The following is a 144,179-nucleotide window of genomic DNA, read 5'->3' as shown; positions in this document are numbered from 1 at the left end:
TGAAATCATGAATGACTAGAGAAATTGAGGTTTTGGTCAAGGAAAAGGAGGAAGCATACGTAAGGTACAGACAGGAGCGATCGAGTGAATCCTTACAAGAGTATAATGGCAATAGGAGTATACTTAAGAGGGAAATACTTAAGGGGGGCAAAAAGGGGACATGAGATATCTTTGGAAAATAGGGTTAAGGAGAATTCAAAGAGATTCTACAAATATATTAAGAACAAAAGGGTAAGACAACAGGACCTCTTAAAGATCAGCAAGGCAGCCTATGTGTTGAACCGCAGGAGATGGGGACTACTAAATGTGTATTTTGCATCGGTATTTACTGTGGAGAAGTACATGGAAGATAAAGAGCATGGGGAATAAATATTGACATCTTGAAAAATGTCCACATGACAGAGGAGGAGGTGCTGGATATCTTAAAAATGCATGAAGTCGGATAAATCCCCAGGTCCTGATCAGGAGTAACCTAGACCTCTGTGGGAAGCTAGGGAAGTGATTGCTGGGCCCCTGCTGAGATAGTTGTATCATCAATAGTCACAGGTGAAGTGCCAGAAGACTGTGGGATCCCTTACATGGTGCCACTATTTAAGAAACGTGGCAAGGACAAGCCAAGGGACTATCAACCAGTGAGCCTGACATTGGTGATGAGCAAGTTGTTGGAGGAAATCCTGAGGAAGAAGATTTACATATATTTGGAAAGGCATTATAAATTGGGCAGTGATAGATATAGGACAAATGTCAGTGGTAGTTTCTTTACTCAGAGTGTAGTAGGAGTGTGGAATGCACTGCCTGCAACTGAAGTAGATTTGCCAACTTTAAGGGCATTTAAATAGTCATTGGATAAAAAGTGGATGAAAATGGAATAGTGTAGGATAGCTAGCCTTCAGATTGGTTCCACGGGTCAGAGCAACATCAAGAGCCAAAGGGCCTGTACTGCACTGTAACGTTCTATGTTCTATATGCCAGGACTGATCAGGAATAGTCAACATGACTTTGTCTCAATTCCTTGACTGAATTTTTTTTGAAGAAGTAACAGAGAGGATTGATAAGGTCAGAGCGGTGAACATGATCTATGTGGACTTCAGTAAGGTGTTTGACAAATTCCCTCATGGTAGATGGTTAGCAAGGTTTGATCACATGGAATACAGGGACTACTAGCCATTTGGATACAGAACTGGCTTGAAGGAAGAAGACAGAGGGTAGTGGTGGAGGTTGTTTTTCAGACTGGAAGTCTGTGACTAGTGGAGTGCCACAAGGATGGGTGCTGGGTCCACTACATTTTGTCATTTATATAAATGATTTGGATGTGAACACAGGAGGTACAGTTAGTAAGTTTGCGAATGACACCAAATTGGAGGTTCAAGTCATAGAGTCATAGAGATGTACAGCATGGAAACAGACCCTTCGGTCCAACCTGTCCATGCCGACCAGATATCCCAACCCAATCTAGTCCCACTTGCCAGCACCCAGCCCATATTCCACCAAGCCCTTCCTATTCATATACCCATCCAAATGCCTCTTAAATGTTGCAATTGTACCAACCTCCACCACATCCTCTGGCAGTTCATTCCATACATGTACCACCCTCTGCGTGAAAAAGTTGCCCCTTAGGTCTCTTTTATATCTTTCCCCTCTCACCCTAAATCTATGCCCTCTAGTTCTGGACTCCCCGACCCCAGGGAAAAAACTTTGTCTATTTATCCTATTCATGCCCCTCATAATTTTGTAAACCTCTATAAGGTTACCTCCGATGCTCCAGGGAAAACAGCCCCAGCCTGTTCAGCCTCTCCCTACAGCTCAAATCCTCCAACCCTGGCAACATCCTTGTAAATCTTTTCTGAACCCTTTCAAGTTTCACAACATTTTCCCGATATGAAGGAGATCAGAATTGCACACAATATTCCAACAGTGGCCTACCCAATGTTTTGTACAGCCGCAATATGACCTCCCACCTCCTGTACTCAATACTCTGACCAATAAAGGAAAGCATACCAAACGCCTTCTTCACTATCCTACCTACCTGCGACTCCACTTTCAAGGAGCTATGAATCTGCACTCCAAGGTCTCTTTGTTCAGCAACACTCCCTAGGACCTTACCATTAAGTCTATAAGTCCTGCTAAGATTTGCTTTCCCAAAATGCAGCACCTCGCATTTATCTGAATTAAACTCCATCTGCCACTTCTCAGCCCATTGGCCCATCTGGTCCAGATCCTATTGTAATCTGAGGTAACCCTCTTCGCTGTCACTACACCTCCAATTTTGGTGTCACCTGTCAACTTACTAACTGTACCTCTTATGCTCGCATCCAAATCATTTATGTAAATGACAAAACATGGAGGGCCCAGCACCGATCCTTGTGGCACTCCACTGGTCACAGGCCTCCAGTCTGAAAAACAACCCTCCACCACCACCCTCTGCCTTCTACCTTTGAGCCAATTGTGTATCCAAATGGCTAGTTCTCCCTGTATTCCATGAGATCTAACCTTGCTAATCAGTCTCCCATGGGGAACCTTGTCAAACGCCTTACTGAAGTCCATATAGATCACATCTACTGCTCTGCCTTCATCAATCTTCTTTGTTACTTCTTCAAACAACTCAATCAAGTTTGTAAGACATGATTTCCCACGCACAAAGCCATGTTGACTATCCCGAATCAGTCCTTGCCTTTCCAAATACATATACATTCTGTCCCTCAGGATTCCCTCCAACAACTTGCCCACCACTGAGGTCAGGCTCACCGGTCTATAGTTCCCTGGCTTGTCTTTACCGCCCTTCTTAAATAATGGCACCACGTTAGCCAACCTCCAGTCTTCCAGCACCTCACCAGTGACTATCGATGATACAAATGTCTCAGCAAGAGGCCCAGCAATCACTTCTCTAGCTTCCCACAGAGTTCTTGGGTACACCTGATCAAGTCCTGATGATTTATCCATGTTTAAGCATTTCAAGACATCCAGCACTTCCTCCTCTTTAATCTGGACATTTTGCAAGATGTCACCATCTATTTCCCTACAGTCTATATCTTCCATATCCTTTTCCACAGTAAATACTGATGCAAAATATTTATTTAGTACCTCATCCATTTTCTGTGGCTCCACATAAAGGCCGCCTTACTGATCTTTGAGGGGCCCTATTCTCACCCTCGTTACCCTTTTGTCCTTAATATATTTGTAAAAACCCTTTGGATACTCCTTAATTCTATTTGCCAATGCTATCTCTTGAGCTCTTTTTGCCCTCCTGATTTCTCTCTTAAGTATACTCCTACTTCCTTTATACTCTTCGAAGGATTCACTCGATCTATTCTGTCTATACCTGATATATACTTCCTTCTTTTTCTGAACCAAACCCTCAATATCTTTAGTCATCCAACATTCCCTATACCTTCCAGCCTTCCCTTTCACCCTGATAGGAATATACTTTCTCTGGATTCTTGTTATCTCATTTCTCAAGGCTTCCCATTTTCCAGCCGTCCCTTTACCTGCGAACATCTGCCCCCAATCAGCTTTTGAAAGTTCTTGCCTAATACCGTCAAAATTGGCCTTTCTCCAATTTAGAACTTTAACTTTTAGATCTGGTCTATCCTTTTCCATCACTGTTTTAAAATGAATAGAATTATGGTTGCTGGCTCCAAAGTGTTCCCCCATTGACATTTCAGTCACCTGCCTGCCTTATTTCCCAAGAGTAGGTCATGTTTTGCACCTTCTCCCATAGGTACATCCACATAGTGAATCAGAAAATTGTCTTGTACGCATTGAGTTTAGAAGACTGAGAGGGGATCTGATTGAGACATATAAGATTATTAAAGGATTGGACACTCTGGAGGCAGGAAACATGTTTCAGCTGATGAGTGAGTGCCGAACCAAAGGACACAGCTTAAAAATACGGGGTAGACCATTTAGGACAGAGATGAGGAGAAACCTCTTCACCCAGAGAGTGGAGGCTGTGTGGAATGTTCTGCCCCAGAGGGCAGTGGAGGCCCAGTCTCTGCATTCATTTAAGAAAGAGTTGGATAGAGCTCTCAAGGATAGTGGAATCAAGGGTTATGGAGATAAGGCAGGAACAGGATACTGATTAAGGATGATCAGCCATGATCATATTGAATGGTGGTGCAGGCTCGAAGGGCAGAATGGCCTATTCCTGCACCTATTGTCTATTGTCTTAATAAATTCCTCTCCATCTAAACCTTTAACATTATGGCAATCCCAGTCGATGTTTGGAAAGTTAAAATCCCCTACCATAACTATTATTCTTACAGATAGCTGAGATCTCCTTACAAGTTTGATTCTCAATTTCCCTCTGATTATTGGGGATCTATAATACAATCCCAATAAGGTGATCATCCCTTTCTTATTTCTCAGTTCCACCCAAATAACTTCCCTGGATGTATTTCTGGGAATATCCTCCCTCAGAACAGCTGTAATGCTATCACTTATCAAAAATGCCACTCCCCCTCCTCTCTTGCCTGCCTTTCTATCCTTCCTGTAGCATTTGTATCCTGGAACATTAAGCTGCCAGTGGACAGTGAAGTTATGGAATTCAATCCAGGCAAATGTGAGGTGATGCATTTTGGGAAGTCTAATTCTAGAGCCTTGGGATAAGTTGATGGGCAGAGAGATCTGTGTGTTCACGTCCAGTATACCCTGAAGGTTGCTGCACAGGTGGATAGAGTGGTCAAGAAGGCGTATGGGATGCTTGCCTTCATCAGATGGTGTATTCAGTATAAGAGGTGGCAGGTCATGTTAAAATTGGATATTGGTTTGACCGCATTTAGTGTTTACGGTTCTGGTCACCACATTACCAAAAGGATGTGGACACTTGGGAGAGGGTGCAGAGAGGGTTTACGAGGATGTTGCCTGATATGGAAGGTGCTAGCTATGAAGAGAGATTGAGTACATTAGGATTGCTTTCATTAGAAAAAAGAAGATTGGGGGGTACCTGATTTTTAAACATGACAGCTTACTCATGTATCTCACATTATCTCTCAACAGTTAGACAGTGGATTAAAAAACACAGTGCCGGTTATTACTTGCTCACTCACTTTTGTGTTCAGCTTGTAGTCGTCTTAGATGGTGGTACTCCTGTAAAGGTGAAGTGAAAATCTTGTAAAACCAAGGAATCTCAGCAAATGGAGGTTTGTTCAAATTTCAGGAGGGTGGTCCTCACTAAACTCAATGGTGGCTAAGGTTAAGACAATCATTTCTTGCATTTACTGTGGCTTCGTTTCATGATGTAGCTGTTTATTACTTTGGATTCTTGGATCCTTGACTGGTTTATTGGCTTTTGATAGAATTCTCCATCTGCAAGTAGCACCTTGGCATTTTTACGAAGTCAACAACTAAATAGTTTCCTTGTCAAGTGACATTCAAAACTTCAAATGCCTTTTCCAACCAGAGGGGTGCTGTGTTTAACATTGGTGTTTGAGTCAGCCAGTGTAGTTTCACTAAAAGGGTTACCATGATACAGTGTGAGTTTATAGTATCCATTTGCCTGACAGGCATCTTACATTTGAAGATTTTCCCTTATCCATGGTGAGAGAGAGAGAGGCTTACTAGGATGTTGTTGTTACTTTGTTATTCGCTAATTAGTTCCAGGGAATTCATCCTGTTTTACACGAATGTTCACATTTACTTTGCTGCTTATTTGGAACTGAGAATTAACCGGAGTTCAGAATGATTAGGAACATACAACTTCAGCAGCCATTTTTTAAAAATTTGTTTCTGCTCAAATTTTCCAGGTATTAACTAACAGTCCATGACTTACAAAGGAATGAATATGCAACTGACAGATTTGCTGATGAGACAAAGAAGGGTTAAAAAATTAACCTAAGAGGACATTGGGATGCTATAGAGAAATATAGGTTAAGTGAGTAGTCAAAGACCTGACAAATAGAGTTTTACGTGAATAAATGTGAAGTTGTCCATTTGACAGGAAGAAAAGCAAAGTTTTTTTTAATGGGGGAGATTTCATTTTAAAAAATCTCCCACTGTAATGCCGTGAGATCCGTGTAACAGCACATGAATCACAAGGTGCTAGTATATAGGTACAGTAAGTAATTAGTAAAGCGAATAAATGTTTTATCATGGGGAATTTAAACACAAAAGTGGAGAGCACTAGTGAGCCTATATCTTGAATGCTCTAATTCCTATTGGTCCCTGTTTAAGGAAGGAAGTAAATACGTTGGAGGCAGTTCGGAAAAATGTTGACCAGAATGATACTGACTGAACGACTTGTCGCCCAAAGGAAATTTGGATAGGCTCGGCTTGGGTCAGTTTGTGTTTAGGGGAGGAAGAGGAACTTGATTGTTTCCTCTGACAGAAGAGACGAGAATGAAGGGTTACTGTCTAAACGTCAGTGGTTGTCCTTTTAAAACAGATGAGGTGATTTTTTGTTCTCTCAAAATGTGGAATATCTGAAAAGTCATTAAAGCAGAGCTATGGGATATTTTAAAGGCAAAGATAAATAGATTCTTGTTGAGATAGGGGTGGTGGAAGGTTTTCAGGGGAGGCAGGAATGTGGATTTAAAGTTACAATTCGATGAGACATACTCGTGTTGAATATCTAAATCATCCCGGTTTGTATGGGATGTGGTAGGTTGATTAAAATGCCACCCTGGAGTTTCAAGATGAAGTTTCAACAAACGTTTCTAATGCTGAAATCCTCAATCTTCAGGGATTTTTCCAGTGGTTGAATTTTTCAAGTGTTTGTTTAAAATCAATGAATTTGCGCTGTGACACCAATTGCAGATATGAAAACTGTGACATTTCCACGGCAGAAGAGATTCCAGTAATGAATGAGGTGATCACAAGTTTTAGTCCAATGTGTGACTTAATTAAGCTTCATCCAGAACACAGCAATGTGAAAGAAAATTCGTGCCACTCCCTGGAAGTTCTCTGGTGGGGCTTCTGTATGAGGACATGCCAGAGCAATGCAACAAACACCAGCCCACAGCAGTCACATTAACAAAGTTGCTTTAATATGTCTATAATGTTTGCATTTTTCTGAGAGATTAGAGATTTTGTTTGCTTAAAAAAATAACTGCATCAATTCAAAACATTCAAAAGTGGTCAGTGGAAAATTGCTTGTCCATTCAATGTTCAGATCTCAATTTGTAGTTGAACATTTAGATTGCTGAACGCTGAAACAAGGACAAATATATTGAACAATTAGGGTTCCAATCTCCTCCGCTCCCTTCATTGTGCCTGTGGCGTCTTTCAAATCCCCTTTGAAAGTTTTAAAGAGAACCCTATTGTTTTCCATTGTCCCGCTACGTCTGGAAGTTGATCTATTTCACTAAAAGCGTTGATCAAAGAATGTGGTACTGAATCCCTGAGAATCCAGCAATTTCATACCAGCCGTCAGCCAATTGTGGACACAAGACCTAGTGTTTTTTCATGACTAATTTCAGCTGTGGACACTGTGAAGAACCTGGAAACCTAATGTCTCCAGGGACAGTTGCAGTGATCACAAAGTAAGTTTGCTCCAATTTGTGTACAAATGATCCTTGAATCAGAATTCAAAGACGTGAAAGGGTATTGCTGGAGAGCTGCTGTTTAGATTGTTCAGGGGCTTCCCCTTGAAAGCATGTGACAGCAGTGCAACAAACACCTTTACAGACCAGACCACAGCAATCTCTTATGCTTGCTTTGTTCCTATTGAAGCTCTTATTTAACGAGAACAACAGAAAGAATCCGAATAAAACCCAAAAGAACTGCAAATGCTGAAAATCAGAAAGAAAAACAGAGTTGCTGGGAAAGCCGTTGCTGGAAAGCATCCAAATCTCTTCAGTGAAATATTTCCCCTTCCCCAGCCCGGCCCTGAACGGTTTACCTCCCATTGTCCTCTCTGGTCTATACTGCAAGGAAAAATCCCTTCTCCCAGAAATTCTCTGCCCCGCCCCCTACCTGTACTCTGCTTTCTTGCAAACCAGTTATGTAAGTTTGACACAAAAAAATCACCAACTCATGCAGTCATCCTTCTGCAGTGTGAGCAGTTTAACAAAAGCAGCTGAAACAGAGCTGCAATATTGAATCCAGATCCTTCAGCCATTCCAACAGCTGGTACATAATTATAGATGGAGGCAAATGCTGATTTCAGTGACTAAACCTGTCTGTTTAATTGCAGGCCTGGTAAACTTTACAGCCTAAACTGCGGTGGAGATGGCAAACCGTGCCATCCAAATCTAAGGCGGTCACAAAAAAGGATGTTTAATACAATATGTGACCATGATGTTGCTTCATTCCGAGTACAAGAAAGTGAAAGTAAATTGCTGGTGGGCTAGCAGTTATGGTAAGATAACGTAGGGACTCCTCATGAAAACATCACACAGCAATGCAGAGAATACCATTCCCGACATAGCATGCCTCTCTATTATCTACATTATTCTTCGGGTCAGAGAATTTTTTTCAAAACAGACAGTTTTAGAAGAGAACATCAAAAAAGCCTGCATTCAAAATTGCTTGCCTTTAAGAATTCAAATTTGGGTTACTTGTCCCTGCTCATTTTAGTCGCTTAAAATGAATATATTCAAGAAATGTGCACCCCATCACTCTCTCACCCTTATCACCAGCTATTGTGTCCATCAAACCTACGAACGGGGTTGAAGAACAAAATCAGTACTGATTGCAGTACCCATCTGGATTGTGAGAAGTTTAACAAAAGCAGATGAGCTCAAGCTGAACTCAATACTGAATCCAGAGTCTTCAGCCATTCAAGCAGCTGGCACTCAGTAGTATCTGGAGGCAAATGCTAACTTAAGGACTTAATTTATCTTGTCTAACCAGTTGCAGACATGGTAAGGTTAACAATCCAAACTGCAAGGGATATGGAAAATATTTCTCCATGATTGTTTGCAATAACTAGAAAATATGTTTGATCTTTTGTATAATTCGTATTTCATTTGATAATACATTCTCAAAGGCAGTTACTGGAGAACACAGAGTTCCTGTGAAGTTATGTGGATATTTCCTTCTGCATCAGGAACCATGTAGCAAACCTCATTCCAGGCACTAGTTACCCCAGTAAGGTTAACCCATAAAATATGTATTACATCCAGAAGTTGGAAGGTGGTGTTCTTTCTCACACAGCGACATTTGCAGTCATAATTTTATGAATTCTCGTGAAGCCCTGCTGCTTGAACTGAGAGTTGGAGTCAAACGTGACGATTGGCAGCACCAAAGGTGGCATGCTACTGACAGTAGCTAATACAGAAGTTGCTGCGTGGTCACAAACCATTATTGAAATGGCATGATCCCAGGAGCTAACAGAAACAGTCTAGATTAGAGTGGTGCTGGAAAAGCACAGCAGGTCAGGCAGCATCTAAGGAGCAGGAAAATCGACGTTTCGGGCAAAAGCCCTTCATCAGGAATCAACAGAGTGAAGGCAGAGCAGCGACCTTTTCTTTGCTGCCATTAGTGGTGGGTATTGCTGAGCCTGTCCTAAAGAGATTTGCCGGCCAAAACCCACTGTGGGAGTTGAGGAGTTCTATTATTCACAACTCAGACTGACATGAGTGGCTCTCAGTTGGTGACTTCATTTACCTCCCACTGATAAGATAATATAATGGTGCAGAGGAGAGTTGGGCTTTCCTCCTGAACTCCCCTCCACTTGGCCTGACTCATGGCAATCTTGGCAAATGCCTGTTGACTTGGAAAATTCAACCCTGTATGTACAGACAGTGCCAAAGGTCTTCATTGGAGACATTGGAAAATTGGTTGCCTGCTCTCTATTTGGGCCTAGAGATCTTTAGTTGAGATATTTCAAGACGTTGCAACAAGTATAAAGCATTGAAGAAATGAATTTGTTGCATCGTATCTCCCTTTCTTTGCTACCACACTCCAGCCTCACTATCTTGTCTTGCAAACAGCCAATGAAGCTTTTGGGGAAATAAATCACCATCTACTGTAATTGTGTCTTGAAGTGGTTTCACAAAACCAGCTGTCAACGGCTTGAAATACTTAGTCAATTTTTCATATTTATAATGATTTTATTGTGCATGTGGATGTTTGCTTAAAATGACGGAATAGCACTTTTCTGACCATTTGCAGATCACCTGACAGTCCAAAGTACAAAGTCGATGGAAAACTCTACACTCTAAAATCTATCATGAAAAAGTAAGTTTGAAAACAATGTGTGATTAATGTTTTGCTTCCTTCAGAGTACAAAAAATAGAAAGGGAGTTACTGGTGAGCTGGCAGTTACTGTAAGATATTGTCAGGACTTTTCAGGAAACATCACCCAGCAGGCAGGGAACATCACTCCAGGCAAGTGTTTGTATCACTGTCTCTCTGTTATCTGTATCATTATGAGGGCTTCAGAATTATTTTTCAAAAATATTGTATGAGGAGAGAACATCAAAGACACTTCATTGGAAGTTTGCTTGCATTTTTTTGTTGAAGTTTCTAAACTCTGAATATGACTATATCCAAGAACTTGAGATCCCATTTCTGTCTCTAATTGTTATCACCAGCAACAGTGCTCTTCAAATCCGTGAAATGTTTTGAAGAACACATTCACCATCTATTGGAGTCCCCCATCTGGAGTGTGGCCAGTTTCACACAAATGGCTGAATGCAGGCTGCAGTCCGGAATCCAGAATCTTCAGTCTTTCAAACAGCTGGCACACAATTGTGGGATGGAGGCAAATATTCATTTAAATAACTACATTTATCTATTATGACCAATTGCAGGCATTTTAAGTGTGAAAATCCAAACTGCGATGGAAATAAAACTGATAGTTTGTCAGGAACAACTGAAGAAATTAAAGTGTCAGTTTGATCCAAAGTACAATTTAATGACTGATTAATATTGTATTTGGAATAAAGGTTATTGCTGGAGAATCAGCAATTCCTGTGAAGTTATGTAGGCATTTCCTTCTGCATACATGCAGGAATAATGTCAAATACGCTATTCCAGGCCATAGTTAGCAGATTACAGAATCTGCTGGGCTCTGCTTCCCAAATGTGTGTTTTTCCTAGAAGTTGGATTGTGGTGTTTTTTTTTAAACAAGACTTTTGCAGTAATACTGTTGTGAATTGTGGCAGAGCCCTGCTGTTTGGACTGAGAGCTGGAGCCGTGCTGCTGTGAATGATGGCACCACTAATGTTGGCATGCTGCTGATGTGGCCTGATCAAGAAGCTGTTGCTGGGTCACTATTCCAAGAAAGAAATGGCCCAATCTAAAGAGCTAATGGTGTAATCAGAACAATAGCAGAGTGGCAAACCTTTCTGTGCCACCATTAGTGTTTGCAATTGCTGAGCCAATATCCATTGATGAGGAAAGTTCAATCCTGTGTGTAGATCCAATATCCAAAGCTCTTCACTGGAGAAATTGGACTGTTAGTTGCCATTCTATAATTGCCCTAAGCTCTTTATCTGAGACTTTTATAGACTACGCAACACGTGTAAAGTATTGAAGAAATGGGTTTGTCACATCCTTCATTTCCATGTTCCAGCCTGACTGTCAGTGGCTTGAAATCCTGACACTCCTATTCAAGTTTACAAAAATGTTTTTATTCTGAACGTTAATGTTTGCTTAAATTGACTTAATAGCACTTGATGACCATTTGCATCTCTTAAAACATAAACTGCTGAAAGTACAAGGGAGCTGGCGATTCTGCTTCTCCAGAAACTGAGGAGATCAATGAAAAGTAAGCTGAACACAATGTGTGACTGTCTGCTAAAAGCTAACAGGTCTGGCTGCATCTGTGGAGAGAAAGCAGAGTTAATATTTTTAGTTGAATGACTCATGTTCAGAACTTCAGATCTCTCTGCAGAAGGGTCACGACTCAACGTGAACTCTGCTTTCTCTCCGTAGATACTGCAAAATATGTTGAGTTTCTCCAGCAACCTCTGCATTTCTTTCAGATTGTCAACTTCCACAGTTTGTTCTTTTACATTAAATAAATTATTGACTGGCATATAATCTATGCTCTATCGTTAGTGTTGTAAAATGACATTTTAGGTGGAAGCTTGCAGTTAATGCGGCAGACTTGATGCTGTGACTGAAACCTGGAGGCTTTGGCCTATGCCAAGGATGGTATGTTGCCAGCAGTGACCAATGAAGAGATTCTTGCCAGGGTTATTCATCAGTTGATGGTACGGCTTAGTCTCAAGATCTGCTAGTCCAGTAAGTGGGAGGACAGATCAGCATATTAGTGAGCCCTATTAATCATACTGACCATCGCTGAGACTGCAAAGGTGGGCGCAATCAGGGAAATGAGGGAGGCAGGCCTGAGAGCTCATGGAGAGTCAAGATGTCAAAGAGAACTGGTCTATGTCAGCATGGCTTAGCAATGGGAAGGTGCCAGACTCCCTCCCTGTCATTTTACCAATTCTCCCACCTCCCAGTTATTTGCCAGTGAATAATTGACCATGCATTAACACACAGTCTTTAATTCAATATTTCTTGCCCATCAATGTTCAGGTCTTCAGTTGTTCATTTCTAAACAATGAGAGTAGACATATTGAAGACATTGACTACTTAACTCTTTGTTTGCCAATGCTATTTCATGGCCCACCTCCCCTCACCCTATTCCTCAAAAAAAGAACAGACCATGGTGTCCTGCAAACCTGTGTGAAAGTTGAAAAATATCAGCATATACTGCAGTTATATCATTAGAAAATGACTTTTTTAACAAAAAGTAATGTTAAAGGAATTTCGGGAGAGCAAGCAGTTTCTTGTAAGATTTTTGTAGGAACTTCCTCTTGAAAACATCTCCCAGTGCTATAACAAACACCACCATTCCAGATCACAGCGTCTCCCAAACACCACCATTCCAGATTACAGTGTCTCCCAAACACCACCATTCCAGATCACAGCGTCTCCCAAACACCACCATTCCAGATCACAGTGTCTCCCAAACACCACCATTCCAGATCACAGTGTCTCCCAAACACCACCATTCCAGATCACAGCGTCTCCCAAACACGACCATTCCAGATCACAGCGTCTCCCAAACACCACCATTCCAGATCACAGCGTCTCCCAAACACGACCATTCCAGATCACAGCGTCTCCCAAACACCACCATTCCAGATCACAGTGTCTCCCAAACACCACCATTCCAGATCACAGCGTCTCCCAAACACGACCATTCCAGATCACAGCGTCTCCCAAACACCACCATTCCAGATCACAGCGTCTCCCAAACACCACCATTCCAGATCACAGTGTCTCCGAAACACCACCATTCCAGATCACAGCGTCTCCCAAACACCACCATTCCAGATCACAGCGTCTCCCAAACACCACCATTCCAGATCAGTGTCTCCCAAACACCACCATTCCAGATTACAGTGTCTCCCAAACACCACCATTCCAGATCACAGCGTCTCCCAAACACCAACATTCCAGATCACAGTGTCTCCCAAACACCACCATTCCAGATCACAGCGTCTCCCAAACACCACCATTCCAGATCAGTGTCTCCCAAACACCACCATTCCAGATTACAGTGTCTCCCAAACACCACCATTCCAGACAACAGCGTCTACCAAACACCAACATTCCAGATCACAGCGTCTCCCAAACACCACCATTCCAGATCACAGCGACTCCCAAACACCACCATTCCAGATTACAGTGTCTCCCAAACACCACCATTCCAGATCACAGCTTCTCCCAAACACCACCATTCCAGATCACAGTGTCTCCCAAACACCACCATTCCAGATCACAGCGTCTCCCAAACACCACCATTCCAGATCACAGCGTCTCCCAAACACCACCATTCCAGATCACAGTGTCTCCCAAACACCACCATTCCAGATCACAGCGTCTCCCAAACACCACCATTCCAGATCACAGCGCCTCCCAAACACCACCATTCCAGATCACAGCGTCTCCCAAACACCACCATTCCAGATCACAGCGTCTCCCAAACACCACCATTCCAGATCACAGCGTCTCCCAAACACCACCATTCCAGATCACGGCGTCTCCCAAGCACCACCATTCCAGATCACGGTGTCTCCCAAACACCACCATTCCAGATCACAGTGTCTCCCAAACACCTCCATTCCAGATCACAGCGTCTCCCAAACACCACCATTCCAGATCACAGTGTCTCCCAAACACCGCCATTCCAGATCACAGTGTCTCCCAAACACCACCATTCCAGATCACAGCTTCTCCCAAACACCACCATTCCAGATCACAGCGTCTCCCAAACACCACCATTCCAGATCACAGCTTCTCCCAAACACCACCATTCCAGATCACAGCGTCTCCCAAACAACACCATTCCAGATCACAGCGTCTCCCAAACACCACCATTCCAGATCACAGCGTCTCCCAAACACCACCATTCCAGATCACAGCGTCTCCCAAACACCACCATTCCAGATCACAGCTTCTCCCAAACACCACCATTCCAGATCACAGCTTCTCCCAAACACCACCATTCCAGATCACAGCGTCTCCCAAACACCACCATTCCAGATCACAGCTTCTCCCAAACACCACCATTCCAGATCACAGCGTCTCCCAAACACCACCATTCCAGATCACAACGTCTCCCAAACAACACCATTCCAGATCACAGTGTCTCCCAAACACCACCATTCCAGATCACAGCGGCTCCCAAACACCACCATTCCAGATCACAGCGTCTCCCAAACACCACCATTCCAGATCACAGCGTCTCCCAAACACCACCATTCCAGATCAGTGTCTCCCAAACACCACCATTCCAGATCACAGCGACTCCCAAACACCACCATTCCAGATCACAGCGCCTCCCAAACACCACCATTCCAGATCACAGCTTCTCCCAAACACCACCATTCCAGATCACAGCGTCTCCCAAACACCACCATTCCAGATCACAGCTTCTCCCAAACACCACCATTCCAGATCACAGCGTCTCCCAAACACCACCATTCCAGATCACAGCGTCTCCCAAACAACACCATTCCAGATCACAGTGTCTCCCAAACACCACCATTCCAGATCACAGCGTCTCCCAAACACCACCAGTCCAGATCACAGCGACTCCCAAACACCACCATTCCAGATCACAGCTTCTCCCAAACACCACCATTCCAGATCACAGTGTCTCCCAGACACCACCATTCCAGATCACAGCTTCTCCCAAACACCACCATTCCAGATCACAGCGTCTCCCAAACACCACCATTCCAGATCACAGCGCCTCCCAAACACCACCATTCCAGATCACAGCGTCTCCCAAACACCACCATTCCAGATCACAGCGTCTCCCAAACACCACCATTCCAGATCACAGCGTCTCCCAAACACCACCATTCCAGATCACAGCTTCTCCCAAACACCACCATTCCAGATCACAGCGTCTCCCAAACACCACCATTCCAGATCACAGCGTCTCCCAAACACCACCATTCCAGATCACAGTGTCTCACAAACACCACCATTCCAGATCACAGCGTCTCCCAAACACCACCATTCCAGATCAGTGTCTCCCAAACACCACCATTCCAGATCACAGTGTCTCCCAGACACCACCATTCCAGATCACAGTGTCTCCCAGACACCACCATTCCAGATCACAGCTTCTCCCAAACACCACCATTCCAGATCACAGCATCTCCCAATATTTGCATTATTCCTAGTGATTTCGAGTGATTTTTTAAAAATGCTGTATCAACTCAATAGAGCCTTTTGATCTTTATATTTTCATAAGATGCAAGTCATTTATTGGTGTAAGTCGTTTGTTTAATTTGTGCTCCATGAGGACTTGTGGCTGGGGACATTTTAATTGTCAGGAGGATGGGAATCAAAGTTTGCCAGACCTGAGTCCAACCATGAGGAAGCAAGTTTGATTTGATCGGATTTTGATGTGGTTTAATTATGCTTCATTTGCAATACAGCTGTGTGAAAAGGGAATGTTGGAGAACCATTGATTCCTTCAAAATGTTCTGTGCAATACAATGAACGCCAGTCCAGACAACAGCAGCCACATTAAGGAGGCTGCTGGACTGCCTCCCGAAGAGTTTAATATTAGAGACAGAGTTGTCTTAAACAATAGTACCAACATTGAAGCATCCAAAACGCTGAGATGGGAAATTACTTGCTGATCAATATTGAGGTTCTATTTCTGGACAATGCTGCCAAAGTGAAAAAACTGAAGAAATGGCTCCTCTCCTTCACCCCACCTCATCGCTACTCTTTGTTTCTCTTTCCTCTTGTCCTCACCACCTCCCCCACCCCAAACTTCCTCCAAATTCATTGCCGTGGTCTCCAGAGTTTGGTGAAATTTGAAAAAGTATGGCTACAATTAAGGGTGTGACCTACGGATCGAAGATGGCGGCGATCTGAGAAGATCACACTGCAGAGCTTCACATCGCAGCAGGAGCAGGACGGTCCTATAACCCACCCAACCCAGGTCATCAGGATTTCTTGGGGTGTTGGAAAGATTGTGAAGCCGCAAGAAACATTTAAAAATTGACTTACCTGTATTTTCAGCTGTCCAGAAATGCCTAAAAAGGGAGGAGGAGCATCTGAGGCCGGGCCTGCAGCTCAGCCTGCAGCAGCCTCGGAGCCGATTACTCTCCAGGACCTGGTGAACCAGCTCTCGAAATCTCGTGAGATGTTGGGGAAACAGATTGAAGAGAAGCTGGCTCCAGTCTCTCTCATGCTACAGAAGCATGAGCAGCAGCTGGGAGACCTGGAGAAGAGGACGGATGAGGTGGAGCACAGGGTCACAGTGGTGGAAGCTGATGCCAGTTCATTCAAGGAAGAGATCCAAGCCTTGAAGACGCAGGTTCGTAATTTGCGTGACCAAGTGGATGATCATGAAAACAGGGGCAGGAGAAAAAACATTCGGATCATCGGTCTGCCTGAGGGTAAGGAAGGTGAGCGGCCTGCGGAATTTGTTGAAGATTGGCTTCTGAAATTCCTTGACTTGGAGACTGGCATGAGAGGATTGAAGATAGAGAGGGCTCACCGGGTCACAGCATGGAGGTCGAGTCTGGGTCAACGCCCTCGTCCTTTCCTGGTGCAGTTCCATCATTACTGGGATAAGGAGAGAGTCATGGAGGCTTCCAGACTCCAGGGGAATGATCCAAAGGCCCTAATTTACGAGGGCCCTAAGATCATGTTTTTTCAGGGCTTTTCAGTGGCGGTGATCCAGAAACGAAAATCGTACGATGGTGTCAAGAGAAGATTGAAGGAGCTTGGTAGTCAGTACTCCCTGAGATATCCAGCAGTGCTTCGGATCACCTTAGATGGATCCATGCATCTCTTTGACACATCGGAGAAGGCAAGAGACTTTGTGTAATTTAAACAATTGTAGTATGTATAAATATTGTTACTTGGGTATGCGTTTATCATTCTGTAAAAGAAATGGAGGAAATCCAGTTGGAGCTTTGTTTTTCCCCTTTTTTTGCCTCTATTGATAATAATTTGGTTCAAACTATGTCTGGCAGTGGTCAAGATGAACATTTTAAATTTCTAAGTTAGGACGTACCAAAGGATGGGTTGGGTATTTATTCCCCCTTTTTGTTTATGAAAGAATGTTTTTTTATTCATATTGATATTCTATGGGGTGTTTATTCTTTTTAGCTTGTGCTTGCAATGTGGCTCTAGCTGGGAGAAGTGAAGGTAGTTGAGATGGTTAAATGCCTATTTATGTGCAGTTTGGGAGGGGTAGTTGCCCCCTCCGGGCAGGGGGTAAGTTCCCCTACTCAGCACTATTGGCGCTTTGTATGTTGGTTTGTCTTCCAGTTTTTGTTGTTTTTTATTTTTAATAATTTTGTATGTTTGTTAAATGTAGCGGTTTTAGTTTATGTAGTTTTTATATTTTGTGGACCATGCGACACTAAGGCTCAGCAATTTGTGGTTCGGGTTCCTCCTCTCTGGAATTTAAATGTAATTGCAGGAAATTATGGCTAATGATTTGATGAAATGGTGTACCTGGAATATCAAGGGAAGTCACTCACCAATTAAGAGGAAGAAGGTACTCTTGAGTCTTAGAAAGGAGAAGGTGGATATTGCTTTGTTACAGGAGACACATTTGGATGACAAGGAGCATCTGAAATTACAGCAGAATGGCTTTGACCAAGTTTATTTTTCATCATTTAATACCAGAAGTAGGGGAGTGGCTATATTGGTAAGGAAAAATCTCTCATTTAAATTGTTGGAATGTGTTAAAGACACATACGGGAGGTTTGTAATTCTTAAAGCCTTGATAAATGGGGAAGAATATGGCATTTTAAATGTTTATTGTCCCCTAGCTCATCCTCTTAAATTCTTGTTAGATGCTTTTTTTAAACTGATAAGTCTCAAGCCTTGGCACATAGGGGGAGATTTTAACTGCCTCATGGACCCCACAGTAGACAGGTTGCCTAAAGGTCCCTCAATACCCTCTGCACCAACTAAACAGTTATTGGGTCTGTGTGGGGAATTAGGGTTGGTGGATGTCTGGAGGTGTCTCCACCCTACAGATTAGATTAGATTAGATTACATTACAGTGTAGAAACAGGCCCTTCGGCCCAACAAGTCCACACTGACCCGCCGAAGTGCACCCCACCCATACCCCTACATTTACCCCTTACCTAACACTACGGGCAATTTAGCATGGCCAATTCACCTAACCTGCACATCTTTGGACTGTGGGTGGAAACCAGAGCACCCGGAGGAAACCCACGCAGACATGGGGAGAACGTGCAAACTCCACACAGTCAGTCGCCTGAGGCGGGAATTGAACCCGGGTCTCTGGCGCTGTGAGGCAGCAGTGCTAACCACTGTGCCACCATACTGCCCAGGTAGGGATTTCACATTTTTCTCCAATCCACATAGATGTCACAAGAGGATTGATTTTTTTTCTGCCCCCTGCGGTAACCTTGGATCTGGTGGCATCCTGTACGATTGGTAATATTGCCATCTCTGATCATGCTCCAGAGTACCTCATGGTAAAAATTAAGGATGTTACATTGGATTCAAGGTACTGGTGAATGGACCCCTTTATTCTCATGGACAGCAAGTTTGTGGAGTATTTCTCGAGGGAATTTCGGGCATTCCTAGACATTAACATAGGCTCAGTTGATAGCTCACCTGTTCTCTAGGAAACTGCCAAAGCTTCTGCCAGAGGGTTAGTTATTTCATATTCCACCAGTTGGAAGCGGCAGAAGGGTGAGCAGCAACGTCTCCTTGAAGCCCGGTTGAAGGCAGCCGAGAAGGCCTATTTAGACAGATCCTCGTTGGTCAAACTACAGAGGATTACAGCGCTGCGGTCTACGCTAAATTCCGTGCTCACGCAGACGGCAAAGAAGGAGCTGGCTTTTGCAAAGCAAAGGTTATACGAGCATGGTGACAAGCCAGGAAAATACTTAGCATACCTTGCCAGAAAGAGAAGTGCCCCACAAACCATTACAGCAATTAGGGAAGGGTCTGGGAACCTAACATGTGATTCTAAAAAGATTAATGTGGCGTTCCAGAGATTCTACTCTAAGTTATATCAGTCTGAGAAGTGTGAGGAGGGGCAGGCCAAAATGGAATCCTTTTTTACGATCAAGCAATTTTAATATTTCTAGGGGCAGTGGGCAGGGCTGTCCCCTTTCACCATTACTTTTTACGTTGGTGATTGAACCGATGGCAGAGGCCGTTCGTGGGGATCTCAATATATCAGCTCCAGAAGTGGGGTCAAAATTACATAAGATCTCGCTGTATGTAGATGATGTTCTAACTTTCTTGACAGATCCAGCAGTCTCAGTGCCTTGCCTGATACAATGCATTCACACGTTTGGCACTTTTTCAGGGTATAAGATTAATTTTGCTAAATCAGAGGCTATGCCTATGGAAGGTCTTACGAAAGAGTTGGCTCTTGAGAGTGACTATAGATTCTCATTCAGGTGGTCACAGAGAGGGTTTGTGTATTTGGGCATATTCATTACTCCAGTTCTGGATTGGCTGTTCAAAGCCAATTTTACTCAATTATTTGCAAAAATTAAACAAGATCTCCAAAGATGGGAGGCACTTCCAGTCTCATGGTTGGGTCGGATAGCACTTATTAAGATGAATATTCTCCCTCGTTTGCGATACTCTATACGGATGCTCCCCCTGATTTTCAATAAACAAACACTCAGGAGACTGAACAGTTGGTTCAGCTCCTTTATCTGGCACTGTAAACGGCCCCTCATTAAATTAGCCAAACTGCAGTTGCCTCACAGATAGGGGGGGAGTAGACCTTCCAGACATTAAAAATTACCAATTAAGCTCGCATTTGACCTACGTAAGTGATTGGGTTTGTGGGGACCCTCTTTCAATATGGCTAGATATCGAAGTCTCCCAGGCAAGGTGCCCCCTTACCAGTTTGCTGTTTTTGGACAAAGTGAGGACATTTAGGGAATATTGCCATAACCCAATAGTCATCAATACTGTTAAAGCATGGAGGGCAATTCGGCAGAGGGAAGGTAATATTGGCAAAACATCTTTGTTTACACCTTTAGTGGGTATGCTGAGTTTTCAACCGGGTATGATAGATTCAGGATTTAAACGTTGGGCAGCTAGGGGTATATCTTGCATGGGTGATTTACTTGAGGGAGATGTAATGATGTCCTTCGATCAGTTAGTACGGAAATACGAGTTACCTAATAGAGACCTCTTTCGTTTTTTTCAAGTTAGGGATTTTATTCAAAAAAAGACCACACTTTTGACTGATCCCTACAAATCTGACATAGAAAGAGGGGTACTAAGGGCTAAGAGTACACTCTCTGTCAGTACTCTATATCACCAGTTGGGGGTGCCACCTCAGATGAGTCTGATCGACTCTGCAAGATGTGGGAAAGAGAGCTGGGTGTTCAAGTTTCTTCAGAGGCATGGGAGGATATTTGGGAGAATGCAAGGAAGATATCAATTTGCAATAGCACCCATGCTTTACAGTTGAAAATTCTCCACAGGGTCCACTTAGCCCCAGACCATTTATCAAAATTTAAACCAGGGGTATCTTCAGCATGTCCCAAGTGCAAGGTCTGGACGGGTACTCTTACCCATTGTCTTTGGCCTTGTGACAGGCTTCAAACATATTGGAGCGCTGTGGTGGGTGCAATGGAGAGGATTTTAGGTGTAGGGGTGGAGAAGGACCCTATTTCGCTCCTTTTGGGCCTACCCATTGCATTTTCTGCAAACTCGCATAAGGAAAAACTTTTCAATATTCTTACATTCTGTGCAAGGAAGAATATCTTGCTAGGTTGGATATCAGAAAATCCCCCAGGCCTGTCGGGTTGGCGGAAGATTGTTATGGAGCATATTCCCCTGGATTTTCTCACAAATATGGTACACCACAAAACTGAGAATTTTTACAAGACATGGCAACCCCTTTTGAAATACCTGGACACAGATTTTTCTGCCACACTAACAAGGGCTTTTATATAGCCATAACGTTTGTGTTTCAAGAGTCCAATATCCAGGGAGGAGGAACTGTGAATGTATGAGTGTTTTGTTTGGCTGGGCTGAGTTATTACTATTTATTTGTTTGTTCTTAGGTATTTAAAAAAAAATCTAAACTAGCTATTTAACTAACTAAATAAAATAAATTTTATACTTCTCTATATATGTTTATACATTCATATAGGAGGGTGGGTTGGGAAATTTCTTTTTTATTATTTGGGTTTAGTTTTGTATTTTTTTTTACTGTTTTGAATTGCATTGTTTTGTAGTTGTTACAATATTTAAAAATCTATTTTTTCTTAATAAAAATATGTGATATAAAACAAAACGAGTGTGACCTGCTCCTGGTCTCCTAGCTTTGGAATATCTCCATTGAATACTTTGTATTTTTTATAATCTGTGCTGGCCAGCTCTCATGTGTATCCATGGAGTCAGGCATTTTCCCAGTTAATGGCTATTTGTTTGAATCAAGCTTATGAAGTGCTTTCATGGTGAATTTAATAGAGGGAACATCACATTCACACCATTTCACTGATGTCATCATTTAATAGAAGCCTAAATACTGAGGTCATTACACTGCTCTGGGTCAGAGACCTGTAATTACTCCTGGGTTTATTATGGCCAGATCTTTCACTAAACATAGAATTATTAAAGCGGCAGAAAAGTAAAAGGAATAAAATTCTCTTTTCAGCAGAACAGCCAATACTGACTAATATGACATGCCCCATCAGTGAATTTGAGCAATGAGAAATTACTATATTACATTCTGAATCAAACATTGAGTTACAAGTTCAGGGTTAAATTAGCAATAGTTTATAAAGAACTTGAGTTTCTTTTTCCAAGATACGGAAGTGAAACTTAAATCCTTGCATTTGGGATATTTCCCCTCCGTCTCAGTACAGAAGTTCTTCGTTTGACCTCTTTACTCCCCAGCCACCAGCTCCTGCCCTCATCCAAAAATCTGGATGTTGATAAGAAGTACCGAATATTAACTTTGTGATCATGCACATATTTAAAATGTTGTAACTGGTACTTTATGACCAGTTGCAGCTGTGAAAATGTCGATAGCTCACCCTGTGAAGTAGGTGGAAACCTAGGTTTGTCAGAAACTAAAGGAAACTAAGTGGCAAGTAAGTTTGGTCTGATATCAGATTAAACTTGCTGTGTATTTGGGATCCAATAATATGAAAAGGAACTGCTGGCAGTTCTTGTAAGATTATGCCAGGATTGCCTCAGGGAGGCATCAACACAGGCTACAGCAATTTCAGAAAACAACTACTTGACTGGTTCTGAAATGTTTGGCTTATTTTGAGAGAGTAGACAATGTTCAATCAGCATAAAACATCCAAAGTTTTTCAATGGTCAGTTGAATGTTGCTTGTCTTTCAGTGTGAAGGTCTTGCATAGCCCACAAACAGCTATAAACAAGGGTGACATACTGAAGAAATGGTTTTCTCTTCTTTTTATTCTGTACTGTCTATTCCATGCCCCAACCCCAGGCATTGCCTCATCGTGATATCCTGTAGACATCCTGTGGAAGTCAAAGGAACCCTATACCAACATGACCATCTTACACAGTCATTCCTGATGAAGAGCTCTTGCCTGAAACATCGATTTTCCTGCTCTTCGGATGCTGCCTGACTTGCTGTGCTTTTTTCAGCACTACTCTAATCTTTACATAGTCATTGACTAACTTAAGAAAACTAGTTGACCAGATTTGAAATACTGAATCTCAAGTCTGTGATTTTTTTTTTGTTAAATTGCTTTGGACTTAATTCTGGATAAGTTTCCTAATGTTAAATGACTTAATTTGTGCTCTTTGATCAATTGCTTTTCTGGAAACATTGTCAGTGCAAACGGGGAGGAAAATGGGAATGCAGGTTCTCCAGGATCAAGTGAAGTGTTTGCAAAGTAACTTTAGTTCCATGCATGACTAAGTTCGTCATATTTCAGAATATGGCAAACCTTTAGGAAATAGCTGGAGAGCTGGCAGTTTGTACAATGTTATATAACTATCAGTGGTAACAGCTCGGAGGCAATGGTTTGATTGTGTTTGTACCAGCTCTCAAATAGGAACTTGCCTCCATTCACTCCCAAGTCTCTCTACTAAGTACTACTGCAAAACGTCTCCTTCAGAACATTGTAGCTCCCTTTTGAAGACCTCAGTTGAAGCTGTCTCCACCACTACTCTATTAAGCAGAGCATTCCAGTTCGGAACTATGTTATTTTAAACAAAAACCAACCAAACTGTTGTTTTTCTTTAGCTGATCATCTTAAATCAGTGTCCTTTTCTTTTCAAGGCTTTTTTAAAATAGAAGCCTGAGGGTGTAGAAACTGGCCATTTGGCTCAACAAGTCCACATTAACCCTCCAAGAGTAACCCATCCAGATGCATTCCCCTACATTTACCCCTGACTAATGCCCTAACCTACACATCCATGAACTGTGGGCAAGTTAGCATGGCCTGCACAGCTGGAGGAAAGCCATGCAGACGCGGGGAGAATGTGCAAACTCCACACAGACGGCCACCTGAGACTGGTATCAATCCCAGGGCCCAGGCACTGTGAGGCAGTCGTGCTAACCACTGAGCCACCGATTGTTTGTTTGTTCTTACCTGCTCTATCCAACTCCCTCATGATTTTGAACACACGTAAAATGTCTTCTTTGTCTTCCCTTCTCCATAAAGAGCAGCCCTTGCTTCTTCAAACTTTCCACACGTTTGTCCAGTTGCTCATCTCAAGAATCTTTTCTGCATCCCCTCAAATCCCTTCCTGAAGCATGCTGCATAAATAGTGGATATGAGGGAAAAGCGGGACATTTTATAACCATTTATCATAACTTCCATATTTTGCATGTGAAGGTCCAATATATAAAGTTCAGAATCCTATAATTTCGTCAACTTGAACTCCCACCTTCATAATTTGCATGCACAAGCAATATGTGTAAAATATGTTTGTTGGTGGCACTGTGGCCCAGTGGTTAGCACTGCTGCCTCACAGCGCCAGAGACCCGGGTTCAATTCCCGCCTCAGGCGACTGACTGTGTGGAGTTTGCACGTTCTCCCCATGTCTGCGTGGGTTTCCTCCGGGTGCTCCGGTTTCCTCCCACAGTCCAAAGATGTGCAGGTTAGGTGAATTGGCCATGCTAAATTGCCCGTAGTGTTAGGTAAAGGGTAAATGTAGGGGTATGGGTGGGTTGCGCTTCGGCGGGTCGGTGTTGACTTGTTGGGCCGAAGGGCCTGTTTCCACACTGTAATGTAATCTAATCTAAATATCTGATTGGGATCATTTGGGAAGCATTGATCATTGTATCATAAGATTTTAGCTTGGGTATAAAATGCTCAAGGAACAATCCAGAATTCTGAATTGGAGGAGGGCCGATTTCAATGCGGCAAGAGGACATTTGCAGCAAGTACATTTGAGCATAAGTTTGGACAAAACTGCAATGAAATAATAGTCTGTCCTCCAAGTGGAGATTGTTCAGCTACAGTCTTAGTGTTTCCACAAGCAGGAAATGGTGGCAAAAATAACACCCTAATTCCCTGCACGATGTAACAAAGGATGAGGATTATTGATAACGTCAGTGGGAACCGAACTAAATATAGGCAGTTCAGAGGGGAAATGAAGAAGTAAATGAAACTGGCAACTAACATTAAACGGGAATCCAAAAGTCATCATTAGTCTTGAACAATGAAAAGGTAGCTAAAGAATGAATGGAAATGTTTTCTCTGTACCTTCTCTTATCAAAACATTTCATAATTTTAGAACCGTCAGCCTTCTTTTCAAGAGAGGACTGAACAGCATGACATTTCTTCCTGGACAGACACAGCCAGAAACTTGTGTATCATTCTTAGAAACCTTCTCTTCACTCTCTCTCGTGCTACCGTATCCATTCTATAGCATGCCAACTGGAACTGCAGGCAATATTCTTAATTATTGTTGACCACATTTTTATAGGGACCCTACTTTCAAATGTATCCTTTTAGAGATAAAGCTTTGAGCTTTGTTTGCATTTTTATGGCCTGCAGAACTTGTGGTGAAATTGTTAGTGACTGATGTAATTACCTTTTTACCACAAAGACAATCCCTTAATTCGTCTCCCCCACTTAGATGTGCATCTTCGAATAAGTGGCCTACCAAGATGTAACACCTTATATTTATCTGTGTGGAACTTCATTTGCTAATTATTCGACCATCCTGTAAATTGATTAATGACCTCTTGAAACTTCTTGCAGTCCTCAAAGTTGACTATCTTATCACATTTCTCTTCCAATTTGATGTCATTGAATTGCTTTTTTTGTAATAATGAGAGACAATATTTAATTTGCATTTTTACTTTATTTTGAATTTTTAGTTAAGTACTTAGGGAGGTGCAGTAATCCTCATGGTAACGATGACAATTAAATGTAGAATGATGGATAGATGAAAATTATTACAAACACAGGAATAATTAATAGGCTCAATTAGCTGCAAGGTCAAAGCAGGAATTTATTTTTACATGAATCATATGGTGAGGTTATCCATAGTGCAATTACTTTTTGACCATTTCCTTTCTTGTTGTAGTTTATTTCCCCATGTCTTTCTGTGCTTCTGGTATCAAATTAAAAAGGCACCCATCCACGATTTTAAACCAACTGCTACGAAAAAAACCCAGCATTTGTATAAAATGCAGCACGATCTGTGAAGCCATCCCTCTTGGCTGTTACATATTCACAGCCACGTACAGTAATATGGGAAGAGGCTGAATAGTCTGGGGCTGATTTCCCTGGAGGCTGAGGGGTGACTTTATAAAGGTTTATAAAATCATGAGGAGCATAGATATGGTAAACAGACAAGATCGTTTCCCTGGGGTGGGCGAGTCCAGAACTATGGGGAGAAGGGAAAAAGTTGAATGGACCTAAGGGGCAACTTTTCATGGAGAGGGTGGTGTGTATGGAATGAACTGCCAGAGGAAGTGGCAGAGACTGGTGCAATTACAATATTTAGAAGACATCTGGATGGGTATATGAATAGGAAGGATTTAGAGGGATATGGGCCAAGTCCTGGCAATGGGACGAGATTAGTTTAGGATATCTGGTCAGCATGGACGAGTGAGACCAAAGGGTCTGTTTCCGTATTGTACATCTCTATGACTCTATTCCTTTGCTCTTTGGATTGTTCTCTACATTGTCTACCAAGGCTATCCAATACTCCTCTTCTTCCCTCCTCATTTCCCTCTTTAGAATGTCCCTACACCTCTTGTACTCTTCAAGAGATTCACTTGATCTCAGTTATCTATGTCTTACATATGACTGCTTCTTATTCTTAATCAGAGCCTCAATATCTTTATTCCTCCAGTGTTCCCACCTCTTTCAAGCCTTACCTTCACTTTAACGGGAACATAATGCCTCTGAACTCTCGTTATCTTATTTCTGAAAGCTTCCCACTTGCTGGCCAACACTTTAGCTGCAAACAGTCTACTTCAAGCAACCCTTGAAAGTTTGTGTATCATACTATCAACATTTGCCTGAGTCCAATTAAGAACTTTATCTTGTAAACAATGCCAATCCTTTCCATAGATACTTTACAACTAATCAAATTATTATCCCTGGCACCAAACTGTTCCGCTACTGACACTTGAGTCATTTGCCCTGCCATATGTCACAAGAGTAGGTCAGGTTTTGCTCCTTCTGTGGTAGTTACATCGACATATTAATGAGGAAACCTTTCTTGAACACTTAACAAATTCGTCAGCATCCAAGCTATTAAGACCATGGCTGTTTTATACTTGTCAACCATCTGTTCATGGGTGTTAGCCGTTTCAGAATGTAGGTTGTTTTATTGTGTATGTTCTCGGAGTACAGTGTTTGGAGTTCTTATTGTTTCAACCTGTGCTTTGGTCTATAAGGCAAAATTACGGAAAAATATTAACAATTTAAAGTAAAATATTAGGATATTGGAAGAACAGCTAAGAGCTTCAAAGTCTTACCGAGGGTTTGTGGGAAAGGACATGGAAAGCAGCAAAGTTTCCAGTACTTCGGATCACTGCCTTCCCTGATTGAAATCGACCTGTGATTTATAATGTTTGAGGGTTGTTATTCATTAATATTGGTGTGTCAGATAGATCTCAGTCTCAGGGAGGGGTGACGTGCTTCTTTGTTTTGTGATGAGCTCAGGGGACCATCGAATAGTAAGGGTGTAAACCCAAAGGGGTGCAGGAGCAGAGGATCCTCCATGTATATGTGCACTAATCAGGGAGTGTGGACAGAAGAGCAAATCAACCCGACTTCATCAATAACGCTGTAGAGAACAAACACAAAGCAATTATGTTAAACTGAAATAAAACAGTCACTTGTCTCACCTGGAATACTGCATCCAGTTTCAGGTATCTCAGTTTTGAAAAAATGTAAATCTATGAGACAGGCTGCGCAACCGCTTCACAACACTGTTCCCGGGATGGTGGACCTCACTGACTTTGAGAAATGGACTTTTCTCCTCTGCTGATAGTTTCCAGACTCTGTGAGCAGTTGCTACGATTGGTTCTCAATTCCGTCTTGCATCATATAGAATCCAATGGTTGAATATTTCCAGTACTTCTGAGCTCTGCCTTGCCTGATCGACATCGACCTCTGATTTATTCTTTTTGAGGGTTGCTGTTCAGTAATATCCCTGTATCAGATATAACTCAGCCTCATTTCCTGGGACTTGACAGGTGTGCTGTATCAAATAGGTCCCAGGATTTGTGCTCCATGAGATTTATGTATGAGGAAAAACTCCAGTTCTAAGAATCCACCCTGGGATTGTGCACGTGTTGTGCCTGAATACCTGACTGAAGGTTGTCGTTTTGCTGATGAATGTTTCGTTGGGTGCTTTAGGTGGCAATTTCTGCATTACTAACCCAGGCTGTCCCCACATTGGGAGGACTTTTCGTTTCGACAGAGCAGAGTAAACTTTCAAACTCCGTTGCCTGCCTTTTATAGGCTTCTGGTGGAGCAAAGCTCCTCATTTGTACCATTACGTGACCCAAGGCCAGTCAGTACCTTTGGTGCATAAGATGAAATGCTAACTGATCATTCTGCCTCTGGAGTGTGTCAGAAGGTGTACCGTGTGGAAGATACATTGATATTAGTGAGCCGCATGGTGACGCAGTATTAGCTTAAATGACTGGATGAAACACAACCAAACAGAACAAGTGAAAGTACTTGGCTGGGAAAGGAGTGGGACGTGGGAAAATGTATTATTACTGACTGGCCTTGAAGAAAGAATTAGGCAAACTCAAGGTTAGTGCACATTCATTCAAGATTTATTAACCATTTCAGAGAGCATTTTTAACCAACAATTTATGTTAAAGTTAACAGAAGTGAATACAAAGACTGGATGCCCCATTGAGACGAGATCGTGTGTGCTGTGAGCTGTGAATTTTCTCTACATCTGTAACAGTCAACAGAAAGGGAATACAAAGGCTCATCATAAAGGGTAGGCAACCATTCTGGATAAGGAACAAATAAAAACAAAATAAATAGGTTTCAAACAACTGGAAAGCTACAAATTCTTCCAACCACAACCATCTCAACGATATCAAAGTAAAAAGGACAATCCATCAATAATTGTCTCAGTTACACACTGTTAAACTGAAGTGATCTCACTGTTAGAGTTAGCAACAGGACAGATTGGAGATTGGGAATTCAGAGACCTTGATAAGCAGATCAGGAAAACCGACTGGGTCCACAACTCATTCACTTAACCTGGAAAAGAGAGAGAAAGCAATGGCGTAGATGTTTATGGTCAGGGGCATTCCAGTTTTAATTTTTATTCATACTTAGAGTTTTCACAAAACATATTGGGCTGCTTGGTGTGTGAAAGATGTGATTATTCTCACCTTCACCAGGGTGACGGCAGTGCTGTAGAAAACACTCAGGAAGACCAGGGTGATGAATGTGGAAGCAGTTGCCATTATCATCCTCATAATCTTCAATCCAGGTGCGATCTATTGAATCTACAAATATAAAGCCGAGAGGACGCACTTAAATTGTTTATTGATCCAGTCCAATCTATCTGCATCCACGTCATGTAATTAGAGACCATTACATCTTCATAACGCAGTCAGATGTTTCTCAAATGTGACTATCTGTATCTATTAGTGCAGTATCGACTCTCAGCAAGAACTTGCAAATACTAACTGCACATTTTATTTCTTCATTGTGCGTGTCAGAACATTTTAAATTATTTTTTTCTTTTAATCTATTATTGAAGGATATTATTATTTGAGGAATGCCTATTAGGAATGATTATTTTAATTATATCATTATATTTTAAATATAGGCTGTGACAGCAAATTAGTTGAAAATTGTGGCCATCATTGGATAAAAATTCAAATGTGATTTTCATCTTTAGTTATTGGTGGCTAATTGCTTGGCAGATCATGAATATAGCTGAAAATGTGTTGCTGGAAAAGCACAGCAGGTCAGGCAGCATCCAAGGAGCAGGAGAATCGACGTTTCAGGCATGAGCCCTTCTTCAGGATGCTTTGGATGCTGCCTGACATGCTGCGCTTTTCCAGCAACACATTTTCAGCTCTGATCTCCAGCACCTGCAGTCCTCACTTTCTCCGAGAAGATCATGAATATAAGTTACACCCACAGTAAGGACATTGCTTCATATATCTGTTTGTCGGGTCTCTACATTTAGGAATACGTTTTTGTTCATGTGTACCTTAATGTATTTGATCTATGCTTGATGTGTATGGTTTTCCTTTAATGTTTGTGTATGTGGTTATGAGGTACTCTGACTTCACTCTTGCCCATGTTGGAGTCTGTGCATGAATAAACATATTCATGCTCCTTTACTGCTGGTGTGCTCACATGTTTGTGCACGTGCATTTTGTTCAGTTCACAATTATAAGCATCATCATGCTAATATGCCACTTTGTTGATGCCTATGTTTATCTGGTAATGTCTTTGTGACTGTTCACTTTTCGTTAGTGCTATCTAAAATGTGTGTTTATGTGTCTATTTCAGATCCTACCTACACTAGGTTATTTTCATGTTTGTGCTTAATACACGTTAGCGTGCAGCGTCATGTTTTGATGGATGTTTATATTTATGTGATGATGTCTGCCTGTGTGGCAATCTATCCTAAACCATATCCTGATAAGCTTGGTTGTGGTATTGTGTGTGGGTGGTTGCTGATGCTTGTGCCATTATCCTTGTTTAATAAATGCCCCACTTTTTGTTGATCTGCGCACTTGCGTGTCTGAATTTGTGTGTATGTGTGACCGCGTATACGTGCTGATCAAAGTGGTTTAAAAATGCATAATTGAGGTGCCTCTGTCATCATATGTTTGTGATTATGAAAATGTGAGAATAATGATATTAATGTTTATCTCTGTGCATTTATGTGCCTGTGGGAGTCGACATGCAGGAGGGCATGTTGTATCCGTGTTCATGCATCTATGTCTGTATGCATTGTGCTCTATGAATGCATATGTATTTGTGTCCATTTGTGTGTTACCGTGTGTCTATGTTTTTCATGGTTATGTGTGAGTACCCAGTTCATCTGTGTATGAGCTTTTCTTTCGGTGCATGTCAGTTTTTGTAAGAGCTTAGCTGAATGTTCAAGTATCATTTGCATGTGTGGCTCTGTGCGTGTATGCGTATGTGGCGTCTTATTGAATGCACATCTGTGTGTGTGTGTACATAAATGTGTCTTTAGGTGAGAGCCTGCATATGTGTCTTTACGTGTGTCATTTGTGAGCATCTCTCTGTATCTGTGCGTGTTTCTGCTCTTATACCAGACTGCAATTTTTATTATTCTAATTTTATTGTTATAATTTTAATGGATTGGCCACAATTTGATCTGACCTTGGTGTTGTAGAAAACATTTCCCATCATCCTGAAGACATAAGCGTTTTATGAGCAACTCTTCTGTTGCAGTGAGAGAATTTCTGTCTCCGAGACAAAAGTTCTGAGTTCAAATCCCCACTGCCCCAGAGATAACATTTCTGAATATGTTTATTAGAAAATAGTGACTCGTGTTCTGTATTTGAAACAATGCAACATCAGGTGTTCGAATACTACAATTGATCCCATGTGCTCCAGAAAACGGAGGCAAGACTATGGAATACAAAACTGGGATGATACAAACACAGTTTCGGATTGTGGGAGTCACTGTTAATCATTTGTTAACAGGGCCAAGCATGTCCAACATGCTCCAAGGGTATTATTTTGCTTGGAAATTTTACATCTTCAAATAGTAAGCAAGAAGCTGAATGTTCCTGTTAGGAACTGGGTTACATTACAGAGGACCTCTACTGTGAAAACTCTGCACTGGGAGTAAGAGTACAGACCATTCATCGTTCCACTCTCCTCTTCCCTGTGCTCCACAACAACTTATCTTTTGGTTCTCTTTGGTGTGAAAGTGAAGATACATTCTGTCAACTCATGCGCTGGGGCAAGATCCTGGCAGTTTCCCAGAAACAAAGGTTACATTCAAATTGCTATGCACTCTTTACAATTGGTATCTCTTCAAGAGATTAAAAGTCTCTTAAATTTACATTTCCAATTGGTGCAATGTGGCAGTTTAAAACTGACGTGAATTTTGTAAGAATGGGTAAAAACAAGGACTGCAGATGCTGGAAACCAGATTCTAGATTAGAGTGGTACTGGAAAAGCCCAGCAGTTCAGGCAGCATCCGAGGAGCAGGAAAATCGATGTTTCATCAAGGGCTTTTGCCCGAAACGTCGATTTTCCTACTCCTCGGATGCTGCCTGAACTGCTATGCTTTTCCAGCAACACTCTAGCCTAAATTTTGTAAGAATGGCCAATCGGGGAATCAGGAACACGAAGTTCAAAACTCATGGTCTACCCTTAACGTAGAATGGACATTGTCCGATTTCAGAGGTAAAAACAATGACTGCAGATGCTGGAAACCAGATTCCGGATTAGTGGTGCTGGAAGAGCACAACAGTTCAGACAGCATCCAAGGAGCTTCGAAATCGATGTTTCGGGCAAAAGCCCTTCATCAGGAATAAAGACAGTGAGCCTGAAGCGTGGAGAGATAAGCTAGAGGAGGGTGGGGGTGGGGAGAAAGTAGCATAGAGTATAATGGGTGAGTGGGGGAGGGGATGAAGGTGATAGGTCAGGGAGGAGAGGGTGGAGTGGATAGATGGTAAAGGAGATAGGCAGGTAGGACAAGTCCGGACAAGTCATGGGGACAGTGCTGAGCTGGAAGTTTGGAAGTAGGATGAGGTGGGGGAAGGGGAAATGAAGAAATTGTTGAAGTCCACATTGATGCCCTGGGGTTGAAGTGTTCCGAGGCGGAAGATGAGGCGTTCTTCCTCCAGGCATCTGGTGGTGAGGGAGCGGCGGTGAAGGAGGCCCAGGACCTCCATATCCTCGGCAGAGTGGGAGGGGGAGTTGAAATGTTGGGCCACGGGGCGGTGTGGTTGATTGGTGCGGATGTTCCGGAGATGTACCCTCAAGCGCTCTGCTAGGAGGCGCCCAGTCTCCCCAATGTAGAGGAGACTGCATCGGGAGCAACAGATACAATAAATGATATTAGTGGATGTGCAGGTAAAACTTTGATGGATGTGGAAGGCTCCTTTAGGGCCTTGGATAGAGGTGAGGGGGGAGGCGTGGGCGCAGGTTTTACAGTTCCTGCGGTGGCAGGGGAAAGTGCCAGGATGGGACGATGGGTTGTAGGGGGGCGTGGACCTGACCAGGTAGTCACGGAGGGAACGGTCTTTGCAGAAGGCGGAGAGGGGTGGGGAGGGAAATATATCCCTGGTGGTGGGGTCTGTTTGGAGGTGGCAGAAATGTCGGCAGATGATTTGGTTTATGCGAAGGTTGGTAGGGTGGAAGGTGAGCACCAGGGGCGTTCTGTCCTTGTTGCGGTTGGAGGGGTTGGGTCTGAGGGCAGAGGTGCGGGATGTGGACGAGATGGGTTGGAGGGCATCTTTAACCACGTGGGAAGGGAAATTGCGGTCTCTAAAGAAGGAGGCCATCTGGTGTGTTCTGTGGTGGAACTGGTCCTCCTGGGAGCAGATACGGCGGAGGCGGAGAAATTGGGAATACAGGATAGCATTTTTGCAAGAGGTAGGGTGGGAAGAGATGTAATCCAGGTAGCTGTGGGAGTCGGTGTTTTTGTAAAAAACGTCAGTGTCAAGTCAGTCGTCATTAATTGAGATGGAGAGGTCCAGGAAGGGGAGGGAGGTGTCAGAGATGGTCCAGGTAAATTTAAGGTGAGGGTGGAATGTGTTGGTGAAGTTGATGAATTACTCAACCTCCTCGCGGGAGCACGAGGTGGCAGGTTGGATAAGGTACTTGGTGAAATCCTGCAATGAGTGAGCTTTACTCTGTTTCTCACCCAGGGTGTATCTGAGCAGCAACATTAACTGCACAAGACATACTTCCCAGACCTGTTATTAATCCAATTTAACTGTTGCACATTCTCCCCGTGTCTGTGTGGGTTTCCTCCGGGTGCTCCAATTTCCTCCCACAGTCCAAAGATGTGCAGGTTAGGTGAATTGGCCAAGCTAAATTGCCCATAGTGTTAGGTGCATTAGTCAGGGGTAAATGTAGGGGAATGGGTCTGGGTGGGTTGCTCTTCGGAGGCAGGTGTGGACTTGTTGGGCCGAAGGGCCTGTTTCCACACTGTAGGGAATCTAATCTAATCTCAACTGCACAGATGGAATAGAAGAGTAGGAAACAATTAATTCAGCGGTTGTGTATTTAACTCAAAACTGGAGGAAAAAAAACTTTATTACTTTTGTTGAATTATTAAATTAAACTTTGAGATTTTTATTGACATGAATTAACAGTGTCCATCAGTGCAAGCGAAATGTTTACAAAACTCGGTTTACCGCTGGATTTATTGACTGTTCTGTTGATGATCTTCAACGGAATCACTTCATGTCCCAGCACACAGGAGTAAGAAGCACTGCTGGCCCAGTCTTCCGCTGTAATGGATAACAGGCTGGACATGGAGAAGGAGGTGATGTCGCTCTCCGCTATTACCTCGGTGTTCTTGTAGTTACTGGGATTTACAGGCTCGCCATTGTTTGTCCACTTGATGAAGATCTCTCGGGGGGAGAAACCTCTCACTAAACAGGTGAGGGAGAGAACCCTTTCAGCGGAGATTTCTTCTGTTGGTGGCAGGAGCACAGACACTGATGGCTCCCGTGGATTAATCACTGCAAAATATTTGAGACAAATATAAATCAACTATAAAAATTCAGAATCAATATCGTGATTTCACTAAATATTAAAATATGCCATTTTTAATTTGGGATTTATTCACTTTCATGATCTAAAAGGAGCAGAATGGTATCCATGATGTTCAGTAAAAGATGTAAAAAGTTTAATTTGAAAGTCACCTCCATGTTTCCAGCCCACAGCGAGGACATTCTGGCCATTTGTCATTGCTGATGGTGACTTCACAACCCAGGCTTCTACCCACCTTGTCTGACTTAACCAGAATAGAATATCCTTTGGTCTGTCTCTTTCTTAATCAGCTACTTAGCTATCCTGCCATCAGAAGCATCATTAATGCTCCCAATGGTGTTTACTCATTACCAATCAAAGCCTGCCATTGATGTAACTGGATCTGGATCATACATGGGATCCTTTGTGTTTTAATCTCACCGCTCACCTTTCTCCTTGTGGATGGAGTCTCTCAGCGGAGTCGGTAGATTCTGTGGTACACATTCAAAAGTAACGCCACTCAGCCAGGCTTCAGTAGAAACATCTAATTTGCTGAACACGCTGTCGGGATTCTGTCCAGGCTGGTCAGCAATTTCTAATTTCAGAGGCTTCTTTTCTTGTATCCAGGTGACGCTGACTCCAGAAGGAAGATTGGACACAATGCAGGTTAACGTCACCGTCGCCTCCACTAAGACCTGTTCTCCTGGCGGCGGGAGGATTTTAACTGTGTAATCATGGCACACAGTATCTCCTATGAAACAGAAATCAAAATCAATGGAAAATGCCTCTTTAGGATGAAAACACCCACTCTTCAGGTTATTTCCTCACAAGGTGAAGTAACCACCTTTGAAATGGCAACTTCCAACTATTGCTGAAATGATGCTTACTATTGTTTATGTATTTTGATCTGTGAAAGCATTCGTGATTACCTATAACATAACCTGTGTAATTATTCCTAAAGAACACTGGCTTTGTAACAAGTGAAACCTGTGAAAAAAGTAAAATCATTGAAGATACCACAATGTAATCCATGAAGTTACCTTTCTTTCAGAGTTGGTCTCTCACTTAAGACCATCTATTGATATTTGGGACAAGAGTAATCTGTATATAATGAGTTCATTTCTATGTCCATGAACGTTACATGCAATACTGCTGGTCACGCTGAGTGCCAAATCAGATCCCGAATTTCGGACAAATTGTAATTAATTCTAATTATTGTCTTTGTCTTCCTGCATTTGCAGAGGTTCTAAAGTGTTACAGGAGCAGTGAATGGCCATGGAAATTCTGTTCATTATATTTAATGTGATCAAAAATACTTGGCATTATTGGTGTGAGATCATTCTCTAATTTATGAGGTTATTCCTCGTGGGCTGAATTTGGAGGAGATCTGAAAACAAGACACTGAGTGCAGCACTGGACATCATGAAGGACACCCATCCCCTCAAGTCTTTCCCTCCATTCAATGAGGTCATGACTGGTCTGTACATTCACTTTCTTTACCAAGCTGCATTTTTTACTTTCTTCATTGAACAAAAAAAACAAGCAGAAGCATCTTAAATTAATCTACAAACTCAATGGAAATGTGCACAGGTTTTATTCAGATGTCTAATACTCACTGTGTAAACATCTCCATCCCAAATTAGGCTGAATCAGCATGTCTCGAATTCCTAGTTCATTTATCCCAAGTGTAGCATTCCCACCAGAATTTATTCTCCTGGCTCACTCACTAATTACAGAGAGCGTCTTAAAGTAGCTCAGTGAGAGCACGTTTATCCCAGTTAATCAAATGTGAAACCCACTTGGTCTGTGGTCTGATCCCATAAATGAAGTTAAAGAGCTCAGTACCAGATATTAAAAAACCATCTGTGTCATACAATGCCCAAGGCTAACAAGTCATTCCTGAGCAGGAAATGAAGTATTGAACAAATTTTGATTTATTTTCAAGTAAAGGTCACTGCATATTTTTACCATGTCATTTTGAGACCACAAGATCATAAGAAAGAGGATCAGAATGAGGCATCTCTGGCACTGTGAGGCAGCAGTGCTAACCACCGTGACCAAAGGGCCTTTTCCTGTGCTCTATAAGGTGATTCTGTGAAAATTGTTATAAATAATGCCTTATTCATGTTAATCACAGATGTTCTGTTTATCTCAGTTCCCACAACACTTACCTGGACATGACATTTCTTTGCTCTTGTGTGACCCGCTGTGTTGAACCTCACAGTAGATTTTGCTGGGGCAATGTACCGCTGACCCGGGCAGGGTTAACTAGCTGCTCTGGGTGTAGGTTCCCTTCTTGTTTCTCACTGATGGGTAAGTCTTCAATCCAGTCGTGATTAGCTCCCCACCTTTCTTCCAGGTTACCTTGGTTACGGCAGGGGAATAGTCCATCGCCAAACAACCAAAGATCACAGAACCGGTGCTGTGGTCCTGACAGGAGGAGACCAGGCCATAAAGCGTGGGGGGAGATGATGTCTCTAGGATAGAATGACCAATTGAGCACATTAGTTCCTGTTAATTTGACCTTATCAGTTACTCAAATGTATCCTCAGCTGTAAACGTTTGGCAGTATGCTCCTGCTGAAGTCTACAGTATAACTGGTGGTTATTTTTGTTTCTTACCAGGTGCTGATCATGATCTATTGGTTCCCTCTTCAGAAACATTCCCTCTACCTTGGCCATTACCATATAATTTGGGAAGAAGAACATCTGAATCCACCACCAGTAATTGTTTGAAAATCGCACCAACTGACACTTCCACTGGATTGCAAGTGAAGAGCAGAGAGGTTTCACAAAATACAAACCAAAGAAATGCGGATTCATCGAAATTCTACAGTGTGTGCAAACAGGCCATTTGGCCCAACAAATCCACACCCACCCTCTGAAAAGTAACCCATCCAGACCCATTCCCCTACCCTATTACTCTACATTTAACCCTGACTAATGGACCTAACCTCCCAATCCCTGAACATGGCCAATTCACCCAGATTGCATATCTTTGGACTTTGGGAGGAAACCCACACAGACATGGGGAGAATGTGCAAACTCGATACAGATAGTCACCCGAGGCTGGAATCGAACCAGAGTCCCTAGCGCTGTGAGGCAGCAATGCTAACCATGGAACCAGCGTGCCGCCCCACTAGGCACCATGCTGCTGGAAATCAGAAACAAAAACAGAAATTGCTAGAAAACCCCAACAGCTGGCAGTATCTCTGGACAGAAATCAGAGTGAACAGTTCAGATCCAGTGAGCCTTCCTCATGTATCAATACAAGGCAGAATGTTCTCTCTGGGAGGAAGGTCACTGCAGCAGCAGCAGCAGCAGCACAGGCAGGAGCTGGGCACTGGGACTGGGAGGATGGCTCTCACAACTGACCTCATGCCAATTGGCTGGAAGTTGAAACTTCTAATTTATAATTATCTTAATTCTGGAGGCCTCTGAAAAATGGAGGACCATTAAGGTCAGAGACTTTGAAGCATTACAGCTCACTGAGCTGACTATTTACGTCAATATGATTTGAGAAATTAACAGGTACTCTTTAACTTTAATAACTATCAAACTGACATACAGTTCACCACCAAAACTCTCATCTCTCAGACTAACCACTCCCTGTTTGTCTTGACCTAAATTCCCACCCACATTGACAAACCTTACTCTGTTACTCACCCATTCATGCCCTGAATACACCACCCCTATCACAAGAAACACATCCAAGGCAATCCATATTGGTAGTGTAGATGAGCAGAGAGATCCTGGTGTCTGTGTACATCGATCCCGAAAAGTTGCCAGTCAGGTTGATAGGGTTGTTAAGAAGGCATACTTTGAGTTGGCTTTCATTGGTAGAAGAACTGAGTTTCAAAACCATGAGGTCATGCTGCAGCTGTACAAAACTCTGGTGTGGCCGCAGTTGGAGTCTTGAGCACACTTCTGGTCACCACATTATAGGAAGAATGTGGAAGCTTTGGAAAGAGTTCAGAGGAGGTTTACCAGGATGTTGTCTGATATGGCGGGAAGGTCTTATGAGGAAAGGATGAGCGACTTGAGGCTGTTTTTGTTTGAGAGAAGGTTGAGAGGTGACTTAATTGAGACATATAAGATAATCAGAGGGTTAGATGGGGTGGACAGTGAGGCTCTTTTTCCTTGGATGGTGATGGCTATCAGGAGAGGACATAACTTTAAATTGAGGGCAGGTAGATAAATGTCAGAGGTTGTTTCTTTACTCAGAGTAGTAGGGACGTGGAATGCACTGCCTGCAACAATAGTATCCTCGCAACTTTAAGGGCATTTAAAATGTCATTGGATAAACATATGGATGAAAATGGAATAGTGCAGGATCGATAGGCTTCAGATTGGTTCCACAGGTCGGCACAACATCGAGGGCCGAAGGGCCTATACTGCACTGGAACATTCTACTTTCTATAATCCAGGTGGACATATAAACTCAATTCCTTTCACGCAATTCCACTCCTGCCACCCTGCACCTGGTCCATGTTGAATCTGGCCCTTACTGGACCTGGCACCATTATTTTCACAACTTCTGACAGAACCCCACTCCCCCAGACATGACCTCAGCCCTTGGTCACTGACATCTCAACTTACCCAAGTCAACCTGAGCACTTTGCTTCCTAGCTCCTTTCACATCTGTCCTTTACCACCTGCCATTTTGCCAGACTCTGAGCTTTGTATTTTGAAATCACATCCACCTACTACTTCATTACAGTGACCTTCTACCCACTGAAACAGCCTGGCACCCTGCCCATCTCTCCACTAACCAGCCTGGCACCCTGCCAATCCCTCCACTAACCAGCCTGGCACCCTGCCAATCTCACCACTAACCAGCCTGGCACCCTGCCAATCTCACCACTAACAAGCTTTGCAAAGACAGACCTCCGACATTTCAGCTCAAATATCCCTCACCTACCAAACACAATGTGACCAAATTATCCTTGTGACCATTACCATTTGCCTTGATGCCACCCTGCCAGACAGGGTGCATGCAAGCTTACCCAGCAGCCACCCAACACCTCACAACCTACCAGCCCAAACCCTCCCACATTCCCAATCTATCCCCTCACTAGCTCACCAGCTTCCAACTTTGAGCCTACTTTGGGTCCAGCCCATTCATGCTGACCAGAGTTCCCAAATTAAACTCATTCCATTTGTCTCCCTTTGGCACATATCCATCCAAACCTATCCAGCTCCTGCACCTGTCCAAATGTCTTCTACATGTTGTACCTATCTCTGCATTTACCACTTCTTCTGGCAGTTCATTCCAATGTCTGGTACAGTTACAACATGAAACCCTAACCGCTTCACTCAATGCTCTGACCAATGAAGGCACATGTGCCAAACACCTTCAATATGCTAGCTACTTGAGACAATGCTTTCATGAATCTATGAGTCTGATCCCCCACTTCCCTCGGTTCAACATCACTACCCAGTGCCCTACCATTAACTCTGTAAGAATCGTGTATCTGAACCCCCAGGTCTCTGTTCGACAAAACTACCTAGTGCCCTACCATTAATTCTGTAAGTTGTGACCTGATTTATCTTCTCAAAAAGCAACACGTCGTATTCATTTAAATTAAACTCCATCTGCCACTCCTCAACCCACTGGCCCAGCAGATCAAGATCTCGTTGTACTTTTAGATAACTTTCACTGCCAATTGTACCACCAATTTTGGTGTCATGTGCAAACTTACAAATCATGCCCCATTCAATGTTTTCAAGACTTTTAACCAATATTGTACCCTGCTTGCCTTTTTCCCCACATACCTGTAACATTTTTTTAAGGATTGAAGGAACCTATCTCCTTCTTGAAATCATTTAATGTTTTGACCTCAATCAATTTCTGTGGCGGAGAACTCCAAAGGTTCACCATTCTTTCGTTGAACAATCGTATTCAATTTTATCAGGTGTTGGAAAGACTGGTGAGCAGCAAGATTTAGGATGGTCCCATGAATGGAATAGCATTCTGGAGGGACTGAGGTGCCTTCTTCAGCTTCTAATTTGTATGCTGACATGTCCCTTCGGCAGCATGTTCCAAAACTCTGATCTTTGAGGATGCGGACGTGCATGCATGTAAATGAGAGCTTTCCTCCAAATTAGACTCCATCTTGACTTGCAACTATTTCCCTTCCCCTTTGCTCTTCCTTGCTCACAGCCATGGGACTCACTTTCTAACAGTGCTGTGAATGTCCTTATACCACACAAACTTCAGCAATTCAAGTTGGCTGATGACGACTGGTTTCTCAAGGAGATATAAAAAGTCTGGCACTTCCACACCTGTCTAGAGATGCAGATAATCACTGGAAGAATTGAAAATTATTTGAGGGACTTGTGAATGGTTTCCTTCTGTGTGGTTTGATTGTGTTTTCACTGAACAAACAGTGCTACTTGATAAGACTACTTACAGTGTGGAAACAGGCCCTTCGGCCCAACAAGTCCACACCGACCCGCCAAAGCGCAACCCACCCAGACCCATTCCCTATATTCACCCCTTCACCTAACACTACGGGCAATTTAGCATGGCCAATTCACCCACATTTTTGGACTGTGGGAGGAAACCAGAGCACCCAGAGGAAACCCACGCAGACACGGGGAGAATGTGCAAACTCCACACAGAGACTCGTCTGAGGTGGGAATTCTTAATCACATAATGGGAATGAACCTTCCCTAATTTTTAGCACGGCAACCACAAATTATATTTCTTTATTCCAGGCAGGTATAATGTTAAATTATTGGAATATGATGACTGGGATGTTTAAATGGGAAATTATCTGAAATTTGAAGCTTATTTTCATGACCAATTAATTTCAGCCTCATTGTGTCACTTTAGCTTCTCACCAAAATGTCTTTCAAAAACGGTGTCTCCCTTTGTTATGGGCAGTTGAATCATTAAATCTGGGATAGTTTTTGCTTGTTAATCAAAGGTGGTAAAGAGTTTTAGCCAAAGGGAGGCCTGTGGAGTTAGCGCGCAGATGCACCATGATCTCAGTAAGTGGTGGAACAGCTCAAGGGATTGAGTGCCCTTCTCCTGCCCCTTCCTATCATTGTGTCATTTGTTAGGCTAGCACTGGCAGTGAACACTTTTTATTAAAATATTTTAGCAAATTAATTGTTTCACACATTCTTTAATAAACTTCTGTTGATTACAGGTATTTGGAATGGGAGTATTGACATTCTCTACTTGAGTGATCATAATAACTCCCACCCAATTACAGCAGCCACTGCTCTCTGGGGTGTGTTGTTACTTCATGCTCGTTTCTTGTAAAACTACAGCTTGAGATCTGTGCGCTCACATTCAACGATTCTCTGATATTAAATATCTCTGAACATTCTCAATTTGTTCAAATGCATTTTCTCTCTGAACAACTTGTTTCATTGAACAGAACATTTTTTAAAAATGAAACAACAAACTTTGAATGCTAGAAAACTGAAAATAAAGACAGAAATTTCTGAAGAAACTCAGCATGTCTAGCGGCTCCTGTGGAGAGAAAGCAAGGTTAACGTTTCACACCTAGAAACCCCCTCTTCAGCAAATTGTTTTCATGTTTTTGGCACAAGAACTCACACCTGTTGAGTTAGACAGCGATTGCGTTTGCTTGACTCCTGTTGGAAAAGGATTCTTAGCAGAGGTACTAGATGATCTGAGACAGCGATTGAAGACCATTTGAAAAGCTATCACCATCTGCTGCAAGTGTTGGATTCAGCGGAAACCCCACCGTACTGAACAATCACATTCAGCCACAGCACTGGTTTAATATAATGCAACACAGCCTAAGACTAATCTAATCAAATATGCTTCGAAAACAATTCATTGCGGATTAGTTATAAATTATATTGTTTGAACAGCAAGTCAAAAAGCTGGGATTTTTTTGAGGACTTACTCCATTAACCCCAGCTAGCGATGCCCAAAAGCTTGTGAACAAATATTGATTTGGAAAAAGCTGCTGAACGCCAAAATTCTGTTTAATATCTAAGAGACACAAGTCAGAACAGTGATTGATTAGATTTCACCACCTTCTGTGAGTGGAATTCTAACAACACCCAACATAACTCAATATTCTTTTTTTCACGAATTAACCTGATAAGAGACGGTATTACATATCTCTCTAACAGGTTGTAAATGAATACAGGCCACCTGGCTCAGAGTGAGGGACATTACTATAACATCACAACAGATCTGAACACAATGAGCTCCACACTATCTTGGAGAACACAGCCTACCTGTTTGACAGTGCATAAACCATGTTAATCATTAACACCTTCCAACAACCGAGATTGTTCCAGAATGATTACATAATCAAAGTAGCACTGCAACAATTATCCAAGAATACTTTGGCAGCATCTCTGAATTGTTCAAAGTCTCTGGGAACTACGGAGGAATAAAACTAGGAATTGTGTTACCATAAATTCACTGTCACTGGATTTCAACCTAGAACTCCCTTTCTCTTACCCCTGTGAATGTTGCTGCACCAGATGGTCTACTAAGTTTAAAAATAGATTAAAATGTTTTGAAGTGTGTCATGACCGTTGCCAGTGACATTAAAAGCTCATGGTAGGTTTTCAAATAATAAGATCCAAAATAATTTCTGATTCTACACTGTGCCACTAAACACATCCCAGCCACAAAGAAAATAAGCAACATATTTCCCTTTGCCTCGCTCAATCACATATCTCTTGTTGCCAGCAAGCAATTTCAAAACTCTTGCAATCTGCCTTTTGTTACTGAAGTGTTCATTCTGATTGGAACAACTTAGTCAGGGCTCTCAATGCTGGGGCACCTAATCAAATATTGCATTTCTGGCAGATATAAGTGGTTTTGAAGCATGAGATGAAATTGAACTGCCTGAGATTCAGGTATCTGAACCGGACAATGTGAAAATTGTCAGGACCGGTTGACAAGTTAGTCGGAGATAGCACTGAAACAAACTGGACAACAGTCTTGATCCTAGCAGATACATCTGCTCAATTCCTCACGTCAAATATATTCACTGTAATTTAACATTCATCATAGGAACTAACCAGAGGATAGCCATTAATGTGAACGAGAATGTATTCACAATGAACATAGATAACCACCGACTTAATAAACTTAGTAAGTCACTGTAATCAACAAAATTATTGAGGTGGGACATATTGCCAATTTAAGCAAAACTCTGGAGGAAATGGATTATTCTCTAAATTATCTTTGCATATTCTTAAAACATGTCTTGAACTTTGGAGATTTTGCATGCACAGCATAAAGCCAATACTGCATTCCAGTGTGGAAATGCATTTCTGTTGAAGAAATTAGGGCAAGTATTTCCTGTCAGGTTTGCTTTACAATGGCAAGTTCATTTTCTTGTTCGCTGCTTTGTAATGAACGAAAATGTTAGTAAAGGTATGAATTGAAAACATGTTTCTGTCCAGAGGTGCCCGCTTTAACTGATGTCTAAATAAATGTGGGTGGCACGGGGTAGCTCAGTGGTTCGTACTGCTGCCTCACAGCACCATGGACCCAGGTTTGATTCCAGTACGTAACCCACCCAGAGCCATTCCCCCTACCCTATACTTACCCCTGACTAATGCACCCTAACCTACCCATCCCTGAACAGTGTTCACTTTAGCACAGCCAATTCACCTAACCCGCACAGTGGGAGGAAACTGGAGCACCCAGAGGAAACCCACACAGACACAGGGAGAATGTGCAAACTCCACACAGACTGTCACCCGAGGGTGAAATCAAACAGAGGCCCCTGGCGCTGTGAGGCAGCAATGCTAACCACTGAGCCACCGCGCTGCCCTGTGAGTTAATGAGTGGATTATTGTATTTAATTCGGAATTTGGCCTTGGTCACATAATTCACGATAGCAATTGTTTCTGAAAGAATGATTCTTCAGTTGATATTTTGTTGTAAAATGTAACTTTTTATTTAAAACGCACAGATTGGGAACACCTAAAGCACTGTGCAGATTAAATTATTCAGTTAACCTTTATTCTTTTTCCCTGCAAATCCAGCTTAATCAGGGATATAACAATTTATTATCTCAAATTAATTGTGAAACTGATCAAAGCAGTGCAACTGATCTGTTCTTCATCGAAATATTTTGAGCAGAATTTCCAAATGGTCTTTGCCAATGATCTTTTCCAGCCAAAAAGCTTGGGTGTAGTGTACCGTGGAATTGAAATATGTTTCTTGGTTAATTATAACATAGGCATAGAGCAAGAACTATTAGAACATTATACTTTTGAAATTCTATTTATTTTTTCTTTATGACTTGTAAACTATTTGAAGACAGACCTTGTGATTGAGCTAGACAGTTAGATTAGATCCCCGACAGTGTGGAAACAGACCCTTCAGCCCAACAAGTCCACACCGACCCTCTGAAGAGTAACCCACCTTGACCCATTTCCCTACGTTTACCCCTGAGTAATGCACCTAACATAATGGGCAATTTAGCATGGCCAATTCACCTAACCTGCACATCTTATTGATTGTGGGAGGAAACCGGAGCACGCAGAGGAAACCCACACAGACACAGGGAGAATGTGCAAACTCCACACAGACAGTCACCCGAGGGTGAAATCAAACAGAGGCCCCTGGTGCTGTGAGGCAGCAATGCTAACCACTGAGCCACTGTGCCGCCCTGATTTGAGCTCTGAATTTGGAATGGAAAGAGTGGATTAGATTAATCCTTAATTATTGATTCTAAGTGAAAATCACACCCTAAGGTATCTGTTTTCCCTCCATTTCCAAAACCTTTGCGATCTGCTTTTAACTTAACATTAAGCTTTATGAAATTTCAACTCACATGCTGATTGCATTGAATAAGGAAACTGGAGCGGTTGACTTGTTACCAACCATATAAACAGTGTGATAACAATGTAGAAACCAGAAACAGTTTCCCAAATATAACAAATTTAATGTTACCCAAGCACATTTCCTCCTCAACAGAACAAAGATCACCAAACCACAACACTGAGGAACACCGATGTGTTTGCAGCAGAACTGGCTCTGCAAACATTTTCAACAGAACCAAGAACATGATGTCACCTCACAAAAAAATCTCACATTGAACTCTAACAAAACCGCTCAGTATCACGCAAACTAATGATTAAATTGAATAGAAATAAGAAATCATAACAGCAGTCTTGCTTGTGAGGGAACTTACTTAACAACATGTAAAACTTTAATGTTTCCAGCAACAGTTCAATTTAGTTCCATACTGTACACCTTTTCTGAGCATGACAATCTTGTGCAGTGCACAGTAGAGCAGTTGAAGGCATATATTGATTAATCACTTTAAGGTCAAAACAAAATTAGTTCAATGGACAAACATGACCACATTATAATTGTGTGTTATAGTAAGTTTAGTTTCAATTATGTAATCTGTTCAATTCTGCAGTTTCAGATCTGAGTCCCAAATTTTATTTTGAATGAAGCAACTCAAAACAAATTTTTACTTAGTTTACAATCAGAACTGAGATTTTAAAAAAACGTCAATGCACTAAAATGTTATTTTCATTTCTCACATTTCCGTGTTTCTGCCTTAAGTTGGTTTTCAAACAGATGGTTTTCAATCAAGCAGAGAAAAAAATTTCCATACGAGTTTAACAAATGCAGAAACGATTCAGGAAAAACAAATAACTTCACAAATATTGGTATTTAAAAGTAATCCAGAAAGACCACCTCCTCACCAGAAAGAAAACACCAATTTCTGAAAGCATGAAAACTCAGATCAATTCCACAAACTGAATAAGAATCCAATCAACTCAATGCAACAGAATCAAGGAAAATAAAATCAGAATGGAATCAACTCAGAGCAACAGATTTAAATGAATGATAATCAGAATCCAACCAATTCGATTCAACAGAATCAAATAAAACAAATTCAAAAGCCAATCAGTGCAATTCAACAAAATCAAGTAAAAACAAAGTCAGAATCCAATCAATTCAGGTCAACCAAATCAAATAAAACACACTCAGAATTTAATCATCAGAATTAAATATAGCACCGCAAGAAAATTTTATGACAGTTTCGAACCTGCTTGTCATCAAAAAAATTAACCAAATAAACAACAAAATACAATCATGGTAAGAACATTATGTATACGGGGAATATATTCAAGAAATTAATAATGATGGTATTGGACCTCAAGAAATAGACTTTGTGGAGTGCCTCAGAGATGGATTCTTAGAGCAGCTGGTGCTGGAGCCGACCAGGGAGAAGGCAATTCTGAATCTGGTATTGTGTAATGAACCAGAATTGGTCAGAGACCTCGAAGTGAAGGAACCATTGGGAAGTAGTGATCATAATACAATAAGCTTCAGTCTGCAATTTGAGAGGGGGAGGGTACAATCGGAAGTGACAGTACTTCTGTTGAATAAAGGGAACTATGGAGCTATGAGGGAGGAGCTGGCCAAAGTTCAATGGTGCAATACCTAAGCAGGGATGACAGTGGAGGAACAATGGCGGATATTTCTGTGTATAATGCAGAAGTTGCATGATCAGTTCATTCCAAAAAGGAAGAAAGATCCTAGGAGGAGGCATGGGTGGCCGTGGCTGACGAGGGGAGTTAAGAAACATAGAAAGTTAAAAGAGAAAAAGTATAACATAGCAAAGATAAGTGGGAAAACTGAGGACTGGGAAGCTTTTAAAGAGCAACAGAGGTTTACTAAGAAGGAAATACGCAGAGGAAAAATGAGGTACGAAGGTAAACTGGCCAAGAATATTAAGGAGGATAGTAAAAGCTTTTTTAGGGATGTGCAAGGCAAAAAAAATGGTTAGGACAAAAATTGGGCCCTTGAAGACAGAAACAGGGGAATATATTACTAGGAACAAAGAAATGGCAGAGGAATTAAATGGGTACTTCAGATCCGTGTTCACTGGGGAAGACACAAGCAATCTCCCTGAGGTAACAGTGGCTGAAGGACCTGAACTTAAGGGAATTTATATTTGCCAGGATTTGGTGTTAGAGAGACTGTTAGGTCTGAAGTTTGATAAGTCTCCGGGGCCTGATGGTCTGCATCCCAGGGTACTGAAGGAGGTGGCTCGGGAAATCGTGGATGCGTTGGTGATTATTTTCCAGAGTTCAATAGATTCGGGGTCGGTTCCTGAGGATTGGAGGGTGGCTAATGTTATACCACTTTTTAAGAAAGGTGGGAGAGAGAAAGCAGGAAATTATAGACCAGTTAGTCTGACCTCAGTGGTGGGAAAGATGCTGGAGTCTATTATAAAGGATGAAATTACGGCACATCTGGATAGTAATAACAGGATAGGACAGAGTCAGCATGGATTTATGAAGGGGAAATAATGCTTGACTAATCTTCTTGAATTTTTTGAGGATGTAACTATGAAGTTGGACGAGGGAAATCCAGTAGATGTAGTGTACCTGGACTTTCAGAAAGCTTTTGATAAAGTCCCACATAGGAAGTTAGTGAGTAAAATTAGGGCGCATGGTATTGGGGGCAAAGTACTAGATTGGATTGAAAATTGGTTGGCTAATAGGAAACAAAGGGTCGTGATAAACGGCTCCATTTCAGAATGGCAGGCAGTGACCAGTGGGGTACCGCAGGGATCCGTGCTGGGACCACAGCTTTTTTCAATATATGTTAATGATATAGAAGATGGTATCAGCAATAACATGAGCAAATTTGCTGATGATACAAAGCTGGGTGGCAGGGTGAAATGTGATGAGGATGTTAGAAGAATACAGGGTGACCTGGACAAGTTAGGTGAGTGGGCAGATGCATGGCAGGTGCAGTTTAATGTGGATAACTGTATGGTTATCCACTTTGGTAGCAAGAACAGGAAGGCAGACTACTACCTAAATGGAATCAATTTATGTAAAGGGGCAGTACAGAGAGATCTGGGTGTTCTTGTACACCAGTCAATGAAGGCAAGCATGCAGGTACAGCAGGTAGTGAAGAAGGCTAATAGCATGCTGGCCTTCAGAATAAGAGGAATTGAGTATAGAAGCAAAGAGGTGCTTCCGCAGCTGTACAGGGCCCTGGTGAGACCACACCTGGAGTACTGTGTGCAGTTCTGGTCTCCAAATTTGAGAAAAGACATTCTGGCTATTGAGGGAGTGCAGCGTAGGTTCACGAGGTCAATTCCTGGAATGGCAGGATTACCTTACACTGAAAGATTGAAGCGACTGGGCTTGTATACCCTTGAGTTTCGAAGATTGAGAGGGGATCTGATCGAGACGTATAAGATTATGAAAGGATTGGACACTCTGGCAGTAGGAAACATATTTCCACTGATGGGTGAGTGCCGAACCAGAGGACACAGCTTAAAAATACGGGGTAGACCATTTAGGACAGAGCTCAGGAGAAACTTCTTTACCCAGAGAGTGGTGGCTGTGTAGAATGCTCTGCCCCAGAGGGCAGTGGAGGCCCACTCTCTGGATTCATTTAAGAAAGAGTTGGATAGAGCTCTCAAAGATAGTGGAATCAAGGGTTATGGAGATAAGGCAGGAACAGGATACTGATTAGGAATGATCAGCCATGATTATATTGAATGGCGGTGCAGGCTCGAAGGGCTGAATGGCCTACTCCTGCACCTATTGTCTATTGTCTATTTATATGACCATCGGGAGGAGCAGGTTTACACCTTTCGCCTGTTGGTGTCCTGCTGGAGGCTGAGACCGGATCCTGGTATCAGCTTGCACAGCCCAAACACATGGCCTTATGAGGTTATGCTTAAACACAAGCATATACACATCTTGGGATATTTGTTTTGCTGAATTGCTTCTTTGGAAGTTTTTTTTTAATAGTGGAAATAAAATTGAGTAGCTTCAGGTCTGTTTCAGGTGACAGTTGCAAGTACTTTGTTTAAAAAAAACAAAACAAATTCAATGGGAAGTGTAAGGTATAGGGTTAAATTGTGCAGAATAAGGAACAGGTGTTGTTTCTGCAAAAGTTTACATTATACAATTAGGCTGCGCATGCAATTACTAAACAGTGAGAAGCGAAAACAGGTAGAATTATCTGTGACTAATGGGGCAGAGCGACCGTGTAGCAGGATGTTCCAGGCATAGGAAAAAAGAAGAAGCGAAAACAGGTAGAATTATCTATGACTAATAGGGCAGAGCGACCGTGTAGCAGGATGTACCAGTAACAGGAGAATAGTGTGCCAGTCTCAGGAGGGATGTGGACAACGGATAGAATTTAGTTTGGCAGGATGATCGCACGAAGACAGCAAACTATGCCAGGATAGTCACATATAAGGAATGAGATAACTTAGAGTAAGGGGCTACAGGCTTAGAGTAATGGGAGAAGTTAGACAAAGGTGGAGTGAAGCTAGAAATTGTGATAGGCTACACACTACAGTAAAAGTAACCAATGGAGTGAAAGGGGAGACCGAGAGACGCAGCTGAACAGCATAAATCAGAATGTAACCCTCAGATCAGGGTGCTTACTTGTTAGGTACCCGTTCTTGCAAGTGCGTATCACTAAAATTCGCTGCTTCAGAATTTGACTTGGACTGAAATTTATAAATATATGAGTTTTGTTTCTTACAATTTGGGGGCTCGTCTGGGATGTCCATCATCACCAGTGGGGTAGGCAACATCGATGGTTGGGAAGATGCATCCCATTCCTTTTGGAACGGTCCTGAGTTCCTCGGCGGTGGGTTTCCCCTTCTGGTTGACTGATTGAGATCTGATGACAGTCTATCTGAGATGGAAATGTGTTGCTGGAAAAGCGCAGCAGGTCAGGCAGCATCCAGGGAACAGGAGAATCGACGTTTTGGGCATTAGCCCTTCTTCAGGAATGAGGGAATTTGGTCCAGCAGGCTAAGATAAAAGATAGGGAGGAGGGACTTGGGGGAGGGGCGTCGGACATGTGATAGGTGGAAAGAGGTCAAGGTGAGGGTGATAGGTCAGACTGGGGTGGGGGCGGAGAGGTCGGGAAGAAGATTGCAGGTTAGGAAGGCGGTGCTGAATTTGATGGATTTGACTGAGACAGGCTGGGGGGAGGGGAAATGAGGAAACTGGTGAAATCCGAGTTCATCCCTTGTGGTTGGAGGGTTCCTAGCCGGAAGATGAGGCGTTCTTCCTCCAACCGTCGTTTCGCTGTGGTCTGACGATGGAGGAGTCCAAAGACCTGCATATCCTTGGTGGAGTGGGAGGGGGAATTGAAATGTTGAGCTACAGGGTGGTTGGGTTGGTTGGTCCGGGTGTCCCAGAGGTGTTCCCTGAAACGCTCCGCAAGTAGGCGGCCCGTCTCCCCAATATAGAGGAGGCCACATCGGGTGCAAAGGATGCAATAGATGATATGTGTGGAGGTACAGGTAAATCTGTGGCCGATATGGAAGTTTCCTTTGGGGCCTTGGAGGGAGGTGAGGGGGGAGGTGTGGGCGCAAGTCTTGCACCTCCTGCGGTTGCAGGGGAAGGTACCGGGAGTGGATGTTGGGTTGGTGGGGGGTGTGGATCTGACGAGGGAGTCACGGAGGGAGTGGTCTTTACGGAATGCTGATAGGGGAGGGGAGGGAAATATATCCTTGGTGGTGTGGTCCGTTTGGAGGTGGCGGAAATGGCGGCGGATGATGCGCTGTACATGGAGGTTAGTGGGGTGATAGGTGAGGACCAGTGGGGTTCTGTCCTGGTGGCGGTTGGAGGGGCGGGGTTTAAGGGCGGAGGAACGGGAAGTGGAAGAGATGCGGTGGAGGGCATCGTCGACCACGTCGGGGGGGAAATTGCGGTCCTTGAAGAAGGAGGCCATCTGGGATGTGCGTTTTTGGAACTGGTCCTCCTGGGAGCAGATGCGGCGGAGTCGAAGGAATTGGGAGAATGGGATGGCATTTTTACAGGGGGCAGGATGGGAGGAGGTGTAGTCCAGGTAGCTGTGGGAGTCGGTTGGTTTGTAGTAGATGTCCGTGTTGATTTGGTCGCCTGAGATAGAAATAGAAAGGTCGAGGAAGGGGAGGGAGGAATCTGAGACTGTCCAGGTGATTTTGAGGTCAGGGTGGAAGGTGTTGGTGAAGTGGATGAACTGTTCAACCTCCTCGTGGGAGCACGAGGCGGCGCCGATACAGTCATCGATGTAGCGGAGGAAAAGGTGGGGGGTGGGGCCAGTGTAGTTGCGGAAGATGGATTGTTCCACATATCCTACGAAGAGGCAGGCATAGCTGGGGTCCATGCGGGTGCCCATGACTACTCCTTTCGTCTGGAGGAAGTGGGAGGATTGGAAAGAGAAGTTGTTCAGGGTGAGGACCAGTTCAGTCAGTCGAAGGAGGGTGACCAGTTCAGTCAGTCGAAGGAGGGTGACCAGTTCAGTCAGTCGAAGGAGGACCAGTTCCAAAAACGCACATCCCAGATGGCCTCCTTCTTCAAGGACCGCAATTTCCCCCCCGACGTGGTCGACGATGCCCTCCACCCCATCTCTTCCACTTCCCGATCCTCCGCCCTTAAACCCCGCCCCTCCAACCGCCACCAGGACAGAACCCCACTGGTCCTCACCTACCACCCCACTAACCTCCATGTACAGCGCATCATCCGCCGCCATTTCCGCCACCTTCAAACGGACCCCACCACCAAGGATATATTTCCCTCCCCTCCCCTATCAGCATTCCGTAAAGACCACTCCCTCCGTGACTCCCTCGTCAGATCCACACCCCCCACCAACCCAACCTCCACTCCCGGCACCTTCCCCTGCAACCGCAGGAGGTGCAAGACTTGCGCCCACACCTCCCCCCTCACCTCCCTCCAAGGCTCCAAAGGAAACTTCCATATCCGCCACAGATTCACCTGTACCTCCACACATATCATCTATTGCATCCTTTGCACCCGATGTGGCCTCCTCTATATTGGGGAGACGGGCCGCCTACTTGCGCAGCGTTTCAGAGAACACCTCTGGGACACCCGGACCAACCAACCCAACCACCCTGTAGCTCAACATTTCAATTCCCCCTCCCACTCCACCAAGGATATGCAGGTCTTTGGACTCCTCCATCGTCAGACCACAGCGAAACGACGGTTGGAGGAAGAACGCCTCATCTTCCGGCTAGGAACCCTCCAACCACAAGGGATGAACTCCGATTTCACCAGTTTCCTCATTTCCCCTCCCCCCAGCCTGTCTCAGTCAAATCCATCAAATTCAGCACCGCCTTCCTAACCTGCAATCTTCTTCCCGACCTCTCCGCCCCCACCCCAGTCTGACCTATCACCCTCACCTTGACCTCTTTCCACCTATCACATTTCCGACGCCCCTCCCCCAAGTCCCTCCTCCCTATCTTTTATCTTAGCCTGCTGGACCAACTTCCCTCATTCCTGAAGAAGGGCTAATGCCCGAAACGTCGATTCTCCTGTTCCCTAGATGCTGCCTGACCTGCTGCGCTTTTCCAGCAACACATTTCCATCTCTGATCTCCAGCATCTGCAGACCTCACTTTCTCCTCAAAGACAGTCTATCTGAACCAGGCGAAAGGTTGTAAGTAGGCACAGGGAGCCAGGCAACTCCAAGCATGGACCAAAGAAGGAAAAGAGATTTTTAAATGCTGCCTTGGTGGCTGGGATTGAGTTCTAGTAGTTAATAAGTGTCTAATGAAGGACCTCAATATGGGCTGTGCCGGGGGTAAAGTAAAAGCCTCTGGGGGATAAAAAAGGAAATGGAGGCGGGGTCCCTGACAACATACCTCCAGAAAGTTTGTTGGGCAAGATGTTGTGAAATTGGAAAAATTATACTTGCACAAGGGAAAACGATAGGAAAAAGATGATTAAATATTGTTGCTTTGTATGGACTAAGGAATCCATTCTTCGTCCCGCCGTCTTCTGGCCCAAGTATGGGTCAGATGAAGACTATGTTTGTAAATATTAGAATTTTTATGTCAACAGAAAACAGCCTTTCAGTCAGGAGGGATCATATTAAGCTTTGTGTTGGAAGGGCTAGTAGCTGAAGGGCTACTGAGGATACACTTCGTAACTAAATCATGGCCAGATATCCAGAAAATTCAGAAAATAGATGGGTGGAGTGAGAAATCACTTGATGAATTATTAAGAGAGGCACAGAGAGTGTTTGTAAAGAGAGAGGAAGAGAAACCTCTAGAGTTGTTGTTGCGGGAAGCTCAAAAAGTGTCTGTGAGATACGGTGTGTTTGTGTGTGTGTGTGTGTGTGTGTGTGTGAGAGAGAGAGAGAGAAAAGAGCTGTACAGCTAATTGAAAGTTTAACCCTTTGTGATTCGGTTTGAATGCACATTTGTTTGTTGGTGATTGAATGTTTGTACTTGGTTCCCTGGAGCTTGAGATTCGGGACTGTTTTGAATCTGATTTCTATTATGGGAATTTAACATGATTTATTTTAAGGTTAAGGATTTTACAGTGATTATTAAATAAAATGTTAACTCCTTTTCAGTTTCATTTCAACATTAGATTGTAATAAATCAATCCTATGGTTAATATCTGTGACATTGGATTCGGCCATTATTCTAGTTATTTCACGACCTATAGCATTGTAATTGAGCAATGACTGGTCAGGGCTACTTAAGAAAACTAATTTTGGATTTAAATTAAGGGACTAAAACCGGGTAATAATAATGGATTTCAAAGTTAGGAACTGTATGCATTTTACATTTTAAATATTAAATACTGAATTAATGAATTTATAATATATAAATATATATTAAAAGTAGGATTCTAAAATGTATAGTTAGAAACAGGCTTTAAAGACAGACAAGCATAAATTGATAAATTGGTATTTGAAGCTATTGCAATATTTCTTTAAAAAAAAATCAAGGTCTAAACAAAACATTGGGTGATGAAGAATGGTCATCACGTGGCCCTAAAGCTGTTCAATGGTTAAATCGGCTCAGCAATGTAACCTGGGAGCGGGAACGAAAGAGTTAATTGGACTATGGCAACAGTTTTGTGATGAGAAGCACGAAGAATCAGTTTTGCGCTCATGACAAGATACTGCCACCAAATTGGGGATTGAATTAACTGCAAATGGTGCTATGGAATCTGTTGAGGGTCTTAAAAATGAACGTGCTTGAGCAAAACAATTACAGAAACAGAATGAGAAGTCACAAGTGACCGGTAAACAAACAGAACTGCGCAATTACAGCTTTTAAAATGTTTTAGTCACTTGTTGCGTTTCCATCCTCAATTACAGATAATGATTATTTTATTTATATAATATATAATTAAGAATTAATATTTATAATAAATAAATTGTATTAGCCTGACTCAATATTAATCGGCAGGATTCCTTCACACATTCTCAGTGACCTGTCATATTGATTTAAAACATGACAGCATTAATTCATTGTTAATTAAAGAATAGAAAGCTACATTCCTGGCCAGAGTGTGTACAGGCAGTGGCAGCAACAGCCTTATTGGTAGAGGAGAGTCGGAAACTTACTTTTAGGGGAAGCCTTAATAGTCAGCACCCCACATCAGGTACGGACCATATTAAATCAGAAAGCAGGGCGGTGGCTTACGGACTCTAGAATTCTAAAATATGAAGCAATTCTAATAGAGAGGGATGACCTTACATTGATCACAGACATTTGTCTGAATCCAGCTACCTTTCTCTGGAAAGGGGAGGATGAAGCTCCCTCAGACCCAGAACATGACTGCCTTGACATTATAGAATATCAGACTAAAGTAAGAATGGACCTTAGCGATATCCCTCTACATGCAGGGGCCAGGCTGTTCATTGACGGGTCCTCCAGACTGATTGAAGGTAGAAGACACAATGGATATGCAGTAGTGGATGGAATAGAATGGAGTGTTATTGAGGCTAGTAGACTACTCAATGATTGGTTGGCTTAGACTTGTAAACTTTATTCATTAGGGAGGGCCCTTAAGACCTTGGAAGGCAAAGAAGGAACTGTATCCCCAGATTCTAAGTCTGCCTTCGGGGTGGCAAATACATTTGGGATGATATGGCAGGAGAGGGGACTGATAAACAACAGGGGTAAATAACTAGCTCATGAGGAATTGGTAAAGCAAGTGTTGGAATCCCTTTTGTTGCCAAAGGAAATAGCAATAGTCCACATAAATGGAAATCAGCAGGGAAATGATCCTGAAGCAAAGGGAAATAGACTGGCGAATGAAGTCGCTAAGGAGGCAGCTCTGAACCCTGAGCCCGCTACAATATATATATTTTGGTACCTATGGTGCAGGAACCTGGGAGGAGACCGATATTTAGCGCTAAGGAGGAGAGAGAGAGTTGAAGAACTGGGAGCTGGTAGAGAGGTGCTGGATGTTACCTGATGGCCAGGAGATGCTAAATAACATGATGATGTGAGAAATTCTGGCTGTCTTACACCAGGGGAGTCACTGGGAGTGCAAGCAATGTGTGATTTGGTCTTAAGGAAATATGGATGCACAGGGATCTATACACTAGCCAAACAGATATGTGAGGGATGTATAACACGCAAGAAAATCAACAAGAAGGTATTGAGGAAACAAGTCCCAGGAGGGAAAGAACCTGGGCTAAGACCATTTCAGAGCATTCAGGTAGATTATACCAAATTACCCCGAGTGGGAAGACTGAGGTATATGCTGGTAATGGTTGATCACCGATCTGGATGGGTGGAGGCATATCTTTAGTCACTGCCACTGCAAGTGGGGTGTCCAAGATAATACATGAACACATAATTCCTAGATACGGGATAGCGGAATGTATAGATTCTGATCAGGGAACTCATTTTACTTCCAGGGAACTCCTGGGAGTTCCACACCCCTTGGCACCCACCTTCATCAGGAAAGGTGAGAGAATGAACCAGACACTCAAGAAGCAGTTATCTAAATTAGTAGTAGAAACCAGACTCCTTTGGACTAAGTGTTTACCTATAGCCCTTTTGCGGGTGCGAACGGCCCCAAGGAAAGATATGGGGCTGTCCCATTATGAGATATTTTTTGGTCTGCTCTATCTGGGAACGAAAGGGGAACTGCCAGCCCTGGAGACTAGCGATCTGTTCTTAAAGAAGTATATACTGGGCTTGTCCTCCTCTTTGTCCTTTCTTAGCAGACACGGATTACTGGCACAGACTCCACCCCCTGAATTCGCCGTTCATCCCGTCCGATTGGGAGATTGGATCCTAATTAAGTCATGGACAGAAACTAAATTGCAAACGGATTGGGAGGGACCGTACCAGGCTCTTTTGCCTACTGAAACAGCAATACACACGGCGGGGAAAGGCTTGACTCACTACACCAGGATTAAAGGACTGGTGGAATCCCTGGTTGAGAAAGAAGCCTGGATGGCCGGATCGACGGGAGAACCACTGAAACTCAGACTCAAAAGACTTTAAGTAACTGATTTTTATGAGGACGTGGGATAGTTTCTTTTTGATATCTATATATTGTATTGCATGTTAAATCTCTCGGTCCTTCAATACTATTGTAGGATGCTGGGGACGCTAAGGGTTACCATATTAGCTTTCTTAGTAATGGGATTTTGTCAAACGATGCTGTCATTTCCATATTTGTTATTAACGGTCCCTGAGTCTGAATATCCGCAAGTAATAGAGGTCGATGCTTGCAGCCGAGTAAAATGGGCAGATGTAAAGTATCAGAGGGAGTATATTTCCTCCGAAATCCTTCTTAAGACCCAACCGGACACAGGGTATGGTTCGCAAAAACCACCACCTGGCATCACTATCCATAGAGCCCCCTTTCACACAGCCCTAGACTGTCCTGACAGAAAGTGCCATCCAATATATCTCACCATTAAAAATACCTCCTCTGAAGACTCCTTTCCCCGTAAAAATGGGTCTCGACTCCTTAGTAATAATTTAAAGATAGTAATGGCTGCCACTGGGAAGTGTTTTTCGGGCTGCTGTTTCCGAATAGTCGTAGGAAACGGAAAACGAGCCAAGCAACTTGATAGTAAGATACATCCTTTTGTTCCACCCAACAACCCAAAGGTGGTAAAAATTATAGAGGTCAAGGACTTGAAGCAGACCACTGAAATAGAAACTGGATACAGGGATGCAAATGCCTGGGTTGAATGGGTAAAGTACACTGTTAAAACTCTGAATGAAAGCAATTGCTATGCATGTGCTTTCGGTAGGGCCAGTTACCTACATAGTCCCCTTTCCGCTCAGGTGGAACCGAAACAGGAAGGGCATGGAATGTATGATAGCCCTGTATCAGGATAAGACTGCATGGAATGATAGGAATTGTATATCCCTATCTCTAATGTTCCCTCCCTTGGAGAAGACAGATTTGAAAGCTCACCCCCACATCGGGTTTTGACCATGGTCGGGAATCACACATTGTGTATAAGCCGACAGGGTACAAATAGGTCTGGAAACTTGAGGGAGCTGAGGTTATATATAGAAACTCAGAATGACACCGAAACGGACAAAGGAGGGAACTACTCAGCATTCCGGGTTCCCCGAGTGGATCTCTGGTGGTACTGTGGAGGCAGAATATTGCGACCTACCCTACCTCCTGACTGGAGAGGGATATGTGCAATTGTACAATTGGCAATCCCATTCACCTTGGCATTTGAGAAGGAGAAGGTGGTAGTAACAAAGAATGAGAGGAGTAAAAGGTCGTTATTAGATCCTTCCTTTGATGATAGGATTTATCTCGACTCTATAGGAGTAGCTAGAGGGCTCCCCGATGAGTTCAAGGCCCGCAACCAGATTGCAGCAGGTTTTCAATTGGCCCTATTTTGGTGGGTAACGGTCAACAAGAATGTGGATTGGATAAACTATTTTTTTTTACAACCAGCAAATTTTCTTCAGTTATACTAGAGATGCGGTCAAGGGTATTTGGGAGCAACTTGATGCAACCAGCAGAATGGCCTGGGAAAACAGACTGGCCTTAGATATGATCCTAGCCGAAAAAGGGGGTGTATGTGTGATGTTAGGAGGGAGCTGTTGTACCTTTATTCCAAATAATACAGCACCTGATGGGTCAATCTCTCGTGCCTTGCGAGGATTGACCACTTTGGCGGAAGAATTGGCTGAGAATTCAGGAGTGGACACATCACTCACGAGATGGCTGGAATCATGGTTTGGGAAGTGGAAAGGCGTGATAGTCTCCATCCTCACCTCCCTGATAGTGGTAGCAGAGGTACTGGCAGCAATTGGCTGTTGTATCATACCTTGTGTACGGGGGTTAACCCAGCGGCAAACTGAGACGGCCTTGGCAAAACAAATGCCTCTAAAAGGTAATCAGGCAGAGGGACTCAACCTCTTGAACAATGAGGGGATGGGTGACCTTCAGGAATTAGCCTCTATAAATGAAGTCTCAGGAATGATGCTAAGGTGACATATGAGAAAAATGTGGAAGACAACAATTAGTAGCCAAAAAGAAAAGGGGAGATTGTAAGGTATAGGGTTAAAATTGTATAGAATAAGGGAACAGGTGTTGCTTCTGCAAAAGTTTACATTATACAATTAGGCTGCGCATGCAAATACTAAACAGTGAGAAGCGAAAACAGGTAGAATTATCTGTGACTAATAGGGCAGAGTGACCGTGTAGCAGGATGTACCAGTAACAGGAGAATAGTGTGCCAGTCTCAGGAGGGGAGTGGCCAACAGATGGAATTTAGTTTGGCAGGATGATCGCACGAAGACAGCAAACGATGCCAGGATAGTCACATATAAGGAATGAGATAAATAAGAGTAAGGGGTGACAGGCTGAGAGTAATGGGAGAAGTAAACAGAGGCGGAGAGAAGCTAGACAAAGGTGGAGTGAAGCTGGAGCTTGTGATAGGCTACGCGCTACAGCAAAAGTAACCAATGGGGTGAAAGTGGAGGACCGAGAGACGCAGCTGAACAGCATAAGTCAGAATGTAACCCTCAGATCGGGGCGCTTACTCGTAAGGCACCTGTTCTTGCAAGTACGTATCAATAAAGTTCGCTGCTTCAGAATTTGACTCAGACTGAAATTTATTAATATGTGAGTTTTGTTTCTCACAGTGTGTTTTTGCCCCATTGCTCAGAGCTTTGTACATCGAGTCCCTTCGGACCCTGGCCATCTTTGATCTCTATACAAAATGGAAGTTGGCCCAGGTGACTGCGATGGCACAAACCTGGGACCCTGGTGCTGTGAGGCAGCAGTGCTATCCACTGAGCCACCCCAAAATATCGGGGGAATCGACGTTTCGGGCATAAACCCTTCATCTGGAATGTGATGAAGGATTCCTGATGAAGGGCTTAGGCCTGAAATATGGTTTCTCCCGCTCCTTGGATGCTGCCTGACCGGCTGTGCTTTTCCAGCACCACATTTTTAACTCTGACTCTCCATCATTGACACTGAGCACCGTCTCCTACACATTCATTTCTCGGCGACAAATCCCTAGACCGCACCTCATTTTCTATTGGCTGCAACCACGAGATTGATAGACGCTTTGACCAATCGGAGCTGGATAGAGACTAAGGCCCGCCCTGGGCCCATGCGGGGTCTCGAGGCGCGGCCGTTTAACCGACTCTGCGCGAGCTCGCGGTTAGGAATTTGGAGAGTTTATTTTCAAATGTTCCCAGTGAAGGTGAGAAAACATCTATGGTACTAATCAGTAAACTGTTAATGTGCGGATACACTGAGGAGGAAAGTTTTTCTATCCAATTACCTGTCCAAATGATGTTGGCGCTCGGGGTTAACAGGACACCAGATCAGGGTGAGATACATCCAAGGATTCTGATTGAAGTGAGAGGGGCACTGGCCACAACATTACAGTCTCCTCTGGACTGAGAGGAGGTGTCAGGAGACTGGAGGGTTATCAACATTACGGCTTTGTTTTGTAAAGGGTTTTAAGTGTAATCCAGCCATTTGTAGCTTTGTCGGTTGAACACTGGAAGTGAGGAAGTGTCTGGCAATGATTATTTGGTATAAAGCTAGCAGTCACGTGGAAAAAGGTGGGTGGGATAGGAAAGGTCAAGGGGTAGTTGTGCATAACCAATTTGCTGAAGTTTTTTTTGATAAATTAACGGAAAGGGTCGGTAAGGGCAATACTGCTAATATGATTCTGGAAATCCATGTGATATGCGTGGATTTCCAGAAGGTACCACACAGCAGATTTGTGTGAAATGTTATAGGTCATGGTAAAAGAAGCAGTTTAACAGGGATACAACATTAACTGAGTGATAGGAAAGAGAAACATAGAGTCATTGAGATGTACAGCATGGAAACAGACCCTATGCATGAAAAAGTTGCCTCTTAGGTCTCTTTTATATCTTTCCCCTCTCACCCTATACCTATGTCCTCTAGTTCTGGACTACCCCCTCCACAGCGATAAGACTTTGTCTATTTATCCTATCCATGCCCTTCATGATTTTATGAACCTCAATAAGGTCACTCCTCAGCCTCTGACGTTCTGGGAAAACAGCCCCAGCCTACTCAACCTCTTCCTGTAGCTCAAGTCCTCCAACCCTGGCAACATCCTTGTAAATCTTTTCTGAACCCTTTCAAGTTTCACAACATCTTTCCGATAGGAAGGAGACCAGAATTGCACATACTATTCCAACAGTGGCTTAACCAATGTGCTGTACAGCCGCAACATGACCTCCCAACTCCTGTACTCAATAGACATTTTTTCTAGCTAGAAGAAAGTTTCCTGAGTGGAGTTCCCAGGGATCAATATTGGGACTACCATGTTCCAGGGAGGACAAGGATGACAAGGTAAGGGACCCTTGCATGGTGAATGAGGTGATGAATTTGGTCAAAAGGGGGGAAAAAAAACCATACGTAAGGTTTAGGAAATTAAACCGGCCAGCACCTGTGAGGACTATAAAGAAAGCAGGAAAGTACTCAAGCAGGGAGGAGAGCATGAAAGAGCCGTGAAATGACCTTGACAAGTCAAGTTAAAGGGAATCCCAAGGCAGACTATGCATACATTAAAAACCAAAAGCTGTCTAGGGAGAAGGTAGGACCATTCAAGGATAAAGGAGGGAACTTGTGCTTGGAGGCAGAGGATATGAGCACTTTGGATCGGTCTTTACCAAGGAGAAGGATATGGAGGAGAGTGAAATTAATGTGGAAAATGCTAATATACTCGGGCATTTTGAGATCAAGAAAGAAGAGGTGCTATGTCTCTTAAGAGCTTTAAGATGGATAAGTCCCCAGGCCCAATGATATCTACCCCAGGTTATTGAGAGAGGCAAGAAAGTAGATTGCTGGGGCCTTGACAAAGATCTTTGCATCCTTGCTGGCCACTGGAGAGATCCTGGATAACTGGCAAGCAGCTAATGTTGTTCCTCTACTCAAGAATGAAAATCCAGGAAACTACAGACCGGTGAGTCTCTCATCAGTGGTTGGGAAGGTATTTAAGAGTGTTCTTAGGGTTAGGATGTATGTGCAGTAGAAAAGTGTGGCCTAACTGGGGACAGTCCATATGGTTTTGTGTAGGAGATGACAAAGGTGATCGATGAGGTAGACAGTATCCACTGTTCTACCATGGATTTTAATAAGGCTTTCAACAAAGTCCCTCATGGTAGGCTTATCCTGAAGATTATGATACATAGGATCCATAGTGACTTGGTCACTCACATTCAGAATTGGCTGGCCCTTAGAGGGCAGAGGGTAATGTTGGAAGGATGTTTTTCTGGCTGGAGATCCATGGTTATTGGAGTTCCGCAGTGATCCAGACTGCGACCTGTGCTATTTTGTGATGTGGATAAATGGCTTGAATGAAAAAGTAGGTGGGTGGATTAGTATGTTTGCAGATGACACAAAAAATGGTAGAGTTGTAGGTAGTTAGGCGTTTGTCAAAAAATACAGTGGGATATAGGTCAGTTGCATATATGGACAGAGAAATAGCAGATGGAGTTTAATCCAGGTAATTGCGAGATGCTCTGCTTGGGAAATCAAATGTTAAGGAAAAATATAAGTTAATGGCAGAACTCTGAACACATCGATGTATAGAGGGATCTTGCAGTTCAAGCCCATAGCTTCTTGAAAGTGGCCATGAAAGTAGACAGGGTGTTAAGAAGGTGTATGGTATCCTTACCTTTATTGGTCAGGGAATTGAGTACAAGACTCAGGATTGCATGTCGAACCTATATAAGATTTTAGTTAGGACACACATGGAGTATTGAGTTCAATTCTGGTCACCACATGATGGGAAGAATGTGGAGGTTTTGGAGAGGGTGCAGAAGAGGTTTACCAGGATGCTGCCTAGATTAGAAGGTGTGCATGATAAGAGGCTTGAAAAACTTGGGTTGTTTTCTCTGGAGCAGCAGAGTACAATAGGAGACTTATTAGACATCCAGAACTGAGATGTGTGGGTTGGCAGTGAGAATCTTTTTCCCAGGGTCAAATGTCTAACACTAGGGGGCATGCATTTAATGTGAGAGGGGTTAAGTTCTAAGGAGATGTGAGGTGCAAGTCTTATTTTTAAAAAGTGGTAGGAGTCTGGAATGTGCTGCTGGTGGTAGTGGTGAAGGCAGATATGATAGGAGCTTTAAAATAAGCACATGAATATGCAAGGAATGGATGGATGGATATGGACTAAGGGAAGACAAAAGGGATTACACTAATTTGTCATGTTTGGTACAATGTTGTGGGCCAAAGGGCCTGTTCCTGTGTTGTACTGTTCCAATTTCTATGATCAAACCGTGTGAGACTTGGGAAGCCAATTTCCATGAGATGTCTCGTGCAGTTTAATGTATGTGACTTAATTGCAGCTGCTAATGTAGCACTGTTGCAGCACAGTGGTACTGCCTCTTTCACTTAACACAGAAAAGAACAAGATTGTTAATAGTAGGGCCCTGTGGATTGCTTTCAATTGGAGAGACGTTGGGCTGCAAGTATATATTTCCTTGGAAGTGGTTGGCTGGCTAGTGAAGAAAACATTTTGCATGCTTGCCTTCATTGTTCAGCGCATTGAGTACAGAAGTTGGGACATCTTGGTACACTTGTACAAGACAATGGTAAGGTCACATGTGGAGTACTGCATACAAATCGGGTCATTCTATAATAGGAAAGATGCTATTAAATTGGAAGGTTGCAAATACATTTACCAGAATGGCACTGAAATAGAAGGTTTAAGCTATAAGGAGAAACCGGGTCTTTATACTTGGAACATTAGAGGTTGAGGGGTGATCTTTATTGATGTTTATAAAATATGAAGGGGCATTGATAAAGTGATAGCCAAAGTCTTTTCCCCAGGGTAGGGAGACCAAAACAAGATACATAGGTTTAAGGTGAAAGGGGAAAGATTTTAAAAGGGACCTGAGGGGGATATTTTTCTTACTGCCAGAGGAAGTGGTGGAAGTGGAATTATAACATTTAAAAGTCATTTGGAAAGGGACATAGATCAGTGGCCAAATGCTGGCAAATGGGACTACTTTACTTTAGAACCATAAAGTATTGGGGAATCAATAGTTAAAAGCTTCTGTTTTCTAAGTGCCCATTTTGCAATAGTAACTTGCCTCATAAGATGGCTAGTCACAGTGACAATGAGAATGAATTAAGGAATGTACGATTCTTGGCATATCCTTCTAGCTGTGCTTCCCCAGAAAGAGATTTTTTTGTCACCTCTAATGAGTAGAACACTGATAGTAGCTTAGCTTTAACTGCATTGAAACAAGAGAATGGCACCAGATGTAGAAAAATTTAAATCAATAACTTTGTTTTAATCTATGTGAACAACACTAAATGTATTAATTATTTAGTTTGAATTGTGAGAACTTAATTAAAGCTAGAAACATTTGTGTGGGAAACTGAAATTGTTACACCCATAAGGGCTATAAGATATACTGCCTTTTTGTAAGAACTCAGATCTGTCATTAGTATGTTCAAGGATATCTTGATTAATACTCCTGGATTATAGGCTATTGATCTCTCGCTGGCCTAATCCAAAATAAAGTTTGTTGAATTTGTAACTTTTATGGTCCGAGAATGTTTGAGTCAACACTTTTGGGGCCATGACTCTTTTCCCAACATAGGGAACATTTTTCAAAGGTTGCCCATGGTAGGATGATGGAGAAAGTGAAGTTGCATGAGGTCCAGGGTGTTCTACCCAGATGGATAAAGAACTGGCTAGTCAACAAGAGACAGAGAGTAGTAGTGGAAGAAAGTTTCTCAAAATGGAGAACAGTGACCAGTGGTGTTCCACAGGGATCAGTGCTGGGACCACTGTTGTATGTGATATACATAAATGATTTTGAGGAAGATATAGGTGGTCTGATTAGCAAGCTTGCAGATGACACGAAGATTAGTGGAGGAGCAGATAATGAAGGGGACTGTCAGAGAATACAGCAGAATACAGAGAGATAGATTAGAGAGTTGGGCAGAAAAATGGCAGGTGGAATTCAATCTGGGCAAATGCGAGTGATGCATCTTGGAAGATCCAATTCAAGAGTGAACTATAGAGTATATGGAAAAGTCCTGAAGGTGGCAACACAGGTCCATTCTTTCCTGAAGGTGGCAACACAGGTCAATAGAGTGGTCAAGAAGGCATACAACTTGCTTTCCTTCATTGGATGGTCATGTTACAGTTGTATAAGACTTTGATGCAGCCGCATTTGGAATACTGCATACAGTTTGTTCGCCACATTACCAAAGGATGTGGATGCTTTAGCGAGGATGCAGAGGAGATTCATCAGGATGTTGCCTGGTATGGAGGGCAGTAGCTATGAAGAGTTTGAGTAGATTAGGATTATTTTCATGAGATGGAGGTTGGGTTGGGGGGGAGATCTGATTTGAGGTCTACAAATTGAGGTATAGACAGGGTGGATAGCAAGAAGCTTTTTCCCAGGGTCATGATCTGTAGCTGCTGGTGTTGGACTGGAGTGTGCAAAGGTAAAAATCACACAACACCAAGTTATAGTCCAACAGGTTTATTTGCAAGCGTAGCTTTTGGAGTGCTGCTCCTTCATCAAGTGGTTGTGGAGTATAAGATTGTAGGTCACAGAATTTATAGCAAAAGTTTACAGTGTGATGTAACTGAAATTATATTATGAAAAAGACCTGGATTGTCTCTCATCTTTTAGAATGGGCATGTTGGTTTCAGTTCTTTCATATGTAAATCCCAGAACTTCCTGAAAGTTACATTCTCAAGTGAGCTTGAACAATAGGTGCCATGTTGGCCCAGCTAATACATTGAAGGCGTGAGGTGCCCTGTGTGATGCCGTTTGTGCCCCAATGTTCAGACTGATTCTAATCTAAAAAGAGACTTACAGAATTTTAAGTGGATTCACGCAGTTTTTGTGCAAAATAAAATGTAATTCTGCAAATATAAATTCACCCACAAACGTTTGTGTGTGTGTTGGGGTAGTGGGGGGAGGGTGTGAGAGAGAGTATGTATGTGTGTGAGTGTAAAGGGGTATTGGTCTGTGAGAGGTTGCGTGTGAGTATGGAGTGTATGCGTGAGTGTATGAGAGACGGTCTGGAGGTGTGTGTGTGTGTGTGTGCACCTGCATCGTGACATGATCCCAGATGACACGAAGATTAGTGGAGGGCGAGGCCATCCCATGGGTACTGCAGTTGGCTATCAGCCTCTGCTCAGCTACCTCGCGTTGTTGCCTCGGATGATGGCCACCCGAAGGCCCGAGGTCGAATGTCCCGGACCACTGAAGTGTTCTCCGACTGGGAGGGAACACTCCTGTCTGTTGATTGTTGCGTGGTGTCCATTCATCCATTGCCATGGCCTCTGTTCAGTCTCACCAATGTGCCATGCCTCAGGGCATCCTTGCCTGCATCATATGAGTTAGACAACATTGGCTGAGTCACATGAGTACCTGCAATGTACATGATGGAGGCATTGTGTTGACACTCTGACATGTCTTGTAGCATCTACCATGATAAGGTTGTATGGTGTTGTCCTGAAAGCCAAGCAGTTTGCTGTGAACAATGATCTGTTTGAGGTTTGTTGGTTGTTTAAAGGCGTGAAGTGGAGGCATGGGGAAGGTCTTGGTAGGTTGCGAAGAGCATGGCGTAGTTTTTCAGCTCCTGGGAAGTATTGCATAACCCTGTTGGTTGCAACTAGGAAGGTTAGAAACATTACATTGTGTGGGATCTGAGACATGAAATTGTTAACATGCCTAAGAGCTATAAAATATGCTGCCTTTTTGCTAGAAATCAGAGATCCATCATTAGTACATTCAGGGATACCTTGATTGACACTCTGGCTTACAGACTATTGATCCCTTGCCTGCTTAATCAAAAATAAAGCTGTTGAATTTGTAACGTCCGTGTGGTCCGAGAATGTTTGAGTCAACAAGGATACCTGGTCAGAATAGATAAAGTGGGTCTGTTTCTGTGCTGTGTGATGGTGAGATCAGACAGTGTGTGACCTGAGTGGGAGAACACAACCCACTGGGTTTCAATGTCTTTGTCATAGAGTCATCGAGATGTACAGCATGGAAACAGACTCTTTGGTCCAACTTGTCCGTGCCAACCAGATATCCGAAACCCAATTTAGTCCCATTTGCCAGCACTTGGCCCCTATCATTCTAAACCCTTCCTATTCTGCTACCCACTCAGATGCCTTTTAAATGTTCTGATTGTACCAGTTCCATCACTTCCTCTGGCAGCTCATTCCACCCTCTGTGTGAAAAAGTTGACCCTTGGGTTCCTTCTTAAATTTTTTATCTCTCATCCTAAACCTTTGGCTTCTAGTTCTGGACTCCCTCACCCAGGGAAAAGGCCTTGTCTGTTTACTTCAGTCATGCCCTTTATGACTTTATAAACCTCTATAAAAACCCTCAGCCTCCAACACTCCAGGGAAAACAGTCCCAGCCTATGCAACCATTCACTACAGCTCAAATACTCCAACCCTGACATCTGATGTCTGATTGTAACATGTGGGAAATGTTAGAATTTAAAGCTAACAATAGTTGCATTGACCTGGAGGAAGGTTTAATAAGTTAATGTTTTCAAAAACCCTCCAATATTTTTCACTACAGAACATCATCATTTGCGAAGGTGTAACATTACCATGGCTGTAGGTTTGAACAGGGTAGACAATTTGATATCTTCAACAATAATGATAATGGCAGAGGTATTTTCACAGAATCCTTTGAACTATCATTTCTGTCCGGGAAAGAAATACTCCTTCCCAGGAGGTCTTACACCTGGAGTACTATGTGCAGTTTTGGTCTCCAAATTTGAGGAAGGACATTCTGGGTATTGAGGGAGTGCAGCGTAGGTTCACAAGGTCAATTCCCAGCATGGCGGGACTATCGTTTGTTGAAAGATTGGAGCGACTGGACTTGTATATGCTTGAGTTTAGAAGGATGAGAGAGGATCTGATTGAGATGTATAAGATTATTAAAGGATTGGGCACTATGGAGGCAGGAAGCATGTTTACACTGATGGGTGAGTCCAGAACCAGAGGACACAGTTTAAAAATAAAGGGTAGGCCATTTAGAACAGAGTTGAGGAAAAACTTCTTCACCCAGAGAGTGGTGGATATATGGAATCTCTGTCCCAGAAAGCAATGGAGGCCAAGACTTTCTTCAAGAAAGAGATGGATAGAGCTCTTAAAGACAGTGGAATCAAGGGTTATGGGGATAAGGCAGGAACAGGATACTGACTGTGGATGATCAGCCATGATCATAATGAATGGTAGTTCTGGCTCGAAGGGCCGAATGGCCTACTCCTGCACCTGTTGTCTATTGTCTATAAAAAGGCTTCAGAACTCATTGGAAGAGGCAACAGGCTCGGCGCTGAGCAGAATGCGACAGGAAAGTGACCATTTAGAAAAGGCTTGTTCATCATGTGGCCCAATGGACAGATTGAGGCTTCACAAGAAGTTGTTAAGAACCTGGTTGAAAATGATATTGCAAACTGCTGTAGCCATCACATTCTGAAGTGAGACAGCAATGTTGGCTTTCTGACCCATAAGTAGAGAAATTGTCCTCTGCTACTAAACCCCAGGACAAAATTGTCCAGCCCATTTCCAAGATGTCCTAAACAGCCTATGACAGTCATTCCAAACACAGGTGAAACATTCTGTCAGGAGATGCTCCTTCACTCAGAGCAATTTCTCACCTGTGAGACGAGCAACTGCAGCAAATATGGGAGAGGAAAGAACTCTAATTGTAAAAGCATCAAGCCTATATGAACTTCCCTTGCTTTATTCAGCCTGAGGCCTGGGTACTTGGAGCAGCAGTCGTTGAGGCTGCAGGGTGTGAGAGGTGAGTGTGGTGGAAGATTTTAAGGGCCAAGATGCCATCTGGGTGGATGAAGGGAAGAAGCTGGGATTTGGCGAGCAGGGACAAGGGAGGCTGTGAGGCAGTGAGTGGTCGAGTGTGATTCTCCACGTACAGGTGCTAGCCCTCTGAAGGACAATTGTTGATATGGTAGAGTGGACTTCCTGAGTCACCGGAGAAGGAGGGCACCTTGATTAGGGGAGAAATCGGAGGCATATGGCAGTATAGGAATAGGAGTGAGAGTGATGGGTGAAAGGAAAGTTTAGGAGTGACAGGGTAACGATTGAGAACTCCAGTCATTTTAAGTTAGCTTTTTATATTTATGACAAATCTACTGTTCAGTAAGGATGCATAGAGAGGAAAAATTATGATAGTTCAGAGTGGTTTACTGATCTCTGAGACCAAACAGCCATATGGTGTAGAATGTATTGATCTGTGTAGTTTGGGGCAACAATCTTCTGTTCAGGTGTTGGGTAGCTCTAAGTCTTGGTGTTTCTCCATCTTCTTAACTTCTTAACCTGTACAGAAAACAGCTGCTTAATGAGGACTCCTGATCGCTAAACACTAATTTGACTGAGCCACAATGAAGGCAGAGCAATCTTGTTCCAAATCTTCCATGTGTGTGACTTGGATGGGATCTTGCAGGTGCTTCCATGTATCTTAAGCTCTTGTCCTTTGCAAGGATAGAGGATGCTGGTTTGGAAGGTGCTATCTAAGGAGCCTTGATGAGTCATTGGAGTGATTCTTGTCGATGGCACACACTGGTTGGTGGTGAAGGAAGTGAATTTTGAAGGTGGTGGATGGGATACAAAATGAAATGCTGATTTGAACTATCAGATGTCAGGCTTTTTAAGAGTTGCTAATCCAAGTAAGTTTGAGATTATTTCATCGCATTCCTGACTTGTGCCTTGTAGATGGTGGATACTTTCCATGTCCACTCTGTCTATCCCTTTCAGGATGTTGTAACTTTCTGAGAATGTTGCTCATTTTTCTAATCTCCAGGGAAAGCAGGCCCAGTCTCCTCAATAACTCATTTATAGCACAGTCCTGCCAAGCCAGCAATCAGTTTAGTGAAACTTGCTACACTCCATCTTTGAAAAAATTGCCCTTCCTTCGGCCAGAGAACCAGAAATGCACACAATACTCCAGTTGACATCTCACCTATATAAAGAAAGCATGACTGACATGATGGACAGTTAACATAGGATTTGTCTTCCGAATTGCTTTTTGCACCTACATGCTAACATTCGTTGACTAGTGAACAGGAATACCTACGTCCTTTTGGACCTCAGCACATACTGTTTATAAAATGCTTTGCCTCCAACCAAAGGGATAACCTCATTCTTACCCACATTGTATTCCATCGATCATGCTCTTGTCTAATCACTCAGCTTATCTATGTCCATCTGAACCCTCTTTGTACCGTCTTCAATACTTGCAATCCCACTAAGTTTTATGTCATCTGCAAACTTGGAAATATTACAATCGGTCCCCACATCCAAATCATTGTAAACAGTAAGGGTCCAAGTACTGACTCTCTGCTCACACTTAAGATAAAGCATGGCACTGGAAAAGGCACAGCAGGTCAGGCAGCATCCGAGGAGCAAGAGAGTCAACGTTTTGGGCAGGGCCCTCTTCAGGACTCCCACTTGACAATCTGAGAATAACCCCGACCTGATCTAAGTAAACGATGGATGGCTGTGGTTGAGGCACTGAATGCCTGCTCCTTCTCCTTGTTCATATCTACTATCAGTTGCCAGACCATGTGTAGATTTACAATGAAATGTCTGGAATATGGGGTGAGTGGTTAGTATTAGTAATCTGAGGGAAAGTATCACCAACATTGAAGTCTTCACATTGAGTACAGATTAAAATCAGTTCATTATTGAAACAGTCATACAGCATAGAAAGAGACCCTTCAATCCATCAGTCCATTCTGAACATAATCCCAAACTAAACGAGTCCAACCTGCCTGATCGTGGCTCTTTTCTCTCCAAATCTTTCCTATTCATGACTTGGAGGTGCCATTGTTGGACTGGGGTGGACAAAGTTAAAAATCACACAGGGTATAGTCCAACCGGTTTGTTTGGAAGCACTAGCTCCGAAAGCTGTGTTGTGTGGTTTTTAACTTTTTCCTATTCATGTATCTATTCAAACATCTTTTAAATGTTGTAATTGTACCTCTGGCTTTTAAATCTCTCTCCTCTCACCTTAAAAATGTGCCTCCAAGTTTTGAAATCCCCTATCCTAGGGAAAAGACAACTACCATTACCTCTATCTAAATCTCTCACTATCTTATAAAGTTCTATCAAGATCACCTTTCAACCTTCTGCACTCCAGTGAAAAATAGTGTGATCCTAACCAACCATTCTTCATAACTCAAACCTTCTATACCCACCAATAACTTGGTGAGTCTCTTCTGAGCCCTCTCCAGCTTGATAATATCTTTCCAATAACTGAGTGACCAGAACTCAACACAACCCTCCAGAAGAGGATTCACCAATGTTCTGTTCAGCCTCAACAGACTTCCCAATTCCTATACTCAATGGACTGAGCAATGAAGGCAAGCGTGCCAAGTGTCTTTTTATCCACCTTGTCCATATGTGATACAAATTTCAAAGAATTATATACCTGCATCCCTGGGCTGCTCTATTCTATATACTTTCAAGTATTTCCTGATAACAAATTCAAATGCTGCACACAAGTTGATTGCTGCAGATTTTGTTCAAATGAAAATGTCGTAATGACAGTACAGCTAAACTTTCAGTCAGTCAAAGGTGTTCAGAAAGACCAGGAGATATTCCAGGTACAAAGTGAAATACCATGGGTGAACACTATCCCAATAAAGGAGAAGTTGCAAAGTTTCTCGACTGTTGATTGATGAATTGAGTTAACACTCATCTCTAAATTGAAAAGCTGTAGAAGATGAACTGCTTTCTTTTCCCAAACAAATTCCACATCTGGAAGCACAGTAGCAATGATTGGAGACCCAGGGACTGGGAAAATAATAAGACCATAAGACATAGGAGTGGAAGTAAGGTCATTTGGCCCATCGAGTCCACTCCGCCATTCAATCATGGCTGATGGGCATTTCAACTCCACTAATTTCAACTAATGGTGCAAAAAAAACTTTTTCTGATTTGGTAACTGGGAAAATATACTCTCAGATTGAATATTAGCTGTAGAATAAACCTGAAGAACCTGATGCTGGATCAGTATCCTCACTTTAGGAATGTTCTCAGCGAGGTCTGGAAAAACCCAGAGGATTTGCTGTTTATTTGCGATGGCTTGGATGAATTGAAGGAGAGATTTGATTTTTCTGAAAACTGGAGAAATGCAGAACTTCAGTTTGTGTGCACTGATCCTGAATGCTGGTGTGAAGTGTCTGACATTGTGTCCAGTTTAATCCAGCACCAGCTACTCCCAGGATGTTCAGTACAGGTGACCAGCTATTCCCCTACAGTCCACTTATTTGAAAAGGCTGAGATCATTAGCTGGGTTGAATTTCTGGGATCTATTGGTGATGCACAGAAGGAATATTTCAGCAAGTGCTTTGAATATCAGATGGTGGTAGCAGCTGTTTTTAAATACATGGTGGAGGAGATCCTTTACACTATGTGCCCCAACCCTTCAAACTGCTGGATCCTTGGTCTGTCACTGGGTCCCTCAGGCAGAGCCAGGGAACAGCAGCAAGTTTCCAAGACCATAACCCAACTCGATTCCTACTATATTTACGACACTCTGCAAAACCATTGCTGAGAAATTGAAAACCCCTGTGATGTGTTACTGAAGCTTGGTGAGACAACCTTCACAGGACTCTGTGAAGAAGATTGTGTTTAGCAATGGAGATTTGATCCAGTATATTCTGCAACCCCCCACCTCCAGTTCCTGTCTGGATTCATGATGGAACTATGTAGAGAGATGATTCTGTCTGCACATAATCATCATAACACATTCCCACAAGTCACAAGCCAAGAGTTTATAGCTGCACTCACACACAATTCCTGACTGCAGAGTGTCCTCAGGAGCTATCTCAGTGAGTAAGATGGTTGATTTGAGGTATTTTTCCATTTTGTCACTGTTATCTGTCTAGATACATCTTAAAAGACGCTATCCTATCCGTGTCTACCACCTCAACTAGCAATGCATTCCAGGCACACACAACCCTCTGTTTAAAAAAACTTTCTATGCAGATCCTCCCTAAACTTTACTCCTCCCACTTTGAACTCGTTACCCCTTGCAGTTGAGTCCCACATTCTAGGAAAAAAGCTTCTTGCTTTTCACTGTTACATTCACTAGACGAGCAGCAATTACTGCAGTCCTTTTGTCAGAGCATCCTAACCTCTGGCTGATGTGTCAATTGGAGCATGAACACTAAATATTCAGTAAGAGGAAGCAAAGAGCAGCCATAGGACGATGATCTGTAAATGAGGGACCTTAGCTTGCCCCACAGTGTGGAATTAGGTTAGCTCACTGCATCAGTGACAGCAAACTCAGAGACTTCTCACTTGCTGCTGTGTAAAAAAAAAAACTGTTGGCAGTGGTTGTCTTTGTTGTGATCACCATCAATACTTTAATTAACTTGGAAGCTAAAATCATCTGGGATAAAGATTCTGGTTTAATAGACTATTTGGTATTCTCAATGTTGTGCAGAAATACACCAGCTCGGTCTCCTGAATAAACCTACAGCAATGAACGTAAGAATTTCTAATAATCCACATGTTGTGTGTGAGTCTTCGCTCTAGGAGGGCCTCACAAAATATCAGGCCAACTGAAATGTAGACCCAGTTTAAGAGGGAATCAAGTCAAAAGACTCTATTTCCCTGTAAACTCATGTTGTAACATTTAAGAATTTCTGTTGTTAGAAACATTCCTGAGAGATGGACTTTACAGCTGCCACAGAGAAAGAAAATCCATCTAGTCCATGCACAAGCTCACTTTGTCCTCCAGCCCAGGGGCTGGGACACAGCATGGGGGAACGATATTGTGAACAGATGGAGATGCAGAGGGGTTTTTACATGCAGTGGCTGTGTAATGGAGGAACTACAGAGGGGACCGTTCAGGGAAGTTGAAGCGACACAGGTGAGGGCAATTAAGCAGGGACCATGGAGAAGGAGGTGCTAAATTTGGAAGACTTCAAACTTTGGAAGGAGGGACAGTTTCATGACTGAAAGACAGAAACATGGAACAAAAGAAAAAGAGGAGAGAAAGTGAAAGAAGAAAGGAAGAGAGTGGAATAGAACATAGACAAAGGTAGAAAGAAGAAAGGGAAAACCAGCTATTTAGATACAGAACTGGCTCAAAGAAGATTGAGGGTGGTGGTAGAGGGTTCTTTTCAGACTAGACCTATGACCAGCAGTGTGCCACATGGATCAGTGCTGGGTCCACTGTTTTTTGTCATTTATATAAATGATTTGGGTATAAACATAAGAGGTGTGGATAGTAAGTTTGTAGATGATACCAAAATTGGATACTTCATAGACAGCAGAAAAGGTTATGTCAGAGTACAATTGGATCTTGATTAGGTGGGCCAATGGACTGAGGAATAGCAGACGGCTTTTAATTTTAAATAAATGTGAGATGCTGCATTTCGGAAAGGCAAATCGGAGCAGGACATATACACTGGATGGTAAGGTCCTGAGAAGTTTTGCTGAACAAAGAGACCTTGGAATGTAGGTTCACAGTTCCTTGAAAGTGGAGTCGCAGGTAGACAGGATAGTGACGGCATTTGGTATGTTTGTCTTTATTGGTAAGAACATTGAGTATCAGAGTTGGGAGGTCATATTGTGGCTTTACAGGACACTGGTTAGGCCACTTTTGAATTACTTGTGTAATTCTGGTCTCCCTGCTGTAGGAAAGATGTTGTAAATCTTTCCTGAACCCTTTCAAGTTTCACAAGGATGGTGTTAGTGTTGTAGGGTTTTTGAACTATAGGGTTTTTGAACAATGGCTGAATACATTGGAGCTATTTTTCCTGGAGCATCAGAGGCTGAGGGATGACCGTACGGAGGTTCATAAAATCATGACGGACTTGGATAGGGTAAGTAGACGTGGTCTTTTCACTGGGTTGGGGGAATCCAAAACTAGAGGGCATAGGTTTAAGGTAATAGGGACCTAAGGGGCAAATTTTTAATGCAAAGGCTGGTGCATGTATGGAATGAGCTGCAAGACGAAATGGTGGTGGCTGGTACAATGACAGCATTTAAAAGGCATCTGGATAGGAAGGTTTAGAGTGATATGGGCCAAATACTGGCAAATGGGACCAGATTTATTTAAGATATCTGGTGGGCACAGATGTGTTTGACCAAAGAGTTTTTCTGTGCTGTACATCTTTATGACTCTAAGAGGCAAGAGAGAAAACCGAGAGCGAGTGATGATAATGTGACAGAAAGGAAAAAAAGGGGTACAACTAGGAGGCAGGGAGAGACATGGCGAGATTAAAGAGGTGATAGTCACCATTCCGGCTGATCCCAGATCTCGGTGGTTTCTCATACTCCCTCTCTCCCGTTAGGGACAGTCCCTGCTCCAGTGGTTTGCTTCAGGATGGCTGATATAGAGATGGGATTGAAACACTAACCACACACACACACACCCCTTGGTCAGTGTACATGGTGAAAGGGATAATGGCTGCCAGAACCTATCTGAAATAGCCCCAGGTCTGTCACTCAAAGTGCCTCTCTGCCCAAATCCCAGTTCAACCAGTCCCAGCTTTCTGTACCTGAGCCGCACAGCCGCAGTCATCTCTGTGGGATTAGAGGGTGGAGGGAAGAGTTGTGAGACAAACAGTAGATAAATAGTTTAATCCAGACTGCCTTTGTCTACTGCTGCTTTGCATTTTACAGTTTTGGAATGAAAACCATATGTATTTTAAAACTGATCAAATTCCTTTTGCCTTTGATCAATAGAAAAACCCAATGTAAAATCCTCAATTTGCGATTGCCAGGAGTCAACCCAGGTCACCTACTTGTCATACAGCTACACTCACCACAATACTAATTGGAAGCACACCAGCTTTCAGAGCGACGCTCCTTCATCAGGTGATAGTCCTGATCACCTGATGATCCAGGTAACTATCACCTGATGAAGGAGCGTCGCTCCGAAAGCTAGTGTGCTTCCAATTAAACCTGTTGGACTATAACCTGGTGTTGTGTGATTTTTAACTTTGTACACCCCAGTCCAACACCGGCATCTCCAAATCACAATACTAATATTACTGCAGACTTCAACACACAACACAATGCCTAAACACACTTAAAAAGATCTTTATCCTGATAACTTAGATAGTGTGAGCTACCAAAGTGATTTTTTAAATCATATACGAAGACATGGATTTTAAGGAGCATCTTAAATAGGAGAAGGTGAGGTATAATCCAAAAGGTGCAGAGAGGGAGTCCAGAAGTCGATCTGGTTGTGTTAGATTCCCCAACCAATGCATCAGCTGTTTTGAGGAAAGAAATAAATGAGATCAGTGATTTGAATGGAAATAATGTAAATTATTGTTGAAAATAATCAGAAGACAATTTTTACAGGATATTATTTATTCTTTATAATAGAAACTTTTTTTCTCCCTTTTGTCCAGATAAATGGATCAAAGAAATCAGTAAAGAAGAATGGAGATGAGCCTGTGTTTGCATTTCCCCCTCTGGCCTGCAGTAAATGGTAACCCTTGCCTCAAGTCCTTTTTTTCATTTGCTTCACTCACTGACAATACAATTGCTTGCGATGAATGTATCTTTTGTGCATATCTAATTCCTGTTTCGGTTTTGCTTTTATTGTTCAGCTTTCTACTAACTGTTGCTCGTTGCTGTCAGCGCTTTTACACTGCTTTGCTCCTCCATTCTCTTTTATTTTGCTCCTCAGATCAAGTCATCACTTGCCCATTACAAGAGGAATGTTATCATGGTGCTATTCCTCCTTCTTCTTTCATTCCATCCTTTGTGGGCTCCTCATCCATTATCTGTGCATCTCATGTTGGCTATCAGTTAGTTGGATTTATTCATCAATTGAATTATATTTATAACTGGATATTTCACTACACGCATTAACTTATCTCTGAAGTTTTTCTGGGTCACCACATAAATAAGTGTATTTGTGCAGCAACTAAGGTTCCGCAGCATATATGCAATTTTTATAAAGAGGTGATAAGCATTGGAATTCAGAGAATAACCAGCATGAAAGAAATATAAAATGTACACCAACCAGAGAAGTATGAAGCTAGCAGATATGGCAAAGAGTAAAATCATAGATTGCTTTCTGCTCTCTATCTCTGGGTCATGCTCTATTTTTCTTTGACCCCTCAGTCCTTTATGCATCTTACTGGCTTCGAAGATCTGTCTGACATTCAGAACATTGATAAAGAGAATAAATGTGAATGGGGAAAAAAGGTGTTTAAAAAATGTTCAAAATATTTAAAACCTATCCACCGATGGTCATAAAAATAACCGGGCCTGGTTGAGAGTACCATGGAACATTGTTACTGATCATTCCAGGTTTATATCGAAAGTAGTTGGGAATGTTCTTTAAAGAAAACAAAATGCCGATTATTGCTAGAACTCTCATTGCAGTTTTCTCTGTGCAATACTTAGTTTTCATCTGATGAAAACCAAATGGTGGCAAATCATAGGCCCTCTCCTTGTGAATAGACATCCACCCCCCCCCCCCCCCCCCCCCCCCCCCCCCGGCCAGATTCAGAGCTATCTGGAGCTAGGAATCCCTGTAGTTTAACCAGCATTTCCCATGGAGATCACCAGAATTGCTTCTGTGGTAGGATTATAGATACCCTACAGTGCAGAAAGTCATTCAACCCATTGTGTCTACAGTGACCCTTCAAAAAGCATCCCACCTAGACCTTCTCCTCAACCCAATGGATGTGTTTTTTATCATGGCTAACCCACCTGATCGGAATAGCACTGGACACAATTGGACAATTTAAAATGGCCACATCTTTGCATTATGGAGAAACCTCTGGAGAAATGGGGAGAATGTTCAAACTCCACACTGACATTCATCCAAGGTTGGAATGGAATCCAGGTCCCTGATGCAGGGAGGCAGCAGTGCTAACTACCTTGTCACTGTGCCATCATAAATCCTTATGGATTCAGGCCAATGCTACCGATTTGGGAAAACAATGCCTAATGGTATTATCATTAGACTGTTAATTCAGAGACCTTGGTAATTCTCTGGGGAGCTGGGTTCGACATTCACAATGGCAGATGGTGGAATTTCATTTCATTTAAAATCTGGACTTAAAAATCTAATGATGATGATGAAATGGCTGTCAATTGCCTGGGGAAAAAAAGCTTCTTGTTCACGAATGTCCTTTAGGGAAGATAATCTGTTATCCGTAACTGGTCTGGCCACATGTGATTTCAGACATACGACAATCTGGTTGACTCTTACCTGCCCTCTGTGCAATTATGGATGGTTGTTAAGTGTTGGCCTAACCAGCAACACCCATATCCCTTCAATGAATAAAAGAAAATGGAACTCTCCATCCCCAGTACAGAAGACTGCTTTCTTTTTAGACCATTCCTTGGGATTGGATATCGCCACACTGGATCTATTGCCACAAATATGCAGTGATCACTCCAGAATTGATCCACTTTCAAAGATAAGGGAACCTCCACTTGATTCAGGGTCGTACACTCGAGTGGAGAACACCAATACTTAATCCATTACCCAGCACAGACAACCAAGGCAAATGGATCTGTCTCCTGGTTTTGAGACCAGCAAGACTTGGGAAATTCATTAGACTCCGCAAAATAAGATATGACATGGACTATCCGCTAGGATCGCTGATGCCCCAAATTCAGCAAGACCTCAGCACAAAGCGGTCACTCTTTTACTTTGGACGTTCCACCTGCTGTATGCCATATGCACATTCCTCCAGACACTTACCACCTGTTGGGTTCAAGGTTATCCTTCTGAAGATTTGGTAATAGTCATTTTTTAAAAACGTACAAGTGCAATGTGAGATTTAGTGGCTAGCCACCATTCATTGCCTATCCATATTCACCTTTGTGATGGTGTTGGAGATCTGCCTTTTGAAGACCTGTATTCTCTGGGTTGCAGGAAACATACATGCTTTTGAAGGAGAGTTGCAGAACTTTTACACAGCAACAGTGATGGAATGACAATGTATTTCCAGGTCATCATGAAATCTGGCTTGAGAAGGAACTTGTATGTGATGACCCTTCTATGTATCTTTTGTTCACATTCTTCCAGGTGCTGAAGATCATGGGTTTGCTGTTAAAGCGACTTGGAGTGTAACATTTTTGCATCTTGGAGGTGGTATTAAATTTTGGTCAATGGTGAAGGGAGTGAGTACTAAATGTGATGATTGGCATGGCAATCAATCAGCTGTTTGTCCTACACAATGTGGAGCTTCATGAGTGTTGCAATCCGTGTTGCAATTGAGAGTCACTCAACTAGATACGTGGAGAACATTCTATCCCACTCCTGAGCTATGCATTCTGTATGGTTGACATGGATTGGAGAGGCAGGTAGGGAGCTTGTCACAGTAATAAGAGTGTCTGACATACTTCTGTAGCCACAGCGCTTGTATGGCTAAACTAAGGCATTTTCTTGTCAACTGTTGGTCCAGGTTGTTAATAATATTGATTTTGTGATGGTCATGTCATAATGAGCCAATGGGAGATTGGTAGACCCTCTCTTTTTGAGATGGTCATTAACTGGTCGAATGTGAATGTTATTTGTCAATGATCAGCCCAAGCTAGATGTTATCTCACTGTATATAGACACATATGTTTTCATTATCTCAGGAGTAATTGGTGCTGAACATTGTGCAATCATGAGCAAACATCTCTATTAATGAAATGATGATGAAGGGAAGGGCAGTAATGAGGAAGCTACAGATTTTGGGGCCTAGAATATGACCCTGGAAAAAGTCTTGCAGAGATGTATGATGGCTGAGATGATTGACCTCCAAGAGCCAAAACCACCTTCATCTGTAATCAGGATGACACCAAAGAGAGTTGTAATCTCACTGAGTCAACTTTTTTTTTCCAGAGATCCTTATTGTGGAGTATGTGTTTGTAATTTATATTTTTAAGAGCCAAAACATTTCTTCTCCAGAATTAAATGTAACTGTATAAATAGGTGTAACTGATTGGGGAATAATCAATCCTTCTGTAAATGTAAGTCAAACAATCCTGAGTTTGTCACAATTAAGAGTTAATTTGTCGTGCGTTGGAAGGTCAGAGGCTGTGAGACAAAAACGAGAAATGTGTGATAGACTTTTGGCTCCTGCCAGTCGGAATATTTGTTATTATCATGCAAAAAGAAGAGAAATGCTCACAATTCTAGAAATTGAATATGTGAGCTGAGTTAGTGACATAGAGTACATAGATGGTAGCCAGAATCAAATCATTATACTAAAGACAAAATAACTATGCTTTTCTATATTTAACTTACCACATCCAAAAAGAGGTATGTATCTCTGACTCTTGAATTTGACTTGGAGAGAGCTGAGTAAAGCCCAAATGTGGGGCATGAAACTTTAAAAGAGTTTTCAATGCAAATATGGAAATGATATTTCCACCATTGGGAGAGACTACAACTGGAGAACATTAACATAGCACACTGACTCAGGGCTTGAACAACTGGGAATGGGAGAGGCTAGCTTGCTATATTAAAGCACCATGTTAACTGTTCTGTATTCTGTCCTGTTAATTCTATGTAATGCTCTCCAACTCAATTATTAACCATACTCATATTGTAGGTACTGAAGTTAGTAATTCATTGAAACAAACATTTTTATTTATTTTTTATTAAATTATAGATATTGCCTTACAATTGATTGATGCATGTTCTTCACCAAAATATCTTCCTTACAAGGAGGACACACATCACAAAGTGAAGGGCAGCAATCTCTGGAATGTTAACTGTGGAAAAATTATATATTACAGATATAAAAATTATTAATCCTAATCTAATCAGATACAGATGTGAAATTGTGTCAACACTTCCCGTTCTATATTCATCCTGATTCATATACAGATAATAAATTAGTGTAGACATGTCCCACAACTTGGCCTAATCGTGCTGGAAGATTAACCAACCCCAACTATTTCAGCAAACATAATATGTTTATGGGGCATTTGATCAAGTTAACATTGTTACTTTGCCATTTTCCTTTTATGAAAATCATCACATCAGTTCATCTCCAATGGGACATTATGTAAACCTAGCACGAAACACATTCAACCCACTACAAAGATTTTCACAGTTGCATTCCATTGTGTAATTACACACTAAACTGACAGCTCCATGAGTGGACAGAACAGGAGTGTAATATAAATGAAGCACTGCATGGTTCAAATCCTCACGGTTCTAGATACCACTGTGGTCAGATTCATTTAGATTTCCAAAAGCAGTTAAATTCTATAGTCAGAGATACTCCTCCTTGCACAGGGCCATTGGATTAAGTTGCTCTTCTCCAATTCGTAACCTCCATTCAGCATAATTTTACTTTGAGAGATGCCCGCGGTAACACTTGGACACTGGAGTTAGTTGTTCCTCTTTGACCAGGAACCCACACTCAGTAACATTCTAATTGAAAGATGCTGACTGAATCACATTGCCAGTGGAACAGAGTATTCTCTTCAGGCTATTGACCCACATGCAATAGAGTTCTACAATAAAAGGTATCACAGAAAAACAAAACTTGCAAGTGGAGTTATGGATGGTATCCTGTTAGTGCTCCACACTTACTACAATGCTGCACTGACAGAAACCACAGAAAAGCAAGAGTACTGGGTCAGAAGTTTCTATTCAAGCAATTACCCATACTCCGTATAAAACTACAAGGACACATCCTCCCAACAACATTAGTCCACAGCAATCATGGGTCCAGCTTAAGGTTCGTGATCCCCGTTCAGTATAATTCTGTGATCAGTAATACCTTCACTCAGAGTAATTCCTGGAGATTCAGATCAACAGTACACAACTTTCCAGTAAAGCACTGGAAAATGCAGAGTGCCTGTGAGCTACTGAGAAAAAGTTCTCTTTTACCTCACTTGAGGAATTCTACCACAGAGTTTGTTTGGAAATGTTAACTACATACATTGATATCACACATCAAGAAATGATACTGCTCTCAACCAATGCCCAGTAAGTCAATGGTTAAATGTAACTGTCATGCACAGAAATGGGTCAGTGTTCAGGCAGCACCTGATATCAAGTGGTTCATCTGGGGAAGTAAAGCCTAAACTTGAAAGAATAAAAAAATCCAAGAGAGCCTATGATAAAATGCTAGTGCCCCAGAAGACTCAGTCTTTTGTATTGTACTAACATCTGGTATCATGGCAGGAATAAACATTCTCAGAATCCTACACAGCCTTATCAGGTACCACATGGAATTCATTGGATATCTTGCCACCCAGCACTTTCAACTGCACTTTCCTTCAAGTGAACTATTTTGGAGTTGAAGAAATGGTACGTTATTGCATCAAAGAGTTTGATCCACTGGGTTACTCCCCTGATGTGCCAGATATGTCCCAGCTATCAGTGATGATGCAGCCGCCCTGACATATACAATGTACTGTGGGAATGTTCAGCACCATGTTATCGTTACTGCAAACGTTTATAAACTTCCATGTGCTGGCTGGCAACAGTAAGTCCCTTCAATATTACCTTATTCGTACTTTTAAAATACTTTTTCTCTCTCTCAATAGTCACAAAAGAGTCTGGGGTTACTCAGCAACTTAATGTGACCTCCAGTAAACCACCTCGCCTGGAAACCGCAATCACTATTTGTACAGACATCCTGTGTTATAATCACTACATTGCTGTCCTACACAAAGGCCATTATTCTATACCAGGGTTGAAAGATTATTCATATTCTTTTTTCAGTTCTCTGCTGATGGTGACCTTGACATAGTATCCAATTTACTCAGTCCCTCAATCTGAACATCAGGTCAAATTGAGGGGACAATGACAGGACTGACTTTCACTGAGGGCCGGATGCTCTGGGTCATGATTGGAGCCTCAGAGCAGTACAACAGTATCAAATAACCTAAATCATGTAAACCAACTTGTCTTTCGTCAGCAAAAAAAATCCTGTTTTACTAACCAAGCTCTACCTTTTTGAGCTTCTGGACCAGGTACAATAACATAGATTTCACAAAGTTGACGGAGTATTGCAGTGCACGGTGTAACACTGCGGCTTCACAGTGAATTGGTCTGAAAATATATCCAGGAGATTTATCTCCAAAATGTCAGTGCCAGCATAACAGGAAGGCTCAGGAGGAGGGGAGAATCAAGTACGTCTCTTTTCAATTATCCCGCTGTTCAATCCAGCATGCGCTTTGAATACATCTGCAATCGGGGAAGAAACTGTTAGATCCAATGTTGGCACCTCATAAAGAATTAACTCCTTCACATTACGTGCTGCAATATGTGAAGACGCCGTTTCCATCCCCTCCCCCCCTCCTTTTGATGTGATAATGGAGAGGCTTGGCCGCGTGACGCTTCCACCGCGAGGAGGAAGCGATAACCTTCCGCCATTTGTCGACGTCTTTAATTCGTCACCCCACCATCGCCCCTAGTGTCTCACCCTCAGTCCTACTTCAACCCTCCCCGGCCCCGAAATATACTGCCGGCTACTTCGAGATTCAACCCAGATGCGATTGGAGAGGTTTGGGTGTCGGCGGCGGGAACGATATTGGAAGCGCGGAGGGAGTGGGTGGCGGCGGTAGGCGCCAAAGTGTGAGGCGGCGCGGGCCGGAGGCGTCGAAACAAAATCCGGAGGTGAGGACCTTCAACCGCCCCCCCCCCCTCCCCACATATTCACTCAAAATCATTTCACTATCTCCCCAAAATCTCACCAACACACCCCAAACTTTCCCCAAATCACTCCAGTATCCCCAAACATTATCCCAATATCGCTCCAATATTCCCCCAAATCACTCCAATGTCCCCAATTTACCCAATACTCGCCTAAAGTTACACCAATCCTCTCCAGAATCATGCCAGTACTCACCCCAATATTTCACCAAATCGCTCAATACTCACCAAAACCATCCCAATACTCCCTGGAATATACCCTAAATTGCCCCAATATTCCCCCCAAATTGCCTCAACACTTCAGATCACTCCAATATCCCCCAAATTGCCCCAATACTCTGCCAAAATCACACCAATACCCCCCAAAAATCACCTCAATAGCCTCCAAATCATCCCAATACTCTCCCAAAATATCATCAATATCTCCAAATCGCCCCAATATGCCCTCCAAATTATCCCAGTGCCCTCCAAAGTCACTCCATACTCAGAAATCACCCCAATACCCCCCAAAATAACTCCAATATCCCCTAAAAATAACTCCAATACCCCCACAACCCTCCCAATACCACACCCACGTCCATACTTCCTCCAGTACCTCCTCCATATCTACTCCCCAAACAAATATCACCCCTACCACCTGTGCCTCACACACTGCAAAACTACTTCCATTCCCACTTAGAAATGGGAAAGGTGGAAGGGAAGAGAGAGATGGAGAATGGGGGGTGGAGGTGCAGTGGTGAGTTTACAAAGAGACAGTGTTGAAAGTTATTTACAGTAATGGGAAGGAGATGTGAGAAGAATGGAAGAGGAGATTTGGGGAGGGAGAAGGATATGGGAGGTGATGTTGAGAAGTGGGAGATGGTAAAGGGGGGCAGAGAGGAATTGTAAGGACTGAAGGTGGGGAAGAAGGAATAAAAGGGGATGAATTGAAAGCAAAAAGAATGGAGAATGTATATAATTGTAAAATATTAATGTATTTTAGTTTCACTGAGTAACTTTGAAAGTTAAATGACTTGATTTATTCAATATTTTTATAATTGGCTAACATTTTACTTTTTATGAGATGCGTACTGCATTAATGTGAGGATTGATTAGCTCAGTTGTCGAGATGATTAATGCAGTTCAGAATAAAGCCAATAGTGTAGGTTAAACTTGAGAAATTCAGTCAGCCACTTTTTAAAGGGGATTTAATATTAATCTCATTGGCCTGGGACTCACTGTGACATACGGGCCAAATGAAGCTTTCCTTCCCAAAAGGGCATTTGGTTAATATCTTGGATTTTTACGACAATCTTTAACTTTGTGAACCTTCACTGTTTACCAGGATTTTATTTCCTATTTAATTTTTTAAAGACTGAATTAATATTCTCAAACTGTGAAATTTGATTTGAACCTTCAATTTTTGAATTCGTTGATCTGACAATTGAAACTTGTTTGATTTATTTTTGATTTCTTGCTTGCATAGTTAGTCCGTAGCTCTTGCCTTTTGTATTGGTCTTCTCCATCTTTCTCAATTCTCTTTTCTCTTCCCCCACCCCAATTGCCACATCTCCTCACCTCCTAACCCCTTCTCAGTTTTCTTTCCGTATCTCTTAAGGTGCTAGTTCTTGGACAGCTAAATAGCTTGCCATGATTAATATTTGGTCCTCGCGATCTTAATATCGTCTACATCTGATACCCATAAAATTGCTGTCACTTTGTCTGCAATAGAAATCTGAGTGGAGGCCAGAGGCTTCTTGCTGCTAAAGGATGAATAATATCAAAAGAAGCTCTTTTGCTAAATGGTCACCATGTGCGTTGTATTTGGGCTCTTCCGTTGGTCAAGACTTTGACCTTTTTTCTTATGTAGATTGTTATGTACATTAATCTTGTGGAAACCCCCAATATGTCATAAATGTGAGTTAAATAAGTGGATCAACAGAAAATATGATGAACAGACAGTGCCATCGGGGAGAAGCTATGTTCAGGGAATATCAACAACAGAGTAAAGTGTGAGACCTGCAAACTTAAGCATCAAGCTCCAGGATAATTGTAGTTTTCCTAGTATGGTTTGAGATTACGTGGCTGATAGTACTAAAATTGAAACATTCTGAGATGTCAGTTTTAATTGGATCATTTTTGGGATATAAATATATAAATAAAAACTGCTAAAGAACAATCTTAAAATTAATGTTGTTCATTGAGATGATGGTGGAAGACAAATGAGGTAAAAGTACTTTGACAATGATGCTGTGTAAGGCTGGGCTTTTGATGAAGTATGAAGAATTCAGAACTTGCTGCATTCCGAGTTGAGCTGTTCCAGTACAGCTGCTAAGGTGGGGTCTACCTGACATGGTGGAAACTTGCCCAGGAGTGTCATGTACCAAAAAACAAAAAAAATTAGTTTAGCCAGTCACCACGCCATCAGTCTACTCTTGATCATTAGTAAAGTGATGGAAGATGTCATCGACTGTGCTATCAAGCAGCATCTGCTGGCTGGTTCAAACATTAGAAAGAGAGCTGAACTCCAGAGGTGAAGTGAGAGTAACAGTCCTTGGCTCACAACAGCATTTGACCTAGTGTGGCATCAAGGAGTCCTAGCAAAGTGGAGTCAAAGGGAGTCAGGGTTGAAGTCATATTGAGCATAAAGGAAGATAGATGTCAGTTATCCAGGCTCCAGGACATCACTGCAAAAGTTCCTCATGGTACTGTCTTTGGCCCAGTTATCATCAGCTGTTTCATCAATGACTATCCCTCTATCATGAAGTCAAAAATGGATATGTTTGCACAATTGGTGGGCGGCACAGTGGTTAGCACTACTGCCTCACAGCGCCAGAGACCTGGGTTCAATTCCCACCTCAGGCGACTGTGTGGAGTTTGCACATTCTCCCCGTGTCTGCGTGGGTTTCCTCCGGGTGCTCAGGTTTCCTCCCACAGTTCAAAGATGTGCACGTCAGGTGAATTGGCCATGCTAAATTGCCCGTAGTGTTAGGTGAAGGGGTAAATGTAGGGGGGTGGGTTGCGAGTCGGTGTGGACTTGTTGGGCTGAAGGGCCTGTTTCCACACTGTAAGTAATCTAATCTAATCTAAAAAAAATAGTTATCTAAACTGATGGCCAAAGACAAAACAACAATCCGAAGCGAATGCACATGGGAGTACCTTCACATAGACCATTATCGTTTGGTGACCCTGGAAAGAGAACAGCAAGCAAGGAGCGGGAGAATCCTGCTCCTTGGATGCTGCCTGACCTGCTGCACTTTTCCAGCAACACGTTTTCAGCTCTGATCTCCAGCATTTGCAGTCCTCACTTTCTCCTAAGAGAATAGCAACAACAGGCAAGGTGGGAAATATCCTGTTCGACAAAGTTGTTTGATCCTCTGTGGGAGAGTAGCTGCCACAACATTCCAGATCTATGTTTGTCTGATTGGATTCTGAACCATAGTGCTGTGCATTTCTTTACAAATGGCACAATTCACTCGTCTTTTTAACAACCAAATAATTCAACAACATGTATCAAAATTAGAACCCTGAGCTCAACACCCCTCCCAATGATCTGTCTTCACAAATATCGTGCCCCCACACATTCGCTCACTGATGAAAACAACATTTTGTACTGATGCTCACTTATCACTCCATAACGATCTGCTGAACCCACCCATTGCCCACATTGTATCTGGACTCCGATTTGATGCACGCTGCCTGAACAAGATCCACCAACAAAATATCTTCACTTCAAGGAATAGGAAACACTGAATGCCACTAATAGGTGCATTGTTACAAAACCCATCCAACCAATAACAGGCTTTGAACTACCACAGAGTGCAGTCTTGCCGAACACTTTCTAGGAAATGCTGGTGCTCAGCCAAACTTCATTAATGTGGCCTCAGTGCAAATGCATTCCAGAGAAACAGAACCCAGTATAAAGAAACAGACAATGTTGCACATGACTTATGAGTCTCCAAATTGACAATCTCTTTGCTTTAATCTCAGTGAGTGAGCACAGTATTGTCTGGCATCAGTATTTGCCTTGCTAAATGGAAAGAAAATAATTATCAGTCATAGGTAGAAATAAGTATGATTCAAAGCAGAAATTTATACAAGTTAAAATTTTCCAAGATTTACCAGGAATACCAATAATGGCAAGGATGGTGTCGTATACTTTTTCAACCTTTTCCCTGAGAAGATGCATTTGATTGTTTGTCAAACAACCTCCCTTCCTGCTGCTGGCAAACTGTCAGATTTGGAGAATTCTCTTAGAGCTGGAGCTGACACAGTTCCAGGAACTTTATTTTATGTTGTGTGATATATCTCCTGGGAAAATGTGATTACATCATCAATTTTTAAAAATCATTTTGAACAAACAGATTATACCAGATTAATGATGTGATACCAATGAGATTTTAGACTGTGTTTGAATACCCCAAAGACTGGATTAATCTGATCCTATTACATCTCAAATGTGAATTGTAACTTGTCTTCAAACAACAGTATTTGTATTATTTCACTCACTATCAATCCCATCAAAATCTAAATATCTTCTGTTTTTTTTTTCAGTGATAACCTTCATTTTGCTGAGTGTATTCAGTCATTTAATACCTCGTGTTGTCGAGCTCCTTGAGAGTTGTTCTATTGCACATTCTTATCACAATTATTGATTGTCAAAAAGATGAGTGAATTGTGCCATTTGTAAAGAGATGCACAGTACGGTGGTGCAGAGTCCAATCAGACAAACACAGGTCTGGAATGTTGTGGCAGCTACTCTCCCACAGAGGATCAAACAACTTTGTCTAACTGGATATTTCCCATCTTGCCTGTTGTTGCTATTCTCTTTCCAGGGTCACCAAACGATAATGGTCTATGTGAAGGTACTCCCATGTGCATTCGCTTGGGATTGTTGTTTTGTCTTTGTTAATTCAGTTATACAACTCATTTGGGAAATTCAATCTGTGATTGAGCACTCTAATACAGAATCTGAAGGCTGTACTGACTAGAACAGCTGGAACTTCAACAAGGTAATATTTTCTCAAAACAAAGTCAAAACAAAGAAAGAACCTGTTGTGATTGGAATCAGGTTTACCTTGTTGGCTATGAGGTCAAACTGGGCCTTGTCTTAATTGGAGGAGAAAGTGAGGACTGCAGATGCTGGAGATCAGAGTTGAAAACATTTTGCTGGAAAAGTGCAGTAGGTCAGGCAGCATCCAAGGAGCAGGAGAATCGACGTTTCGGGCATGAGCCCTTCTTCAGGAATGAAGAAGGGCTCATGCCCGAAACGTCGATTCTCCTGCTCCTTGGATGCTGCCTGACCTGCTGCGCTTTTCTCGCAGTACATTTTCAGCTCTTGTCCTAATTGGGTTAACCTGGGCCAATTGGAACATCCCTGGCAGACTAACATAACCAACTAACATAACCTCACTCAGACAACTGACTCTGAGCTGACTAGCCCACAGTCAGTGTAGATTAGATTACTTATAGTGTGGAAACAGGCCCTTCAGCCCAACAGATCCACACTGACCCGCCAAAGCGCAACTCACCCATAAACCCTACATTTACCCCTTCACCTAACACTACAGGCAATTTAGCATGGCCAATTCACCTGGCCTGCACATCTTTGGACTATGGGAGGAAACCGGAGCACCCGGAGGAAACCCATGCAGACACGGGGAGAATGTGCAATCTCCACACAGTCAGTCGCCTGAGGCGGGAATTGAACCTGGGTCTCTGGCGCTGTGAGGCAGCAGTGCTAACCACTGTGCCACCATGCCGCCCACTGTGTGAACTAGAGAATTGAAGGAAAACTTGGTGATGGCACCCAGCTTTTATGCCTTTATTTAAGTGGATGGGTTGTGGGCTTAACTTTTGTTTATGAGCCCCAGAATGTGCCTTCGTGTGTATACTGGGTTTTTATGCGTGGACCAGGACTTAGAGTGTGCACCATGCCTTCATGTGTGTACTGTCCCTTCTTGTATGGACAGGGCCTCTGTGTGTGGACAGGACCTTCATGAGTAGACTGGACCTTCATGAGTAGACTGGACCTTTGTGAGTGGGGCATATCTTCGTGGGTGGACTGTGCCTTTATGTTTGCACTATGTTTTAGTGTGTGTATTGTGCCTTTGTGGGCTGCACCAGGCCTGTGTGTATCGGCTGGGTCCTTGTGTGTTGTGAAGGCCAACCGAATCAGACTGTGTTTAGGCCGACCGATAACCGGCCTGTAATTAAGCTGACTGACAACTCGAAGGTGTGTAAGTGGACCAATAGCCGGAAGGTGTGCAAGCCAACTGATAGCCAGAAAGTGTGTAGGCTAACTAATAGCTGGAAGATATGTATGCTGACTGATAGCTGGCCCGTGTGTAGAGCGACCCATAGCCACAAGGAGTGTAGGCTGACGGATAGCCGCAAGGTGTGGAGGCTGACCCGTGGCTGCGAGGCGTGCAGGCCGACAAATAGCTGGCCTGTGTGCAATCTGAACGATAACTACAAGGTGTGTAAAGTGGACCAATAGTCAGTCCGTGTGTAGGCAGACTGTTAGTTGGTGAGTAAGCCATCCGATAGCTGGAAAGTGTGTAGGCCGACCAATAGCTGGCTGGTATATGCCGACCAATAGCCAGTTCTGTCAGTTGTATGTTTGTTTTTTTTACTATTTTGTATTACTAGGTAAAAACAAGGACTGCAGATGCTGGAAACCAGAGTCTCGATTAGAGTGGTGCGGGAAAAGCACAGCAGGTCAGGCAGCATCTGAGGAGCGGGAAAATCGACGTTTCAGCCAAAAACACTTCATCGGGAATAGAGGCAGGGTGCCTGCAGTGGAGAAGAGCTTCAGGGCAGAGGAGGTGCCCTGGGGGTTGCAGTGAGAGAGCGAGACTCACTGAGATTCTTGTAGAGAGCGGAGGAAAACTTCTTCAAGGCAGGCATCCTTGCAAGAGGATTCCCACTGAAAATGTGTTGCTGGAAAAGCGCAGCAGGTCAGGCAGCATCCAAGGAGCAGGCGAATCGACGTTTCGGGCATGAGCCCTTCTTCAGGAATCTGCTGCCTGACCTGCTGCGCCTTTCCAGCAACACATTTTCAGCTCTGATCTCCAGCATCTGCAGTCCTCACTTTCTCCTCATATATTTAAACAGATACCAACCAGGCCTTTGGCCATGATGGGTTTTCTCATCCTTACCAGTTTCCTCACAGAACGTCCCTCCTACCTTCACCTCCATCCTTTTAAGCCAACTTTCCTGTTGAAGTGCCAATTTCTGAAGTTTCAACTCTGTCTCTCTTTCTTCCTGTCTTCTCTTTCCATTTCTTTTTGTTCTGCTAAAACAATTCTGTCCTTTCCTTTTTGCTCTGCCTTAAATTGTAATTCAAGCCATTTGATTGCTTTTTCTCTCTCTCTATCTTTTGCTTCTAAATCAGGCTGATTTATTTTCAATTTAATTTTAGCCATTTCTAAAGATTCTGATGGCATTTCCAGCAAATTAAACTGTAATTGTGTATTGCTGCAATTGTCTCCTTTTCTCAGGGATGAAGGTGACCCTAACGCCAGCTTGTCTACCATTTCCAGCAGCTTTGCCTTGTTCACCTCTTGTCAAGCCACAAACTCACTTCCACCCCCAGAAAACTCTTAGTGACTGAAATAGCACTTACTATACCAAGCACTGCTTAAACCAACTAAATTCAATAGCCGGAACAAAAGACATTAACAACCACCATTCACCTCCTTAAAGACCAATAACTCTAACCCAAGTAGAATTTCATCCCACCAAGAGTCTCCAATCTGTTATGGACCAGCCTGGACCATTGCAAAATATTTTACAAAGGTCACCCTGACCCTAACTTTTATTTTATAAAGGCAGATGTTTAGTGGATGTTCTAGGAGTGATGCAGCTGGTCAAACCACATGGCTTCAAGGAAAATAGAATTTATTTACACATTACAGTTGAAACACAAAATAAAACAGAATTTAGAATAACTTAACTATTTGAAAACACAGCCAACTCGAACGCAACTTAACAAAGCTGTTCCAATTCCCGCAACATCCCATAAACACACCCCTTAGTAAATTCAAATACAGGTTCTTACAGGCAGGAGAGATTTCATTTTAGGCAAGACCTTTGTTGAAGTATGGAACCTCTTTCCACTGTAGCTGCTTCTCTGTCTGCTGGCAGTTTTTGACTGCCTGCTAAAACTAAATTAAACTAGAAAAAGCCTGAATTGGGAGAAATGGCCGCTCCCCGTACAACTGTGTTTTAAAAAAAAACATAAAGGTCTCCTCTGATTGTTGACTTAGACAGTGTCTGTTAATCATTGCAGCACCACTGACTTTATAACTCCTCTTGAAAAAAAACCAAGGGCAACATAACCTTGTTTAAGGGGCAGCATTGTTACAATGTTTTATGTTATTGTTTACAATGAGATTTGGGGTGTGCAATGTTAACCATTTCTCTGCTGAGCTTTGATGTACAGTGCTTGTTATCTGTTGCAACTTCATGTGGACTTTGAATAAAAATATAAATATAACCAGGTAATAAGAATCTCCTCAGTCATGTGAGGAGCTGGCTGGCCACAGTCAGTGTGCTGGGCACAGTAAATGAAGGGTAACTTGGTGACAGGAAACTGGTCTCCGTGCAGTTATTTCCGTGCCAATGACACAGAAAACATGACATAGGTGGAAGTGGGTACTGCAGATGCTGGAGATTAGAGTAAAGTTTAGAGTGGTACTGGAAAAGCGCAGCAGGTCAGGCAGCATCCAAGGAGCAGGTTTGCCCGAAACGTCGATTCTCCTGCTCCTCGGATGCTGCCTGACCAGTTGTGCTTTTCCAGCACCACTCTAATCTTCACAGAAAACATGACATGCCTGAAGGACATTCACTTGCTCCAGTCATCTTGGAGTTGGCGTAAGCATTTCTGGCATCGTGTCTTTATTTAGGAAGCTTGAGTCATTTGATCCTGCTGTCGAAGACTGAGCCTAGTATGTGGAAAGAATGCAATATTTTTCCAGGCAAATGACATTGGGGCAGATTAAAAGCAATGAGTAATCCTTCTGAATGCTTGCAGAACGCAGCATTCTCCGTTCTAAGAGGCTTAACTTTCTCACGAGACACTAAAACCTTCTAATAGTTTACGGAGCTGAGTAAGGAACATTACAACCCAGACCTCCTCTAATTCTGAGACACTTTCAGTTTTATTCGACTGTCAGACAACAGGGGAAATCCGTATTGGGATTTTTGATGAGGTTGAGATGACTGGCAGAGGCATGTGATTTTGGGTTATCACTGAATGAGATGCTGAGAGACTGCTTGGTATGTGGGATTAATGATGTAACCATACAGAAGTGCCTATTAGTTGAAGCACAACTGGACTTCAAACAGACACTGCAAATGGTGTTGTCATTAGAAAATGCACCAAGTGGACTGTGGGAGCTACCGGGCATTCCGATAGAAATAGACTCCCTTACCTCTCCAACTGAGCTAAGGGAACAACACTCGAGTTTAGGCAACCACCGAGTGTAACGAAGGGTATATGCTGAGCAGAGGTCCCCAGGTCAGCCCACAGGAGAACCTCACAACAAAGCTGAGTCTCGGCCACGTGGCTCAAAAGTTCTCCAGGAAATGGGCTGACAAGCCATTGTAGTTGCTGTCAGAATGCAGATTTGAGATAGCAATGGAGAGCTACAAGGCCTGATTAGATTAAGAAATCTCATAGGCCTGCACCCAGGAGAGTACACATCCTGTAAAGTCCCTCTATATGTGCTTTGGAACAATTCAAATTGCTTCGTGACATCCAAATCAGAACCAACTAAAATTAATGTTTGGTTAAATGTCACCGAGTTCCTATGGAGGTTGATAATGGTGCAGCTGTATCTGTCGGTGCAGAATCTGTTTTTGACCACATTCACTCAGGAGTACAACCCTTAAGTTTACATAGATCCCAGCCAGCCTGAGAAGATACACTGTGGAAATGTTGCAGATTAAGGCAATGACTTCAGTTCCTGTCTCCTGTGAGAAGCAGTTGGTGCAGTTACCGCTGATGGTAGTAAAAGACTCTGGCCCAAACCTATTGGGATAGAATTGGTTGAGAAAGATTCACCTTGATTGGCTCAACAATTTTCGATCAGAACATGGCTGCCACAATGAAGTCCTCGTAAAATACGAAGGAGTATTTCAGGAAGGGCTTGAGATTTTCAAAGGGGCCAAAGTCACATGACCCCATACTGACCAGAAAGCAATTCCGAGATTTTCTACAGTCTGCTGGGCGCCATTTGCATTGCGGGCAAAGGTAAAAATAAAGAGGTTGGACAGCCAAGGAATCATCAAACTAGTTTGTAGAATGGGCACTACCAGTCATACCAATTGTGAAACCTGACAGTACAGTTTGTCTTTGTGGGGATATTAGGCAAATGGTAAACTCCTTTCCACAGCTGGATAAATGCGCAATCCCTTTCATAGGGGACTTGTACACAAGGTTGGAGAGAGCGGGGCTGGGGGGGGGGAGGGGAAGTGGGCTGTTCTTCATGAAGCTCGGCATGAGCCACACTGACCTGTAATTGTAACTGGATGAGGAGTGCCAGAAGAATGCTATAATTAATACCCATAAGCATTTATATCAATATACAAGACTGCCAGTTTGGGGTATCATCAGCCTGTGCCTTTTGGCAGCAGAGCATTTTACAAGGGCTACCCCTGGTTACCATTTATCTGGATGACATACTAATAACAGCGAAGAACAATAAGGAGCACTTTGAGAACTTGGACATCATGCTTAATGTTTTTCCCAGGTGAACAGATATCTTGGATGGGTTAAAGAGTTGACAAACTGGGTTACACCTGTTGGTAGAGAAAGTGAAGGTGATCAAAGGAGCCCAGCTCCCACATGTGAACTGCAGCTTACGTCTTTCCTTGGGTTAATGAATTATTAAAGGAAATTTATATGAACCTAGCCTCCTTCTTGGCGCCTTTACACCTGCAACGAAAAAAGATCAACGTTAGAAATAGTCACATAGCAAAGAAGTAGCCATTATTAGAGAAGTGAAAAGGCAGCTATCATCATCTAGGGTGTTGGCCCACCACAATCCAAGCGAGAAGTGGTGCTGACATGCGATGCCTCTCTGTGGATTAGCAGGATAGTATTGGCTCAACAGTGGCCAAATGAAGAGGAACGCCCCATATGTGTGTGTTTCCCAGACCTTGGATGATGCTGAACACAAATATGCTCAGATAGAGAAACAAGGTTTGGCAGTCACCAGTACCTTTATGCTTGGGGATTTGTCTTAGTAACAGATCACAAACCCCTGCTAAGGTGACTGAAGGAAGACAAGGTGGTGCTGCCCACTGCTTCTGGTAGAATTCAGGATTGGGCCCTTATTCCCAGCACGTACAAGTACAAGTTAGAACATTCTCCATTCCTGATGAAGGTCATACGCATGAAACATTGGCTCTCCTTCTCCTCGGACGCTACCTGACCTGCTATGCTTTGCCAGCGCCACCATTTTGACTCTGACTCTCCAGCATCTGCAGTCCTCATTTTTTCTCATTGTCTAGGAACCCAATCGACTACAGATGCCTTGAGCCACCTCCCACAAGCAGATACTTCACTAGAGTAAAATTAGGGCCAATCAAGGATAGTCGTGGGAAGTTATGCGTGGAGTCCGAGGAGACAGGGGAAGCACTAAATGAATATTATTCATCAATATTCACACTGGAAAAAGACAATGTTGTCGAGGAGAATACTGACATACAGGCTATTAGACTAGATGGGATTGAGGTGCACAAGGAGGGGTTGTTAGCAATTCTCTAAAGTGTGAAAATAGGAAAGATCCCTGGGGTGGATAGGACTTATCCTAGGATTCTCTGGGAAACCAGAGAGGAGATTATAGAGCCTTTGGCTTTGATCTTTATGTCATCATTGTCTACAGGAATAGTGCCACAAGACTGGAGGATAGCAAATGCTGTTCCCTTGCTCAAAAAGGAGAGTAGTGACAACCCAAGTAATTATAGACCAGTGAGCCTTACTTCCTTTGTCGGTAATGTGTTGAAAAGGTTATAAGAGATATAAATAAATTGATTAGGGATAGTCAACATGGTTTTGTGAAGGGTAGGTCATAGCTGACAAACCTTAATGAGTTATTTGAGAAGGTGACCAAACAGGTGGATGAGGGTAAAGTGGTTGATGTGGTATATATGGATTTCAGTAAGGTGTTTGATATGGTCGACTATTGCACAAAATACAGAGGCATGGGATTGAGGGTGATTTAGTGGTTTGGACCAGAAATTAGCTAGTTGAAAGAAGACAGAGGGTGGTGGTTGATGCAAAATGTTCATTCTGGAGTTTAGTTACTAGTGGTGTACCGCAAGGCTATGACTCTTTGCTGTTTGTCATTTTTACAAATGACCTGAATGAGGGTGTAGAAGGATAGGTTAGTAAATTTGCGGATGATGCTAAGCTTGTGGATAGTGCCGAAGGATGTTGTGGGTTACAAAGGGACGTAAATAAGCTGCAGAGCTGGGCTGAGAGGTGGCAAATGGAGTTTAATGCGGAAAAGTGTGAGGTGATTCACTTTGGAAGGAGCAACAGGAATAAAGAATACTGGGCTAATGGTAAAATTCTTGGTAGTGCAGATGAACAGAGCGATCTCGGTGTCCATGTACATTGATCAGATGTCAGAGGTAGCTTCTTTACTCCGAGAGTAATAGGGGTGTGGTACGGCCTGCCTGCAACAGTAGTCGACTCTAAGGTCATTTAAATGTTCATTGGATAGACAATGGATAAAAATGGAATAGCGTAGGTTGGATGGGCTTCAGATTGGTTTCACAGGTCGGCTCAACATTAAGGGCTGAAGAGCCTCTACTGTGCTGTAATGTTCTATGTTCTAGTGGTGCCTCCCCTGAAACTGTCCATTTTGGTTTTAAACTTCCTGGACACCCTTCTGGTCACTGCTGACAATATCCAACCAGGGGCACAAAAAGATGCTATCCTAGCAAAACTAAAGCAGCTGGTAGTAATGGGGGAGACAGAAGGGCCATCATACCCAGCAAGGCCTAGTGAAACCAGATCACCATAGAGAACGGCATACTATTATGGGGAGCAAGGGTGATTATCCTGAGTAAAGGTTGCTACCAAACTTGACTAAGGTCATCCAGAGGTTTCCAAGATGAAGATACTAGCAAGAAGCTATGGCTGGTGGCCAGGGTTGGATATGCCCAGAGTGCCAAGAAGGATAACAATTGCTACCAGCAGCGCTCCCACTGCGAAATGGCTGCGAAAACCCTGGATTCGGTTAGATGTTGGTTAGTGTGGTGCTGGAAATGCAGCATCGAGGAGCAGGAAAATCGACGTTTCAGGCAAAAGCCCTTCATTCTTCGTCCAATGGTTCTCAACCAGTTTTTGGCCACTGCCCTCCTAGGAGCTCTTCTCAGGTTCCAGGGCCTTCCTGGAACTAATTTCTTCTATTTGCTTTGTTTCTTTTTCTTATTATTTTGCCCGAAGCATCAATTTTCCTGCTCCTTGGATGCTGCCTGGCCAGCTGTGCTTTTCCAACACCACACTCTCGACTCTAATCTCCAGCATCTGCAGTCCTCACTTTTGCCTACAAGTTGATTGTCCCGATGAAAGGACCACCATAATGTTCTTCGTCAGTGTGAATGCCCATTCAAGTGGTTGGATAATGCATAAAGTCTGTTTGGCAAACTCAGGGATGGCAATTGAGAAGCTGTCAGCATCTTTTGTGATATACAGTCTCCTGGAAGTGGTCACGGACAATGGAGTGTCATTTACCAGCAGGGAATTTGAATATTTCCTCTAGTCGAAAGGCATTCGGCATATAACGACAGCTCTATGCATCTATTGTCCAATGGTCTCGTCCAATGATTCTCAACTGTTTTTGGCCACAGCCCCCCCCCCCCCCCCCCCCCTCCCCCTCCCCCTCCCCAAGGAGCTCTTCTCTGGTTCCAGCACACCTCTCCTGCCCCGGAACTAATTTCTTCTGTTTGCTTTGTTTCTTTTTCTTATATATATGAAATAAGCATACACCCGACATCCTTTCAAGGTGTAGGTGTAATAAAGAATAGCAGTAGTCATGATGTAACATTGCGTAACATCTTACCTCAGTGAAGCATACGAGAGATGTTGTGACTTGGGAAAACTCACTATATATGTTTAGTTGCCAAATTAACCAAATTATTGTGGAAATTTAAAATTTCAACTGAGATTTAGCAAATGACATAGCATACATGCATAATAATATAATTTTCCCCTTTCAATTTTCCTTGTCATACGCATTCTCTAAAATCTGTCAAAAATGAAAAAAAAAAAATGATTTTGCTTTTTCTTCTAGCTAAATTGACAACATGACTGAGAAATGGTTTGGGAAGGCTGCCTAAATGTTTTTGACTTGGGAATGAGCACACAAAACACAGATACATTACCGACAAAAAATGCTGTCACCCAAATCTTGGGTTTTAAAAAAATTTCAGTGACTTGATATACAGTAATAAGCACTTTTCACAACCTACCTTAGCATATGATTTATCCAAACACACATGTTTTAGTTACTAAGAGAACCCTTGATTGAATATGTTGCTTTGTGACTGACTCTGAAGTGAGGCTGCATGAGAGGAGCTGAAGGAAATTAATTTACCAGGTGCGCCAAATTCAAACGGTGTGATGGAACGATATTATAAATAGGAAGGAAACTACTGACTCTAATGAAGGTTGTCGCTTAGGTATTTCATCGGTTCAGTTACCAGGCCCCCCATAAACCTTTGGGGCTCCCCTTCTCAGGATTTTCAGACTGTGGCCCCCTTCAAATGTAACAGGGCCTCTATTGAGAATGGCTGGTCAAGCAGAAAGAGTGGTCCAAATGCTGAAGACAGGCTTAAAGAAGTGGCCTGCAGCATCTCTTGATACCAACTATACAAAACGCTGGTGCAGCCCCACTTGGAATATTGTGTACAGTTCTGGTCGCCCCATTACAGAAAGGATGTGAAAGCATTGGAAAAGGTGCAGAGGAGATTTACCAGGATGTTGTCTGGTCTGGAGGGAAGGTCTTATGAGGAAAGGCTGAGAGATTTGGGTCTTTTCTCATTGGAAAGAAGATGACTAAGGGGGGATTTGATAGAGACATACAAGATGATCAGAGGATTAGATAGGGTAGGCAGTGAAATACTTTTTCCTAGGACGATGATGTCAGCTTGTATAAGAGGGCATAACTACAAATTGAGGGGTGATAGATTTAAGACTGATGTCAGAGGCAAGTTCTTTACGCAGAGAGTGGTAAGGGCGTGGAATGCCCTACCTGCTAAGGTAGTCAACTCAGCCACATTAGGGAGATTTAAACAATCCTTAGATAAGCACATGCATGATTTTGGGATATTGTAGGGGGGCGAGCTGAGAATAGTTAACAGGTCGGCGCAACATTGAGGGCCGAAGGGCCTGTTCTGCGCTGTATTGTTCTATGTTCTATCCTTGTTCCTGTTTGATTATAGGTCCACTTCTCACACAACAACAGGGAGAGCTTCAACAGAGTTGCTGATGGGGAGAAGACTCTGCAACAGGTTAACCCAGATATTTCCAGACCTTGAGGGCAGGGTGAAATGAGTGCAGGAACAGCAATGCTTCCTCTAAGCGAGAGAGACAATTTAATCAACGGGATGAAGTTTGGTGCTTGAACCAAGGGAATGGCCCTGTATGGTTAAGAGGCAAGTTTAACTTGAGGTCAGGTCCTGCCACTTACAAAATTTGGGTCAGTGAGACAGTCCAGAACAAACATGTGGAACGCTTGAAAGCTGTGACCTCACAAACAGAATGTGAAACACCAAAGGTCACTAAGAGGTGGGTCGTTACAAAGCCGGCCAATAGCCGGCTTTGAACTATGAGAGAGAAAGACTGATCTTGCTAAACTGCTGCTAGACCAGTCAGGGCCAGTACTCAGCCAAATGTCATCAAAAGAAATCATACCTGGCCCCTCAGAACAGCTCAAAGGCTGATTGGCTCTGCCCTATCTAGTGTTGAGGATACCTCAGAGTCCAAGATGGATGCAGCCTCGAAACTGTTGGTGTCCCTGGTAAGTTTTGTAACAACTTAACTGATATAAATTTCTGTATTCAATCATATTTATATCTGATGGCTGGTAATTATTTTATTCCATTTAGCAAGGCAAATCCCATTGCTAGACGATGGTGTCCTCACTTACTGGGTTAAAAATGAATAGTTTGTCAAGTAAGAGGCTCCTCAGCAATGTGCAGCATTGTCTGTTTCTCTATAACTCGTTTGCAGAGGCCACATTGATGACATTTGGCGGAGCACTGGCCCTGACTGGTCTAGCAAGCAGTTTAGCAAGATCAGTCTCTCTCTGTCATAGTTCAAAGCCGGCTATTGTTCAGATAGGTTTTGTAACAACCCACCTCTTAGTAACATTTGATGTTTCACATTCCTTGATGTGAAGGTATTTTCTTGGTGGATCTTGCACAAGCAGCTTGCTCCAAATGGGAGCCCAGATACAATGGATGCGTTGAGCAAGTGGTTATGGAACAATGTGAGGCTCAGCACAGAATGGTTTGATCATCTTGTGTGTTTTTGTCAGTCAGTGGATGTGTGGGAGCATGATATTTGTGAGGACAGATTGCTGGGAGAAGTTTTAAGCACAGGGTTCCAATGATGACATATATTGTTTTATGAAAAAGGCATGCAATTGTGCCATTTGTAAAACAGTGCATAGTACTGTGGTGTGGAGTTTAATAGGACAAACACTGAGGTCTGGAGTGCTTTGGCAGCAGCTGTCCCACAGAGGATCAAACAATTTTGTCCAACAGGATGTTTCCCACCTTGTTCATTGTTGCTGTTATCCTTTGATGTTCCCTGAACAATTATGGTCTGTATGAAGATACTCCATTGTGCCTTCCTTTGGGATTGTTCTTTTGTCTTTGACTATCAACTTAGCTATGTGTTTATTCGTCTTTGATTCCAAGCTGTAATGATCTCTATGGAGAATGCTGGGGAAACTATGGCAACTTCCAGCCCCAGTGTGTGTTCCAAATCTAGGAGAAGGATCTTTTCCATTCACAAGGAGAGGGCCAAAGATAGAAGCTTTGCTTAATCCCAGATAAAGTGTCTGATTTCTAAACTGAACAGTTGCAATGACTAATGGTGCATGGATTCAGATTCTATTTAGCTGGGGAATATAGTCTTGGACAGGTCGGGAGAATGTTGAAGTTCTTCTGATTACGGTGGGTATCCAACTTGGGACATGGTGATTGGATTCATTTCTGAATACATTCATGGTTCAGATTGTCAGGATGTTCAGTCCTGTACACGATGGAGGGACTCTATGCTTGATCACTTGCTCATCCATATTGTGGAGTGTGTCAATTTGTGAACACTGTGGAGTGATTCAGTGCCCTGTACTGTAGTTCATCTAGTGTGAATATACTAATCTGGAGGTAATCTGAGTTGTTCCAAAATCAAATATAGAAACTTCACAATCAATGTCCAAGTTAGGTCATAGAGTCAAAGAGATGTACAGCACAGAAACAAACCTTTCATTCCAACTCGTCCTGGCTTCCATTATTTTATTGATCCGGGATGTCTTTGCCTAGATATTGTGGTCTTATGGGAAACTTAAGCCAGTTTAAGTAACCTATAAAGCAGGTGAAACTTGCCAACCTCAAAAAAAAAAAAGTACATGACCATGTTTCTGCAAGGAATGTGCTGCTCTTGTTCTTTCCAATGTCTTTTAAAAATGCAAACGATTCATTTAGAGAGAGTGAGCTTCTGTGATTCAGATTCTTTAAACGTCATGACATGGAACAACAATTAATTTTGTGCCATTACCTATTGTCTGACCTCAGACATGGAGAATGTTTGGCCAGTAACTTCAAGTCTCTTTGTTTTTCTCTCTTACAGTTAGTCTAGTGGTGATTATATTCCTGGTTCAGGATAAGCGTGGTCTTTCTACATGCAACACTCACCATGTTTTGGCCATGTCACCATCTGATCTATTGTTCATTGTTTTTTATGTTATATTTTGCAGATTTGCATATTATTATTATCATCAATCATGTTTTCCGGGCATCACTCCTGCTTGTAGTGTAATCTACATTCTCAGTCACTTGACCATTAAATGTTCTTCAAAGTTTGGGTGAAGATTTGTAGCTCGGGTGCTCGTTGTTGTGGTTCTGTTCGCAGAGCTGGAAATTTTTGTTTGCAACAAAAATTTCCAGCTCAGCGAACAGAATCACAACAATTAACTGCTCTGTCTGGTTCACTGTTGTTTTCTTCTTTTGATAAATTTGTCGCCATTTATTCTCATCAGATGAAAACTAAGTATTGCAGTGAAAAAACTGCAATGAGTGTTCGAGCAACAATTTGTACTTTCTTTTCTTTTGAAGAACACTCCTTACTACTTTAATTTAATGCCTGGAAGCACCATGAACCAATGTTCCCATTCACTTTTATTCTCTTTATCAATGTCTTGACTGTCAGATATATTTTCAAGGACATTAAGGTGCACAAAGGATTGAAGGGTCAGAGAAAAACAGAGAATGATCCAAAGATAGAGAGCAGAAAGAAATGTGTGATTTTACACTGTGATATATTTGCCAGCTTCAAATTTTTCTGATTGGTGTATATTTTAGTTTCCTTTAATGCCAGTTATTCCTTGTATTCAGCTGCTTCAGTCTACTGCACCAATCTCCAAATCTCATGCATCATCCTCTGCCACTTTTGCCATCTGCTGTCAGATCCTGCCACCAAAAATATCTTTCCCTCGTTACCTCTATCTGCATTCCATAGGAACCGTTCCCTCTGTGATTCCCTTGTTAGGTCCATGCTCCCACTAACTCCCTCTCCACTGTTGGCACCTTCCCCTGCTACCGAAAGAGGTGCAAAACCTGTGACCTCACCTCCCACCTCACCTTCATCCAAGGCTCCAGAGCATCATTTCAAATCCGGCAGAGATTTACTTGTATATCCTCCAATCTCGTTTATTGCATCTGGTGCTCTTGATGTGGTCTCTACATCAGAAAGACCAAGCGCAAACTTGCGGAATGGTTCAGTGAACATCTCTGGTCTGTAAGCACTAACCAACCCCACCATTCTGGGCCTCCTCCACTGCCTACACAAGGCCACATGTAAAGGTGGAGGAGGAACACATTCTCTTCCACCTCAGAAGCCCACAACCACGTGGCATAAACATTGTATTCACCTGTTTCCAAATCTCCCTACACCCCACCCCATCCCAGATCCAACCCTCTGACTTGGATCTGCCCTCTTGACCTGATCTACCTACCTATCCGCTCCATCCTTCCCACCGACATGTCACTATCGCTTCCTACCTTTGCCCACCTTTCCCTAACCCCAACCCCCTTTCTCCTATTTATCTCTCAACCCCCTTCCTCCTCCCCAGTCATGAAGTTTGATCCTGCCCAAAACATCATCACTTGTTGCATGTTGCCTGACCTGCTATGCCTTTTCAAGTGCCACACACTTTTAGCTGACTCCAGCATCCACGTTCCTCACTGTCTCCAATAGACCTCTATCAAGTCTCCCCGCAGCCTCTGATACTTCAGAGAAAACAACAGGAGTTTTTCCAAGCCTCAACTTATATCTCATACCCTTTTTCCAGGCAGCATCCTGGTAATCCCTTCTGCCTCCTCTCCAGAGCCTCCACATTTTTCCTGTAATGTGGCAACCAGAAGTGAATGCCATGATTTGGAGATGCTGGTGTTGGACTGGGATGTACAAAGTTAAAAATCAGATAACACCAGGTTACAGTCGAATAGGTTTATTTGGAAGCACTAGCTTTCGAAGTGCTGCTCCTTCATCAGGTGGTTGTGGAGTATAAGGTAAAAGACAGGTCTTTTTCAATATATCATTTCAGTTACATCACACTGTAAACTTTTGCTATAAATTCTGTGTCTTACGATCTTATATTCCACAACCACCAAAAGCGCTCCAAAGGCTAGTGTTTCTAAATAAACCTGTTGGACTATAACCTGGTGTTGTGTGATTTTTAACTTCGAACTGAATGCAATATTCTACATATGGCCTAACCAATGTCATATACAGCTGCAAAATGACATCCTGACTCGTGGCCTCAATGTCCTGACCAAGACTGGAAGTATGACACACACCTTCTTAATACCCTATCTACATGCGTGGCCACTTTCAGAGACCTACGAATGTGAACCCTAATATCCCGCTGTACATCAATGTGTTCAGGGTTCTGCCCTTAACTATATACTTTTCCTTAACATTTGATCTCCTAAAGACTAGCACCTCACACTTAGACGGATTAAACACCATCTGCCATTTCTCCGCCCATTTCTGCAACTGATCTATATGCCACTACATCCTCTCTCAACCTTCTACAATATCCACAACTCTACTGATCTTTGCATCATCTACAAACTTACTAACCCACCCATCTACAACTTCATCCAAGTCATTTATATCTGTTAAAAAGCAGAGGTCCCAGTATGATTCCCTGTGGAACACCACTAGTCACCATTCTCCAGCTAGAAAAACACCCTTCCACAACTACTCTCTGCCTTCTATGGGCAAACCAATTCTGAATCCATGCGGCCAAGTTACTGTGGATCCCATGCATTATACTCTTCTGGATGAGCCTAGATGGACCTTGTCAAAAGCCTGACTAAAATCCATGGAGACAATATCCACCCGCTCTACCCTCATCGATCACCACCTCAAAAAATTCAACTAAGTTAGTATGACACAACCTGCCCTACACAAAGCCATGCTCACTGCCCCTAATTAGACAGTGCTTTTCCAAATGTGCTTAAATCCGATCCCGGACAATTCTGTCAATAGCTTCCCAATGACTGATGAAAGACTCACCAGTTTATAACTTCCTGGATTATCCTGAATTGCAGTCTTGAACAGAGGAACAACATTAGCTGCTTGCCAGTCCTCCGGTACCTCTCCATTGGCTAGTGAAGATACAAATGTCTTGGTCAAGGTCCCAGTAATCTCCACTCTTGCCTCACTGAAAAACTTGGTGGAGATAGCATCAAGCCCTTGCAATTTATCAATTTTAGTGCTCTTCAAAAAACCCAATATCACTTCTTTCTTGATCTCAAAATGCCCTTGCATATTAGCATGCTCCACACTAATCTCACTATCCTCTAAATCCTTCTTCTGAATCATTACTGACACACAGTACTCATTTAGGATTTCGCAAGCCTCCAAGCACGAGTTACTCCTTTATTCTCAAATGGTCTACCTTCTCCCTCGTTATCCTCTTGTTTTTATTTTTTAATGTATGCCTAGAATACCTTGGAATTCTCTTTAAACCTATTTGTCAATTTCATGGTCCCTTCTTGCTCTACTAATTCCCTGCTTGAATTCTTTCCTGCTTTCTTTATATTCTTTACAGTCCTTGTCCAATTTTAGCTCTCTAAACCTTCCATTTGCTTTTTTTTCTTTTTGAGTAAATTCACAACCTCTCTCTTTGTCCAAGGTTCCCTGACCTTGTTATCCTTATCCTTTCTCCTTACTGGAACATGCCAGTCCCAATATTGACCCGTTGGGAACTCCACTCCAAATCTTCCTCCAGCCAAAAGAAATCCACTGACCATTGACTCTCTCTTTCCTATCACTCAGTTAATCTTGTATCCATGTTGCCCACGCCTCTTGTACGATGACTTATAATCTTCTGCACAATTTGTTGTATGCTATCTTCTGGAAATCCATGTTAATCACATCAGTAACATTGCCCTCATCGACCCTTTCTGTTAAGTCGTCAGAACACTTCAGCAAGATAGTTTTACACAATTTCCCCTTGACATTTTTTAACCAACCCACCTTTATCCATGTGATTATCAGTTTTATCACAATAGTTGTTTCCAGAAGCTCTCCCAACACCAGTGTTAAACTGACAAGGATGTCAATTCCAGGATTAACTTACAAGTCTTCACAGAACAAGGTCATAATGTTGATAACCCTCCAGTCTCCTGACACCTCCTCTCAGTCCAGAGGAGACTGTAATGTTGTGGCCAGTGCCCCTCTCACTTCAATCAGAATCCTTGGATGTATCTCACCCTGATCTGGTGTCCTGTTAACCCCGAGCGCCAACATCATTTGGACAGGTAATTGGATAGAAAAACTTTCCTCCTCAGTGTATCCGCACATTAACAGTTTACTGATTAGTACCATAGCTGTTTTCTCACCTTCACTGGAAAGACTTAAAAATAAACTCTTATTTCTCTCCAGCGCGAGGCCCCAGTCCGCGAGCTCGCGCAGAGTCGGTTAAACGGCCGCGCCTCGAGACCCCGCGTGAGCCCTCGGGGCGGGCCTTTACTCTCAGCCAGCTCTGATTGATCAGAACATCTGTCAATCTCGTGCTTATAGCCAATAGAAGTGCGGTCCCGCGTTGGGAACGTCATCTGGAAGTGAATGTGGATGAAAAGAGAAATCGCTGGAGAAACTCGGCAGGTTTGGCAGCTTCTGTGGAGTTAAAACAAAGGTAACGTTTCAGATTCAGTGACCCTTCATCAGTACTGAAAGTAGCTCGGGAAAAAGTGCAGTTAGTGGCTCTCACTCCTGCAATAGGTGGAGATGGAGCCCAGAAAGAGAGAGAAGAGACGCAGATAAAAGGGATGGATAATTGTGAGGCAGAGAGAAATAAAAGCTGATACAGGGGAAAATGTAGGAGCAGATTACTGCAGATACTGGAATCTATTGAAAACAAGTCACATTCCTGATGAAGGGCTTATTTCTGAAATGTGGACGGCACATCATTTCTGCGTTTTTGGGGTTTCGCTTGAGGGAAGGAGAGGATTGATAAATCAATGGCTGAAAAGGTGGTGCAATGTGCAGGGATTCAGTTTCTTGGATCGTTGGGATCTCTTCTGGGACATAAAAGATCTGTTCAAAAAGGATGGGTTTCACCTGAACTGGAAAGGGACCAATATCCGACTGGGGAGATTTGCTAGTTCTACTTTCGGATCCTGTCAACATTTTTAGAGTGGTGAGGTGGGAGCTTCTAAGTAAAGTGCATAGACAGAAATATGAGGATGGTTCTGAATCAGAAAAGAGCAAGTTAATTCGAAAAGACAGACATGAGCGGTCAGAGAATGATTTAACTCTCAGGTAAGGCTGATAAGCTCAGCGCATGTATGGGAATGTGGGTTTGGGATGTCAAAGCTACTACAGGAGCTTGGCTGAGGAATTGACGAGAGGCAGCTCAACATTCCAGGCTTTAGGTGTTATAGGAGGGATAGTAAGAGAGGAGAGGGAATGGCATATTTAATTAAGGAATACATTACTACTGCAATTAGAATAGATATTTCTGAGGGACTGTCATAGTGTTAAAGTTTTGGTTGGTGAAGAATTTGTTAAATGTGTTCAAGAAAATTTTCTTTATCAATATATAAATGTTCCTGTCGAGAACGAGCAAAACTTCAATATCTTTTGCAAAGTAAGGCAGAGCAAGTGACTGGAACTAGTGATTGTAATGCTGTTAGTTTTAAAATAGCCATGGAAAAGGATAAATCTTCCAAAAAAGTTAAAGCTCTTAATTGGAATAAGGCAAAATTTAAGGGAATGATGCAATAACTTTCAAAAGTTGATTAGAGCAGACCGTTTACAGGTAAAAGTATGACTGACAAGTAGGAGTCTTTAAAAGTATGATAATGAGAGTTCAGAAGCATATGGTCCTATTGGTTGAAGGGTAGAAAGAGGGTAGGAACATGCTTAAAAAGGAAATCAGAAAGGCAAAAATGGAAAGTTAGATAGCCTTGGCAAGTAAGATTTAAGATAACCCAAAAAAGATTCTATAAACACTTCAAGAGCAGGAGAGCAATGAGAGAGAGAGTAGGACCCTTTAAAGATCAACAATGTTGTCTTTGTGTTGAACCTCCAGAGGTGGGAGAGATGCTAACTGAATATTTCACATCAATTTTTACTGTTGGAAAAGAAATGGTGGCTAGAGAACTCCGGGAAATAAATATTGATATTTTAAAAACAGTTCACATTACAGAAGAGGAAGAACTGGAGATCTTAGAAAACATAAAGATAGATAACCCTCCAGTGCCTGATTATATGTGTCCCAGGATGTTTTGGGAAGTTGGGTACGAAATTGTGGGGCACCTAGTAGAAATACTTGTGTACGTGGGTGAAGAACGAAAGGACTGGAGTTTGGCTAATGTTGTGGTATTGTTTAAGAAAGGATGTGAGGAGAAGTTTGGGAACTATAGATCCACGGGCTAACTTCGTGGTGGGTAAGTTGTTGGTGATGATTCTGAAAGATAGGCTTCATATGCTTTTAGAGAGGCAAGGATTGAGTAGAGACAGCTTGGATTTTTTGCAAGAAAAATCGTACCTCAAACTTGCTTGAGTTTTTTGAGGAAGTAATCAATAAGATTGAGGGCAGAGCAGAAGTTGTTGACTTGGATTTTAGTGCAGCCTTTGACAAGGTTCTGCATGGTTGACTGGTTAGTAAAGTTAGATCACACAGGATTCAGGGTGAGTTTGCCAATTCATTACAAAATTGGCTTTGGAGTAGGAGACAGAGGATGGTGGTGGAGGTTTGTTTATCAGACTGGAGGCCTCTGACCAGCGGTGCTCCACAGAATTTGGTGCTAGGTCCACCACTTTTTATCATTTTACATAAATGATTTGGATGTAAATATAGGAGGTATGGTTAATAAGTTTGTAACAAGTTTGCTTCATGCTAAGATGGCAGCACCATATGGCAGAACGGCTCTTGTGCCAGAACTCATTTGCTCCGACCGCTTTTCTCTTTCTTTCTTTTGCTTCTCTGTTTTTTATTTCTATTCTTGACCTTGTCCTGAGCTTGGACAGTATCATGGCAGCAAGCGTCCAACCACAGGGAAGAGTGGGCCCAGGACACACCTCGAGTGAGCTGCTACTTACTTTTCCAGAGCATGCACAGGATCTAAAATCAGTGTCTGTCATATTGGTGGAGACGACATCAGCGAGATCAACCCAGAGGCAAAAGATCGTGCCTGAGGTTTGGCGATTTTATTGTTGGTTGGGTCCAGCACTAGCACCAGTGAAGCAGTGGCAGAAAGGCACGATGGCAACATCGACGAGGTGGGTCTACCGGTGAGAAATCCAGCTCTGACGTTGGTTGGTTTGGCGCAGCCATTGGCTCACAATGGTCGAGCAGTACATGTCTAAGGATCAGCAACTTCAATATTGGTTGGGTCCACTGTAGATGATGGTGAAGTGGTGTTGGAGAAAGGATGATGGCATAGGAATTGATTACCATGTTTAACTGGCTCATCTTCAGCCATATCTTTCCATTTTTTCTTATTCTTAAATTATTCAAAATTGTGCTGTGTCATGGTGACAAATGAAATGTTTTCACTATTTTATTGTAATTTTTATGTAAAATGCACATGACAATAAAATAATAATCAAAATCAAATCACACCAAAATTGATGGTGTAGTGGACAGTACAGATGGTTATGTCAGAGTACAATGGGATCGTCATCATATGGGCCAATGTGCCAAGGAGTGGCAGCTGGAGTTTAATTCAGCTAAGTATGTGGTGTTGCATTTTGGTATGGCAAATCAGGAAAGGACCAATACACTTAATGGGAAGTGTTGTCAAATAAAGAGACCTTGGGTGCAGGTTCATTGTTCCTTGAAAGTGAAGTCGCAGGTAGACAGGGTAGTGAAGTAGGCTTTTGGTGTGCTTGCCTTTATTGTTCAGTGTGTTGAGTATGAGAGTTAGAAAGTCATGTTGCGGCTATACAGGACATTGGTTAGACCTTTTGGAATGCTGTGCGCAATTCTGGTCTCCCTATCGTAGGAAAGATGTTGGTTAAACTCAAAGTTTCAGGAAAGATTTACGATGATGTTGCCAGGGTTGGAAGGTTTGAGCTGTAGGGGGAAGTTGAATAGGATGAGGCTATTTTTCCTGGAGTATTGGAGGCTGAGGGATGACCTTATAGAGGTTAATAAAATCATGAGGGGTATGGATAGGGTGAATCACCAAGGTTTATTTCCCAGGGGAGAGGAGTGCAAAACTAGAGGGTATAGGTTTAGGAGACGGAGTTGGATAATCAGAAGGACTTAGAGAAGGAATCGAGAAGTTTAGACAGCTCAGTGACACAGGATTGTTCCCAATTGTCAAACTTACTGTTGTTTCGGGCATTCTTACCTGCATTTCATTTCACTTAATTCTATGAAATCGGTCATTTCTTTTACGATCACATCAGCTGGTAACATTTACATCACAACAGAACCGCGAACACTTCCATAGAGATTTTACAAAATGTGATTCACACCTGTCCAAGAAAGCAAATAAATTAATGATGAACGTGGAACATTTTGAATACAGGTAAACAGGTGAGAATGCAAATTCGAGAATTTAGAGGACAACATGCTCCATTATAAAGATTAAATCACATACTTTTTTAAAATCTGTGTCTTTTGATTGCAAATGTATTTTCAGCAATACTTTACTTGGTCTGTTTCCATTCAGTCCATCCTGGCCTGATGCTGACGTACCCACTTTTATCATGACAAATTAAATGAAGTTAATTTTGACTCATCAAGCATGCAGGTACAGCAGGCTGTTAAGAAAGCTAATAGCTTGCTGGCCTTCATAACGAGGAATTGAGTATAGAAGTAAAGAGGTTCTTCTGCAGCTGTACAGGGCCCTGGTGAGACCGCACCTGGAATATTGTGTGCAGTTTTGGTCTCCAAATTTGAGGAAAGACATTCTAGCTATTGAGGGAGTGCAGCTTGGATTCACGAGGTCAATTCCCGGAATGGTGGGACTGTCTTACTTGAAAGGTTGGAGCGACTGGGCTTGTATACCCTTGAGTTTAGAAGGCTGAGAGGGGATCTGATTGAGACGTATAAGATTATTAAAGGATTGGACACTCTGGAGGCAGGAAGCATGTTTCCGCTGATGAGTGAGTTCCGAACCAGAGGACACAGTTTAAAAATAATGGGTCGGCCATTTGGAAAAGAGTTGAAGAGAAACGTCTTCACCCAGAGAGTGGTGGGTGTGTGGAATGCTCTGCCCAGAAGGCTGTGGAAGCCAAGTCTCTGGATACTTTCAAGAAAGAGTTGGATAGAGGATAGTGGAATCAAGGGTTTTGGGGATAAGGCAGGAACAGGATACTGATTGAGGATAATCAGCCATGATCATAATGAATGGTGGTGCTGGCTCGAAGGGCAGAATGGCGTACTCCTGCACCTATTGTCTAAATTATGTTAGATGACAATAACTTATTCAAAGACATGAATTTTAAGGGGTATCTTAAACAGGAGAAGGACCTGTTTACTCGGAATTATGATACTGGCCAAAGGAAAGTGGAGGTAAAAACAATGACTGCAGATGCTGGAAACCAGATTCTGGATCAGTGGTGCTGGAAGAGCACAGCAATTCAGGCAGCATCCGAAAAGCTTCGAAATCGACGTTTCGGGCAAAAGCCCTTCATCAGGAATAAAGGCAGAGAGCCTGAAGCGTGGAGAGATAAACTAGAGGAGGGTGGGGGTGGGGATAGAGTAGCATAGAGTACAATAGGTCAGTGGGGGAGGAGATGAAGGTGATAGGTCAGGGAGGAGAGGGTGGAGTGGATAGGTGGAAAAGGAGCTGGGCAGATCGGACAAGTCCAGGGGATCGTGTTGTTGGAGGTTAGAAACTAGGATGAGGTGGGGGAAGGGGAAATGAGGAAGCTGTTGAAATCCACATTGATGCCCTGGGGTTGAAGTGTTCCGAGGCGGAAGATGAGGCGTTCTTCTTCCATGCGTCTGGTGGTGAGGGAGCGGCGGTGGAGGAGGCCCAGCACCTCCATATCCTCGGCAGAGTGGGAGGGGAAAGTGGAGCCTCTCAACCTGCACCAGCCGTTACCTCATGGTTGTGGTGACGGCAGATCTATTTATTATAATCACAGAGGTTATTCTGTGGCAGATTAAATGTATTAATTTCCCCTGTCTTTCCTGGATCTCACCACTATGTGTAGTGTACACAACGTTCTGATTCATTCAGCCAAAAACTGTTCTGTCTGGTTGACAGTTACCTCCTCCTTTGATCGATGTAATTGTCATCTATTTCCAGAACGTGGATACACAGTATTGCGCCAAGAAAAATACAGCTGTCGTCCTCTGAATAACATGCATTCTGGTCTATTTTTAAAAACATCCCCTTCTACTATAGATATGAACCGACAGAGGTAATTGCCAATTGTTTCTGTTATCCAAAGCAGAATTATTTTTCTGTGCCGGTTGGGTGGGATTTGACTATTTTGATTGGGTTTTAATGCCCTTGGTTTCATACACTTTAATTCTGTCACTCAGTACTGACAGTGAGACATATTTTTGTGACAAGTTGGGCCCATCAGAGACTGAAGGGCCATAGCAAAGGAGAGAATCCCGGTGACCCATGGTGGAAAGCAGAAGAAAGTCTGTGATTTTACTTTTGTCGTTATCCGACACTTTCATCATTCTGTGGTCGGTGCAAGAATGATAGAATTCTTTTATTATAACATTCGGGGAACATACCTGAGACATTACAACAGTTCAGAATTTATATTTGCAATGGTTGGCGTTTCACTGGTGAATTTAAATTGCTGCATAAACACTCAGTTCAAATTCAGACTGCAAGTCAAAGAAATGATGAAGTATCCTGTCATATTAATTATCCAATTAATAAATAAACAACATATTGGAGAGTAGTCTAGAGAACCCAGTATATACATCGCATGAATGAAAAAAAACTCACGAAGGCTATTGCGAATAACTGGAACCCAAGCATTGATCTTTATACTACCCAATGTCATTACCTTCCACTCCAAACAATACACGTTCTGTTTGCTATGAATTCGCAATTCAAGTCAGTATATTATCCTGATCCCATTTGCTTTGATGTTGCAAACTAACCTTTTATGTGGGGCTTTGTCAAAAGATTTCTGAAAATCCAAGTACCCACGTCCACTAGGTCTCCCTTATCTATTCTCTGAGATAATACCAACTTAACAGAATTATTTGAGGAAGTGACAAAGTTGATTGATGAGAGAAGGGCTGTAGATGTCATATACATGGACTTCAATAAGGCATTTGATATGGTTCCCCAAGACAGGCTGATGGAGAAAGTGAAGTTGCATGGGATCCAGGGTGTACTAGCTAGATGGATAGAGAATTGGCTGGACAACAGGAGGCTGTGAGTAATAGGGGAAGGGAGTTTCTCAAAATGAAGAACTGTGACCAGTGGTGGGGTAGCAGTTATTGAAGGGGACTGTCAGAGAATGCAGCAGAATATGGATAGATTGGAGAGTTGGGCAGAGAAATGGCAGATGGAGTTCAGTCTAGGCAAATGCGAGGTGATGCATTTTGGAAGACCCAGTTCTCAAGCAAACTATACAGTAAATTAGAATCCCTACAGTGTAGAAACCAGCCATTTGGCCCAAGAAGTCCACACCAACCCAGTCCCCTACACCAATTAGTCTAGACTTCCCCTATCTAATGCACCTTGCTTACATATCCCCGAATACGATGGGTAATTTAGCAAGGTCAGTTCACCTAACCTGCACATCTTTGGACTTAAGCCCTGGGGAAATTGACATACGGAGAGATCTGCGTGGTCAGGCCCATATTTCCCTGAAGGTGGCAATGCAGGTCAATAGAGTGGTCAAGAAGGCATACAGCATGCTTTCCTACATCGGACGGGGTATTGAGTACAAGATTTCTCAGGTCATGTTACAGTTGTATAGGACTTTGGTTTGGCCACATTTGGAATACAGCTTACAGTTTTGGTTGCTACATTACCAGAAGGATGTGGATGCTTTGGAGAGGGTGCAGAGGAGATTCACCAGGATGTTGCCTGGTATGGAGGGTGCTAGCTATTAAGAGAGGTTGAGTAGAATAAGATTATTTTCATTAAAAAGATGGAGTCTGAGGGGGTATCCCGATTGAAGTCGACAAAACCATGAGAGGTATAAACAGGGTGGATAGCAAGAAGCTTTTTTTTTTACCAGGGTGGGGGACTTAATTACTAGGGATCACAAGTTCAAGGTGAGATGGGAAAGGGTTAAGGGAAATATTCGTTGAAAGTTCTTGACGCAGGGAGGAGGTAGAGATGGACATGATGGCATCGTTTAAGATGTATCTAGACAGCTACATGAATGGCCAGGGGACAGAGGGATACAGATCATTGGAAAATAGGCGACAGATTTTAATTGAGGATCCGGATCAGCAGAGGCTTGGAGGGCTGAAAGGCCTGTTCCTGTGCTGTAATTTTCTTTGTTCTTTTTTGTTAGTGTGGTTTTGTCAGAGGGACAAAATGCATCACAAGTGTGGTGAAATTTTTCGAGGAAGTGACCAGGTCTTTGGATGAGAGTAGAGCAATTGATGTAGTTTGTATGGATCTTAGCAAAGCCTTTGACAAGATTATATTCAATTCCCTACAGTATAGAAACAGGCCATGCAGGCCAACAAGTCCACACTCGCCCTCCAAAGGTTAACCCACCCAGACCCATTCCCTTACCTTTACCCCTGCCTAATGCACCTATCTCTGTGGGCAATTTAGCATGGCCAATTCACCTAACCTGCACACCTTTGGACTGTGGGAGAAAATCAAGCACCCAAAGGAAACCTGCACAGACACGGGGAGAATGTGTAAACTCCACACAGACAGTCACCCAAGTTTGGAATCGAACCCAGGGCCCTGGTGCTGTGAGGCAGCAGTGCTAAGCACTGAGTCACTGAACTGTCCCAAAGCCACACATAGGAGATTGACAACTAAAGTAAAAACACATGAAATTCAGAAAAAATTAGCAAATTTTCTCAGTCGGAGGAAGCAGAGGCAAAGCTGAAAGAAGGCTGTTAGTGTAATTGGAGACTGGTATCCAGTGGGATCAATTTTGGATCTTTCATTGTTTGTGATATTCGTAAATGATGATAAAGAGTGTGTGTGTATGTCTGCATGTGTGTGTGTGTTCATGTACATGGGTGAATGTGTTGTTGGGGGGTGGCGGTGGTTGGGGATACTAAGTAAGTTTGTGATGACACAAATATTGACTGGGTGTTTGGCAGTGAGGAAAATATTCTTACGCGACAAACAAAAATAGGTAGATTGGTCAAACAGGCAGATCAACGGCAGATAAAATTTAATCCTGATAAACCCTGACGTGATACATTTTGCCAGAAGTTGCAAAACAAGGCAGTACTCAGTGAATGGGAGGACACCAGGCTGCATAAAGCAACCAAAAGATCTTAAGGTGCTTGTTAACAGATCTCTGAAAGTGGCAGGACTGGCTACGAGGGTAGTTAACAAGGCGTACAGGATATGTGCCTTTACTAGTCAAGACGTAGATTATAAGAGCAGGGAAGTGCTGTTGGACTTTGTTTAGGCCATAGTTGGACGATTGTGTGTCGTTCTGGTCACCGCAGCATGGGATTGCATTGAAGGGAGTGCAAAGGAGGTTCAGCAGAATGTTGCTTCGGTGTAGCAATTTAGCTGTGAAGAGGGAGACTGGATAAGCTCGGATTGCTTCACTAAGAACAGAGATCGGAGTATCTATGAAGACCATAGACAGGGTGAATAGAAAGCAGTTGTTCCCCTTACTCAAAGGGCCTATAACAGGGTGGTATAATTTTAAGCTGAAAGGCAGGAGGTTTAGAGGGGACCTAGAGGTTGGTAAGGGGCCTGAAATTGAAATCGGAAACCTCAGAAAAGTACTTGGAAGAGCACTTGAAATGTCATAACATTCAAGGCTATGGGCCAAGTGCTGGAAAATGGGACTGATGTAGATTTAGTGTAATTTTGGTGGGACAAACATGATGATCCAAAGGGCCTCTTCTGTTCGATGTTATTCTGTCATTTGAAAATTCTGAGGATAAGGATCTGAATTTGTTCCTGTTTTTCTTTGTATTTGTTTTAAGAAAGTATTACCTAGTGAGTTCTAGCAGTTGTTGTAGTCAGCATCAGCTTTTGGTTCTGTACCAGAGTGCTCATTCACAGATGGAATTTCCTAAATGGGTTGCAAAACTGAATTAACAAGAAAAGCAGTGGGATAACAGTATTTATTAAAACAGCTTTCAAGGTGTTCTACAATGTGAGGTATTGATTGGCTGACTAGCCTCAGCAAAATGAAGGTCATCACTGAAAGGAATATTGAAAGATATTTCAATATTGCTGGGACTGATAGTGGGTGAAATCTGCAAGTCTTGTTGTTTGAATGCAAGTTGGAATTAGCATTTGAGACTTAATAGGATCAGATTAATCCAGTCTTTGGAGTATTGAAGTACAAACATAAATCTCAATGATATTTGTACCTGCTGTCATTCAATGATTTTAAAAATAATGAGATACCAGACAAGATAAAATAGTCTCTGAAACTGTCTCTTTTTCAATTTTGAGATAATTCTCCAATTCTGAGACATTGCCAGCAGCAGGAAGGGAGAGGTTATTTCACAAACAACAACATGTACTTTCCAAGGCTAATTATCTTGAAAGTATGCTACGTCTTCCTTCACATTGTTAGTGTGCCTGGTAAATCTTGTAACAACTTAAGTTATATAAATCTCTACATTTCCACTGTACGCCTGATATGCCAGATGACAGTGTGCTCACTAACTGAGTTTAAAATGAATAGTTTGTCAGATTGGAGGCTCCTCAGTAATATGCAGTATTGTGGGTTTCTCTATGCTGGTCAGAATGTGTATACACTGAGGCCACATTGGCGGAATTTAGCTGAGCACTGACCCTATCTGGTCAAGAAAGTGTTCAGCAAGACGGTCTTTCCCTGTAGTAGTTTAAAGCCTGCTATTTCTCAGATGGGTTTTGTAATGACCCACTTCTCAGTGACACCTGGTGTTTCCCATTCCTTGATGGAAAGAGATGTTGTTAGTGGATCTTGCTCAGGCAGCTTGCTCCAAATGGGAGCCCAGGTACAATATTAGCAAAAGGTGAGTTTAGCAGGTCATTATGGAGTGATAACTGATGGTGAGCACGGATGGCATTGACTATCTGTGTATTTTCATCAATCAGTGGATCTGTGGAGACACAGTATTTGTGAGGACAGCTCACTGGGAGCGGTGTTAAGCACAGGGTTCCATTTATAATGTGTATTGTTGAATTATTTGTTTGTCAAAAAGACGTGTGAGTTATGCTATTTGTAGAAAGAGGCATAGTGCTGTGGTGCACAGTTTAACAGGACAAACACTGAGATCTGGAGTGTTGTGGTAGCAGCTGTCCCACAGAGGATCAAACAACTTTGTCAAACAGGACGTTTCCCATCTTGCCCTTTGTTGCTATTATCCTTTGATGTTCCCCAAACGATAATGGTCTATGTGAAGATACTCCCATGTACATTTGCTTGGGATTGTTATTTCATTTTAGGCTATTAATTTGCGTAAGTATTTATTATTGCTATTATTATTTTGTTGGCACTGACATTTTACAGATAAATGCCCGGATATATTTTTAGACCAATTCACTGTGAGGCCATAGTGTTACACCTTGATGCAGTAATCCATCAACTTTGTGAAATCTCTGTTATTGGACCTGGTCCAGAGGCCTCACCACTGTGGAAATTGGTTGGTCCAAAAGGATTTTTCACAGATGAAAGCCAAGTTGGTTTATGGTGACTGACGTGTGATTTAGGATATTTGATATTTTTGTGCTGCTCCAAGGCTCCAATTAGGATCAAGAACATTTGGCCCGACAGAGTGAAAGTCGGTGCTGCTAGTGTGTATTCCTGATGAAGAGCTAATGCTCAAAATGTTGATTCTCCTGCTCCTCGGAGGCTGCCTGACCTGCTGTGCTTTTCCAGCACCACACTCTTTAATTTTAATCTCCAGCATCTGCAGTGCTTTCTCTCTATTGTGCCCTCCAGTTGAACTGAAATACAACATTGAGAGACTCATGAGTTGGAAACTGTAAATGGATCATCAGTTGATTCATAGTCCATCAGCAGCACACTGCTAAAAGAATATGAATCATCTGTCAACTGTGATTTACAAGATGCTCTTTGCATCATGGTGTGGGACATCATTGCACCGATTGTCACATGGGATGTCTGTCCAAGCAGTGATGGTGATTCACACCACAGAGGCAGATTTATATAGATATATAAATTCCACCCGTTATAATTGCTGTAGTACAAGTCAGTTCAAGATCTTGCTGGGCAAGTTTAGCCAATCTACTTCTTAGAATTTTTATTGCATCTTCCTTGCATTCTGGGTGGTTGAAAAGGAGGTGAGTGGGAATGACTGCTCGCCTGTGTTCACTTTATGGGTAGTTGTTCATGACTAGAACCTTTGCTGGTTGGGGATGGCTATTCAGGGAACTGACCTCACATAGGGCAGTTTAGTATGTTCAGCTCCTGTTTGGATGACAGTTCTGAGGTAGGGCCACTTAAATTGAAATATCACCTCTGATTTCTCTCCACCAATGCTGCCAGACCTGCTGAGCTTTTCCAGCAACTTTTGTTTTTGTTTTTGATTTACAACATCTGCAGTTCTTTCAGTTTTTATTTGTCATTTTTCATGTTGTTTGAATCACTGTGTGAAAGTGAGGTGATTTATTGAAGATCACACTTAGGTGCTGAATAACCCCAGACTACTTTGTGGTCATTGATGGTTGGAAAGTATATCAGGGTGGGAGTAAGGTAGTATTGAAGGGACTTGTTGCCAGCTAACAATTGAAAGTTTATAAATGTTTGCAGTAACAACAACACTGAGCTGAACATTCCCCCAGTACATTGTATATGTCAGGGCAGCTGCTGGCACAGCATGTTTTACATCAAGGGAATAATGCAGTGGATCAGACTTTTTGATGGAATAACAACCTGTTACTTCAATTCCAAAAAAGTTCACTCGAAGAAAATGCTGTTGATGCTTGTGCAATGGCATGGGGTGTTCAGCAGCGGGTATCATTGTAAACACAAGAGAGAGAGAAAGAGGGAATTAATCCCCAAAACAAAAGACACTCCATTGGACAGAGACACAGACACAGAGATTACTCACAAATATACAACACACTGATACATTCTCAGGCTGAAGCAAACCTCATGGGAGAGAGGGAATGTGAGGAACCATCAAGAGAGCTGGGACTAACTGGAATATGAGTATCACCACTTCAGTCTGTCCATGTCTTAACTTCTGTTTGTCCCTGTCTGACTTTTCCTCTTCTCTCTCTCTCTGTCCTTTTGTCTGCCTCCCTCTTTCTATCTCCCTCTCACTGTCCTTCTCTTTCTCTCTCTGTCTCCATCTTTCTCTTTCTCTCTCTCTCTTCCCTATCTCTCCCTCTGCCCTTCTCTCTCTCTCTCCCTCTCTGAGATTCTCTAGCACTTTCTGTCTCTGTTCTTCGCTTGCTCTCCTCCTCGATCTCTCTATTCTCTGTCTGTTCTTGTTTCTTCATCCCCACTCTTCCTCTCTTCTCTCTGTCACTTATTCCCTCTGTCTCTTTCTCTCTCATTCTCTCTCACCCTGTCTTTTTCTCTTAGATCTGAAAGTGCCCACACAATATTGCATCCTCCTATTCTGTTCCCATTGTACTCCGCTCCCAAATGTTTGCCCTTTCCCAATTATTTTGCCCTCCCAAATATACTCCTCACCAAATGTGTACCCTCACAAATATTTTGCTGTCCCCCATATCATGCTGAGCCCCACTCCCTAGCGCAGAGATTAATGAGTTTGTCTGGACTAACTGGCCTGTAACTGACTGCTTTTGTGCACAGCAAGATCCCAGTCCCAGAATTATGGAAGCTTCACATCACACAGATAATCCTTTCAGCCCATCATGCCTCCCTACCACCACAACCACCAACAGCCCCCCATCCTCCCCCCACACCCCCCATTAAATGATCCTGGTGCTGTCCAGCTACTCAGGCCTTGCCCTGAATGGCATTATTACTCCCCTACCTGGGGAGACCGCTCTTCCGCCCTGTCTCATACTCTGCCTCTTTGTCCTCTCACCCCTCCATCTCTCTCTCTCCGACAACAGCCCCTTCCCCCCTCAAGCCCCATCAAACACTCCCCCTGTCCCTGGCTCTCTCTCACCACCTCCTTGCTTCCCATTCCTCCGCTCAAGAACTCAGGGGCATGGCTACTCCACCTCCCCTCGCAGACTCACAACCCCTGGGCTGAAGGACATGGTGAGTATGTTCAGAGACTAACTGGTCTTTTGACTGCTGTAATGCACAGCAAGATTCCAGTCTGCAGCCAACCAATCACACACTCAATGAGAAAGGTACTTTATGCCCCTTCCACTCATCCCTCCACCCCCTGGCCCGGTTTGGACAACAGTGAGGGTAAAACCTGGGAGAGATGGGGAAATGTGTATTCTACTGCATTAACTGTACAGCAATTTGTGGCACTAAGTCCCAATCTTCCCAATCCCCCTTCCCTGCCACTGGGACAGAGCAGAGGGCCCAGGGAGAAAGAGGGAGAAAAAATGCATTGAGAGAAAAAGAGAAGAACCAACGGACAGAGAATGAGATAGTGACAGTCAGAGGGAGGGAAGGAGAGAAAGAGAGTTCAAGGGAGGAAGAGATCGCAAGTGAAAATCCCAAGGACAGAAACAAGATGTCAGGCTAATAAAAGCAAGTATATTATCTCCATTCTTTATCTACCTTCAGAGACTGGTGTACATTCACCCCAAATCTCTCTAATTGTCAATGCTTCCCAGGGTCCTATTGTTCATCGTGTATTTCCTTGTCTTGTTTGTCCTGCCCATGTGCATTACATCACCTCACCTCATTACTGCTGTTTCCTCGACATGAAGGATTACTTTCTGTTTAGAGATTTATTGTTAAGTTTCACCATTTTAACATGAAATTCAGTGGCACTGCTATTACTGAGTCCTCTTTATCCATATTTTCTGGGAGTGAGGGACAACTGGGGGGATATATGGGCCAAACACAGGCAAATGGAACTATTTAACAGTGAAAACTGAGTGGCATCGTCCAATTGGGCCGAAAAGCCTGTTTCCATGCTGTAGACCTCTAGGATTCCATAAAACCTTCACAATCACAGCTCCATCTCCCTCTGCTTGACAGTGACTATCACCCACACCCCAAAGCTCACCAGCTGCTACTGAAATTTTCCACTGAATCTTGTTGAAACAAGGAAGACTCCACAACACTCCCATTTTATTTCAGGAATTCCAGGAATTGCTTTTCTTGAGTCAGTGTAATGTCTCATGTGTTTTGCTTTATCCTTTATAGAGGTGAGAGAAATACACCACACTGTAATATCGAGTCCAAATAGTTGGCAACTTCTTGATCCTTTGATTACACAAATACTCAGACACCAGCCCTGCATTCTCTCAGTGCTCAGAGCAACCTCTTTCCATCTGAAATGAACTGATTACTTCATAATTTAAGAATGAAATAAATGATTAATAACCAACCAATAAAGTTAAAATTACACAATCATTTGTATTTTTCCAACTGAAATGCACACATTTTGAAATCAAACGTAGCAGCTACACAGTAACAAATGGGTGTAAGTGGTGGGGGAGAGAGAATCAAATGAGCTGCTGCACACACAGACAATGCTGTAGGAAACTAAGGTGTTGATATTTGGGGAATAATGTAAATTGTGATGTAGTTGGACTGGGGGAACCTCACTGGACTTGTAATGCAGTGACCCAGGATACAAATACCAGCAATTGGCAGAATTTAATCTCAAATAATTAATCCATCTGGAATTGAAAGTTAGTTTCATAGTCCCATTGCAGAACCTAACACCAATTGCTGTAAATACACATCTGCTTCACTCATGTCCTTCACCAAAGGGAATCTGGGAATCTTACCTGGTCTGGCCCAGAAGTGTTTTCAGAAGACATTAAAGAGTTCTGACTGATCATTAATGCATGGTTAAAGCTGTATGTTTCAGACATGAGTGAGCAATGAAAACGGGAATACTATTCGGTTTCAGCTTCGACATTGAAATTGGCAACACACACAATGAACACAGTAAAGTACTTCTTCCTAACAACTGGTAGCAGGACAGACATGGTCTAGGTTGTTTTTGCTGATTATTACATCACTTCACTCCTAAATGTTGATTGCCCTTTAAACACCACCTCAAAGACGTGCTTCAAATGGCAAGGACGGAGAACAGATTCTGACTGGGGAGCATCAGAGTCGCAGTAGCAACACTGTGGACCAAATTCGTCAATTCGTGAGATGGTCAACCAGACTAGACCTGAAACTCGCCTGAAGGGAACCAGTAAGAGTGAACAACTTACTTGTGTCCCACTCCTCCAATAGATGGAGCCCAGAAAGAGAGAGAAGAGCAGTCTGGCAGACAAAGGGATGAATAATTGTGAGGCAGGGAGAAAGACAAGCTTACCATGGAGCTACAGGTGAAAATGGAGTTGGCTGTGCCTGAAGCAGCCCATGTCATGACCAGGGCCTGGGTTGTGGAGGGTCGATGCGAACTCAGTGGGCCAAATGGTCTCTCTCTGCAGTGTAGGGATTCTATGATCTTTGCTGAAAATGAGTTGTTGGAAAAGCGCAGCACGTCAGGCAGCATCCAAGGAGCAGGAGAATCGACGTTTCGGGCATAAGCCCGGCTTCCTGAAGAAGGGCTTATGCCCGAAACGTCGATTCTCCCGCTCCTTGGATGCTGCCTTACCTGCTTCGCTTTTCCAGCAACACATTTTCGGCTCTGATCTCCAGCATCTGCAGTCCTCACTTTCTCCTTCTATGATCTTTGACAAGTTGAGTGACGATCACAGATAAGTACCTAATGCAATTAATCATTAAAGCAAACATTAAAAATTAGAGCTACACAAACCCAAACTACACAATTGAGCTAAATGTTGAACTGGGAACTGAACTGAACTGCATTGCCAAAGAATTCATCAATCTTGGAGAGTTGGCACAGGAAGATTACCAGGAGGGTACCAGAGCTGGAGAACTTTATTTAATTTGTTGGGCCGGCATTATTTTCCATCCCCAATTGCCTAGAAGGTAGTTAAAGGTCAAGCACATTGCTGTGGGTCTGGAGTCACATGTAAGCCAGACCAGGTCAAATGGCAAATTTCCTCATCTAAAGCACATTAGTGTATCAGACTATGGTCACAACAATGTTCTAAAGGGGAAAACTCCTTCCTTTTCCCCTGAAATTGAATTCAATTCCCACCATCTGCCACTGTAGGATTCAAGCTCATGTCCCCAGAACATTGACTCGATTTTTTCTGCCCTTGCCCAGTCCCTTCCCACTTCCACCTGTGATTCCTCTGGCACCTTACTTTGGTTCTGGATGTTGCCAGGTTTATACTGTTGTCAATCACAGGGACCCTGTTTCCAAAACTCATTCAACTTCCAGGACAGAATAATCATCTCAATCCTTGTGCTCCTCATGTTGTGGCTCAGACTGGGAACACTTCACAGTTCCCATCTTCATTTCCCGCAGTTTGACCTACACAGCTGTCCCACAGCGACAAATCACCTTTGGGTGTAGAAGGTTGGACTGGGCAAGGAATGGGAATTTTAATCAGTCACTAAGTTAGCTTGGAAATATCTGCTGCACATTATATTCCATCAGCTAATTCCTTCCTCAGTCAGTGAAGTTGCTCGTATCTTTGGTCGTCCCCACAGCTTTCTCCCACCCACTGTAGGTCTTTTCAGTGAACCTGGAAACATTACATTTGTTCCCTTCAGCTACTCATTGCTATCAATTGAAAGTGTCTGTGTCTTTAGCAGTGACCCTTCAGGCAGTCCCACTTGCTACTAACTCGGAGAAAGTGAGGACTGCAGATGCTGGAGACCAGAGTTGAAAAGTGTAGTGTGGAAAAGCGCAGCAGGCCAGGCAGCATCTGAGGGGCAGAAGAATCAACGTTTCGGGCATAAGCCCTTCTTCAGGAATGAGGCTAGTGTGCCAAGCGGGCTGAGATAAAAGGGGGGGGGGGGAGGCGCTGGGAATACGATAGGTGGAAGGAGGTGAGGGTGATAGGTCGGAGAGGTCGGGAAGAAGATTGCAGGTCAAGAGGGCGGTGCTGAATCCGGGGTTTGGGACTGAGATAAGGTGCGGGGAGGGAAATGAGGAAGTTGGAGAAATCTACATTCATCCCGTGTGGTTGGAGGGTTCCTAGGCAAAAGATGAGGCGCTCTTCCTCCAGGTGTCATGTGGCCAGGGTCTGGCGATAGAGAAGGCCAAGGGCCTGCATGTCCTTGGCGGAGTGGGAGGGGGAATTAAAGTGTTCAGTCACGGGGTGGTTGGGTTGGTTGGTGCGGGTGTCCCAGAGGTGTTCCCTGAAACGTTCCACAAGTAGGCGGCCTGTCTCCCCAATGTAGAGGAGACCACATCGGGTGCAGCAGATACAGTAAATGGTGTGTGGAGGTGCAGGTGAATTTTCAACAGATATGGAAGGATCCATTGGCGCCTTGGAGGGAGGTGAGGGGGGTGGTGTGGGCGCAAGTTTTGCACTTCTTGTGGTTGCAGGGGAAGGTGCCGGGAGTGGAGGTTGGGCTGGTGGGGGATGTGGACCTGACGAGGGAGTCGCAGAGGGAGTGGTCTCTCTGGAATGTTGATAGGGGTGGGGAGGGAAATATATCCCTGGTGGTGGGGTCTGTTTGGAGGTGGCGGAAATGACGGAGGATGATACGATGTATCCGGAGGTTGGTGGGGTGGAAGGTGAGGATCAGTGGGGTTCTGTCCTGGTGGCAATTGGAGGGGCAGGGTTCAAGGGCGCAGGTGCGGGAAGTGGAGGAGATGCGGTGGAGAGCATTGTCGACTACATCGGAGGGGAAATTGCGGTCTTTGAAGAAGGAGGCCATTTGGGCTCTTCGGTAGTGGAATTGGTCCTCCTGGGAGCAAATCCGGCGGAGGCGAAGGAATTGGGAATATGAGATGGCGTTTTTACAGGGGGCAGGGTGGGAGGAGGTGTAATCTAGGTAGCTGTGGGAGTCGGTCGGTCGGTTTGTAGTAAATGTCTGTGTTGAGTCGGTCGCCCGAGATAGAAATGGAAAGGTCTAGGAAGGGGAGGGAGGAGTCTGAGACGGTCCAGGTAAATTTGAGGCTGGGGTGGTACTAGCTCACCAAGCTGGAAATGATCTTGTTTACTGCCCACCAGCTAGTCCTCCACCCTCCAGGACACAGCAAACACCGTGACATTCATGGTACAGTCTCTCTTAACATCGCAATGGTGTCATGAACCTACAGAAAGCAGAGATGAGGGAGGGAGGCAGAGAAATGAGATGCAAAGAGAGAGAGAGACAGGAGAGAAATGGTGAGACAGAAGAGGAGAGACAGACACAATGTCTATGCCTATGAGGGAGATAGAGTTGTGAGCGCTCACTGGGCTGAATACATCCCTAAATGATGAAACAAAATTCAGAGACAGATCTATAGTCAATGACAGTGTGGGGATGGCATTTCAAACCCATGGCCAAAGGAACAGTGATGGGAACAATGTCGAGGTGAGTTCTTCCTCTGTGCCTAACACCATTCTGTCTCTGTCCTGGGAGTGTTTGATGAGCATGGAGTGGAGGGAGATTTACTCTTATCAATCCCAGGATTGTTCCTGCCCTGGATGTATACAGATGGCATTACATGTGGTATTACAGAGGCAACATTTCTCTTTGTATATCTTCTGCTGTCATTGCCCTGTCAATTTTGGTGGGAGACGGATAAAATGGAGATGTCTGAGTCCTTGAAGTATGAAGCAAGCTCCATTAAACAATCCCTGGATGTTAGACTAACAGGGGACATTCGAACACATAGGTCAGCTTCCGTCATTTGTATAGAAACCACCGTGAACCCCTCGATTAGATTCCGGTCTGAAACTCACTCCCACATATTCTTTACACAAACCACCCCGAGACCCTCAATTAGATGTGGACATCATTGCAGTGTTCTGATTTCTGTTCATTAAACAGCCATAATCATTCTCACTCAGTCCCATTTAGTTCCCATTTCTCCCAGTAGATTCTATCTCATTTGTTTTCTTTTTGACTGTTTTCATTTCTATCTGCATCCAAATGACATCCAGTGTCACTATTTCCGGTGTTCGTGTCTATAGTTAAAACATCTGACATCGCAATGTCCAGCATTACACTGTCCAGTGTCACAGTCTGATCTCACAGTATTTAGTGATAGTGTCCAGAGTGACAGTGTTGTAACCAGAGTGATAGTGTCATACAGGGAGTGACAATGTCCAGAGTTATTGTGCCTGGAGGTACGGTGTCTGGAATGACACAGGAAAATGAAGCTGAACCAAAACCAGCCTCCTGATCACTGGATTTGCAACACAGTGACATTCAACCATTCAATGATCCTCAAAATCGTTCAATTGTTCCTAACCAGAATTTACAAATAACAGATCTTGGATATGAAGTTTATAACTTAATAAATTGTTCATTTCTGTTTATGTCACTTTAGCAGAACACAGATGATCATAAACCCATGCACCTCTCCAATTCACAGACAGTTAAGAGATAAACTTGTTCAAAAATTTTAATTTGCCAGTTGATAACAGTTTCAATGATAAATAGTAGGCCATCATGAAATCCTTTGATGCTGGGTTGTATTACAGGCACAAGAACTGTACACCATGTTTGAACTTAAAGTCACTAGTCAATGTGAACAAATTCTGCAGACCTGTGGAGACTAACACTCATTCCCGAAGACTCACATTCTCATCTCTGACCTTTTGACAAGTTAACAACTGGGGAAATAACTAGACAAAGTCAAACCAAAAAGAAGACCAGACCAGTCCAGCAGCTTCCAAAGAAGCACTTCCTCCAAGCCCAAAATCCAGTCAGAGCGAGGTCACTCATGGTTTTTGCTTTTTTCTCACCATTCTCTGTGGTTACCTGCCTGGCAGCATTCCTCTTACTGACTGACCTATTCAATATCCATCCAGCTGTCAGTCCCTGAGCAGAACTACATCTCTGTGCTGAAGCATCTGCTGTGTTCAGAGAGCAGTAATTCACCTGAATTACCTTTCCTGGCCAGATCCTAACAGCAAACATCAGTCTTTTGTCTCTCCAGTTTGTTTTAAAGAAGAACTAGCCACTGTTCAAAGTTCAATTCTCAATTTGGACTCAGTTCCAAACCAAAATGAGAAAAATAAAAAAAATAGTGATGGTCACAACACTGATCTTGCAGTGTCCAGCTGTACATGCCCACTCGTGCAGTGTTCCAGTAATGCAGTGCCCACTCGTGCAGTGTTGAGTATTATTGGTGGATGTGTCACTGTGAGACTGGGCACAAACAACCCCATTGACCTGTGGCCAACCACTTCAACACAATGACACTTCCTGCACCACCAAATCCAAGCTATCCGACGACTGGAGGAAGAACACCTCATCATCTGCCTTGGGACACTCAACCACATGGCATCAACATTGACGTCACTAGTTTCCAAATCTCTCCTCTCCCCCCAACTCATCCCAGATCCAACCCTCCAAGTCGGCTCTCCCCTCTTGACCTGTCCATCTTCCTTCTTAACTATATGTTCGACCTTCCCCTCCGACCAATCACAATCACACCCCCAACTGGATTTACTGAGCACCTTCCCAGCTACGTTTCCCAAAAGCCCCACCCTCACTCTATTTATCTCTCAACCCCCTTAGTCCTCCATATTCCTGATGAAGGGCTTATACTTGAAACATCAGTTCTCTCCTGCTCCTCAGGTGCTGCCTGACCTGCTGTGCTTTTCCAGCACCACACATTTTGACTCTCACAGTAACTAATGTTACAGTGCTAAGTCTCACAGTGCCCAGTGTTACAGTGGATAGTATTAAGGTATCCAATCTCCACAGTGCCCAACACTATAGTGCCCAGCCTCACACTGCCTAGTGCTACAGTGGCCATGTTACAGCATGCAGTTTCACAATGCCTGGCCTCCACAGCAGCCAGTGTTTTCGTATACAGTCTCACAGTGCCCAGTTTCACAGTGCCCAGTCTCTGTGTTTCTGATATCTCACCCACCACCCCTACCACCATCACCGAGATTTACTCTGTCCCAACCTCCAACACAGCCCCAGTTTTACCAAGTGTCCTGTTTCGGAGATATTCCTCCATGCACTTTACTGCCGTGTTGTCCATGTTGGGGTCAAACTTATTTGCAAAGAAACATCTCTGACGGACCACCCAATGTAGATCTCCTGCCCCATACACACAAACCAAGTGGCGATACCTTCCCATGCAGGGAGGGTATAGGGCACCCCTCGCAACGTCACCAGCCTCAAAGGACCACTTTACTGCCCGGCCAAGTGTCCTGGTGGCTCCTTGGGTGTACGGGATGGAGCAGGGTAGATTGGGCATTCTGTGCAGGGTAGCCCACACATGCTCGTCCGGGCTGTAGGTGTCCTCCGACCACTTGAGGAAGGCCTGGATCTTGGCACTGTCAAACACATGGCTGACAAACTCTCTGGAGGCCATGAAGTAGGCGCTGCCCACGAAGATGGAGGTGCTGATGTTCGGCTGGTCTTTCAGTTGCGCCGTCAAGACGACTTCGTCGAGGGTATCGTGGTGGTATTGCCAACGTTTCTAAAAGGCAAGCGCAAGAGAGTGAGAGAGACGAGAAAGTAGAAATGATAGCTTTTCAACTTCGCCTATGGCTTTTTCCCTCCCCAACTCCTCTGCACTCTCCTTGCCCCCAGCTCCAGCAAGATCCATGCACACTCCTTCTCTCAGTTACTCACCTTACAGTGGAGAACAAAGCCATTCAGCCCCTCAGGCCTTTCTCATTCCCATTGCCTAGTGCCAGTCACCTGCTAATTTCCCCATATTCCTGCCTCCCAAACCATCTCCCAATGTTCATTCGCTGAGCAAACATAAAACTTATCCTCAAGCTCTCTCAGTGGATCTGGCTCCAAAAATACACTTCAAACTGTGCCCTCTGGTCATAAAGGTTGAGAGCACCAGAAAAATAGATCCTTCAGCCCATCGTGACTGCGCTGGCAAAACAGGCTCCTTGCTACTCCAGTCTCATTTTCCAGCACTGGGAACATTGCCTTTCATGCCTCACCAGTGCAATGGAGACACTTTCCTGTGGTCATCAACTCCTGGAGTGGGACTTGAACACAGAGCTTTTGCCTTAGAGAGAAGGACATGGTGTGCAGGGATATAATTCTTTGAAAGTTGCATTGCAGATAGACAGGGTGGTGAAGTAGGTGTTTGATACCTTTACCTTCATTGGTCAGTGCATTGAATATAGGAGTTGGGATGTAATGTTGCAGCTGTAACAGAGATGGATAGAGCTCTGAAAGATAGTGGAATCAAGGGTTATGGGGATAAGGCAGGAACAGGATACTGATTGTGGATGATTAACCATGTTCATAGTGAATGGTGGTGCTGGCTCGAAGGGCCGAATGGCCTACTCCTGCACCTATTGTCTATAAGTAGGAATATCTTTGACTATCTCTGATATGCCTTTGCCATTACCAAGTGTGATCTATTGTCTGTCGAGGACATTGGTGAGGCCATTTTTAAAATACTGCATACAATTCTGGTCGTCCTTCGAAAGAAAGGATGTTGTTAAACTTGAGATGGTGCAGAAAAGATTTACCAGGATGTAGCTGAGATTGGAGGGTTTGAGCTACAGTAAGAGGTTGAATAGGCTGGGGCTATTTTCCCTGGAGTGTCGGATGCTGAGGGGTACTCTTACAGAAGTTCATAAAATCTGGAGGAGCATGGATAGATGTTGAAATAATCAGCCGGATGATAGTACACTTCACACAGCTTCCTTTATCACATACATGCAAGAAGACTCAACCAGCCGGGTCAAAGCCCACCCTTGCCTGGAGAGTCTGAAACAAGCAGTTGCAATCACACTTTTACACACAAATCGGCGTTCCCCTTTCACGAATTACATTTTGATTCCAAGCCTTAGCAACACAACTGATCAATCTGATCCTGATCCTGAGCCAGTTTCAGTAAGCTAGCTAGCTTACGTACGTGCTTGGCTGCACTTTTCTGTTGCTGATCAGAATTGTTTAGCTGACCTCCTTTTCTGTTCTTGCCCCATTTTGATTCCTTCCACGTTGGCTGTATAGCCAAATGTCTTTTCCCGAGGGTGGGGGAGTCCAAAACTAGAAGCATAGGTATAAGGTGAGAGGGGAAAGACCTGAGGGGTTACTTTTTCATGCAATGGGTGATGTGTGCTTGGAATGAGGTGGTGGAGGCGGCTGGTACAATGACAATATTTAAAAGGCATGTAGATGTGTACATGACTAGGAATAGGTTAGAGAGATATGTGCCAAAGGCTGGCAAATGGGACTCAGTCAGATCAGGATGACTGGTCAGCGCAGACTGGTTGAACTGAATGGTCTGTTCCATACTGTATGATGTTATGACTCCGTGCTCTCTGGTTATTGAGGTTTAGAGCACCAAAATAATAAGTTGCCCTTCAGCCCATCGTGTCTGCACTGGTCAAAAAGACAAGCTCCGAGCTATTCTCATCCCATTTTGCAGCACTTGGCCCATACCCTTGAGAGTCACAATAGCAATGAAGACACCTTCCTATGGCTATCAGCTCCTGGAGTAGGACTTGAATCCAAAGCTCCTCCCTCAGAGTGAAGAACACCACACATTAGATTCTCTACAGTATGGAAACAGGCCATTTGGCCCAACAGGTCCACACCAATCCTCTGAAGAGCAACCCATTCACACTCATTACCCTACCCGATATTTACCCCTGACTAATGCACCTAACACTATGGGCAATTTAGCATGACAAATTCACCTAACCTGCACATCTTTGGACTGTGGCAGGAAACCAGAGTACCCGGAGGAAACCCACGCAGACGTGGGGAGAATGTGCAAACTCCACACAGACAGTCGCCCAAGGCTGGAATCGAACCCAGGTCTTTGGCGCTGTGAGGCAACAGTGCTAACCACTGAGCCACCGTGCCACCCCTTCCGCAAGACACAACACTTTATTCACATTGTGTCAAAAGATATCTTTTATCCTCGGTGCTTGTGGCATCATGCATGGGAGATATGGATCCTTGGTTACCAAGGGGAGGATAGATTATCGATGGTATGCAGGAATGTAGATGGTGGAACAGGATCAAAAGGGCTAATGGCCTACTCTTGTTCCTTGTATGTATGGGAACAGATCTCTTTTTTTAATCCAACTTACATCGGAACTTGCCATCATCTCATACAAATGAAGTTCAGGCTTCATTTGCGTTTCAATTCCTCAGATCTCCCCACCATGCCTCTAACCCAAAATCTTACATCTGCATTCCATTGCATTTGTACAATCGGTGAACAGTGAAGTATATTTCCTTGTCTTCATTACCGAGTGCTCACCCTGTACCCATTGAATAAACCTCACCCCAATCTCCTTTGTTCCAATGGGAGCATCGTTGACCTTTCCAACTGAGCCATCCAACTTAAACCCTGGCACAATTCCGCGAAGTCACCTCTTCTCCCTGTCCTGAGGGCCCTCACATCGTTTTATAGTCACCGGAAATGACCACAACAATCCAAATGGGGCTAAACCAATTTGACATGCAGCATAACTCAACCATTTATTGGCATCAATGCCTCTATTTATTAAGCCTTCTGCTTTTCTACCCTCTTACGGCCTCCTTCATCTTCTAATGTTGATGAATGTTTATTGCCAGATCCCTCTAATCCTGCGCACTCTTTACGATTGTGCCATTACATATCTATTACCTCTCCACATCCTTCTCCCAAAACATATCACCTTACACTCTTCTGTATTCCCCTCTGACTGGATGCTGTCTGTTCATTGTGGTGACTCTGGACAATTCACATCATCCTCACCATTTGCCAATCCTCCAGGTTTATCATTGCCCCGAATATGGGCATTTTGCCACATACTCCAAGATTGATATCACTGACATATTGAATAAAAGCAGTCGTCTATTTAGGGCTGAGATGCAGAAACATTTCTTAACTTATAGGATAGTGAAGTTATGGAATTCTGTACCACAGAAAGCTGTGGAGTTTGAGTCATTGAATATATCCAAGAATGCGATTAACAAATATTTACGTTTCAAAAGCATCAAAGGCATGGGAGAAAGTCTTAGTATGGCATTGAGATAAAGGATTAGCCAGGATCATATAGCATGGTGGGCCTCATGTCGGGCCAAATCATCTTCTCCTGCTCCGGGTCTTGATATTTAAAATGTCCCCGCTACCCATCATTCCCACCTACCAACCTACCAACCTCTCGTCCAAAACAAAATCCATGAATCAGGGCTTGTGTTGTCAATTTTGTTGTCCAGCCATTTTTATCTAGTGCCTAGTGAAACACTTCATTGAATCCAGTTCAGACAACATTCTCTGCATTGAAATTCTCAGCTACTTCATCAATGCATGATGCGAGGTTGGAGACTTATCTTTTGAAAACCTGCACTGGCTTCGCTTCATTAATTTGATCTAAGGCTGCGAATTGCAGCCATAACTACCAGCATCAATGTCAAGTGCATGATATAAAGTAAACTAGGATCCATGTGGTGTGAGCCTCGGAGACCCAGGTTCAAGTTGCTTCTGCTCCAGATTTGTGCGATAACCCCTTTGAACAGTTTCATCAGTAAATGTAAGACCATTAACAAGTCGGGTCAGGAGTCGGCCATTTGGTCCCTCAAGCCAGCTTCACTAGGATCATGGCTGATTCAACATTCCTCAAGTCCATGTTCTTGCCCTGTCCCCGTAACGCTTAATTCCCCAACTGAGCAAAAATCTATCCATCTGAGCCTTAAATATATACAAGGACAGCTCTCTGTGGCAAGGAATTCCAAAGATTCACAACCTTCTGAGAGAGGAAATTCCACCTCATCTCAGTCTTAAACTGGTGCCCCTTTATTCTGAGACAATACCCCCCTGGTCCTGGACTCTCCCATGAGGAGAAACATCCTTTCAGCATTTACCCAGTCAAGCCCCTTAATCCTGTCCATTTCAATGAGGACATCTCTCATTCTTCTAAACTCCAGTGAGTAGAATCCTGTTTAGCCTTTTGTTTTTAAGACAATCCCTCCATAATGGGGGCCATCCTAGTGAATATTCTCTTAACTTCCTCCAATGAAACAACATGTTTTCTTAAAGAAGGTAACCAAAACTGTTCACAGTACTTCGGATGTGCTCTCCAAGCACCTTGCACAGTTGCAGTAAGACTTCCTGACTTTTATACTCCAACCCCCCTTCAAATAAGGGCAAACATTCCACTTCAGTTCTGAAGAAAGGTCACCAGACTCAAAACATTGACTCTGTTTTCTCTCCATGAATGCTACCCGACCTGCTGAGTCTCTCCAGAAATTTCTGTTTTCATCCAATATTCCATTAGTCTTCCCAATTACCTGCTGCCCCTGTGTGCAAGCTTTCCATGTTTCATTCACTAGTTGCCCCAAGTCCCTTTGTGTTGCAGCTTTCTGAAGCTTTCTCCATTTAAATAATATTCTATTCTTTTGATTTCCCTTCCAAATGAACAACTTCACATTTTCCCACATTGCACTCCATTTGCCAACATTTTTGCCAACTTAACCTATCAATATCTGTCTGTAAAGCACATAAGACAACATTTTTTACTGTAACTCGATTATACATGACAGTAATATATCAGCAAGGTTTGAGAAGGTTTGTAGCTCAGGTTGAGGTTCTAGATGTAGGTTTGCTCGCTGAGCTGGAAGGTTCACTGAAGATGTTGCCTAGTATGGTGACAAAACATCTGAAAATGAACCTTCCAGTTCAACGAGCAAACCTACATCCAGAGTAATAATTCAAGTCAACCTCAGAGTACAATGGGATCTTGATCAGATGGGCTAATAGGCCGAGGAGTGTCAGATGGAGTTTAATGTCGATAAATGTGAGGTGCTCCATTTTGGAAAGGCAAATCAGGGCAGGAATAATACACTTCATGGTAAAGTCTGGGGAGTGATGATGAAACAAGAGATCTTGGAATGCAGATTCATAGTTTCTTGAAAATGGAGTCGCAGATAGACAGGGTAGTGAAGAAGGCGTTTGCCACGCTTGCCATTATTGGTCAGTGCATTGTGTGTAGGAGTTGGGAGGTCATGTGGCTGAACAGGACATTGCTTTAGCAATTTCTGGAATACAGCATGCAATTCTAGTCTTACTGCTATAGGAAGGATGTTGTGAAACTTGAAAAGGTTCAGAAAAGATTTACAAGGATGTTGCCAGAGTTGAGTGTGGAAATGCAGGAAATTGGTACTAGATGTGGAATAATTACAGACATGATGGGCTGAATGGCATCCTTCCGCAAGAATTCTTTAATTCTGTGACTGGTGCAGAGGGAGATTAACTTCAAGGTTCATGTTATCAGGAGGGACACCAAAGCCCTTTCCTTAGCTGAGTGGTCAGAAAACTCCCTAATCTTTACTTGAACTAAGGCATAACCTGTCTCCACCAATATCATAGCAAAAGTCAGCCATTCGTCCCTTCAAGTCTGCTCCACCATTCAAGAAGATCACTGCTCTTCTGTTTGCAATTTCAATTCCACATTTCTATCAGTTGCCCCGGGGTCCTTATCTTTTTTTAAAAAAAGGTCACCTTGCTCACCCTTTCGTAACTTCATCAACTCAGCCTTCACAACTTTATACAGAAGAGATTTACACAGTGCAACAGCCCTCTCAGGGGAAAATAATTCTGCAAGGTATTGGTGAGGTCACTTTTGGAGTGATCGCCCTGCTGTTGGAAGGGTGTTGTTAAACTGCAGAATAGATTTACAAAGATGTTGCCAGGACTGCAAGGTTTTAGTTATAAGGAGAGGCTAGATAGGCTAGGACTTTTCTCACTGGAGTATTGGAGGGTAAAGGGTGACCATATAGAGGTTTATAAAATTGTGGGGGAAATCAATAAAAGTGAATAGCCCCAGGATGGGCGAGGCCAAACACAGAGGGCATAGGTTTAAGGTGAGACCTGAGGGTGGTGCAAATACGGAGCAAGTTGCCAAAAAGAATTGCTGTAGTGGGTACAATTACAAGATTTAACAGATGACATAAATAGGACAAGTTTAGAGGGATATGGACCAAACACAGGATAATGAGACTAGTTCCAATTAGGTTACCTGGTTGGCATGGATGAGTTGGACGAAAGGGTATGTTTCGGTGCTGCAGGACTCTGACGATATCTTATTCTACAGAACATCTTGTCAAACCTACAAGAGAAAGCAATGTCCCATCAACCACCTTATCATGTCCCCTCAGAGAAATTTATACATTTCAAAAAGATCTCTCAGATTTCCAAACTTAAATGTGTAAAAGCCAATTTGTTCAACCTTCCTTCATAAGATAAACCCTTCATCCCAGGAAAAAGGCAGGTGAAACTTGCTGTCAATGTAATTATTTTATGTTTTAAATGAGAGAAAAATGTACAGACTGATTCTGATGTGGTCTCATCAAGGCCTTGTATGGCACTCTCTCCACCCCTCAGGCCTGGAAATGGGCTCTACATTTTGAAGAAAAATGTCTGTACTAATGGACTCTGGACTAGAAAGGACTCTGTTTGTTGGTAATTAACTGTCATATAGTTTGTTGGGCTTATCACCTGCACTGTCTTGCATGTCCCTGGGTCTGGCAGGTCTTACTGTGAGCTGGGAGGCTCATGGGTCGTCCTGAAAGTTGTCACCCCGAGAGCCGGCGAGTGGGTAGGCCATCCTGTGAACCTGAAGATTGGTAGGCTGTCCCGAAAGCCGGATGGTGGGTAGGCCACCCTGATGACAGTCTCCCCGAGAGCTAGATGGTGGGTAGACCGTTCTGAGCACTGTCATCCTGAAAAGGGGTAATCGGGACGGGCTGTCCTAGAAGTGGTCGAAAGCTGTGTCAGAGCAGCTGAGAGCCAGAAAGCGCGTAGGGGCGGGCTGAGATCCAGAAGGCTTGTGGGCTGCCCTGCACGCTGTCATCCCAGGGAAGGGGACAGGCTGTCCTAGAGGTGGCCGAAAGGTGTGCCAGGATAGGCCACTGGCCAGATCGGGGTGGGTGAGAGCCCAATGGTACGTAGGGGCAGACCAAGAGCTAGAATGTGTGCAGCCATCCTCAGCACTGTCACCCCAGGTGGGTACTGGGGCGGACAGTCCTAGAGGTGGTTGAAAGGTGTGTCAGGGCGGATCGAGAGCCGGAAGGCGCGTAGGGGCGGGCTGCCTTAGAGTGGTCGGAAGGTGGGAGGGACGGGGGTTTGCTGGGTCTGTATTGTCTGCACTTTTTAATGTAACAGTATTGTCTTAAGCATAAATGTCATTGTTGCTGTCTTTTCATATTTGAAACTGGGATTTGTGGTTTGTCCTCAATTCCCTGTAAACTGGTTGAACAGTAGGGCTTGAGGCCTAGCTTTGCTGCTCCTCTCCCTTGTAAATTGCTTTTGTATACAGCTGTAAATGTTAACTGTTGTGCTGTAACCTCTTTTTTGTACTTGTTTAATAAAATATAAAAAAACAGGGGAATGCTCCTCTCCCTTGTAAAATTGCTATCTCTTGTCTACAGTTGTAAATGTTAACTGTTTTTGTAAACTATTTTGTAACTGTTTAATAAAATTTATAAACAGGAGATTCAGCGGTCTTCTCAATTTAGGGGACTGACTCTGTGCTGACTGGGTCACAGTCAGTGTGTTACTGTTGGTTTCTGCTTGTTTTTTGTGTGGGGGAAACCTGATTCCTGAACTGGCTGAATTATTTAGCCAGTTTGTTAACTGGCATTCCTTTAGGGAGGACTGATTGTTAAACTCCTGATGTACATAATGTGTTTCAGGTGTAACTCAGTTCTATTAGGCGATTGTTGTTTCACTGGCTGGTTACAGTCTGTGTGTTATTCTTTTCTTCACTTTTGAGAAAAGGACAATGTTAATTTTGTGGTAGGGCTTAGCCCTTGGACACTAGTTTTCTTTGTTTTTTTTGTATGTGCCCTCACTGTTTTTGGTGTTTGGACTGAGCCCTTGTGGAAGACATACATTTTACCAGAGGATCTGTTCCTGTGGGGAGGCCTAGCCCTGAGACTGGGCCTCTGAAGATTGAACATCTGTGTGTGTGCTGGGAGGTGAGCACTTGCTGTATCCTGGAGTTTGTGAGAAGACCTTCCCTTCAGGAGTGGACCAAAACCCCTGTGAGTTAACCACCTTTACAATGTACTGTGTTCCTGTGAGTGGGCCTGGCTCTCCAAGGATGTAACTTTATTGCTGGAACAGCACAGCAGGTCAGGCAGCATCCAGGGAACAGGAGATTCGACGTTTCGGGCACAGGCCCTTCTTCAGGAATGAGCAGAGAGTGTTCAGCAGGAGAAGATAAAAGGTAGGGAGGAGGGACTTGGAGGAGGGGCGTTGGAAATGTGATAGGTGGAAAGAGGTCAAGGTGAGGGTGATAGGTCGGAGTAGGATGGAGGCGGAGAGGTCAAGAAGAAGACTGCAGGTCAGGAAGGCGGTGCCGGGCTGGAGGGATCCGGCTGAGACAAGGTGGGGGGAGGGGGGATGAAGAAACTGGTGAAGTCCAAGTTCATCCCCTGCGGTTGGAGGGTTCCCAGTGTGCCAGGACTCCTTGGGGACTGAACACCTGTGTGCTGTGGGGTGTGCATTTGCTGTCTTTGGGAGTGGACTCTGCCCTTGGTTGTAGACCCTGTTTTTAGCAGTGGACTCTATTTCTGACAACACATGTTGTAAACTGGAGTGGACTCTGTTCCTGAGAACTCTATTTTTTTGAAGACTCTATATTTGGTCTCTGTGTACCAGAAAGGACTCTGTTTGTTCACAATTAACTCTATCGTGTTTCTTGTTGAGCTTATCACCTGCACTGTCTTGTATGTTCCTGGGTCTGGCAGGCCTTACTGTGAGCTGGGACATTCATGGGTCGTCCTGAAAGCTGTCACCCCGAGAACCAGAGGGAGGGTAGGCCACCCTGATGCCAGTTGCCCCTAGAGCCAGTAAGTGGGTAGGACATTCTGAGCGCTGTCGTCCTGAGAAGGGGTAATCTGGATGGGCTGTCCTAGAGATTGTCGGAAGGTGTCTCAGAGCAGCCAAGAGCCAGAAGCCGCATAGGGGCGGGCTGAGATCCGGAAGGCTTGTGGGCTACCCTGCACGCTGTCGTCCCTGGGAAGGGGACGGGCTGACCTAGAGTTGCCAGAAGGTGTGTCGGGATAGTCCATTGGCCGGACGGTGCATTGGGGTGATGAGAGCCCAGTGGTAAGTAGGGGCGGACCGAGAGCCAGAAGGTACGTAGGGGCGGGCTGCCTTAGAGCGACTGGAAGGCGGGAGGGATTGGGGTGGGGGTGGGGGGGGGGGGAGACTTGCTGGCTTTTTGAGGGTCTATATTGTATGCGCTGTTTCTTACATAAGTGGACTGTCTCATGTGTATGAATGTCATTGTTACTGTTTGTAATGATTGAAACTGGGTTAGATGATAGGTCAGGGAGGAGAGGGTGGAGTGGATAGGTGGAAAAGGAGATAGACAGGTAGGACAAGTCCGGACAAGTCATAGGGACAGTGCTGAGCTGGAAGTTTAGAACTAGGGTGAGGTGGGGAAAGGGAAAATGAGGAAACTGTTGAAGTCCACATTGATGCCCTGGGGTTGAAGTGTTCCGAGGCGGAAGATGAAGCGTTCTTCCTCCAGGCGTCTGGTGGTGAGGGAGCGGCGGTGAAGGAGGCCCAGGACCTCCATGCCCTCGGCAGAGTGGGAGGGGGAGTTGAAATGTTGGGCCACGGGGCGATGTGGTTGATTGGTGCGGGTGTCCCGGAGATGTTCCCTAAACCGCTCTGCTAGGAGGCAGCCAGTCTCCCCAATGTAGAGGAGACCACATCGGGAGCAACGGATACAATAAATGATATTAGTGGATGTGCAGGTAAAACTTTGATGGACGTGGAAGGCTCCTTTAGGGCCTTGGATAGAGGTGAGGGAGGAGGTGTGGGCGCAGGTTTTACAGTTCCTGCGGTGGCAGGGGAAAGTGCCAGGATGGGAGGGTGGGTTGTAGGGGGGGGCGTGGACCTGACCAGGTAGTCACGGAGGGAACAGTCTTTGCGGAAGGCGGAAAGGAGTGGGGAGGGAAATATATCCCTGGTGGTGGGGTCTGTTTGGAGGTGGCGGAAATGTCGGCGGATGATTTGGTTTATGCGAAGGTATGTATGAATGTCATTGTTACTGTTTGTAATGATTGAAACTGGGATTTGAGGTTTGTCCTCATTTCCCTGAAAACCCCGGTTGAATGTCAGGGTTTGGGGCTTGGCTTTGTCATTCCCCTCCCTTGTAAAATTGCTGTTTCTCTGTATACAGCTGTAAATGAAATTGTTTGTATAAACTGTGAATTGTTTAATAAAATATAAATAAACAGGATTGTCTGTTTCCTTTCTTCCTGGTGATGGAATATAAATTGTGAGGAGCAATTATAACTGTTGTCTGTGAAAATCACAAAGCTGAATCATGAAAGAGGAAGGGGAGTGTAGGTTAAGTTAGATATGCTTGTACAAACAGTTATAAGCATCTGTTTCCCGCTTCTGCAAAAACAAAAACCACAGTCAAGAGGTCATAAGGCTCAGTGTGGACGAAGAATGAGAGGAAATGTTGCTTTAGCAAGCAAGGAAGCAGATGGCAGTGAAGGAGGATATACGCTAACAATAGACCACAGAGGGATATGGTGAAATGGCCAAGCAAAACCTGTACTGTTACGCACAAGGCCAGATAAGGCAAGAGATAAACAAGAGGAATGGGCACTGGGTTTAGAGTAGTGGGAGGAGGGAAAGAGAAATGTAATTGTATCAAGGTTTTGTACTGTGCGCCTATCTTGTAGACACCACTCTTGCAAGAGTATATCAGATGATACTGCTACTGCAGATCTTGTCTTGGACTGAAATTATTGAAGTGAGTGGGTTCTATTTCCCACATAAATTAAGATTTACACACTTGTTTTTCACTGCATCTGACACCTACACACATGACATGGGTACTAGGGAAAAATAAGCATGACTGCTGTCGGGTGGTAGTGGAAGAAAAATAAACAGGCATGTCAAGAGATCTGCTCACTGAGAGCTGGCTCTAGGGAAGCTGGATCAGCATATGAAGGACTCTTCAATCCTCTTGAGGAGAGGAGACTGACTTCAAAACAGCCTCAGTGTGTCTTATGTGCTGCTGTTGGTGTCTTCCTACTGAGGAGTTTATTTTTAATTTTTTTTTCATAGTTTGTTGTGATTTGTTTTCTGGGGTTTCTTTCTGCTTATTTCTGTTAATTTGAAGCTATGCTCAGCTGCACAGGCAGCTACTACCACCACTGCTGCTACAGTCTGGGCCTGCTCCTGCCACTGAAGCCTAGGCCTCGCCTGCACCCCTGCTGCTGCTGCCTGGGCCTACCTACACCTGGGGATGACTTCGACTGCTACTCCTGAGGCTGCTTCTGAAAAAAAAAATAAACAGGACGATCAGATGTTCTGTTCACTCTGAGCTGGCTCTGAGGAAGCTGGATCTGTGTCAAGGACTCCATGTGTAAACAAAAGGGTGAGTTGGTGACTGGATAAGGGCCTCTGTGAAGTTATTCCTGATGTCGGGGTTTCCTGTTCCTCGAATGCTGCCTGACCTGCTATGCTCTTCCAACACTGTTCTAATTTTGACTGTAATCTCCAGCATCTGCAGTACCCACTTACAGTCATAGAGATGTAGAGCATGGAAACAGATCCTTCGGTCTGACCAGATATTCCGACCCAATCCAGTTCCACCTGCCAGCACCCGGCCCATATCCCTCCAAACCCTTCCTATTCATATACCCATCCAAATGCCTCTTAAATGTTGCAATTGTACCAGCCTCCACCACATCCTCTGGCAGCTCATTCCATACGCGTACCATACACTCCATGAAAATGTTGCTCCTCAGGTCTCTTTTATATCTTTTCCCTCTCATCCGAAACCTATGCCCTCTAGTTCTGGACTCCCTGACCCCAGGGAAAAGACTTTGTCAATTTATCCTATCCATGCCCCTCATAATTTTGTAAACTACTATAAGGTCACCCCTCAGCCTCCGACACTCCAGGGAAAACAGCCTCAGCCTGTTCAGCCTCTCCCTATAGCTCAAATCCTCCAACCCTGGCAACATCCTTGTAAATCATTTTGGAATCCTTTCAAGTTTCACAACATCTTTCCAATAGGAAGGAGACCAGAATTGCACGCAATATTACAACAGTGGCCTAACCAATGTCCTGTACAGTCGCAACATGACCTCCCAACTCCTGTACTCCATAGTCTGATCAATAAAGGAGCATATACCAAACACTGCCTTCACTATCCTATTTACCTGCGACTCCGCTTTCAAGGATGTATGAACCTGCACTCCAAGGTCTCTTTGTTCAGCAACACTCCCGAGGACCTTGTCATTAAGTGTATAAGTCCTGCTACGATTTGCTTTCCCAAAATGCAGCACCTCGCATTTATCTGAATTAAACTCCATCTGCCACTTCGCAGCCCATTGGCCCATCTGGTCCAGATCTTGTTGTAATCTGAGGTAACCCTCTTCGCTGTCCACTACACCTTTAATTTTGGTGTCATCTGTCAACTTACTAACTGTACCTCTTTTGCTCGCATCCAAACCGACTAATCGTGGACATCTACTACAAACCCACCAACTCCCACAGCTACCTGGAATACACCTCCTCCCACCTTGCCCCTGTCAAAACACTATCCTTTATTCCCAATTTCTCTGCCTCTGCTGCATCTGTTCCCAGGAGGACCAATTCCACCACAGAACATCCCAGATGGTGTCCTAGCATAAAAACTACAATTTCCTCTCCCACATGGTTGACAATGCCCTCCAGTGCATCTGCTCCATTTCCTGTACCTTCACCCTTGAACCACACCCCTCCCAACGCAACAGGGACAGAACCCCTTGGTCCTCACCTTCCACCCCACCAACATCCGGATACATTGCATTATCCTCCACCACTTCTGCCACTTACAAACTGACTGCACCATTAGGGACATATTTCCCTCTGCACTCCATCTGCATTTCAGAGACCATTCCCTCTGCAACTCCCTTGTCAGATCCATACCCCCCACCAACCCACCCTCCCCTCCTGGCACCTTCCCTGGCCTCTGAAAAGTGCAAAACTTGCACCCACACCTCCCCCCTCACCTCCATCCAAGGCTCCAAAGGATCCTTCCACATCTGACAAATATACTTGTACCTCCACCAATGTCATCTACTGCATCCATTGCACCCAAGGTGGTGTCCTCTACTTCGGGGAGATAGAACTATTATTTGCGGATTGTTTCAGAGAACACCAACCAACCTCACCATCCCGTGGCTGAACACTTTAACTCCCCCTCCCACCAAGGGAATGCAGGTCCAGGGCCTCCTCAATCACCAAACCCTTACCAGCTGATGCCTGGATATTCCACCTTGGAACCCTGCAACCAGGCGGATCACTAGTGTCGATTTCACTAGTTTCATCATTTCCCCACCCCAACTTATGGCAGTCCCCAGCCTCCAACTCAGCACCACCCTCCTGACTGGTCCATCTTCCTTCCCACCTGTCCACTCGACCTTTCACACCCCACACACATTCCTTCCGCATACCTTCATCTATCACATTCCCAGCTACCTTCCACCCCCAGCCCCACATCCATCCCGTTTCTCTCTCGGCCCCCTGGTCCACAAGCCTCATTCCTGATGAAGGGCTTATGTCCGAAACATTGATTCTTCAGATGCTGCCTGACCCGCTGTGCTTTTCCAGTGCCACACTCTTGACTCTGATCTCCAGCATCTGTAGTCCTCACTTTCTCCTACACTCTTAACCTACCGACATTCCTGTATATTCTCGTAATCAGTTTATATCCCTCCTTATCCCAGGCCCAGCCCTCTCTTTCTACCCCATCCCTTTCACCTGACCATCTTCCCTTTCGCCCATCTGCTCCACCCCACCCACTGTCCAATCACAGCCACCTTCTCCCTGCATCCATCAATCGCCATCCCACCCACCTTTCCTCAGCCCCACACCCCCATTTATTCTGCAGCCCCTTCCCCTCCCCCGGTTCTGATGAAAGCTTCCGACCTGAAATGTCAATTGCTCTTCTATCTGTTCTCAGCTCAACTCTCCAACTCCTCTATATTCCTTTGTACATTCTGAACCTCCCTCCATGCAATTGAACAGTTTTAACAACCCTGTCTCTCTTTGTACAGGCAGGAGTGAAGGACTGGAGGGGAGAGAGAGAGAGATGATGGAGGGAGGATGGAAAACACTTGGATGAAGAGAGGCCCAGCAGACAGGAAGGCGGTTACCTTTTTGAACCCTGGTGCAGGATCCGACTCAATCACGTTGGAGCCGTTCAGAGCTCTGAGGCTGCGGACTATCTCCCGGTTGGTCTTCAGGGGGAAGTCTTGGCCACACACATTGATGAAGTACCTCCAGGGGACAGGGCTCTCCAGCAGCTCCTTCATACAGTTGAGATCCACCTGAACTCTGCTCCAGCCAGCACAGATGACCCACTCCAGCTTGGCTGCGACAAAGACATTGTGGAACACGAAGCGATGACCCGAACGGCCGCATGAAATTGACTCGGGGATTTGCGGTCCACGTGGATACAGTAGACGTTCTGTGGGGCGTAAATGCTCCGTAGAAGCCTCTCGAACATCTCAATGCTCTGGTGGATGACCATGGAGTAAGCCAAGGGGAAGTGTTCCTCCTCAGGGCTCAGGGGGACAGTGATATACTTGCGGCCCCTCACAAACGATCTGCAATTTCGGGTCATGTTCAGATAATCTCCCTCAGTGACGGTTTGGTGCTTGAGGGAGACAGTAATGGAGTTGAGGAGGGCCCTTTCCACCTCCTGCCTGTCCCCCTGGATGATCTGCCAGCAGGTGGAGTTCTCCTCGACCAGGAGGAGATGTTCCTGCATTGGACTGGCGCCTGGTTTCACCAGCCTGAGGGTCAGCCGGCCCCTTCCTCTCTGGACCAGCAGCCATTGGCACAACAAGACCACATTGAGCACACACAGCGCTGATCTGAGGCACGACCAGTGGGCACAACGCTGGCTCAGCTTGGGCATAGCACTTTCCAGAGGGCAGTGTCCCCAGCCTATAGGCGATAGGCAAATGCAGAATGGATGCTCTCTGTGCTGGGCAGCACTGCCTCCACCAGGCCATGGGGAAGGAGTGACTGCAATTTGCTGGAGAGGTCGCAGCAGTCAGTCCCCTCTCCTTGTTAGACTCTTGTCTTCCTTTTCCCCAAGATTCAACGAATGACTCGACTTTCACTCCCTCTCCCCCCGGAACTGCTCTCCCTCTGGAATTCCTTTCCCACTTTAACACCTCTCCCTCTCTCTGTGACCCCTTTGTAACCCCTCTCCCTCTAATAACCCCTATCCCTTTGTAATCCCTCTCCTCCACTAACTCATCCCTCTCCCTCAGTAACTCCTCTCTCCCTCTGTAACTTCTCTCTCTCTCGTTCCTCTCTCTCTGTAACTTTTCTCTCTCTCTCTCACACACACATACACACATTAACTCCTCTCTCTCTTTCTCTGTCCCTCAGTAACTCCTCTCTTCCCTTTCTCGGTAACTCTCTCTCTCGGTAACTCCTCTCCCTCTCTCTGTCTCTCTCAGTAACTCCTCCCGCCCTCCTCTGGATGAAACCCAGCCAATGTTCCGTTGTTTCTCTCTCGGAGTCCGGGCTCCTCTCGCTCCTGTCTGCCTGCCTGGCTACAGGCGTTTCCTTCCCCGGTCTCTGCTTCTCTCCGGCCGTTCCTGGACCGGTGTTGCCCGGTGAAGTAAACGAGAGGATCGCGATGGTGTGCAGTCTGGATCGGAGAACCCATTACCAGAGAGAACACAGAGCCAGCCAAGCCCAATAACCCACGCCCCAGCCTGAGCTGAGATGCTCTTTCAACAATGTGGGAGGGGTAACCCTTGGATGAAGAGAGGACCAGGAGACGGGAAGGTGATTACCTGTTTGTATTGTGACTCTTAACTGCCCTCTGGACTATTAGGGATGG

General features: G+C 43.5%; 1 pseudogene and 1 gene segment (V, D, J or C); both read right to left on the bottom strand.

The window, feature by feature from the left end:
• Positions 1-27,622: 27,622 nt before the first annotated feature.
• Positions 27,623-92,498, bottom strand: LOC122552334 (Ig heavy chain C region-like). The segment is given in 6 exon segments: positions 27,623-27,645; positions 29,225-29,341; positions 34,268-34,534; positions 34,993-35,295; positions 36,716-37,021; positions 91,432-92,498. Coding segments are annotated over 5 exon segments (723 nt in total).
• Positions 92,499-127,258: 34,760 nt separating this feature from the next.
• LOC148141973 (beta-1,3-galactosyl-O-glycosyl-glycoprotein beta-1,6-N-acetylglucosaminyltransferase 3-like) lies at positions 127,259-143,237 on the bottom strand (annotated as a pseudogene). The gene is made up of 2 exons (XR_015752305.1): positions 142,471-143,237; positions 127,259-127,795 (listed from the first exon to the last, which is right to left on the bottom strand). The product of XR_015752305.1 is annotated as a beta-1,3-galactosyl-O-glycosyl-glycoprotein beta-1,6-N-acetylglucosaminyltransferase 3-like (transcript).
• Between the last annotated feature and the right edge of the window lie 942 nt (positions 143,238-144,179).

The sequence above is a fragment of the Chiloscyllium plagiosum genome, unplaced genomic scaffold (assembly GCF_037043375.1).
Source record: "Chiloscyllium plagiosum isolate Xiang-an unplaced genomic scaffold, Cpla_swu_hap1 HiC_scaffold_31, whole genome shotgun sequence".
In the NCBI taxonomy this organism is placed as follows: Eukaryota; Metazoa; Chordata; class Chondrichthyes; order Orectolobiformes; family Hemiscylliidae; genus Chiloscyllium; species Chiloscyllium plagiosum.
This window is presented reverse-complemented; position numbering and strand designations above follow the sequence as displayed.